Source organism: Eleutherodactylus coqui, chromosome 13 (genome assembly GCF_035609145.1).
Source record: "Eleutherodactylus coqui strain aEleCoq1 chromosome 13, aEleCoq1.hap1, whole genome shotgun sequence".
Taxonomy (NCBI): Eukaryota; Metazoa; Chordata; class Amphibia; order Anura; family Eleutherodactylidae; genus Eleutherodactylus; species Eleutherodactylus coqui.
Genome location: NC_089849.1, coordinates 30,104,251 through 30,224,431, shown reverse-complemented (window position 1 = coordinate 30,224,431; position 120,181 = coordinate 30,104,251). Strand labels below are relative to the sequence as shown.

The following is a 120,181-nucleotide window of genomic DNA, read 5'->3' as shown; positions in this document are numbered from 1 at the left end:
TATATATATTGTTTTCATGTTTCTCACATCAGCTTATGCAAACGTGTGTATGTCTGTCTATCTATGTATAGAGAGAGATCGATATTAGTATGTCTTCCTTCTTAGTGAATACCGCATAAATAGTTAACGTGTTGCTGTTATACACTGGTATGTATTAGATGCAGGATCATACTCCTATATATCCTTCCCTGGCTTAGGAATGTCCCGAGATAGCGGGTTCTGACCCCCTCCCTTCGGAGAGGAGCTATTAGAACAACAAATACAGAATAAGCCTATTCTCCTCCTTTAAGTTTCGCTTCTTAGGAATCACGTGTTTTGGTAGCATACACCTTAAGGCATTAACATATGTTAATCATTACAGCCATTAAAAGCTAAGCCAATTGTGTAGATCGTAACCACCCTAACCTCGCTTAAAGTGGTAAAATATATAATTAACTCAGAACAGCTTCATTGTCGTATGATACTGGCTAGTGTCCTGTGTCAGTGATTTGTGTACACAACTTCTCACATATGATCCGGAGCAGACGATGAAACACTATGTGGAGTAGCTTAGAGTTCCTACAACAGGGATATGCAAATTGGGTATAAAAGAGAGTATCTCACAGGCATATACCAGTAGAGAAACCATCAGAATATCACCAGGTATAGCGTTGACAGCGGTCCAAGGGGCTATGGTGGTGGGATGTTACCTGAGCAACCAATCAATACAGGACACTGCAGCGCTTTTGGATTTTCCAAAGTTCCACTATTGGCAATGTCATTTGAAAATGGAAAATATTTGCTGTGTGGGCTGTACTGTCACGTTTGGGGAGACTTTGTAAACTGATAGAACGTGGACTTGGAAGCCTTATACAAGCTGTGAAGACCTCACGCACGCTGTCTGCTGATTAGCTCAGTAGGTATCACAGGCCATAGGAACATCTATTAGCGCCAAAACCAGCTGTAGGGAACTGCATGTGAAGGGTTACCATGGTAAAGCCGCTGCACACAAGCCCATCATCACAGCAGTGAATGCACAGAAGCGCTTGCGATGGTACTTGGACTTTAAATGAGTGGAAGCAAGAGTTGTGGAAAGCTGAATCCCAGTTAACCATCTTTCGAACGGATGGCCGCACTTGGGTGTGGCAGTTGCCTTGAAAGCGGTTTCTACATGACTGCATCATCCCAACAGTGAAGTTTAAAGGAGGGTCTGTTATGGTGGGTGGGTGTTTCTTTTGGGAAGGACTAGGGCCATCTGTTGTAGTGAAGTCCACCCTCAACGTCAATGGGTACAGAGACATTCTGGCCCTGTAGTAATACTTTAGTATAGCTCCGTGTCTCTACCATCATGACCGAGCACCATGTCATACAGCACGCAGTGTTCACACTTGGTTGGAGGAGCAGAACCTCTACAAACCTATAGACCAGCCCAAAGTTTGGATCTCAATCCCATCGAGCATCTTTGGGACAAACTAGAACGCTGTATCCGTGCTCACCTATCATCCCCCACATCACTATCTGAAGGTCTCCTCAAGGAGTAGAGTAATCCCTCAACACATCTACCGAAATTTGGTGGAAAGCGCCTTAGGAGGGATACTGCAGTCACTGAGGCCAAAGGCGTCCCAACGCTGTATAGAAAAATGTGAATAAAATAGCAATAACAGAACTTTGTATGTGTGTCCTGATACTTTGGTCAACATAGTGTATATATTAGCCTAAATCCCCGAAGCTGTTTTAGGTAAAGATTCCTACATGAAGTAGTAAACAAAACTGATTTATAGGGGCAGAAGTACATGTTTATACTGATTACACTCCTCCTCCTTGTGACTTAACATTCCTTCGCCATCTCATCATTAATTCTCCTACTTGAAGCAGATACTGTACTCATTATTATCTAATGCATGCGGTGGTGGGGGTTTAGATTTGGCATTACAGCCACGATTCTGTACTCTGTATCCTATACCAAAATATATTGTGTCCCAGAACAGAAGGCCCCTGTATTCTCATCCAACATCCAGCCCTGGGCAATGACTTCTACTCCTCCACCCACAGTCCACAAGTCGTAATTCCCTATTTTCCTCCAGTCCCCATCTGTGATGTACAAACCATGATAATAATAGTAAATGGGGTTGTGTTTTTATTTTTCTCAACTCTGGACTTAATGGTCCTCATGTACAGATGACATTGTAGAGACTTGTGACCTCTTTTATGGTCTTTTTTTGTATTGGGTAATTTTTAAGATATTTTCAAATATTTTTTTTTTTTTCAAGAGATCCCTTAAAGGAACATAAAGGAAAAAAGTGCAAAAATAAAAAATACCAGGTGTAGTCAAAGACTGATCCAGTGCTATATCTAAGTACTGATGAGCTATTTGAAATAACAGTAGCGTACTTGAATAGGAAGGCATAAACGCACTAAATGATGGTATGGCGCATAGGCTCCTGGGGGCCCCGGGACATGGATTTCAATTTTGTGTTGCGGCTAGTACGCTTTCCTTCAGTCATAGCAGCTGTCCCACGGGATGTGGATGTGGAGAGTGGATTTCTGCTTCTCGCATGCTACTCTACAACTTCTACAATGAACTTCAGGACTAGGTCCTAAAAGAGGTGAGAGCAGCAAAGGACCTACTGAAGACTACAAACTGCAAAACCCTCTGTTCAGTGATTTTCTAATATCGGACATATGAATAAGGATTGTGTTCATGGATGGCCACCACTAAGAAAGCTTCTGCTATCCAAAAAAACTCTCAAGTTTGCCTGAGACCTTCTTGATTTTCCACAATGGGTCTGGAAAAAATGTAACATGGACAAATGAGAAAAGTAGAACTTTTTAGCGCAAATGCACAACGTTGTGTTTGGAGGAAACAGAACCCTGCACACCAAAACCTCAGCCCAACTGTGAAGCCTGGTGGAAATCGCATCATGGTTCAAAGCAGCTTTGCTGTCTCATGGTCTAGACGTCTTGTGATCATTTGAGGGGATAATGAATTCCAAGGTGGATCAAAACAGTTTATAGAAGAACGTGTAAGGGCAGCCATCTATGACCTTAAGCTGAAGAGATGCCTGGTGATGCAACGAGACAATGATCCAAATCATACAAGAAATCATCTATAGAATGGGTGAAAAAGATGATTTCTGTTTTGGAGTGGACAAGTCAGAGTCCTTACCTTAACTCTATGGAGATGCTGTTGCTTGACTTGAAGAGGGATGTGCACTTAAAGGGGTTGTCCAGCGCCGAAACGGGTTTTTTTTTTTTTTGCATAGGCCCCCCGTTCAGCGCAGGACAAACCCAAGGGATGTGTTGAAATTAAAAAAAAAATTTTACTTACCCGAATCCCCTCTCTGCAACTTCTTCCTTCTTTTCCTCCAAGATGGCCGCCGGGATCTTCACCCACGATGCACCGTGGGTCTTCTCCCATGGTGCACCGTGGGCTCTGTGCGGTCCATTGCCGATTCTAGCCTCCTGATTGGCTGGAATCGGCACACGTGACGGGGTGGAGCTACGCGATGATGCGTAGAAGGGGGCGGAGCCAGAACGCCGCTCGTGCCCGGACTGACCAGAAGGGAGAAGACCCTTCTGCGCAAGTGCGTCTAATCGGGCGATTAGACGCTGAAATTAGACGGCACCATAGAGACGAGCACGCCAGCGCAGGGAAGGTGAGTATATAACTTCTGTATGGCTCATATTTAATGCACGATGTATATTACAAAGTGCATTAATATGGCCATACAGAAGTGTATAACCCCACTTGCTTTCGCGGGACAACCCCTTTAAGGCATCCCAGAAATATTGATGAACTGATACACATTTGCAGGCAAGAATGGTTCAAATGTTTGGTGGAGGGAGTCAATTGATGATTCAAGGGTCCACTTACTTTTTCTCCCTGCACTGTGGATAATTACTCAATGCACTCAAAAAAAGCCATGAATGGTACAACTGTCTGCGTGTCATTAGTTAGATTGTGTTGGTCTATATTGTGATTTGGATAACAATCAGAACACATTTTATTAGTAATTAGTGCAGCAATCCAGATAATTAAACCTACGCTTTCTTGCAAGAGTACACGGAATAATAGGATCTGATATAGGGATAAGCTATATGGAGAGGAATGTGGAAGAAATTCTAGGGAGTAGAATAAATGAGGTCATAGGCAGAGATCCAGGAAGTGGCTTATTAGGGTAAGATCATTTTCAACAATTGTACTCTTGTATGTGTTCGGAAGCAGACGATGCTGGAGCCTGTCTGCCGCTGGAGTTAATTGAGCCAGAGTTGTAGGTACAGTTTCATATCTGAAGTACTACAAGCTCTGCTTCTAAGCAATAGATGCCCTTGCAGATGTGTGAAATAAGAAAAGTTGAGAAGCCAAAACTAGGCCATGTACAGCAGTGTCCAATATACTGGAATATATACAGTAAAGCTAGTTCTTTCCTAATCTCAGACAGCCTACACTATTCTACCAAAAGTAATTGGACCCCTGAGTAAGAATCCTAGTATTTATTTCCATATCTTAATACTTAGTGGGGCTCCGTTGGCCCTAATGACATCAGATACTTTCCTTTGGATACTTTCTACTAATGTCTGATACACTTCAGCTGGTATTTCCCTCCATTCATCCTGCAAACGTCTGGAAAGTTCTCTCACAGAATATGGATGCTGTTGATATTTCCTGACCTGATGTTCTACTGCGTCTCAAAGATGCTCAGTAGGGTTCAGGTTGGGGCTCTGTACAGACCAGTCCAATCGTAGAACATCCATAGCCTCACACCAACATAAAGCAGTGTTGGATTTGTGACGAGGCACGTTGTCTTGTTGGAAGAATGGCCGACCATTCCCAGAGTATTACCACATTGTAGCACATTATTGTCTAGAATGTCAGGATACACCACCGTGTTCATGGTTCTTATCATTACAACCAACGGACCGAGACTATGCCATGTAACACATCTCAAGACCATAACGGAACCTCCGTCGTACATAACTGTTGGTACAACATACTCAAGCAAAAGGCATTCCCCAGGCTCCTCCACACCCGGGTATGTTCATCTGATCTGAAGATGCAGTAGTGTGATTCGTCACGTTCTTCCCTTGCTTAGCTGTCCAATGACGACGCTCCTTGCACCGTTGCATACACATTTGCATAGAGGTTCATGATGAACAGCTTGTGTGCAGCAGTATAGCCCATATATCCAACAGCGTGCAGTTCCCATCATAAACTATAGCTGACACCTCAAGGGTCTGCATTAGAGATGAGCGAGCATACTCGCTAAGGGCAATTGCTCGAGCGAGCATTGCCCTTAGCGAGTACCTGCCCGCTCGAGAGACAAGGTTCGGGTGCCGGCGCGGGGGAGCGGTGAGTTGCGGCAGTCAGCAGGGGGAACGGGGGTGAGAGAGAGATCTCCCCTCCGTTCCTCCCCGCTCTCCTCTGCAGCTCCCTGCCCGCCGCCGGCACCCGAACCTTGTCTCTCGAGCGGGCAGGTACTCGCTAAGGGCAATGCTCGCTCATCACTAGTCTGCATCTTATGTAGCATGGTTTAGGACACGTAACGCTAATAACAAATGATCTATTCTACTGATAGGGGAGTCCAATTACTTTTGGTAGGACAGTGCATGTCTGTACCTCCCACGACCACCACAATCTCTATGAGATCCTAGTGGTAGTATATACATGTTTTGAAGCTTGTTAGGAAGTCCCAATGACCACTCGTTTATGGAAAATCTCTATCTGTAGCTTCCTGGGCAGTCGTATATATGTGCAATTTACTTTTCTCCTATCCCCGGCTTCTGTCTCTGTGATACTGGCTGCACAGTACTAAGTATCCTGCTGAGTGTGAGTGATCCCTCACCTTTCCCTCTTCCCTATACAAGCTCACTATGTACACTACTTATCCTCCTCAGTTTAAAACAGCGTGATCAAAGTCTCATAAATTAATTATTCACATCCCCATCAAGGGAAACATTCTCTGGAAATCTTCATTATTTATGCATCACTATGCATTAACTCCACAGCTGTGTAGTCTCTGCCTATAATATTAAGGCTGATAGTTATGCTTTATTAATGCTATATCCACGTAATGGGCAGCATAGGATGAGGCAGAAGAGTCCAGGCTACACTGAAAGGTAGTACAACGCAATACTTCTTAATGTTTCATAATCCAACTATGGCCCTGTCAATACTGGTGCCAGCAAATCCTGCCCCGACTGTCGGTCTAATGGCCCTATCAGATATATAGATCACTATGATGCTTTTAGTTGTGATCGTTAGACTTATGGTCCATATTTGGGCCATTAATATTGATGAATTGCTTTGTAAAATGACTTGAAACTTTTTGGATTTGTTAATATAACAAGCAGCGGATTATAATCCTGCTTGTTACCTGAGCACCGACTACTTGCCAGCACTGGCCATGTCTTTAGAGACATCACCGCATCTTGTCTTCTTCGCTTTCATGCTTTTAAGCACTACTTGTATTATTACTGTATGACGTAAGAAAACCTATCAAATTAATATGGGATAATTTGAAGAATGTTTTTTAATCTGTTCTCAATGTGTTTGAATGGACAAATATGGTACAGTTGGTGGCCAAACCTCACCCATCCGCAGTGGCACGATTTGGCCAGTAGTTTGTGCAGTGTGAGTGGACGTGGTTTGTTTGTACTATGTGTTTCCAGCCTTTTACTGCAAATCTGATTTTTAATTTTTCACTATGCTTATACATAACCCACGTTTCCACCATTGCTCTTCACCCCCAGAAGGCCTGCAGTCACTACACTATCTGCCATAAGTAACTGGATGGCTGAGCAAGAATCAAAAGTAGTATTTATTTTTCCATATGTTAATACTTAGTGCGGCTCCTTTGGACCTAATGACATCGGATACTGTCCATGGCATACTTTCTATTAATATCTGATCCACTTCAGATGGTATTTCCCTCAAATCATCCTGCAAATGCCTGATGAGTTCTCTCAAAGAAGATGCATTAGCCCATCTCCATCGGATATTCTCCATGGCATACCTTTTACTAACGTCTGATACACTTCAGATGATATTTCTCTCCATTCATCCTGCAAACATCTGCCAAGTTCTCTGAAAGAAGATGCATTGTCCCTTCTACAATGGTGCAAGAAACATCGTTATTGGACAGTTGGGCAATGGAAGAATGATTTATGGACAGATGAATTACGCTACTTCGTCTCCACATCAGATGGATGTACCTGGGTGTGGAGGATACTGGGAAACACCTTCTGCCTGAGTGTGTTGTGCCAACAGTGGAGGCTCCGTTATGATTTGGGGATATGTTACCTGGCATGGTCTTGGTCCATTGGTTGTAGTGACAAGAACCATGAACATGGAGGTGTACCCTGACATTATAGACAATAATGTGCTGCTGACAATGTGACAATACTCTGGGAATGGTTGGCCATACTTCCAACAAGACAACGTGCCTTGTCACAAATCCAACACTAGTTTATGTTGGTTTGAGGATATGGATGTTCCACAATTAGATTGGCCCAATCTGAACCCTTCTGAACATCTTTGGGAAGAACTGGAATGTTAGGAAATATGAACAGCATCCATATTCTGTGAGAGAACTTGCCAGAAGTTTGCAGGATGAATGATGGAGGGAGATACCAGCTGAAGATAGTTGTTAATGATGTTGGCTGCATGTTTGGGGTCGTTGTTCTGCTGCAATATAAATTTTGAACCACTCAGATGCTTGGTACTGCATGAGGGATAAGTATCTGGCTGTATTTCTCATCATTGAGGCACCAATAAGGGATATTCCCATCTTTGTAATCCTAGTTCAATGTGTTAGAAATCACAAAAAAAAAGCACTCACCTATAAGATGTTTATTTCCAAAACTCATTGCCAGGGAAACAGAGCACCCCTTGCATGGAAAGAAACAGCAAAGGAGGCCAGTGCTTGTGCACTTCTTTCATCTAAATCGGTTGGTCGGGATCTCAGGAATGATTGAACTCTAGCTTTCAGGTTGACCACCTGCTACTGCTGTGCTCTGCTACTTCTTTCCATAGACGCGGTGGTTTATTTCCCTGGCAACGAGCAGTAAACAACCAGAGGGCAAAGGAATCAATAGCTGCACTATCTGGAGAACGGAGCATTTTAGAAATAGACATATTATGGGCGAGTGGACTATTTGTGATTTTGAACACATTGAAATAGGATTCCCAAGATGGGAATACACCTTTAAGCCTGACAAAATCCATAACTCAATTTTTTTGAAATGCAGCCTTAAACTTGCAAAGAGCCTCCACCATGCTTACTGCTGCCTGCAGACACTCATTATTGTACCGCTCTCCACCATGCTTCACTGCTGCCTGCAGACACTCAATATTGTACCGCTCTCCACCATGCTTACTGCTGCCTGCAGGCACTCATTGTACCGCTCTCCACCATGCTTACTGCTGCCTGCAGACACTCATTGTACCGCTCTCCACCATGCTTACTGCTGCCTGCAGGCACTCATTGTACAGCTCTCTACCATGCTTACTGCTACCTGCTGGCACTCATTATTGTACCACTCTCCACCATGCTTCACTGTTGCCTGCAGATACTCATTATTGTACCGCTCTCCACCATGCTTCACTGCTGCCTGCAGACACTCATTATTGTACCGCTCTCCACCATGCTCCACTGCTGCCTGCTGGCAAGCATTATTGTACCGCTCTCCACCATGCTTACTGCTGCCTTCAGACACTTAATATTGTACCGCTCTCCACAATGCTTACTGCTGCTGCAGGCACTCATTGTACCGCTCTCCACCATGCTTACTGCTGCCTGCAGACACTCATTGTACCGCTCTCCACCATGCTTGCTGCTGCCTGCAGACACTCATTGTACCGCTCTCCACCATGCTTACTGCTACCTGCTGGCACTCATTATTGTACCATTCTCCACCATGCTTACTGCTACCTGCTGGCACTCATTATTGTACCACTCTCCACCATGCTTCACTGTTGCCTGCAGATACTCATTATTGTACCGCTCTCCACCATGCTTCACTGCTGCCTGCAGACACTCATTATTGTACCACTCTCCATCATGCTTACTGCTGCCTGCTGACACTCATTATTGTACCGCTCTCCACCATGCTTCACTGCTGCCTGCTGGCACTCATTATTGTACCGCTCTCCACCATGCTTACTGCTGCCTTCAGACACTCAATATTGTACCGCTCTCCACCATGCTTTACTGCTGCCTGCAGACACTCATTATTGTACCGCTCTCCACCATGCTTACTGCTGCCTGCAGACACTCATTGTACCGCTTTCCACCATGCTTACTGCTGCCTGCAGACACTCATTGTACCGCTCTCCACCATGCTTCACTGCTGCCTGCAGACACTTATTATTGTACCGCTTTCCACCAGCTTACTGCTGCCTGCTGGCACTCATTATTGTACCACTCTCCACCATGCTTCACTGTTGCCTGCAGATACTCATTATTGTACCGCTCTCCACCATGCTTCACTGCTGCCTGCAGACACTCATTATTGTACCGCTCTCCACCATGCTCCACTGCTGCCTGCTGGCAAGCATTATTGTACCGCTCTCCACCATGCTTACTGCTGCCTTCAGACACTTAATATTGTACCGCTCTCCACAATGCTTACTGCTGCTGCAGGCACTCATTGTACCGCTCTCCACCATGCTTACTGCTGCCTGCAGACACTCATTGTACCGCTCTCCACCATGCTTGCTGCTGCCTGCAGACACTCATTGTACCGCTCTCCACCATGCTTACTGCTACCTGCTGGCACTCATTATTGTACCATTCTCCACCATGCTTACTGCTACCTGCTGGCACTCATTATTGTACCACTCTCCACCATGCTTCACTGTTGCCTGCAGATACTCATTATTGTACCGCTCTCCACCATGCTTCACTGCTGCCTGCAGACACTCATTATTGTACCACTCTCCACCATGCTTACTGCTGCCTGCTGACACTCATTATTGTACCGCTCTCCACCATGCTTCACTGCTGCCTGCTGGCACTCATTATTGTACCGCTCTCCACCATGCTTACTGCTGCCTTCAGACACTCAATATTGTACCGCTCTCCACCATGCTTTACTGCTGCCTGCAGACACTCATTATTGTACCGCTCTCCACCATGCTTACTGCTGCCTGCAGACACTCATTGTACCGCTTTCCACCATGCTTACTGCTGCCTGCAGGCACTCATTGTACCGCTCTCTAGCAAATAAACTGCCTTCTGTTAATGCCAGATATTTCACATTTTGACTCCTCAGTGCAGGGTACCTGCTGCCATTTTTCTGCACCCCACTTCCTATGTTTTCATGCATAGTTCAGTCATTTGGTCTTGTTGCTATGTTGCAGCTACTGCTTTTTTGTTGCAATTTGTCCATGAAGACCACTTCTGACTTTTCTGAATAGTAGATGTGTGTACCTGGACCCACTGGTTTCAGCCTGTTCTGAGCTGATGGCACTGCTGGACATCTTCCGAATTGGAAGGGAAGATAATTTAAGAGATATTAAACCAAAGTAAACATGATGTGTCTTTTATCTGCTGCTAAGTTTTGCTCGGCTGACCACTGTATCTAGTGTTCTTTGTGAGTCTTCAAAAGAACTTCAACAACACATCTTGAAACCCCAGACTGCTTTGAAATCTTTGCCTGGGAGAGACATTGATGATGCAGTATAATTACCTTGTATCTTGTTGCTGTGCTCAGTCTTGACATGGTGAATGACCTATGAAATAAAACTGTCTTCCACAACCTCACCTTTGTTGCAGAGTGACTGTTCTTCACTTCGTTTGAAGCCTCCCACACAGCTGTTTCAGTTAATGACTGTGCTTCACCCTACATATATATGTTGGCTATAATTGCTTACTCATACACCTGACTAAAATCCTACTTTGTGTAAGTATCTAGAAGAACTGATGTAGTTTTGAAGGCAAAGGGTGGTCACATATAACATTGATATTAGTTAGATTTGTCACTTTGCATTTTTTTAATTGACAAAAATAAACTATTAACGCTTTTTTTTTTTTTTTTTTTTTAAAGCGTTCTTATTTTCCAGCATGTTTTCCACACCTGCCTAAAAGTTTTGCACAGTACTGCAATGTATGTTATCAGTTATTGCCTGGCTCATTTGTTGTATAACTTATCCCTTTGTTTTAATTGTGTTGGTCCAGTAGAAGACAATATGAAATCTATGTGCGGTAGTAACTAACTACTCAAATAGCAAATGGGAATATTTCCCTGGATCATTCCCCCTAATAGAATTTAATAGCAAGTAAATAAGCTATTTCCTGTAATACAGGCATTCAAAGCACTTTTATATCCACTTAAGAATTGATCATCACCACCTCTATTAGCAGAGTCCTAACTGTATTATGTTTCATCCTGCTCGTCTGTGTAGAACCACGTCTTGTGCTTTCATGTCTGAGTAATGACTAGAATAGAGACCTCGAATATCTTGTCTAAAAATTGTTCAATTCAGCTAAATCTACTCTGTAACCGCTTAACATCTTCTCCTAGAAGTGGATGGACGAGGCTGTGCCTCTATCTGCAATATTTAATTGAGTTTCCTCCGATTTCTTGAAAGGGAACCTGTCAGCAGGATTTAGGCACCTAGACCGCCATACTTAATGTGGTTAGAACATATTCAAGTTTTTTTATACTTTACTCCCTTTCCATTAGCCAGAAATGCCAATGTAAACTTTTCCCATCATGAATGTTAAAAAGGTTGTACCAGGATCACAAGTTATTCCCTATCCACAGAATAGGGGATGACTTACTGATCGGTGGGGGTGTTACACTTTGTAGTCACGGTGAGGCCACTTCTCCCGCAGTGATGTCAGACTGAATGGCGCATTGGCCAGGCATGCACGGTCGGCGCTCCATTCATTTTAATGGAGTTGACGGAAATGCCCAAGCCTTTGCTGCTCGGCTATCTCTACAGTCCCTTTGAAGATGAATGAAGCATCAGCGCACTTGCACAACCAACGCTCCATTCAGTCTCCGCACTGCATGGGATGTGTGACACTGGGACCCCCATGTTAAGGATCAGTGGAGTCTCAGCAGTGAAACCCTTAACCGATCAGCAAGGATAGGAAATAACTTGTGATCTTGGTATAACCCCTTTAATGAGGGAGAGATAAGTCCAATGTGCCTCTCGTGGCCAAGATGAGTTCGGCAAAATCATGTTCCTCTTCTGTTACACTCTTCTGCACTTCGATTGACAGCCCTCACCAGGTTCAGTGTTCTCTGCAAATCCAGCACCTGCGCCTTGTCTGTGAGATGTGGCACAGGAGTATCTGGGGATCCCAGCTGACTTCATCAATCCCCTGGGAGTGCCCCGGGGAAGAGGAGGCATCAGTAGCTTGTGACAGTGCCTGAACTTTGTGACATTGTGTGGCACTGCCGACGCCTTCTTCTCTATCATCTATGAAGTCCGCCAGGATCCTCAGTTACTCCTGACCCTAAGCCACATGTCACAGACAAGGAATAGTCATAGGATTCGCAGTGAGAGCAGTCGAAAGCGGCACCAGACGAAATCAGCACCTGACGAAATCAGCAGTGAACAGTTTAAGGGCTGTATGAGAAGCTAGGAGAGCCTTCCGAGCAAGGTCATACTGGTTCCTTAGCATACGTGGTGCAAAAAGTTTATATTGGGATTTCTAGCCAACAAAAAGGTTGTAAAGCATAAAGGCCCATTTACATGTAACGAATATCAATCAAAATTAGTCCAAACGACCGAAAACGAGCAATAATCGTTACATGTAAGCGCGGGCATCGTGCAATTTTGGTTTGAACGATGATTTTAAGGTGAAGTTAAAATACATTGTTCAGTTACTGACAGGTAAAGCAAGCACATTTATCTGTCAGTAGACCACACGCGGTTATCTCCATGGGAAGTGGCAGATAAGATTGTAATCTGCGGCAGCTACAAGCAGAACAATGCAGTTGTGTGCAAAGCTTGGTGTGCAATTAGTTACACGCTGGGCTCTGCAAAAAGATCCTGGAAGTCCTTTTACATGCAAATGAAGATCATAAAGTGTTAATGGCCATTAACACTTTATGCACATACATCGCAAAATCTTTCAATCTTTCAGTCGTTTGAAAGATTATTTTTGCATGTAAATGGGCCTTAAAAATCTATGGCTGAAATGGCGGTTTAGGTGCTTAAAGGCCCATTTTGACACAAAGATTATCGCTCAAAAGCCGTTATTTGAGCGATAATCGTTGTGTGTAACTGTACTGACATCGTGCAGTTTTCGTTATCCCGTCGCGCATCGTCGTCTTTGAGCGTGCTGAAAGACGATGATGAGCCTTATCAGGGATTCACAGCGGGATACAGCTGAAACTATTGTTTCAGCTGTATCCCGCTCCCTGATGACAGGTGGGGTATGAAGAAGAGCGGTAAGAAGCGGTAAGAAGAGCGGTAAGAAGCGGTAAGAAGAGCGGTGTTCCCGCTTGTCTTCTGCATCCAGCTGTTCCCTGCTCCGAGCGCAAAAAACATCTGGATGCAGAAGACAAGCAGGGACACCCCACTTGTCTTCTGCATCCTCTGCACGGAGCGCCCGGCTGTTATACAGCATGCAGAAAACAGGTGGATGCAGAAGACAAGTGGGGACACCCTGCTTGTCTTCTGCATCCTCCGCTAGCAGAGCAAGGTGATCGCTCTTGAGCGATCATCTTGGGCTGCAAATGACACAACGATTATCGCTCAAAAGTAACTTGAGCGACTTTTTTTGAGCGATAATCGTTGTATCTAAATGGGCCTTAACTCCTGGTGACAGGTTCTCTTTGAAAGGAAACATGTCACCTTGAACATACAGTCTGATCTCCCAACAGCATGTTCTAGAGCAGGAGCAGCTGAGCAGATTGATATATAGTTTAATAGGGAAAGATTCAGTATAACTTGTGTTTTTCATTTATATCCCTGTTCATTCTGGGAAACCAATGGCAGCATGTTCTATCTTTCTGCATGCTCTCGCATCGCACCTTCCATTGCCTTCAATGGGGCTGATGCCAACATCGCACCATGTGCAAAGTGCATGCCATGCGAGGTCTCCCATTGAAAGCAATTGGGGAAACTCCGCGATCATCAGCCCATATCGCGCTTGCCTGTGTGAAGTCAGCCTTAGTCCATATTTACACAGGCGAGCGCGATATTGGTATGTAAAACTTGGGTTGCTATTGCGTTCAGAAACATGTGACTTTACCTGAGATTGCAATGCGTTTTGAGAGAATAACACATTGCATCGCTGCACGGGTGATTTTCGCACGCATCCAAATCGCCTGTTGTTTCAATTCGAAAAATTAAAAATTGCACCGTTCGTGCGCGCAATTTCTTTTGAACTCCCATACAAAATAATGGACAATATCGCCCAAAACATTGGATATACGGTGACCTTTCTTTCTTGGATTCTCGGTCCAAGAGAACAATCGGCCATGTATATAAACACATAATAATGGGTCGTTTTCTCGTGCGAGTTCATATCTCAATTTTATGGAACTTGCGAAAGAGAATCGCCCGTGTAAATACGGCCATACGGATGATCCGTTGTATTTGGTGTATGGCTTTGTGTGTGATGTTCTGCTTTCTGTGTAACTGTTGCATCTGATACATTGTGATAACATGTTGTGATAACATGTTGCATGTTGACGGATCTGCAATTATGTATGGAAGGAGAGAGGAGGAAAGATTGATAGGTATAAGGGGGGAGGGGAGAAGAATGATGAAGATGAAGGTGGAGGAGGAGGAGGGGAATATTCCTCACGTGTCTCCTCTATGGTAATACTGGATCTCCCCACACTGCAGCTCCAGCATCCATCCTCCAGCAGCACACAAAGGAGCCGGGCTCATGTCCTCTGCCAGCAGGGTGAAGCTGCCCCCTGTGCCCGGGGCTGACTGATTATGTATGAAGGATGCGTCTAGAGCCGCTCTGGGTTGTCGCTGCTGTGATCTGTGCCATGGCAGAGCTGGGTGAGTGTCACTCCGCAGAGGGGGACGAGATGCTTGTTGCTTGGATGCTTCTGCTCTCTGTCATCTGCACTTTACAGCCGGTGCCCTAATTACCCCCAATCACCCTAACCCAGTGGTGACCCTGTGCACAGGTGTAATGCTCCAACAGTAGAGACCATCAGCAGCATCACTTCCACCCCCCTTCATCCTCTCTACTACCTGCTGCTCATTCCATGAATCTATGAGTTTCTATGTATTTTCCTTCCAGCCCTGATCTGCATCATATCTTCACCCTGCACCCTGATTTATATCATGCCTATACCCCTGATTTGTGCCATGCCTACATCTTGCACCCCTGATTTGTATTATGCCTATGTCCTTTACCCCTGATATGTATTATGCCTGTGCCCCTGATTTGTATCATGCCTACACAATGTACCCCTGACTTGTATTATGCCTATCCCCCTGAATTGTATCATGCCTACATCCTGCACCCCTGATTTGTCTTCCCCCTTTTCCTTGCATCCATTATATATTTCTCCTCCATCCCTTCCTTTGCCTCATCTCCAGCCTACAAACTGTTTACTGACCCTTTACTTCCCAATATCTATAACTATTGCCCTCCTGCTGCCCAAAGCCCTTGATTATTGACCCTGCACATCCATAGAATGGTGATTACTGACTCTATACCTTTAAGTATTGCTCCCCTGCTGCCTGGAACCCCTGATTATTGACCCTGCACCTTCTATATATCTGTTATTTCTGCCCCACCTCCCCTGATTATTGATCCTGCACCTCCATATAGTGGTGATTACTGACCCCTTTTCTATAGTCACCCTATGTTAGTGTCGTTCTTTTTGCTATAACCCTTATTTTTTGCTTTCGTCACCCTATTTTGTTCCTCATTGCTCATCCATTCCATCATCATCACCCCTCCCTTTTCATCATACATTGCCATCTTCCCTGATGAGAGCAATTACATGATCTCTCTGCATTGGCATCATCGGTGGAGAGGTGCAAGCTGTCCTGGAGCAACCTGGGTTAATAGGAATGCTTGTAATGATCGGGAATGCTCCTGTATACCTCCATTTAGGATGAGATTTACATACACTCACAAGACAAATCTGTGCCCCATGTAACCCCAACTTTATAGGTCACCCACTTTTTTATCAATCACATATTTTCCAATAATCCCCAGAAAGGCCCATTACCCCCCACCCCCACCCCCCTTCTTCCTGCCATCATCAGGCTTTCTGTAGCATCAGCAGATATACTGCAATGCATCAGGTAGATGATAGATGCTTTGCTGGGAGGGTGGGCAGAGGTGGCTGCTTATTATTGTACCCCTCTTGCCGTTCTTCTCTTGGGACAGGTGATTAAAGGGACTAAATGGGATGTCCCAGAGGATGCAGTAACGGTGCGAGGACTGCTCAAGTGTTTTCAGTGCAGAGTCTCAGCCTCCAGCAAGGATATTACATTAACCGTTCTGTACTTCTAGCATACGCTTCTCCTTCACCGTCTAGTAAGGAATAAAGCTCCTATGTATGACAGTAAGAGAAACACATGTATTTGCTGAAGGAAATCATTTGCATTCTAATGGCTTCTGGGTTGTTTACAAGTCTGACCCCCAAAACATAGTCCATTACCAGATAAAAATAGTCCGGTAATCCCAGTGATTATACCCAGTGGTATATCCCAGTGATATACAGGGTGTAGTCAAAAAGACAGATCCAGCGCTATATCTCACTACTGGTGTCCTAAATTCAAATAACAATCACATACTTGAAGAGGAAGGCATGGGTGTGATACATGATGGTATGGTTTATGGGCCCCTGTGGGCACAGGAATATGAATTTCAATGTTGTGTTGCAGCCCCTGTAGGAAATACAGAGTAAAGCCCAATTGCAAAGTTGAAGAGTAGCATGTGATAAGCAGAAATGCTTTCCATGTCTCTCTAAGTCCAGTGGGACGCTGCTATGACTGAAGGAAAGTGTACTGGAAGTGGCCTTCTTCTGCTACAACACATAGAATCATAGAATGGTAGAGTTGGAAGGGACCTCCAGGGTCATCAGGTCCAACCCTCTACACACTGCAGGATCACTAAATCATCCCAGACAGATGTCTGTCCAGCCTTTGGCAAGCTGTTCCCCTCATTGATCACCCTCACTCTCTAATATCTAATCTGTGTCTCCTCTCTTTCAGTTTCATCCCGTTGCCTCTAGTCTTTCCTTGTGCAGATGAGAATAGGGCTGATCCCTCTGCACTGTGACAGCCCTTCAGATATTTGTTGACAGCTATTAAGTCTCCTCTCGGCCTTCTTTTTTGCAAGCTAAACATTCCCAGATGCTTTAACCGTTCCTCATAGGACATGATTTGCAGACCGCTCACCATCTTGGTAGCTCTTTTCTGAACTTGTTCCAGTTTGTTGATGCCTTTTTAAAATCGGGGTGCCCAAAACTGGACACAGTATTCCAGATGAGGTCTGACTAAGGAAGAGTAGAGGGGATGAATTACTTCACATGATCCAGACTCTATGCTTCTCTTAATACATCTCAGAATTGTGTGTTAACTTCTTGCTGCAGCATCACGCTGTTGACTCATGTTCAGTCTGTGATCTATTAATATACCCAAGTCTTTTTCACATGTGCTGCTGCTTAGCCCAATTCCTCCCATATTGAATGTACTGTTTTTCATTTTTTTTTTCCCAGATGTAGGACTTTGTATTTCTTCCCGTTAAATACCATTCTGTTAGTTGCCACCCACTGTTCAGGCTTGTCTAAAAATTTTTGAATCCATTTTCTCTCTTCTCTAATGTAAGCCAACCCTCTTAGCTTTCGGTTTTTTGCAAATTTGCTTGGATCTTCCACACTGCAGTCCTGGGCTGATGCTATCATTGCAGGACCATGTTAGTGAATCGCAAAGTGCCAATTCAGTGTAGAAGTAATGGAAATTACTAGTAACAACCCAATCAGAAGACAATGCAAATTTCAGCATGAATATTTGGGTTGGAATTTGCACAATCACTTAGTTTCTGGAATCAATACAGGTCCAACCATCTGAATCTCCTGCAGATGGTAGGTGATTTCCTGGATCTTCTGCCCCAATTGTCGCAAAAGGAGGCCATTTCCAGTACACTTTTCTTACTTCTGTCATAGTACAGGACTTTGAGAAGCAGAAATCTGCTTTCCACATCTCTCTCACTCTACTCTTCAATACAAAATTGAAATCCATGTTCCGAGGGCTCCATGGACCTGTGTGCCATAATGCCATGTAGCGCATCCATGCCTTCTTATTCAAGTATGCTATTGTTATTTCAATATAAGACACCAGTAATGAGATATAGCACTGGATCAGCCTTTTTGACTACACCCTGTATATATACTTGCTATGGTGGATGCAGACCGCAGTCACATCTAGTTTATGGAATAAGAAGTGGCTGAAAAATAAGAACATTCTGAGGGGAGCATAAATTGTAATGTGTGGGACTCACAAGTGGCTGACCAAAGCCTTCAGGCTGGTTCTTACCCTCCCTGTGATGTCATCTATTGCGCGTGAGACAACTTGTGAATTAAGGGATATGCCATGTCTGATAGGTGCAGGACCAGCATCTATTTCGACAACGGAGGTCCCTGGACACCATCATACCTAGCGAGGCAGACACTGTGCAACATGTCTGGGATGCAGTTGAGTTGAGATGTGGCCAGGATTGCAGAAACAGTCGAGCTTGCTGTGCTGCACTGTTTGAAGTGGAACCTGCGTCTATCAGACATTTTTGCTTACAATGGGTATACCTCTTTAATGTACCTGGTCGTGTTTCCATTCATCTTCTTAGATCTGAATGCTTACAAGAGAAAGACAGGAAATATTCGTTAAAGCAGTCCTCTGGGCCTGGACAAACACAGATGACCATACCGCTTCTCTGGCAACCTGATGCACATTATGTATTAGTACATCATTAGTCTAAGGCACTATATACTGCTTTGATTAACCAGTGCTGTCCATGTGAGGAGCACCAGCCAGTCAGTGTAGCATGTAGTGTCTTAGGGTGGATTCAGACGACTGTATATCGGCTCGGTTTTCACGCCGAGCCGATATACGGTGTCCTTGTCTGCAGGGCAGGAGGATGGAAGAGCCAGGAGCAGGAACTGAGGGGCGAGACGGTGGCAGAGCTAAGTCCCGGCGCTTAGCTACGCCCCTGTCCCGACCCTCCCATTGCAAATAGTGGCGAGGGGCGGGGAAGGGGCGGGAGCTCAGTTCCTGCTCCTGGCTATTCCATCCCCCCCCCCCGCAGACAAGGACACCATATATCGGCTTGGCGTGAAAATCGAGCCGATATACGGTCGTCTGAATCCACCCTTAGACTAATGATGTATACTAATACACAGTGTGCATCAGGTAGTCAGAGAAGCTGTGAGGCCATGTTTATTTATTTAGGCCCGGAGGGTCCCTTTAAAAAGATATTGAAGAATGTGTCTCAATGCAATTCTCTATTTAATCTACAAAGACACATGGGAAAACTGATCTCACTGTAGATAGTCATAGTAGGGGTGCGGCCATCTTTGTTTATCCAGGATTGGAGGGTCACTTTAATCAGAGGAAAAAGGGTTGTGACTATCTATTGAGGGCCAGAAATCCCGTACACAAGCATTAGTGAAGCAACAACTCCAAAATCCTACAGATATAGCCTTAGGTCGAATGCACACAGATGGGTCGGATTCCGCATGTGAGATCCCGCAGCAGAATCTGACCCGGTACCCGGCCAGAGACCCCTGCTTACCTGTCCGAATTTGTGCTGTGGATGTGCCGGGCACAAGCATAGTACAGATTGTGCCGCGCCATCGATAGGTGATGACGCAGACTCTGCGACATGTCCACAGTGTCAGCTGCGGACGGACTGCGGATCGGACGGCTTCCATTGAATTCAATGGAAGCCGTCTGAGCAGAATCTTAATTGATTTCCGCTCGTTAACATGGAAAAGCGATTTTAAAAAAATTGCATTTCTATGGGCAGTATTTACTGTGGAATCCGGAGGCGGACGCTCACTACGGATTCCGCAATGCAAATACGCCCGTGTGCATTAGGCCTTAGTTGTCTGAAATGGATGGATGGTTGGATAGACAGAACCTTTAAAGGGATTGTCCAGTTATACACTTATGGCCTATCCTTAGGATACTTAGGGGAAGGGACCCCTGCCAATCAGCCATGTGCCTGGTCAGTGCGTTCATGCAGGAAGCGGACAGCTCCATTCCCACTTCATGGAATGAGACTTTACATGTGTGATTGTAACGTTGTTATAAGTCTGGCTGCACATAGGCACCAGAATCGTGCAGAGATTTGCGCATTGCGAGACGTACAAATCTGAACCCTATTCTTCAGAATGGGGTCATACACATGAGCGATGTTTTTTTCTGCATGGCACCGTGATGCTATACGGGATACAAAACACAGCACGTTTTATCTTTTGCGCGCTCTCCACCGCCCCACCCAGTGTCAGCATCGCCGGCCCCATTGAAAGCAATGGGAAAAACTCCGCAATCCTTTGCTGCAGCTGTGGCATCCAAGCCAGGGGATCACCGCATCAATCCCCAAAGTGATGCGAGGCTGTTTTGCCATGAAAACGCCTCACATCCATGAGGATTTCACATAGATGGCGAGCGCGATATGGGGGCGGGAATCACGGCCCAATTGACTTGATGCAATAGTTCGATTGCTAAGATAGTACACTGCATTACTTATGTGGTGCATTCTACTAAGCCTATGCTAGCAGGCTGCTCGACTCTGCGGGATCTGACTTACATGGCATACACGGAGGCCTCTGTCAGGCTTCCGGCTGCCATGGGAACTCATTGGTACCTTGCAATCACACTGCAGGGTGCTGATGGGTGACAAAAAGAGCCCTTTTCCCCCATGTCATTTGCTTAAATGCTGCGGTTGCTATTGATTATGGCATGTAAGGGGTTATACTGCCAGGATCTGAGGTTTTTCCTCTACTGGTGGTTAGAGCAGGAGCCTGGCTGTCAGTCCGCCAAGCCACTACCTTAAAAAGATGTATGTGCAGGTTAAAAGCCCATTAGGGAGGTCAGTAAAAAGGCATATTGGCTGTCACTAAGGGGTTAAAGAGACACCTCCACAAGTGTGACACGGTTGCTAGTGGTCAGTTAGTCCGGCTCCTGGGAGGTTAGCTGGCCTCCTGCCACACTTGACTGGTGTAGCGGCAGCAGACTCAGCAAACCAGGAATCCTTGATAATTGCACACGACCAGCATTACAGAAGGACACTGATGCCTTGTGAACACCACTGTTGTCATCCATACTGGACCGTCCTGCCCAGAGGCGTAACTTGAAGCTCCTGGGCCCCGATGCAAAACCTGTAACGGGGCCCCCCAACTATAATGCTTTATTCATACTACTAGGCTCCCAATATGGAGAAAATGGGCCTTATGGGCCCCCTAAGGGTCCTGGGCCCGGGTGCAACCGCATCCCCAGCACCCCCTTTAGTTACGCCCCTGGTACTGCCAAGATGCACCCTTTTTCCAATACCCATTTTTAGTTGAAATATCACCCTGAGTGGACCTGAGTATATCAGTGTGTGCGCTTGGGAAATGAAGGCTGCACAAAAACCAATTGCAACAGGCGAAATACGCAGGCAAATGTAATTTTCAGGTCGCTTAAATACGCAGTGTATTTACGTGAACGCAAAACACTTAGGCTGGATCCGCAGGGAAATTCCGCAAGATTTCCACAGCTGAAGTCCTGTGGGTTTTGAAAGCCGCTTATTCCGCTGTAGCCATCTCTCCCTGTAGAGAGAAGAGAGCCCACAGCGAAAACGGCGATACAATTGACATACCGCGGCTTTGAATTCCAAGCGGCATGTCAATTTCAGCGCAGCTTGGCCGCAACGGACTGTCCGGAATCTCGGCCACTTTGCTGCTTAGGCTCGGGTTTAAGATTGCAGGCGGAATTTCCGTGCAGTAAGTCCGCACAGACATTCCGCGGCAATTCCGCCCCGTGTGAACGCAGACTAATACACAGTGCAAACGTAGAACAGACCGTCTTGGGCCGTCTTCACACTTGGTGTAATTGCTTTGGGCTTTCTGTAGGGGAAAACCCGCAGCAGTTACGCTGTAGATCCTCAGTGGCCAAATTTGCACCATTTTGGGGTTGATTTGGCTGCGCTTTTAATTGCAGATCTGCTGTGAAATTTAACCCTTATATTTCTAGGGTTGCATTCTGCAGCATAATTAGACCCGCTGCGGATGCATGATGTGAAAGAGATTAAAATCCCCACCACATGATTCCGCAGCATTTCTGCCATGTGTGAAGATGCCTTAAACTGCACCAGATTTATCCCATCTTTAGACGATCTAGTCTAACTTTATTCCAACCATCAGTTTGCTTAGTTTTGTGCAAAATTTTGGTACATTTTTGGCCCATGAGGTCAAATTTAAGCCCCAATCTTTTCCACGAAACTGCACCCCTTTTGGACTTGTCTAAAACTCCTCGTCCAAAGCATTTTTTACAGTTTTCTTGGCACGTTTTCAATAGCAAATCTGCCCGCGTATGTGAGGAGCTCTTCTGATCCTCTTGGTATCACCACTCATAACCATGTATTATGTTCTCTACTGCAGGGGTTCCTCTAGAAGATTCTACATCCCCCCCTGATACTGGTCAGTCTGACGTTGTCACCCAATGGCATCGGACCCTGGACCTCCCTCAGATCACGCACCCAAGCCGGCTAATAGGACGGACATCAGGAGCAGAAACCCGCAGATTCCAGCTGGACACCCGGGTCAGAAATGAAGGCAACCCAAATCTAGTAAGTGTTCATGTATTAACTCTTCTCCTTTCAGTTGGGGTCCAATCATGTTCTTCGGTATATACAGAGAGAACACAGACTGCTAATACCACCGTGTAAATGTGCACGGACTAAATTATGTATTTATGGCACATTTGTAAATTTGAAAAAATAATTTGCTTCCTTTGCCTAGATACAGCGCCCCCCCCCCCTTCTGTGGGCCTTGTTTGGTATTGCAGTTGGCAGTTGGCGCCAAATTCACATAAGCCTATAAAAACTTGTCCGTCTTATGTCTGCAAAACCCCCCTTTTTTTTTTTTCCATCCATGTGCAGCTAGATAGTAGAATGCCTCATGCTGGACGATAAATGGAGGGGACTTGTTATTTGTATAGCGCCAACTTATTCTACAGCACCTTCAGGTAATTTGTTTATTACGCATGGCCAAGAGAGTAGTTATTGCTAGAAGAACAAAAAAAAAAAAAGATAGGGTCCATGCACATGCTAAAATTGAATGTATAAATCCTGTATGGTGGCGCCCGTGGCCCTTTAGGGTCTGTAAGTCTTCTTAAGCCCAACTCTTGGAGCTTACCTCCATAATAGGTCTGTATTGAATTCTTGAGGCGTATGGAGGACGAGAAGGATTTGTACAAGATGGGCCATGGGGCAGCTTTCTTAACAGTGTGGCACCAGCCTACTTTTTCATGGCCCACCCTGTACAACTCTTTTTGGACCGTTTCCCAAATTGTGGAGGGCAAAAACGATATCAAAAAGCAAATTGGAGGCCAAGTACTGAAGCCTCATCCATTTACAGTTGTGTTAGAGCTCGTGTAGAGAACACAAAAGAGGCCGTTAGGTGGTTGCTCACCTGTCATATCCCCGTCCTACTGTCTGTGATGTCACTCTAGACTGGGAGGGTCTTGACTTACGGGCGTAACAACTTTTTGTTTTGCGGATACAGTTCGTATCTTACTGCTTGTTCATCATTCTGGGGTTCATGCCAGCACATAGATGTACGAGGAAGAATGTGTGAGAACAGCCACATGTCCTGTGTCATCCACAAAGCCTCATTAAAAGTTTGGCCTCGTTTCACATTCGCAGTGGAAGAAGCCTTATGTTGAATAAAACAGGGCAGCACAACAACAGGGTGTATGTACTGTATATAAAACTTTATTCTAACAGGGACCTGTGATTAAAGCGACCCTCTAGCTTCCAGGGAGTATATTACCTGCAGTGGTTCTTCTCTGCTGTCCCTCTGATCGGACGGATTTTGGCTGTCCAAGATGGCCACTACCTGTGCACTGCTCTCTGATTGGTTCTGAGATCAGCACTGACCATTCTGGCCAAATCAGAGAGCAGATGTAGTGCATTAGTAGTCCAACACTACCCATGCCTGTGTGGTTAGGTAGTCTGAAGATTGGGTCGGCCATCTTGGATATCTGAAAACAGGACTCAGAACCAGTGGATCAGAGGGACATCAGAGAAGAACAAGTGCAGGTAATATACCTCCTTCTCATCTGGTCCCAGGACTGAATTTTAATCTCAAACTCGAGGGTTATTTTAAGGGAGTTGTGCCAGAATTTGAAGTTATTCCTTACCTACAGGATAGGGAATAACTTACAGATCGGTGAGGGTCTCACTGCTGAGACCCCCACTGATCTCAAAGATGAGATTCCTGTGTCCCACTCTCACGTCGCTACGTGGGTCGCTTTTTCCTCTGTAGTGACAGAGTGCTGGTGTGCTTGCATTCAGTCTTTTCCTCACTGCAAGGGATTACACAGGACTTTTTTTTTCTTGAGATCGGCAGGGTCTCTGCAATGAGACCCCCATTGAAAAGCAAGTTATCTCTTATCTCATGGATAGGGAATAACTTGAAATTTTGGTACAACCCCTTTAAGGAGTAATTTAAAAAAATACAGTTTTTTTTGCATTCCTCTGCAACCCCCCAAAATATTTATTTACCTGGAAGCGGTTGTTCTAGAGCAGTGTTCCCCAACTCCAGTCCTCAGGGACCGCCAACAGGTCATGTTTTCAGGATTTCCTCAGTGTTGCACAGGTGATGTAATTATTGTAGATGCCTCACACATTGTCACAGGTGTTCTTACTATAGGATATCCTGAAAACATGACCTGTTGGTGGTCCCTGAGGACTGGAGTTTGGGAACCCTGTTCAAGAGATCTTCTTCAGAAGTCTACACACCCATCCAACGGTCCTGAGCGGTGTAGTAATAAGCCATTCGCAATCATTATATGTATAGAAGCCTTCATAGTGTTGACTAGAGGGTCCATTTATTCTTCTGAAGGGTCATGCTGAGACTTTAGCTTCCTCCTCCTTTCTTTAAGCCTTCTTCAGCTGGTCATACACATAATCGGACAAATCCACCATTTTTGGCAGGATCGGTGGATCATCTAACATGCATTGGGACCTGCCACCAGAGGTGTGTGACAGCAGCTTACCCCCCTCCCTCTTCCTGAAAACACGAGCATGCTAGGCTGAAACAAGCATGCATGTGCACGAGGGTTGGGAGAGATGCATGTTGGCCGAACAGCATCTAATGTGTATGGTCAACCTTCGTCAACCAGTGGAGACAAAAGGGGTCATATAAGCCTTCCTTATGGCCTTACATGATTAGAAATAGTCAGGGCCCTTTATGCGAAAGTGGCTACACACCTTGTTTCTGGCTATATATATAATGAAAGTCTCTAGACCATTGTACTGTATAGGTGTATATTGCTTTACATCACCCAGTGACTCCCCTTTGGAAAAAAAAAAATGTAGACCATACAGTATGTGTTCTCTTTTTTTTACCATGTTCCCCTGCTGGCTGTTATTTCTGAAACCCCCATACAAGTGCTAGCTTGGCTCAGGTAGAAGGGAATAAGCTGCTGTAAGATTCCTCTATCCTCCAGACACTTTTTTGGTGGTGGCTTATCTCCCTTGAAAAGAAAAGATTGGGCATGTTGTAATCCAGTATGCCTGATCCTTCTACTGCCGGACATCTCTCATTGGGGAAGAATTGGGACATCCCTATGCACATTAGATGGATGGTTTCTAATGTGTATGGCCAGGTTAAGAGGAAAGATGGGAGCTTACTTTGTTTAGTTCCTTTTTGGCAGTTGTTTTATGGCATTTGAGCACTTTATATACAAACATTTTAGGCAGGTGTGGAAAAAATGCTGCAGAGTAAGGGCGTGCTTACACTACCGTAATTTCATCAGTGAATGGAATCAATGAAAGTACATTGATTTTCATTGACCCACTCACACTAGCGTTTTTTTATTGCATATAATACGTGCAAAAAAAAGAATGCAGCATGTTCTATTTTACCTCCCTATTGTTCTCTATGGGCCTATAATAAGCGCTGTACATACATAATTACATTTTCTGTAGATGGCAGCTTGCTCAAATCTTTCTGTCTCTCCATGGAAGACAGACTGGATGATAATGAAATGAGGGCTCTGTGGGGGCCATATCATCACTTCCAGGACTCCTTGTTCTTCCTTACACTAAAGATAGTTGTTAATGACAATGGATGTATATTTGAGGTTGTTGTTTTGCTGCAGAATAAATTTGGAGTCAATCAGACGCCTCCCTGTATTTCATGATGGTTAAGTATCTGCCTGTATTTCTCAGTATAGAGGACACCATTAATCCTCACCAAATTCCAAACTCCATTTGCTGAAATGCAGCGTCAAACTTGTAAAGAGCCTTCACCATGCTTTACTGCTGCCTGCAGACACTCATTATAGTATTTCTCTCCATCATGCTTCACTGCTGCCTGCAGACACTTATTATTGCACCGCTCTCCACCATGCTCCACTGCTGTCTGCAGACACTCATTATTGTACTGCTCTCCACCATGCTTCACTGCTGCCTGCAGACACTCATTATTGTACCCCTCATCCATGCTTCATTGCTGCCCGCAGACACTCATTATTGTACCCCTCTCCCCCATGCTTCATTGCTGCCCGCAGACACTCATTATTGTACCACTCTCCAGCCCTTCTGGAAACTAATTGCCTTCTGTTATAGTCAAATATTTCAAATTATGACTACTCAGTCCGGCACACCTGCTGCCATTTTTCTGCACCCCAATTCCTATGTTTTTGTTCATAGTTGGGTCACTTGGCCTTCTTTCTACGCCGAAGGTATGGCTTTTTGGCTGCAATTCTTTCAAGAAAACCGCTTCTGACCAGAGTTCTGCAAATAGTAGATGGGTGTACCCGGGTCACTGCTTGTTTTGAGCTGATGGCACTGCTGGGCCTCTTCCAATTTCAAAGGGAAATAAGCATGATGTGTCTATCATCTGCTGCACTATGTTCCTTGGTCGACCGCTGCATTTACAGTTCTCAGTGTTGCCTATTTCTTTGAGCTTCTTCAAAACAGCTTGAACAACACATCTTGAAACCCCAGTCTGCTTTGAAATCTTATATGGAAAAAGAAAAAGAAAAGGCTCCGGGTCTCTATTGTTCTTTGTACCGATGTCTGTGCATTACACTTCAGCGTCACTATTGGTTGATTTCTTGGGGCGTAACTAAAGGCTCAGGGGCCTGGGTGCAAAAGTTCAGCTTGGCCCCCCTCCTCCATCTGTACCCGTATCTAAACCGTGCTGCATACAGTTGCAAAACGAATACATGATCTAGCCCCATCCTCCTGTATATAGTGATATGGGGCATGCTGGTCTAACCTGGATATGTCCAGTATTATTGTATCTTGATGCCACCAGCAAGTGCTGGTGGAGTCAAGATTGACAGGGGGTGACGCCCCCTGAAGGTGATAGGCTGGAGAGGTGGCTGGGCTGCAGGTCCTAGCAGCCCACTAACATTAGCCTACAGCTCCATTGATTACTATTGGAGAGAGCGACCCTGTCAAAACCCTAGCTTCCAGTGGGTACAAGATACAATAATACCCATGCTCTTCCCCTGATCACATGACAATGACGTCATCAAAGGTCCTTGATAGCCAATGAGGGCGTCACATGCTCAGCCCCTTATCACATGACAGTGACATCATCAAAGGTTTTGCATCCTTGTGCAGATTACGGGCGGACTACAACCCCTCTGCGGCTTCATTTGCTACAGAATAATAACGAACACCTAGCCGGACAGCAGCCATGTGCATACAGGACCTGTGTTGATGTCACCATCAGGTGATCAGGGGCGGTGCATGTAACTCCCTCACTGGTGATGAAGGACCTTTGATGATGTCACCATCATGTGATCAGGGGTAGAGCATGAAAGTTACTCACAAGCCCACTCACTCACGCACAGACAGACAGGTCGTCGTTAGTAGTTTGATATGTACAGCTGGTATAAGTTATACCAGCTATATATACATGATTACTTGGATGTACCACATGTCCGTGGAGTCCACTCTCATTTTCACTTTCACTGCACCGCCGACCAGACCAATCATTCAGCCAGCAGTGCAGTGACTGACTGCACTTGTGACCAATCACAACTGCAGTTTCTCAGTAGGATTGAGGGCCACATGCCAGGGAGTCTGTAGCTTGTTACTGGTTGCCGGCTCCTGGGATAGCAGTCACTTCACTCCCTGGGTGCCTCCCACAACTGGCTTGCGGGCCGCGACAGTAAAATGGCATATTGCGGGGGCTCGCGGGACCCCGTTCGCCAAGGGACCCATTCACAACTGCGACCCTTAGCAGTACGCCAGTGTTGATTACTCTGACTCTCCCACAGCGTATTTGTGGTGGGGATGATACTGATCCCGCCTTTTACTGATATATAGGTCTGTTACAGCTGGGCGTTGCATCTATAGCTCCATGTATCCCTGAGGACACCAGTTGTCTGGTGAAACAACATGTCTGGGGTGCTCTAGTGCTATGTTTTAGCTTCAGATTTAGGCTGCTTTCACACTGGCGACAAAATCTCGCAATTTTCTCGCGATACGACGGTGCTACAAATCGCTTGTATGTAAAGCCCATTCTTTCCAATGGGTTCATTTACATTAGCGATGTTTTGTAGATTGCTACTGTAGTGGCCCAGCGGGTCCTACAGAACACTCACACCAACACTTGTCCCGTCTCACCTGTGTATGTGCCGTCCATGGACATAGAAGATGCCGCCTGTAGGAGAGACCCTGTTTCTCCCCTTCTCTCCACTAAGCTTAGAGCTTAGCCTGATGTCAGCTGCAGTCCCATTGGCTGATAGTCAGATTCAATTTGACTGGTGCAAAGTGGTCCAAGAGTGGGAAAGCCACAACATAAGTCCCTGTGCAAGAGTGGTAGGAGTCCAGAAAGTGCTGGAAAGAAAGAGAGGAGATAAAAGGGAGTGACAGTGAGCAGTTAGGCAGACTCAGCCAGGTGTGAGAGAGGAGAGGTTGCAGTCTGTCATGTCGGAGTGTTGGAGGTACGCATGCAGAAGCAAGTCAGCAATGCAGCATGTTCCTTCCAAGGTTGAGCGTGGCGTGAACCCGCTCCCTTGGCATCCCACAGCAGAGGGAAGGAGAACCTTTCTGAGGTCAGCCTCCTACTAACAGTGAGTCATAGCTACCCAGTGAACTCAAAGGCAGGATTAGCCTTACAGCCACTTTGCCCTCTGCTTCATCTACACTTCACTAAACTCGAATCGATCCTTCAGCTAGATCAACCAGTGGGGCATTTGTCTGTCAAGTCAATTCAGTAAAGGAGAGGAGAGAGCGTTGAAGTCAGGTCCTAATCAAGTTAAAGGTTACTGTATTTCTCATTGTGTTCTATTGCCCGCCTACTACTGCATCTGCGTGTACCTGTTCACAGTACTTTTGTGGAACATTGTGAATTCAATTATACTGCAAAATACCAAAGTCAGTAAATCTGCCTACTCCCAGATTACTAATATACTACTAGACTCAACTCATTTATTTCATCGTCATTTCACCCCCGAGGGTCCAGTTGGAGTATTGGCGTCACCGTGACAAAACAGGCCTTCCTTGCACCCGTACTAAGCTACGTTCCTTGAGTCGCTGCTTGGCCATTGCACTACATTGTGAAGAAAATAAATCGCGGCATGTGCTATACAGCTGCGATTTGCTATGTTTTGTAGCCCATATTTTCCTATGGAGCTTTCCTTTGTGTTGCATCGCACAAAAACGCGTTATGCAATTTTTACACTAGGAAGTCCTACTGTTCAAGAACCAGAGCCAGCGCTTCCTGGAGGCGGGGTTTTTGAACCTCCAAACCAGGAAGCGATGGCTGAAAACTACAGACAATGTCCTGGGGCTTCAGAAGGAGAGCGGTTGAGTGGACAACACCCGTTAGGTTATATATTGTGTTTTGTTTTGTTTTTTTAATGTAGATAGGGTTTATTTTTTGGGGTAGGGCTTATATTTCAAGCCCCCATCCGCCCCTCTCCGAAAATCCCGGCAAAAGAGCGCTACAAGGTCGCGTGACTTTGTAGTGACACAAAATTGCGATATCGCCGTGAGAAAACGCAACAATATCGCACAGAATGCAGCTGCAATTTTCTTGCGGCGATATCGCTGTCGCCTGTGTGAAAGAGGCCTAATGCTGTAGGCATTTATCTTCTCACTACTCATTCTGGCGCTTTCAGTATATTAGTGCCACTGATACCAGTCAGTGACTACTGTTATATATGCACTAGACCATATGGTTATATTGGTTTCAGTGTGCATGAGCCATTGTGCTGGAGTCGGTGAAGTGAGTGCAGCTCTACCATTTCTAATTAAGTATATATACACTTAATGTATTTAGTGAGTTAGGTAGTCTATATGTTCAGACTCAGGCATATCTGCTTTGTATATATATTTTTGAGGTGAAATTTTATATGCGATTAATAAAAGTGGTTTTTTTTGTTTTTTTTAAGGAGATCCCCCTCAGGGTTGTTGCTTTTGGCAAATATATTGGTTTTGGTACTGATTACTTTGAAATCTTTGGGAGAGGCCTTGCTGATGTAGTATATCTACCTTGTGTCTTGTTGCTGTGCTCAGTCTTGCCAAGGTGTATGACCTGTGATATGAAACTGTCTTCCACAACTTCACTTTCGTTTGGCTGTTCCTCACCCATTTTTTAGCCTCCCACACAGCTGTTTCTGTTTCAGGTAATGACTGTCTTTTAGCCTACACATAAAAATGATGATCATTATCACCTGTCTGGTATAATTGGTTAATCATACACCTGACTATAATCCTACAAAATCCCTGACTTTGAGCAAGTGTACCTAGAAGAACTGATGCTATTGTGAAAGCAAAGGGCGGTCACACCAAATACTGATGTGATTTAGATTCCTCTTTTGTTCAGTCACTTTGTATTTTGTTAATTGACAAAAAATAACTATTAACGCTTCAATTTTTGAAAGTATTCTTACTTTGCAGCATTTTTTCCACACCTCCCTAAAACTTTTGGACTGTAGTGTATATTTATATATATATGCAAATGAATTTCTGTTGGCTGTCCTTTATGTACAGCCAAATGACTGGACCAGTATGCACCACATTTGCCACATGGGTTAATCAGGCAGTTCAGAAGGTTTTACACTGGGTTTCAGATCTATAGGACCTACCATCATTGGCCACAGTATTCACCAGGGCCACAGTGGGGCAACAGCGCTGGATCCCGGTGGCCACGGAGGGGGTGAGCATGGTTCACTTTATTATTTTAATACAGGGGGTCCTCTTGAAGCCGGGTTGTCGAGTAACCGGACAACCCCTTTAATTAAAGTCTCTTCGGAATACTACTGGCCGGACGTCAAAGTTCTACACATAACAACGCATTTTTCTTTACTTGTCGTGAGCGGACTGTACTTTATTATGTTGGCTTCATATCAGTAGCAAATGAAGTTTTTAAGTACACAAACAATTACACAAAAAAGATCCATGAAAGCCGGGTAATTCTCCAATCACAGAGTTGGCTTGGCTACTGCTGCGCCCAATTTAAAGTCTCAATTGTAGTGACATTTTTTAAGTCTTTGATGTTGTCTATGACCAGCAAAAAACTGAGATTCTCCTTGTCAGCCCTTCAGGAAATGTAATTGCTGCCTGATTCTTACACTTTCTCCATGACTTTTGTGCAGCCGGCTCATCTCGCCAGCGTCAGCTTCCTGGTGCCAGCATTCAAGAAAGAATTTATTCTGGACCTGGAGCTCAACCAGTGAGTGTAAATTAATCCTTCATCCACCCAAATCTGGGTCAGGCTATGGGCAGTGGATGGAAGGGAATAGAGAGATGTACAATATATATACTTAGGGATCACTGTCTTGGGATTTATGCTGCAAAGTGCAGCCGTTGTATATACAGAATGCATGAAGGAACATGGGAGGCGGAAAGTAGGACATGATCTATTTTCTCCTCCCATATTTTCTGCATTGAAGGCTGTGAGACCGCGCTGTGAAGTCTTGTATAATGATCAAATATTCATTTATTCACAAGCAAGGGAAATACAGAACACAGCATGTGATTGGATATCTATCTATCTATCTATCTATCTATCTATCTATCTATCTATCTCATATCTATCTATCTATCTATCTATCTCATATCTATCTCATATCTATCTATCTCATATCTATCTATCTATCTATCTATCTATCTCATATCTATCTATCTCATATCTATCTATCTATCTATCTATCTATCTATCTATCTATCTATCTATCTCATATCTATCTATCTATCTATCTATCTCATATCTATCTATCTATCTCATATCTATCTATCTATCTCATATCTATCTATCTCATATCTATCTATCTATCTATCTCATATCTATCTATCTCATTATCTATCTCATATCTATCTATCTATCTCATATCTATCTATCTATCTCATATCTATCTATCTCATATCTATCTATCTATCTATCTATCTATCTCATATCTATCTATCTATCTCATATCTATCTATCTATCTCATATCTATCTATCTATCTCATATCTATCTATCTCATATCTATCTATCTATCTCATATCTATCTATCTCATATCTATCTATCTATCTCATATCTTTCTATCGATCTCATATCTTTCTATCTATCTATCTATCCATCTAATATATGTCTGTCTCATATCTATCTATCTATCTATCATCTATCTCATATCTATCTATCATCTATCTATCTTTCTCTCTATCCATCTAATATCTGTCTGTCTCATATCTATCTATCATCTATCTATCATCTATCTCATATCTATCTAGCATCTATCTATCATCTATCTATCTTTCTCTCTATCCATCTAATATCTGTCTGTCTCATATCTATCTATCATCTATCTCATATCTATCTATCTATCTATATCTATCTATATCTATCTATCTATCTATCTATCTATCATCTATCTCTATCTATCTATCTCTATCTATCATCTATCTATCTATCTATTTATCTACCTCATATCTATCTATCTTCATGTCTATCTATCTATCTTCATATCTATCTCTCTATCTCTCTATCTCCTATCTATCTATCTATCTATCTATCTATCTATCTATCTATCATCTATCTATCTCATATCTATCTATCTATCTATCTATCTATCTATCTATCTATCTATCTACCTCATATCTATCTATCTTCATGTCTATCTATCTATCTTCTATCTATCTATCTTCTATCTATCTATCTTCTATCTATCTATCTTCTATCTATCTATCTTCTATCTATCTATCTTCTATCTATCATCTATCTATCTATCTATCATCTATCTATCTATCTATCTTCTATCTATCTTCTATCTATCTCTCTATCTATCTATCTATCTATATTCTATCTATCTATCATCTATCTAGCTACTTATCTACCTATGTATCTTATTTCTCTGTCTCTGTCCTTATATACAATTACAGTGATTTAGAAGAAAATTCTAGTCATCCCACACATAACGATGATTAACATCCCCTATACCTGCAGGGTTACTCACCAGGTAACAGTGATAATGCTGCACTGAGATACTACAATGTACATGAATGGATTGCAGGACGTGCTGCAGATTTTCAAATTCACAGCATCTGCAGAAATTTTGTGGATCCTGAATCTGAATCTGTGGATCCACATCCTGAATCTGCATGTACAATGCCAAAAAAGTGCAGGGCCGATAATTATAATTTTTCCACACCCAACTGCAACATACCCTTAAAGTGACCCTCCAGTTTTAGTATAAAATTCTGTAGGGGGAAGAGGAAATATTATCTGCAGTTGGTATCTATCGCCCCTCTGATCCGCAACTTCCAGACCCCATTTTCAGTTGTCCACAATGGCCACTGCAATTTTCCAACTACTCAATGCACACTGTGCATTGCTCTCTGATTGATCAATGCTGATCACGTGAGCAGTTCTGGCCAGTCAGAGAGCAGCATAGTGCGCTGGTGGTCTAGCACTACCAATGTACTGTCAGGATTAGGTAGTCTGAAGATTGCATCGACCATCTTGGACAGCCAAAAACTTATTATTTTCCCCGTGCCCCCTCTAGTCCTGAAACGTTTGTCCCAAAATCAGAGGGTTGCTTTAAATTTTTGCTACATTGGGAGGAGGTCGGTTGGGTCTACCAGACATTTGCCCTATTAAAAGGAAAGGTAATATGACTGATGCCATTTCTGGCCTGCCAAAGCGTTTATGGTAGATAAATGATATGTGATACCCAATTTTTTGCCCCCTAGACAAGGTATCTGACACTATCCCTGCAATAATTGTCTGACTATACGCTATTTTTCGTCCTTTTTCTAGTAACCTCTTGTCATCTGGATATGTGGAAATCCACTACAATGATAACAACAATTCTCGTGTGCTGGTGAGTGTTTCAGTATATTACTAGAATATGCCAGCGAGATGCACAAAACTCGCACAAATATGGAATCCATTTTTTTGAATGGATTTATGCACATGATATATATATATATATATATATATATATATATATATAATTTTTTTTAATTTTTTTTTTCATGTTCTATCTTTGGCGTTCCAGTGGAACACCTCGTCCATTGTTTCCAATGGGACCTTGAAAGACTTTGCATGGCACTCACATACCATGCAATGTGCATGCGAGTGCGATGTTTCCCATTGAAATCAATGGGAATTACTTGTAATCCACACGCCTAAGGATCACTATTTCACGGAAGTGATGCGGGGCTTTTTTGAATTAAAAAAAAACAGCCTTGCATCAATGTGAGAACTGCGCATTCGCAGGCGTGATATTAGTTTCCTCTCAATTCTGCTCCGTGTTTTGCACCATGCAGCCTCTGGAAAAAGTCAGGTGGAGACGATGGTGATTTTCTTCGTCCTAGCTATGGCCTAGCTCCTAGTAGTAGACCACCACGTATTTACAGGGGTCTGCTGCTTTATGTTTCTATGTGCTAAAAACTTTTTACACCTTCTTGCAATGACAGGAGTCTCTTCAGCCTTGTCTGCTGGGACATTAGCAGCTCAGTCTAATTGAGTCTTCAGAGCAGTGATCCCGGTCACTCCAATTATATCAATCATATACTGTTTAGTTTAAAGCATGTTCTGCAATTGGTGATCATAATCTTGTCTGTGCACCCCACCCTACAACAATGTATATAATCGCTTTATGTACCGGTGGTTGTGCCGCTCTACACAGAGTTATACAATCGCTATATGTACCCTTGGTTATCCATAGATTAGATGGCACCCTGTGTGGAATTTTGTTTTCCTTAGGCGACCCACCCCTTAAAAAAAAACCTAATATATATATATTATGCTAATTTGCAGTCTGCCTGTATTCTGCTTAAAGCAGCAAGATAACAGAATACCTGTACCAGAACAGCTCAGCAAATAAGTACTGTACCAGTACCGAACTCACAACATGACTACAGCACCAGAACCAAGCTTACAACATCAACACAGCACCACAACCAAGCTTACAACATCAACACAGCACCACAACCAAGCTTACAACATCAACACAGCACCACAACCAAGCTTACAACATCAACACAGCACCAGAACCAAGCTTACAACATCAACACAGCACCACAACCAAGCTTACAACATCAACACAGCACCAGAACCAAGCTTGCAACATCAACACAGCACCAGAACCAAGCTCACAACATCAACACAGCACCAGAACCAAGCTTGCAACATCAACACAGCACCAGAACCAAGCTTGCAACATCAACACAACACCAGAACCAAGCTCACAACATTAACACAGCACCAGAACCAAGCTCACAACATTAACACAGCACCAGAACCATGCTCACAACATTAACACAGCACCAGAACCAAGCTCACAACATTAACAGAGCACCAGAACCAAGCTCACAACATTAACACAGCACCAGAACCAAGCTCACAACATCAACACAGCACCAGAACCAAGCTCACAACATCAACACAGCACCAGAACCAAGCTCACAACATCAACACAGGACCAGAACCAAGCTCACAAAATGAACACAGCACAAGGAACCAAGCTCACAACATTAACACAGCACCAAAACCAAGCTCACAACATTAACACAGCACCAAAACCAAGCTCACAACATTAATACAGCACCAGAACCAAGCTCACAACATTAACACAGCACAAGGAACCAAGCTCACAACATTAACACAGCACAAGGAACCAAGCTCACAACATTAACACAGCACCAGAACCAAGCTCACAACATTAACACAGCACCAAAACCAAGCTCACAACATCAACACAGCACCAGAACCAAGCTCGCAACATCAACACAGCACCAGAACCAAGCTTGCAACATCAACACAGCACCAGAACCAAGCTTGCAACATCAACACAGCACCAGAACCAAGCTTGCAACATCAACACAGCACCAGAACCAAGCTTGCAACATCAACACAGCACCAGAACCAAGCTTGCAACATCAACACAGCACCAGAACCAAGCTTGCAACATCAACACAGCACCAGAACCAAGCTCACAACATTAACACAGCACCAGAACCAAGCTCACAACATTAACAGAGCACCAGAACCAAGCTTGCAACATCAACACAACACCAGAACCAAGCTCACAACATTAACACAGCACCAGAACCAAGCTCACAACATTAACACAGCACCAGAACCATGCTCACAAAATTAACACAGCACAAGGAACCAAGCTCACAACATTAACACAGCACCAAAACCAAGCTCACAACATTAATACAGCACCAGAACAAAGCTCGCAACATTAACACAGCACCAAAACGAAGCTCACATCAACACAGCACCAGAACCAAGCTCACAACATCAACACAGCACCAGAACCAAGCTTACAACATCAATACAGCACCAGAACCAAGTTCACAGCATGAATGTAGTACCATAGCCAAGATTATAACAAACACAGTACCAGAACCAAGCTCATAACATAAAGATAACACCAGAGCTAAGATCAGTGCATAGATATAGTACCAGAACCAAGCCCAGTACATGAATACAGCATGAGAACCAAGGTCATAACATGAGTACATCATAGGAATCAAGCTTATAACATAAATATAACACCAGAACTAAGCTTATAACTTGAATACAACACCACAGCCAGGCTCATAACATTAATACAGCCTCAGAGCCAAGCTCAGTACATAAATACTGTATCAGAGCCAAGCCCATAGCATAGAGTACCAGAACCAAGAACATAAATGCAGCCACAGAACCAAGCTCATAACATAAATACACTAGCAGAACTAAGCCAGGGGGAGGATGATTCATATAGCTTTACAAGATGATGTTGCACAGATGAAAAAAATCATCTGGCTGGGTGGCCCTAAGGATGACAATCGCCCACAAACTACATCCACCTGTGCCCCACCTAAAAGCTGGGGGCCGGTGCCCTATGTGACCGCATGGGTTGCCTGTAGCTAAGGCTAACCATGCTTCCCCTTTACACAGAGATATACATACATGCAGGGGCGTAGCTAAAGGCTCATGGGCCCGGGTGCAAAAGTTTATCTTGGGGCCCCCTAACTTCTCCTAACCCCTTAACACAGAGGCATAACTTGAAGCTCCTGGGCCCCAATGCAAAATCTGTAACAGGACCTCCAACTATAATGCTTTATTCATAGTACTGGGCTCCCTATATGGAGAAGAGAGGCCTAATGGGCCCCCTAAGGCTCCTGGGCCCGGGTGCAATCGCATCCCCTATACGTATGCCAGTGCATACATGTATTCCAATCATGAAGAATCGAGAAATTAATGCAAAAAACAATCAATTATATTCCATTGTGCATAAAACTATGATTGCACTGCAAAGTTATTAACATGGCAGACTGTCTCAGCAATAAAATGCCTCCCCCCCTTCCGATTTAACTTAATAAGGTCTTAATTAATTTCTCCATTAAGCCAAAATACAATATTATTCCAAAGGGACATCTAATTCCAGAGGACATATTTAATTACAATTAGTTAATATGTAATTTAGTATTTCCAGGCATTCTGCAGAAATAAGGTCCTTATTCCCACTGGAGACGTCCCTTCCAAAATTAAAGGGGTTGTCTTATTGCACGCTAACCGGACGGTGATCCTCCACTTATGACCCTCTCCATCAGTTAGAGCCCAGAGAGTCTCCAGTACGGATCTTTGCTCTTTGGTTTTCCCTCATAGATAACAAGCCCAAAGGCCATCGTCAAGACTCCAGGTGGCATAGCAAACCATTACTTGTTACTGTTGCATTGATCGTCACATATGAAAGGTTAAATAGTTGGGATTGGATGTTTCTCCATTCCCAGCCATTAGAACTGTATCCCAGCTGACATCAGACAACTGAGTCCGCGCTCCTACCGGCAGGGGAGACCCTTGTTGGGATTCTGATGGATTGCTATTGAAAGATGTATGCATCAGAATAAGACCCATTATTGACTGCTATAAAAAGGCGTATGGGCAGTCACTAAAGGGTTAAAGGGTTTTTTGGGACTAAGATATCCTCAGGATAGGTCATCAATATCACTTCAGTTCAGAACTGCTGCTCAGGACCCCTGCCTATCAGAGGTTTGAAGTGGCCATGGCACTTGGGTGAGCGCCGCCACCACTTCAATGGATATTAGGCGTAGCTTCATACATTTCATAGCGACTGTGCCTGGTATAGCAGCTCAATCCCATTCATTTAAATAGAACTGAGCTGCTTTTAGGCCATGTGACTGATGAACATGACATCACAGACTCGAGAAGAGTCCTCTTCAGTGAACTGATCAGTGGGGGTCATGAGGAGTAGACTCTCACTGATCTGATATTGATGACCTATCCTGAGCACGATTCATCAGTTTACACATAAGTAATCATAAAAGGCCTATATGTAATTATGCCGCTTCTTATTACAGGAGTCCGCCCATGTACTACATTTATTTTCCACAATGGGTCACTTTTCTTGTAGTGACCAAGCTGTCAGCCTCTTATGTTCTGCAACACAACACTGAACTTTGTATGGCCTATAAGTTTCCATATTCCTGCTTGGCACTATGCACCAGTAGCCCCCCCCCCCCCCCCCCAGACCCACTTCAAACAGCTCCCACCCAACCAATCAGTACCAAGCTCTGCCCTGATAGCATGCAACAACCTCTAAACATCTGTCTGCGGATAGGCATCTTTTTTCCTTACGGAGAAACTTCTGGTTTGACTTATATCCTTAATCATTTTGAAAGGCTGTTTAAAGGGTCATACATTCACTTCTAGGGTAGCTACCTTCCAATAGGCGGCACCAGAGAGACAGTCTTCCTGGAAGGAGAGTTAATTTGCATACTTTTTTCCCAGGGAGCATTGCATGACTTATAAATCTCCATATGCCTACTTGGTGCTCTCCACAAGGAGAATAAGTACCCCCCTAAAGACATTCTTGACACTATTTGCCCTAGTCATCTTAGACCATGAAGAGCAGTAGATAGAGGGAGTGCACTCCACAGTCAGATAGTAAAGCAACAGCCCCCCTTCCCTTTAGACACTGTAATGGCTTCCATTACTGGTCGACACTCAGCATCTGTTAGCTATAAAGGTGGCCAGGATGACTCAGAAATGCCTGACTATATAAAAGATTTCTTTTTTCAGGGGAAATGGCCTTTAATGTTCTGCTCCTGTTATCACTCATACTATAAGCATAATATACCATAAATGTATAATATCATCTCTAAACAAAACCTCCTACATTTGTGTTATTCAATCACTTTTCTCTCCAAGATAAATGGGTCATGTAGGGAAGTCGGTGTTCATTTTGAGCCACTCTACAGCTTCTTATTCTGCACGTTCTCTTTCATCCGAGGCAGGACTAATAAACGAAGGTTCAGTTTACCTCGGGCCATGTTCTGTGGGAGGTGGAGAGACCCAGATATTGTTTTATCATTATTTCCGCTCCACTTAAACAGTTGGACCCATTATATAATAAAACGCTACGTACGAACATAGAGGACATGTAGTCAGAGAATGTTAGTGTAATGGGGGCACGGAGATTTTTAATGTTTGCACTTTACCAATGACCTGCAGTATGTCCAATCACAGAATCTGTAATACTCTATCCTGCAAAAAGTAATTGGACCCTTGAGCAAGAATTAAAAGTAGTATTTATTTCCATATGTTAATACTTAGTGGGGCTCCTTTGGCCCTGATGACATCAATACTGTCCATGGCATACTTTCTATTAATGTCTGACCCACTTCAGCTGGTATTTCCCTCAAATCCTCCTGCAAATGCCTGATGAGTTCTCTCAAAGAAGATGCATCGGCCCATCTCCAGTAGTGCAAGGAGCATCGCAGAATGTTCTATGGAGTGATGAATCACTTCAAAATCAGATGTACATACCTGGGAGTGGAGGATCCTGGGGAATGCCTTTTGTCTGAGTGTGTTGTACCAACAGTTCAGTACGGTTTAGTTATGGTCTGGGGATGTTTTATGTGGCATGGACTCCATCCGTTGGTTGTAGTGGCAAGAACTATGAACACGGAGGTGTATCCTGACATTCTAGACAATAATGTGCTGCCGACAATGTGACAATACTCTGGGAATGGTCGGCCATACTTCCAACAAGACAACGTGCCTTGTCACAAATCCAACGCTGCTTTACGTTGGTTTGAGGATACGGATGTTCCATGATTGGACTGGCTGCACAGAGTCCCGACCTGAACCCTACTGAACATCTTTGGGATAAACTGGAACGTTAGGTCAGAAAATATGAACAGCGTTTAACTCCTTTTAGAGAACTCGCCAGATGTTTGCAGGATGAATAGAGGGAAATATCAGCTGGAGTGTATCAGATCTAAGTAGAAAGTATACCACGGAGAGTATCCAAACTAAAGGTGCTTTTGCACGGTCTGATAATCTGTTAGATTCCCACGATCCAGTGGTAATCTGAACAATTATCGTTCAGTGTGAATGCCTGCACCAACTGAACGACCACCGAGAAGTCATTCGCTTCTCGTTTGTCATTCAGTTTCTGCATACAGAAAACCGAACAATGAATCGTCCCGTGTAAACTGAGGCAGTCATCCACTTGTGAGCAACTGTCAGCTTACTGTAAATGGAGGCAGAGCGGGCTGGAATGAGTCACTAACGATAATTGCTCCTATGTAAAAGCACAGGAATGATTATTGCTGGGACGAGCTGTCGGGCATCTGCACCTGACAGGCCGTTCAATGGAAAAGCACTAGAGATGACCGAACGTACTCGTTTACGGCGATTTTCCACTCGAGCACCGCTTTTTCCGAGTAACTGACTACTCGGACAAAAAGATTCGGGGGGCGCGGGGGGGTAGCAGGGGGGAACAGGGGGGAGCTCTCTCTCTTTCTCCCCCCCCCCACTCCCCTCTGCAACCCCCCGCTTACCCCTGGCGCCCCCCGAATCTTTTCGCCCGAGTAGTCAGTAGTTAGTTACTTTTGATAGGATAGTGTGCCGATATCTTTGTATAGATAGTTATGGTCATTAAACAAAACCGAATGGGATAGAAATCTAAGTACGCACAGTTTTCTGATTTGTAGCCCGGAAGAGAAGGCCGCGGCGATCCACATGGTCTTATGTTAAGAGCTTTTTTATTATTGTGTAACCAGATTATTAATTGTTTTGGCATATGATGGAAATCAAGTCCTTTGCATAAGATAAAGTCATAGGATAAGTATGGAGCACGATAGTTATGTGCCATTGGAATGACACTGGGTCAATCGTACTGATATAGTAGCACCAACCTTGATCACACAGGAGTGCTATAGTAATAGTGTGGTGCACCTACAGTATTTGTGGCCGTTCAACGTGAATGGCAACGGCCGCGCTATGTACATAATAATGACCTTTATAAGGCACATATATATTCTGCAGCACTTTACGTCACTTTATGCTATGGGTTACATCCCCATTGAATTATCAGAGTACATGGCTTTCAAAACCGGACAACAGCCAGTCACCTCCATGGACCATAATGGCTGTTGGCCAATACTGACTCTGCTTCACATTGCCCGACTCAGTGGCGCCGCGTCCTTTCAACAAGGATGCCCTACATGGTTGATGCCACAATTTACTCTAGGATCTGTCCTGCTATGACTACCTTTTCTCAAACGCCCATCTCACATGCGTGCTGCACCATTACACAAGTGGTAGCATTTTATGCATAACTGAATGCAATAAGCATTACATCAGAAGCACACTCTTGGAACGGAACAATCCTCGCTCCTCACACATATAGTTCGTACATCATGAAGAAACTTTTCACACCTGCATTGACTCGCACACAATTGTCCTGTAATCCCAGGTTCGATTCCTACAAAATATCACAGTAACCACTCTCATTTATCTACTGCATCTCCTGCAATCCCCAGATGGGATATATTATATATTCAAGAGGGCAACCAACAACTTTGGCTATTATGAGTTGTATCCATATCCCCCCATATTCCCCTCGCAAGGTGGGCATCTGATTCTCAGTTCTCTCAATACTGGTGGGAGAAGCCTGACTGCTATCCTGTGTTCTATAGACTGTGCACAGAGAACTGCAGATTCTGGTCTCTAATGGTTCATTCATATGGGTTTATGCTACCTGCAATATGCAGTGCTAAAAGTCCATTGAATTCTATTGGACCACTCACACTGCGTTTTTTTTTCACACGCGTACAAAAAGACACAGCATGTCCTATTTTAGTGCATGTTACACAGGTAAAATACCCCGGTATAAGCAATAGGACTTTAACATATGCAGCAAATATGCATGTTGCATGCATATTTGCTGTGTACTGTGTATTTTACGTGTGTGGAAACATGTGTAAGAAGCGAGCGACATACACCTGTAACATCAGACGTAACATTATCATGTAGGACAGTGTAGAGAAAAACTGAGCAGTGGAGATGTGATTGCAGTAGCTATAATTCAGTAAACTATCACTCAATGTTAGGGGAAGGGAGCGAGATTCACACAGACACTGCCTGCACCTCACACTCCATACATTTTTATGGGCAACATAAGTCATCACTCTCCTCCACTTCCTGTTCTGTCTCATTATTTATGTTGCTACCTTAGAGACATCACTTGACAACAGGCAATGAATAGTTAATTCGAAGCAAGAGAGACCCCTAGTGGTCAGCAATTAAAAGGCATTTTTCAGAACAAAAAACTCATTTTCGGTAGAAAAGGAAAAAAGTGATTTGCACTTTTGCAAGTTATCTCATTGACTATTCCATTTAACACTGAATAACATGTTATTCCCAATGAAAATTTGAGCAGGCTTGTAGCATAAAATAGCGAGTGACCAGATACATCCCAGGACCCGGGTAGCCAGTGCCCCTTGATTTTGAATGCTTTTTCTATTGATGCCAATGGGCCTTCTTATTGCCCCAGAAATAACACCCGCTTGCTTGCCCCAAATATAGCACCAAGTCTGTCCATAGGATAATGTCCTGCATTTTAGTATCATTCATTTTCATGCTGCAATCCCAGATGCAACCTGCGGACAGACATGGCACTGTTTCTGGGGACAGAAAAATATATGCAAATCTGTTTTGTTTTTTTTTAATCGTTGACTTTTGCGAGGATGTAAGCAAAGTGGGACCAAAAGACCGATCTAAACACAAAGGAGATAATAATATTGTATTGATTTCTATTCTATTCCTTCTATGCTTTTTCTTGACTTATTATGGTATATTATTTTTGTTTTTCAGACCCCCGGAGAAGTTGGCGATCATTGTTACTACAAGGGCCATGTGCGTGGGTGCGAAGAATCATGGGCTGCAGTCTCCACCTGCCATGGACTCAGGTGAGTGCAGCGCTGGTTGGCATTCAGTGCACAGAAATGATTATTTCCTGAGATGTCGCTTGAGTCTCCGGGACCATTTGCTGACAGCAGGAGGTGTGTGGGGGCGGAAGAACAGAGCAGGATGTTACTGTGAAGCTCTCGGTTCAATCAGTGCTGGAATCTCAGCAGTTGACTAGAGAAATGCTGGGATTCAGAAAAACATGTTGTGACTGATGACATCAGAGCTTAACAGATGACATCAGCACTTCACACTTTCTATTTAAATGCGTTCTGACTACATACATTGTAACCAGGCTTGTTAAAAGGTCAGATATTGACCTGTGGGAGTGCTGCATTCTAATAGGTGGCAACGAGGAGGCATTGTTCCATCTCTCAACTTGCATATTCAAATTTTCCAGAGGAGCATGCATGGCCTTAAAAGTCTCCTAACACCTTTTAGATACTCTCTAGAAACTATACCCTTCCGACAGCACATAAACGCAACTCATCTCTGGTATCCCAGAGCACTTGGGCAGACTATTTTCTTCCCCCTCCCCAATGTCATCTTTCAGCTGTTTCCAGCACAGGAACTCCCTCTAGTGGTGACATGCTACACTACATACCAGAGCTCCCTCTAGTGTTCAGCAAGCAGTATCGCATTCAATTTCGAAGGCATCCCTTTAATGTCAATTGATTCAATAGCACTGCCTATAAAAAGCTCTTTTTCAGCAACAGGTGCAGAATATTAGGTCCCATCCTAACTGAACCACTCCCATGATTGTGATTCGTGAACCTGACCTTGACTTGTGACTCGCCTGTCCACCATCTTTGAACCTGAGTCTGTAACTCTGACCCCGCCTTTTGATACCATCATCTGGCTATTTGCATATAGAGGTCTGTGCTGGTGGGAAGGAGGGGGGCCTGTTTAACTTCGCACCTATTTCGTTCATCATTGTAGTCATATGAGGGCTTGTTTTTTGTGGGGTGAGCTGTAGTTTTTACTGGTATCTTTTTGGGATGCATGTGACTTTTTCATCATTTTGCTTTCCATTTTTCTTTTTTTTTGGGGGTGGGGGGGGGGGGGGTGGGGGTGGGGGGAGAGTTAGCAGAAGTGACCAAAATCTGCAATTCTGGCCTTGCATTTTTTTAATAGTGTCCACCATACAGGATAAATACTATTATATTATTTTGGACGCAGCAATGCCAGTTATGTTTATGTTAAAATTTTAAGAAGGAGAAAAAAAGTATGTGGCCGGACAATCCCTTTATTACAGATCAGCCCGCGCCTACAGTTAGTAAAGACCTCCTGGATCAGCCTACACCTCCATATTTAATCCAAACCTCAGGCCAGTGCAAAAAAATAAACTCAGTTCTCCCCCTGCCCTGGGCACTTATACTACCTTCACTACATTGGGTCCTGGTCTGGAAGCAGTAGTGTGAAGAGGAAGAGGAGCCGGTGCCAACACTCTGGGTCCTCCTCTACTAGGGATGCTGCGCTACATCCTAATGATGAGTGGTTGTCCAGATGTAGTGTGGCATCAGCATCCGGAGGAGGGGTGAGTAATACGGTAGACCATGCCCACTGTTACTGCTATGCAGCCTTCTGTACTGATTTTCAATAAAAAATGTGCCCCTTCTAAGCTGTGGCGAAGTGACGCCCTAGGCGAGTGCCTACCTTCACCTGCACCTTGTTCCGGCCCTACCCCTGGCTGTTCCCTCCTCACTTAACCCCTCTTCTCATGAATTGCACAGCAGCTGTATGATTTATCTCGGTGGAACATATTCCCCATCTTAGTAACTAAGGGACTCTGGTGATTATATTAGTAATAACAGGACTGTGTGACTCATCTGTATATACTGTAATAATGTATTTGCAGAACTGTGATGATTAATGGTGGATATATATATATAATTTTTTTTTTGCAGTGGAGCATTCTCTGATGGGACATTCACGTATACAATACACCCCCAAGAGCTGAAAACCAAGGTAAAAATCCGTCCAATTGTCCACCTGGGACTGTAAAAGCGCAATTACCTGACTGTTTAAGATAATGGATCTTCCGTCTACTACTGTTCCACCTTCATGTTTGCCCCCTACCGTACCAATGCTAGAATACTAGATAAAGGAGGGTGACCTGTGACCCATCAAACTTTCCTTTGCAACTTTTAACCTCTGCAGCACATGTGTCTTTGTCAACAAAGGGACTTTGTGGGGAGATCTTGCTTAACGGTCTCCTGATTGTAGCAGTAGTCATGGGTAGGTTCAGATCCTCTTGGATCTTTCTAGAGGTGATCATTGCTTAGTCTTTGCCATTTTGGCTATTTTTTTGATGCATTTGAACGGTAGTTCCCCGCTTCCTTCTGTGTCTTTCAGGTTCGCGCAGCCACTTCTAGGCACTTGAGATTATTTTAGCAGAGCAGCCTATAATTTGCTGCATTTCTCCATGTTTTTCCTCTCCAACCAACTTTTTAATTAAAGTCCGTCCTTCATCGGACGACCAATTTTCGCCAGTATTTCAGAAGGAAATGCACTGTAGCCAACATGTGTGCCCTCCTACCTTAAAGGAAGTCTATCACCTAATTTTAGTCATACGAGCGGATTACACAGTTACATGTGCGCTGTTATGATGAATCCATAGATACCTTTATCAGTTTCTAGCGGGTTACCATTCCTGAGAGATCCCTCTTCAACCGTGTTGTGTGCCATATGCAAATTATCCCTGGACGTCCGATGGGCGGTCCACCTCTGTCTGTGGTCTGGGCTCGCTCCCTTCTGATCGCCTGTAAACCCGCCCCTTTCTGTCTTTAGTAATGTCTCTAGCCCCGCCCACTGGAGACGTCATGCGTTTCACTGCAATATGTTAGCGCTGCCCCAAGTAATCAGGCGCATGCGCGCTGACCGCTTTTCAGCCGCACTGACAGCCTCACGCATGCGCCCGATCGCTCTACGACACTAACGACTACATCACTTGCTATGTAGAAATATCACTTCTACCAAAACAAGTGATTTATCAGGCTTTTGATGTTACTGCTATTTTTGAACGCTACTGGATGTGCTTGAAGCCCCGCAGTTTATACAATTACTTCTGTCACTTAATGGAGCAGAAGCTGATGAGTTGCTTCTCTTTACAGAAGTCTCTTCCGTGGCCGCATGTGATTGAGCGTGCAAAGAAATGCAAAGAATCAGGTACATAAGCATCTGGAGCAAAATTCACCTGTCTGGTGCGTGATATTAGAAATAGTGCAAAATAAGACATGGATGACAGTTGGAAGGTGTCCCTGGAAAAGCGCATGACACAAGTCTGTGGTATCTTCTATACAACTAACAGAACTGAAAAGTCAATCAGAAGAAAACAATTACCTCTACGTGTCATTTAAAAGGGCTTATGAGGTTGGAAAAAATTGGTAAATGGGTTGTCCAGGGTTAAAAAAAAAAACATGACTCCTTCTGGAAACAGTGCCGCACCTGTCCTCAGGCTGTGTCTGGTATTGCAGCTCATTTACTTCAATAAAGCTGATGTGTAATACCAGACCCAACCAGTGGACAGGTGTGGCGCTGTTTTGGGAAGAAAACAACCATGTTTTTCTGATCCTAGACAATCTCTAACTGATAATTCAAGTGACTGGGGCTGAGCTGCAGTACTAGACATCACCCATGGACAATAATGGTGCTGTTCCTGGGGGAGATTAAAAAGCATATTTTTTTCCTAAACCCATTTGACCCCTTCCTGAATTGCACCACACATTTAGTGTGCACGGTGTCTATGTAAAGAGTGGGCTTAGGAGCCAAGCCCATTCCATGCACAGCAGATATCGACTGCCTTTGACAGCCAACACCATCCTGCAAACAAACAGCCATGATCACCGTTCACGCGGATTACAGCTGTGAACTCTTTAAAAACCCCAAAAGGCGTTTAGGGGTCTCAAATGGTCTCCTCACGATGAGAGCACAAGGTGCCTTCCAGGTGTCATAGCAGTCTATGGTCTTCCGAAGGCCACCATGAGTGGGTGCCTATTAAGATGAGATTGTGGCTCATCTTAATGGAAAGTCTGTGAGAATACAGTATAGTGCAATACTGTAGTATTGCATTTCACTGTATAAACGATCATATGATCGCAAATTCAAGTACCCTGTGAGAAAAAGAAGTTAAAATGAGTGAAATAGTTTTTTAAATTACTTTTTAACATTAAAATATACAAAAAAAAATTACAAAAGAACCTTTTCCCAGTCATTACATTAAAAAAATGGGAAAAAATGTAAAAATTGGTATTGCTCCATCTGTAAAAAGTCCAATGTATTAAAATATCACGTTTTTAATCCCAAATGGTGAACATTGTCACAGAAAAACGGTATGTAAAGCCCAGACTCCAAAAAAAACCAAATAAAAAGCTATAAAGTAGTCATATGTACCCCATATAATGAATATTACTGATCAACTCGCAAAAAGCAAGCCTTCACACAACCCCATGGATGGAAAAGGGTAGAGGGGCCTCCGATAGGAGAAGACAATGAGATACGGGTTAGTATAATGGCACCTCAACCAGTTGTGCCAATGGCGTAACGCCGTAAAGAGTCCTGCAGCCTGTCCGAGATGGATTGGTGATGGTCACCTCTGTAGCTAATGAAGTAGAAGACCAAACGAGGATCATGGCCCTACTGTCAAGCAGGACCAAGGTCCCAGCAGGATAAATGAAGGGCTTTACTGGGCAACGTGTTTCCGGTTCAAAATGGAGTCTTTTCGACCCTTTATGCTGCTTTTTGCATTTATTGATTTTATTCTCTCCTGATCACATGACCCTTATATTTTGCTCTGTTTTTTTTCCTTGCAACTTTTTCATTTCCTCAGGCTGTAGGCATCTTCAAGAAATTCCCAGAAGTTCAAAAATACGGAGGAAAAGACAGGTCGGTATATTGAGGCATTAGTATTCATCTTTGGAATCATAAAAATGTTGGTGCCGTTCATTTTAAAAAAAATCAAATTCCAGTTTTGACTAAAAGACCAAAAACTTTGTAACAAAAAGATGGCCGCCAAACGTATTGCGTCTGGTAGTGCAGAACACTTTGGTTTGCTAATGGGGGCTATCACTAGCAAACTATGTGTGGAGGGGTCTGTGGCGGGGGGGGGGGGGCACGTGACTGCTGTTGCCTCTGATTGGCTCCAGAAGTCAGGTGGTATCTGTTCCTGGATTGCCGGGGTATGAGGAGTCCATTTTGCTCATATTTGCATGTATTTTGCACCTCTAGGTCCGCCCAACTGCGCATTCTGCTTTGTCTGAAACCAAATACATTGAACTTGTGGTGGTCAATGACTGGCGTCTGGTACGTGTCGCTGACTAACGTGTATGAAGCAAGCATTGGTCTGTGACTATATTTATATACAGAGGACTTCCCCTTCCTAACATTAACAGTGCCCTAGTAAATATACATCCTCTATTAATCATCTTCTGTCACATTATTACATAATGCATTTATCGATTTCTTAGTTATACCTGTTCCTGGGGAAGCTGGATGACAACCAGCATGACTATTAATATAATTCCTTAAAGGGTTATCACCAGCGAGCCTGCCTACTGCTGGAATATGTGAGCCGAGGAACCGGTGTGTCGGCGCGACTCTCTAGAGAAGGGTTGTGAGAAAATGGGATAAACCATCCAACCTCTCTTTTATTTACTCATTTATTTATTAACCAACGCATTTCGGGGTGAGCCCCTTCATCAGTCATGCGCTCCCCTTTCCTCCGAATCACTATTCAGCTTCCCTCCTCTCGGTTTTCCTCTCCCAACCTTTGGGTACATACTTTCTGTCTCCTGAATTAACTAATTTACCCCCCAGCATGACTGATGAAGGGGCTCACCCCGAAATGCATCGTATTGCTGGTGTTAATTTAACAAGTTGGATACTTTATCTCATTGTCTCACAACCTTTCTCTGGCAAGTGCGCCGACACAGCAGTTCCTCAGCTCATCTATTCACTCCATCCTCCATTAGGTGGGTCTCCTGGAAGGCAGCACCTCCAGCCTTCGACCTTTGACAACCGTTCCTAGGGCTTTGACCCTGGGTTCACGTCTGGGACCGAGACCTTTGGAGTTTATTGGGTTTTCTCCATCCCTTCTTTTTCTGTTTTTATCTGCAATATAGCTCCTGGGGGTCCGGGGGGGTGGGAGGTGCCAAACATAGAAAGAAGTAACCAGATTAAATTTGTTGAGATGACAGAACCAGGACTTTTTTCTCCACTTTGGCTTTTGTAACCTGGCAGTGATATCATTATTTGTACATGGATTACATAATGCCTTTGTATATGCCTACAAAAACATTTCTCCTTGTGGAGAGCACTAAGTCTTGGGTAGTATTATATAGGCCATGCAATGCTACCTGGGAAAAAAGGAATGCAAATAGAGGATGTAAAAGTACCTCCAAAGTGCAACCGATTAGAAAGTGACTTTTCTATAAGTTAATCCGCGTAAAATGGAGCATGCTGTAATTTCTTTTCCGCATGTGGCACCCGCAAATCAAATCAGCATGTGTTAATTGAAGTGCTTCCCTATGGGGGCGGCTTGAACTGTGGATCTTTCGCGCAGGTATCCCCCATGTCAGATCCGCTGTGGACGTTGAGCCTTAGTCATTTTGAAAGTTCGGACATTAATTTTATAGTGAAGTCACCTTCCAATAGGTGGCGCTGTAGAGGTAGTTTTCTATCGCCTTTTTGCATATTTCTGTACACGAAATAGTAAGAATTTTACACATCTCCCACCTTTTGTCCTCTTCAGTTTCAGGTCCGACAGTCTGTGGGTCTTACAAGTAGTTTTGCCAAATCGGTGGTGAATCTAGCGGATTCTGTGAGTACAACTTTGCCAGCGGTCTTGGTAACCCATTCTCGGAATGTGCAGTAGAGGGACGATAGAGGGTGTCAAGGGGAGACTTGGGTTACTGGAACCCAAGTCTGTACAATGTATGGCGATTTGAGGCTCTTTGACCAAACCTGAATATTATCTTTGGCTCCAAGTATACTTTTTGACGTAAATACATCTAAAGTGATTGTGTGGTATAGTGAGAAGCCCTCATTATATGCCAGACTAGAGGGGAACGTCACTAAGGGGCCCCTTCTAATAATACAGTGACAGACCTGCTTGTGTTTTATATGGCTCTGGAGAACTAGTAATGCCAATCATCAGACCTGATAGAAAAGTATTGCTTGAAATAACCGTTCTGATCTGCTGTAATAAGCACTTCATGAAGTTTACCATAGATTACAAGTAGAGATGAGCGAGTAGTGCCTTAGCCGAGTATCTCCCCGCTCGTCTCTAAAGATTCGGGGGGCGGGGAGGAACGGAGGGGAGATCTCTCTCTCCCCCCCCCCCCCCGCTAGCCCCCGCTCCCTGCCGCAACTCACCTGTCACCCGCGCCGCCCCCGAATCTTTAGAGACGAGCGGGGAGATACTCGGCTAAGGCACTACTCGCTCAAGTAATGTGCAATAGCGAGTATACTCGCTCATCTCTAATTACAAGCTGATTACAGGGACTCCCAGAAACAGACCCTCCTTCCATCTTCTAAATGATTCACCCTGATTATAAATTGGGTTTATTTGCCAAATTTACAAACTTTCCTCCGTTTACAAAAAAAACAATCAAACCAAAACTATTTAAATAGCTCAACACAACTAATGTAACAAGCGGTTTCTCCAAGTACAACATAAAATGCCTCTTCTAAGGACTCTGCAGTCTCAGAATTATTTGCCCCTTCCTGACGAGCGTCTTTAGTATTTTGTAGAGCCTCTCTTGCCTTTGACCTGCTGCAAACATGATCTATATAGCCTGACAGCGTTCCTGAGCAGTCTTAGCTCATTCGTCATGGACAATGGCCACCAGTCCGCAATATTCTTGGGTTTGCTCGCTGCAACCTTCTTCTTCAAATCCAACTGAAGATTTTTATGAGGTTCAAGTCAGGGGACCTACTCCTGAATCATCCAGGACTCCTTCTGAAACCAAGCCTTGGTGGACCTTGAGGTATGTTTGAGATCATCATGCTGTTGGAAGGTCCAATGACGCCCAAGCTTTAGCTTTCTCACAGAAGGCATGAAGTTTTTTTCTAGAATTTTCTGATCTTTGATGGAATCCATCTTGTCCTCCACACGTTGCAGGCTTCCAGTGGAAGCAAAGCAGCCCCAGAGCATCACCGAGCCACTGCCATGCTTCACTGTAGGCAGGGGATTCTTATCAGCATATGCTTCATTCTTCCTCCTTCGGACATACCACTGATCCATAGGCCCGAAGAGTTCCAGTTTTGTTTCATTGCTCTAGATAACAGAATCACCAAAATTTTGTGGCTTATTTAGATCATCTTTGAGCATATTGTAGACGACTTTTCTTGTTCCTTTTGGGTCAGTAGAGGTGTACGTCTTGGAGTTTGGGTATAAAGAACTTATTTCTATTTCATTTAGTATGCCATTTACTGTGCGAACTGAAACCTCAGTGCCTGCTACTACCACATCTTGCTGCAGGCTTTTTGCAGTCACTTGAAGATCTCTGACCACCTGCCTCCTCAGAAGAATCTGGTGGCAGCCAATGATGGCTTCCTCTTTCTGCCATGTTCAGGTAGTAGAGGTAGTGTCACTTTTAACTTTGAACTTGTGAACTGCCTCCAACTGCATCTCTAGGAACATTCAGGTCCTAGGTTGTATTCTTTTCTTTGTTTGTGAAGGCAATGATCTCTTTTTTAACTTTTTGGACTGCTTTCTCAACTTAGTCATATTTCTAACATGCAATCAAATGTAAAAGTCAACCAAGCCCTAGCCAGTCCAGATATTTGATGCGTTTTGTCTCAAGCACACCTGATGCAACTAATGAAGCCCATGATTAGTTACTTCAGGTGTGCTTGAGACAAAACCATAATTGCAAATGTGTGCTCTTATGGGGAATTGTATTTAGCTTGAATAATTCAGAGACTGCAGTAGTCATTAAAAGTGCCATTTTGTGACGACTTTGGAGAAACCACTTGATAAATATTGATTTTGTTGAACTATTTAAATTGCTTGTTTGATTTATTTGTAACAGCGGAAAGTTTGTACATTTGGCAGATAAATTAATTTGCAATGAGGGTTGAATAATTTTGATTGCAACTGTATGTATAACCATGGTTGGCTGTTATTTTTACCTACAATTGTATATGAATGATTGACCCAGGATAGTAGGCAAGACAAGATATTTGTATATATGTCATTTCAGCTTCTACAGCTGGTTAGTGGCTTTTTTTAATCATGGGCATTGTCAGTATTCTGCACCTTTTTACCCGTTTTATACCCCTACAGTTTCCCTACTTGGTTCCTTGTCCATTTTTTAATACCCTCCTGCCCACCCTAGTTTATTCCTGGCTTCTCCTCTTAGATTTTCAGGGAACAGCTAAACACCAGTATTGTCTTGGTGGCGATGGAGACCTGGACGTCTGGAGATAAAATAGCGGTTAGTGAAGACCCTCTGCAGACATTGGCTGATTTCATGAAGTATCGGAGCACGGAGATACCAGAGCACAGCGATGCCACTCACCTCTTCTCGTGAGTCCAATGGGGTTAGCTGCACCTTATTATTTAATCCATTGAACATGTCACCGTCATCCCGCCTTCCATGACCCCACTGTTGAGTTTACATCACTGGGATATGTTACTTTTCCTATATACGGAGTATTGTGTCAGCGTGAAAAACACTATGTAAGGCCTCCTGCACGCAGGCGGATTTGCATTGCGAAATCTGGAGCGGGATTCTGCCTGCAAATTCTGCAGCAATCCATAGCATGTTATGGCAATACGCGCTTTCCTGCCCACGAACGGGAGTCATTTACGATTTTCCGCTCGCGGAGGAGAAATTGCAGCATGCTGCGATTTTGTGCGGGCTACGCACGGCCAGCTTCCATTGAAGTCAATGCAGCCGTCCGTCCTGTGGCCCTTCTGCAATCATCATTTCAGAATGGTCATGGCAGCCACGTCCTCTGTACTGCGCATGTGTCCCGGTGCGTCGGACGGCAGATCAGCAGCAGAGTAGAAGACGCCAGAGAGGTACACTGGGGCTTGCTGGCCGGGCACCGGGTAGAACTCTGCTGCAGGAATCCTGCATGTGGGGTCCAACCCGCCCATGTACAGGCGGCCTAAGCCTGCTTGTATGATAGCACTGAGTTTATTAATAGTTGCCGTCTTTTCATTGGCGATACACAGTAGTTAGGTGCTGATCATTAGTTGATCACATGATGTCCCGCTACTTGGGCTCCAGCAAGTCTTCAGTCCTCTTACAGCGCAACCAGAGAACAAGTGAAGCATTGCACAATTTGTATTGTATCAATGTAATGGAAAGTCCTCTAGAGAGAGACGCCTTTTATAGTTAAAAGGCCACTTAGGTAAAAAGCACATTTTTCTAACCCTACACCCTTCACCTGCTTATCTGTCAAACTCTGGAGGACTCCTCTGTGTATTGCAGTCACTTCCATGCAGTGCAGCCCGCTATCTAATACTTATCAGGCTCCACCTTTATGGTGGGATGTTTTACTTCTAGTTTCAAATCAATCCCATCATGCATTAGCTGAAGATTTAAATTATAATTTTAAATTATCATTACCTTCTGTATCCACCTAAATAAGCTACACACCATAAGTATACAGTCAGGGGGATGAGCTATGATCTCTATTATAATTGTGTGATCAGCATTAGCAACCATGATATGACTGTCTGTGCCCCCCCCCCCCCCCCCCCCCCTAGCAGTTTCTGTGGTATACTCCTTATATACTGAGAAAGTGACTATTGCCAGACAACATAAACCCAAGTAGATCTAGGCTGGTCAGAATTGAGATCACATGACCATCTAAAGAAAAAGAGGCTGAGAGTTACAGATTTCAAGAAATAACGATTCAAGGTAACATTAGCCCACTTATATATACTGAGGAGATAGATATATAATAAGTGAATACAAAAATCCCCGGAGTGATGGCTTGTACACTTACGGCTCTGCTTTTTCATCAGTAAAGCCATAAAATTAAAACAAAAAAAAGGTTCAGTTTCGCTTCCCATTAATTTCAATGGGATTTTCAGTTCTGTTCAATTCCGTTCCGTTTGCTTTTTGTGGGTTTTTTTGTAATGGAAAAATAGCACAGACTGCAGTGATTTTAGTTATTTACTAAAAAAAATGGAAAGGCCCCTTCTGTCTACATTCTAGTGGGTGACAGAAGTGAGGGGAAAGTTTTTCATGTGAACGGACGAAACGGAAACAAACTGATAGAAATAGTCCCCTTTTTTTTACAGATCTGTAACTAGTTTCCGTTTGGTTCAGTTTTAAATCCCTTTTGCTTTCTTGCTTCATATTTTAAAAGTAACTCTTTTTGTTCCATTAAAAGAAACAAAAAACCGAAAACAGAATGAAAGCAAACTGCGAGCGTACTTCTGAAAACCTATTGAAATCAACGGGGAAAAAATGCCTAATTCCGTTTTAATTCAAGTTTTCTATCTGAAAAATGGAACAGAGAGATAAAAAGCGCTAACGCAGATGTGCATGAGCCCTATGTGGGATTAGTGTCATTTGTGTGGCAGCGGCGGGCGGACTGCATCAAAATCTGTGGCTTTCTGGATCTGCACACGGAATCTGCCTTTGCAGTGGGTAAAAGCCGCATGCAGAATTTCATCTCACACTCAGCATTTCCGCTAAAAGAAGCGATCTGCGATTTGGAAACTTGCTGAAACGTGATTTTCTGTGTCAGAATTCTGCATGCTGATTTTGCCCATTCACAGGGCAAATTCCGGGCGCGGATCCGTTGCAAAAAGCTGTGGCTTTTTAATGTGGTTTTTGAGGCAGAATTTATACGAAAGATTCAGCAGTGAATTCCACCGTGTGAACAAACCCCAAGTGCTTTAGAGAACGTTCACATGTAACGGATTTTGGTGAGAATCCGTACCAATGGTGCAGATTTAGATGTGGTTTTTAACAGTGCAGAAAATCGGCACCAAATCTGCTACATTTGAATGCAGCCTAAATAAATTTTCTGGGACTCGGATATTCTTAGGATAGGGCATCCATATCATAAATGTAAGGGGCTGACTCCCAGCATTCCTGCCAATCAGCTGTATGAAAGGGCCACAGCGCTTGCCCTGTGACGTCATGTCCTTTGGGCACCTCAGCCACATTCAGGGTGAATGGGATTAAGCTGCAATACCAGACACAGCCACTATTCAATGTGCAGCGCTGTGCTGCTATACGATGAAGAGGCCATAGCGCTCACAGAGCACTACACCTCCTTCACGAAGCTGATCGCATGGGTACTGGAAGTCGACCCGTCCACTCATCTGATATTGATGACTTATTCTAAAGGATACCTGAGTCCCAGATAACCCTTTTTAGTCAATAGGAACCCAACTGCTTGGACCCGCATCCAGCAATACTGAGAACAAAGGCCCCGTATTTGTAGTAGAAAGGTGGTCGTACATGCATGGTCACTAGAGATATGGAAACCGCTGTGACTCTGCATGCACAGCCAAGTCTCTGTAAGTAACTTTGGACATTGATTGCAATATGTGGCCCTCAGATGGAGTGAGGGGCCACACGTAAACCCCCCACTATAGGACAGATTGACCACCATTAGTGCACAATCTAAGTAGTCAGGAGCACAATGTACTTACTGTACAGCAAAAACCTATAAAAATGACTGTGGGTGACCCCGAGGACCCTCATTTGCAGTGACCCTGTGATTGATCATCTCCACCACGGATCACATCATTTTGGCTATTAAAAAAAAAAAAAAGTTTTAATGGTCCAAATTCTGGCTAAATGAACAAAAAAAATTCTCACTAACTTTCTCTCTTCTCTGCATTTAGAGGACGCACCTTTAAGAGTAGCCGCAGCGGGGCAGCTTATTTTGGTGGGATCTGCTCTCCAACCAAAGCTGGTGGTGTGATTGAGGTCAGTAGAACAAGAAGGAGTTATATACACAATTCTGACTTATGTGAATCTTTGAACAAAAGCAGAAAAATCAGTTTTTGCCCTGTGATGAATATTCCACCCCGAAATAATGTCTTGCGTACCTTATCGGTAGTTCAGCCCCTGATGGCAGACCTGGCGTCATAGATGCCTTGGAGGAGACACTGCTGCCCGCCGGGGCATATATGACAGCTAGGTGAGGACATCTAAAAGCCCAAGGATCCCTGGGTAACAAAGATGGGTCAGTTTGGGGATCTGAACAAAAACATGCAACATGAATGCAGTTTCAGTATTCCACCACTAGTAGGAGCGGTGTGCACAAGAATAATTTTATGTTTCCAGTTTATTGATGTGAAGTGAATAAAGGAAACCCGTGGGGCTCATTCACATATGTAGTTTTGGACCATGAAATACTCAGCATTTTCACAGACTGAAACTGCATTTATTTACCGCGTATTTGGTCATCCATGCTTTTTTTTTGCGCGCGTATTCACTGCATTTTGCATGTGTACGAAAAAAAAGTCAAAAGAAGGACCGATTTGATTTCTCCTGCCTTCTTGCACAAATATGCAGGGAATATGTATATATCCTGTTAATGGGGTTCAAGCTGTCTTTATCACGCATGTAAAAAATATTCATGTAATACGGGCCGAAAATCTGCGTGTGCTTAACACACCACAATATGCTGCGGGGTATTTCACCATATGGAACAATCTGCACCACCATCGTATGTCTAAAATACAGATTTTGATACAGATTTGCAAATGGCTCCTTCACACGGGCGTATGCATTTTTGCGCATGCCTCAGCGCAACGTATTTGCACCATGCATGAGGCTTTTTTGTGTGCGTTTCGCCATATTTTACTGTACTACTTGTGCCGGCAGGGCATGTGGATTTGAACACGGCAGACAAACACGCCGCAATTTGAATGGCTATTTAGCCCAAGTAGGTCCAGAGGGGTCCTTTTTTTTATGGAATTGCGCAGCGTATTGTGTATAGCACACACATTTGCGAACCCCCATAGACTTCTACAGGGACATTTGGTACGCAAATGTGCAGAAAGATAGAGCAGGTATGATTTACTGTACCTTTTTCACGCGAAAGTCGTGAACAAAAAAAAATCAAGCGACCATTCATAGGAATGGACAAGAACCTGCATAGAGCCATTACAACACTGGACAACAAACTGTAACATTTAGGATTTTTTAGTCATAATTTTAATTTACCTTCTATTAAATGGCGCAAGCGTCTAAATACATCCGTCTCATCTGGAAGCACTCCGTGCGCCAAGTGAAGACCTGCCCCAGCTACAAACTAGAGTAGATTTTTTGCTATTATCTATTTTAGTTTCTGGTGTAGATTATAGTAAATGTGATGCCTTGTGTAGCCACGCCCCCTAATGTTGGGCACCACCCACTTTTTGAAGTGGCAGAGCATGGCATAAGTGCCCAAAAAGGTGCTGCTTAGTCTCATGCGCCAAAATTGCAACTTTTTTTAAGGGCTTCTTAAATAGGCCCCAGTGTGATCACCGCAGTGATAGGTTGTGTACCTCTGGGGTACAAGAACCGCAGGTTGGAAACAGAGTTTAGGAGGGTTTTTTTATATTTTAAAGAAGGGCTATTTTGTTTTCTTACGCAAGATTTGTGCATTGCGAGGCGCACAAATCTTACATGAATATGAACCCGCTCTTTTGAATGGGTCATACACGCAAGAGATTTTTTTTCTTTTTTTTTTCCGATGCAGGGAAAAAAAGTGTGGCCTGTCCTATCTTTGACCTCGCATCGCCCATTGTTTTCTATGGGGCCGGCAGCAGCATTGCATCATGTGCTGAAAACAATGGGAAATACCCTGCAATCCTACCTCTCTGATACAAAAACACCTTGCATTGTGGGGAAATCACACATCGGTGACCGCGATATCCGGTCGTGCCCATGTGAAATTAGCCTTAAGTAGCAATAAACTCGGGAAATCAAGTACTACATCCTGAGTGTTCTAGGCCGTACAAGACTACGAGAAGACGTTTTACACAAAGTGCACAAACAAAACTTTGCACCTCGTCTACTGGGGTAAAGAAAGATGTTGTAATGAAATTAAAATAAAGGTGGTGAAATAAGAGATTAAACTATAATAGTTAGAGATAGTAGCTCATGCAGGAAACTGCTGCCTTGATAGTCCTATATTTGGCATCAGGAGTCCTATAGACCCTTCACTGTGACCCTTTTAAGAAATTTCTCTGTTCAATTAGATTCCTACTGCATATTCCTTGGTTGAATTACCATGGTGAGAGGTGATTCCCTGAATGTAGGAAAATCTGCAACTCAAGTATAATGCTTTCTAAATGCATGAGAAGGAAAACTCAACTTAAAAACAGATAATTGCATTTTTTTTTCTGCAGGGACTGTATTGATTTTTTTAAGTACAAAGGCTTCCATAGCCTTTAAGTAACTTTATTAGGCTATGTTCAAACTCTTTTCCTCCAGGTGTTTGTTATCCATTTGATGGATCCACCTAATCTCAAAAGGTAATAATGGATATGTCATATCCATCAAAGATTTTGAAAATGAAGGACATGACCCCAGTGCGGACAGCTTCTGACACTATGTAACTGACAAGATGATAGAAACAATGAGCTTAGCATGGGAATACAAGAAAGTGGTCTTAAGGTGCTTTTACACCCAACGATGCATTGTTCACACAAGCAAATGATGTCCGAGTTCGCTCGTGCAACCTGTTTATACAGGCAGATAAATCGTTTAATCGTTCACTTGCTAAATCGTTCAGTAGTTCACATTTACTGTATAAGTGATTGAAAATGACTAAATGATCAGTATTGCAACTGAACGATTAGCGAAGAGCCAACGATGATTTTCATGCTTGCATGAAATGAACACTGAATGATGAGCGAACCAATTACTATTCATCCATTGATTGTTGCCGTGGTTACGCTGAACAATATCGGTAATTTTCACTCGTTTAAACTATTTTTTGAATGATAATTGCTCCGCGTTAAAGGGCCTTATCATAGTCTGGTTATAATATGTCTGCGATCTTTAATCTATTCAGTTTGGAACGATTGCTGCCATGGCGGTGACTTTAGCGCAGACTCTGGGACAAAACCTTGGCATGATGTATAACAGACCCCACTTGGCTGCAGGTAAGATATCTGACCGCTGCTATGGGGTCTTGGATGTATCTCTTCTGCTGCTGGTGTATAATCACTGCTTTAATGCCTTTTGCTATAGGTGATTGCCGCTGTCCAGACTCATGGCGCGGTTGCATCATGGATGACACAGGGTATGTGATGGGTTATGGAGACCGTTTGCTAATACGCCTTTAAATCTTTAGCGCTGCTCCCAATTCGTTTTTGAAAGGGCTATTCAAGCTGGAGCAGATGATGGAAGATCACTAGGAGATGTCAACACTTGTAACAATGATTGGGAATTGAAAACCAAGCCAGGATCCATACACAGGCAGCTGTTTCGGGGTATTTGCCCCTCATCAGTGTGATCCTGGCTTGGCTAGTGAGAGGCCTGTGATGTGTTCTATCTTTCTTATTTGCATACATCACCCAGAGGAGCATGCATGGCCTTATGAGTCAACTTACACACCTTCTTGGTGCTCTCCTTAAGGAGTGATTCTTCCGTTCCAGACCCACATCACAGGCCTATCACTAGCCAAGCCAGAAACCTGCTGCACACTGATGAGGGGCAAACACTCCGAAACGGCTGTCTGTGTATGGATTCTGGCTTGGTTTTCAATTCCCAGTCATTGTTACAAAGACTTGTATAAAGGGTCGGACATTGATTTACAGGAATGTTGCCATCCAATAGGTGGCGCTGCAGAGGTATTGTTCCATCTTCCTTATTTACATAGGAATGTGAAACACTCAATGAGAAGTGAACGAAAACTACATGATTCTCAACGAGAATCGTGCACTCTAAATAGGCTGTTTGAGTGCGGACGAGAATCGAGCACTTCTTGTTACGTCTAAAAGGGGCTTTATGCACAGGGAAAATATACATAGGGATGTCACAGTACAGGGATAAGAAACACAGTGATGTCACAGTGCAGAGATATTAGTGATGTCACTATAGAACTAACGAACACAGTGCAGGAATAACAAACAGTGATATCACAGTTCACAGGCAAAGCAACGTGATGTCACAGCACAGGGATGACAAACACAGTGATGTCACAGTACCGAGATAACAAGCACACTGATGATACAGTACAGGGATAATACATGGATAAGAAGTACATTGATGTCACAGTACACAGGCAATGGACATAGTAATGTCACAGTACAGAGATAACAAGCACACGGTTGGTACAGTGCTGGGATAATACATGGATAAGTACAACAGTGATGTCACAGATAAAACTATAACCATGATTTCACATGCAAGTATAAATGGCACCTGATGTCACAGTACCGGGATAGTGGATAAAGTACTTCCCAGGATAAGAGATGATGCTCACAGCAGGAGTAACCATACGACCCCATAGTAAATGGTGCAGCATACAATTACATCTCTCTCCATCATCCATAGTCCTCATTAACTGCACCTTACCTTCGTGTAGAGATGAGCCACCCTAGTGGCAGCTGCGCCCTGGCAGTTATACTCATGCAATGTAGCTGCTGATGGCAGAATTTAATTACTGAATGGTTGGTTTGTCACTGCTGAGAAGTCGCCATGTTTGATTCCACGTGACAACGCAGAACACGTGGTTATTGCCCAGAAATAGGCAGCCGTAAATAGTGATTTCTATACAGTAGCGTCTCCTTAATCCAGCATTCGATGGCCATATACTTCCTCACTTCCAGCAGATTTGACACATTGTGCTTCAGGCTGTGTGAAATGGTTTTCTAGGACTTTCGGATAATCCAGAAAAGTCCAGTTCTTAAAGGAATCGAGTTGTATCTGTAGACGTAAGAATCTGTAAATCACATGATGCTGTGGTGGTCACTGGCCGTGATTTGCTTGATTGCAGGTACTACCTTCCTCAGATCTTCTCCCGCTGCAGTACCGATGAATACAGGCACTTCTTGCAGAACGGAGGAGGGAAGTGCTTGTTCAACAAGCCCAATAAGGTAGAGCCGTTGTCCCGCTACCCTAACCTGACTTGTAGTCTACACACAGGTCTTACATCAAGCAATTCATTTACCAGTAAGGCTATGTTCACACTTAGAGTAAATGCTATGGAACGCAGCAAATCTGCAGCATTTACAGTGGAAGCCATGTCGATGAGACTTTAACCCCTTCCTGTCACAGGACATAAACTTGCGCTCTGGGTGGGAAGCAGTTCCTGAAAAAAGGATAGTAAGTTTATGGCCTATCGATGCCGCTGGCTCAGAAGGTGAGCCCGTGCCATCCGAGGCAGGAGTTGACTGTGATTGAACACTGATCCCCACTGTTACCCTCTTAAACACCGCCATCAATGTTGATCGTTGCGTGTAAAGGAGGGTGCTCCCTCTGTGATGTCATCGTTTCTACATTATGTAATCCCGGAGGACAGATGGGTTGTCATGGCAATTGCATGTCAGACAATGGCATATGATCGCTATTATTAGCGATAATACATTGCAGTACAGAAGTACTGCAATGTATTATCGTAGGGATCAGAGGCCCATAGGTTCAAGTCCCCTGTGGAAACATAAAAAATGTAAAGAAAATTTAAAAAACAAAGCGTAATAAAAGAGGCCTTTTTTTCTGCACACTTTCTCCTGTTTGTTTAAAAAAAACTTTTAAAACCTTTCTCAAAATTGATTCATCCACACATAACGGAAAAAATCTGTGCTAAATCAGGGCAGAAATTCAACTGCGGTGTAGAATCTAAATCTGCAGCATGTCCATTTCACCAGTGGATTTAGTGCGGAAAACATGCAAATTTTTGCCAAAGACTTCAATAGAGAGGCCAAAATTCGCAGCAAAGCCATAACAGTAGCTGCAGATTTGGAGAGCAGATTTTCTTACGTAAAATACGCAGATAATCCACAACTAAATCCGCTACAGTAGCTGCAAGTTACCCATAGAAGAGCTGCAGATGTTCCCTGCAGGAAATCCATGGCAAATCTGCTGGTGGATGACAGAAGGACACGGCTTTAGATGTAGTTCATACATGCATGTAATGGCCCTCACACCACAAACGCCCTTGTAAACATTTCCCATCAGGTTGCCTGGTTTGCAGTCATACATCCCGCTATGGTCTTTTTTCATTTTTTTCCTTTTCCTTTTCCAGCTATTGGATGCTCCATCCTGTGGAAACGGATTTGTTGAAGTGGGAGAGGAATGTGACTGTGGTTCACCTACTGTGAGTACCCAAGTGACAAGGACCTTTCTGTGTTACAGTTAATTAAGAGAGTTGTAGAAAGACTAAAAAATTGTTACACATTGGAGAAAAAAAACCAAATCACCCGTACTTTAAAGTGAGCTTGTTGGGCGCCCCCTGCTGTATCTGCGGGCAGCATCTTATAGAGGAGGAGCAGATTGCTATATAGTGTTTTTTTATAGGAAATCGTTCTATATATCCAGTCATTTATACATCTAGACCCGCTCTCTGTATTTATAAGTCCAGTTATACTGAACCTTTTTGCAAAAAGCAGAACTCTAAAATCTGTTTTCTCTGGGCATAGGAGTCCAGTGGGTGGTCTTAATCATTGATTGACAGTCTATCCCTGTGGGAACGTAGATACTGAGATAGCTGTCAATCATCGACTAGGACCCTGCACTGGACTTACAAGCCCACAGAGTACAATGTAAATGACTGTTATACTCAGGGGCTTTTTAAGGCTACCAAGGCCCTGGGCTGTATGAACCTAGTGGATCTCTCATTGAATTTAAAGTTCTAAAATAATCCGACATTTACTATGTAAAGACGATAGCAGAACCAAGCTTACAGCTCAGTAAAATTGATGACAGAATCAAGCTTACTACATGATAACAACTTACGTCTTCTCAGATTGGGATTGTCCAATTTCTCTTTTCTTCTCCATCTGACCCAGACCATCATGACTTTGCCCGATTCCAACTTGTCTCTGCAGAATGACACAAATACATCTTTGGCTCCTCAATTTGCCAGCTATCTGCCTTAGTTTTTCACACCTCTACACAATCTCCCCATCCTTAATGCCCACGTCATAGATGGTGGGTGCAAGCTTTGCATGTGGATGAACCATACATGTGCATGCACCTAGGAAGATCATTGGCTCATGTGCAGTTCATACAGCTGCAAATCTGGTAGCACCGCCAGTGATGTAGATGTGACTGAGCAGCAATGCCTCATAAATTATGTATGTGATGTAAGCGGAACACATGAACAACCTCAGGACACCTGGACGCAGCAGTCGCAATTGGAAATAACCCAGATCATAGCTATTAATCCTTTAAATGCCGCTGTCAGTTCTGTCCCAATCAATGAGATTATTGGGGTGCTGTCAAGGTGTCATGGCAGCCTGGAACATTCTAAAAGGCCACCAAAGTCTGCCATGATCATTTGCCTATTGGAGACATGCCTATTGCACATCTTTAATAGGCAGCCTGTTAAAATACAGTTTAGTGCAATAGCATAGTATTGCATTATACTGTATAAGCGATCAAATGATAGCAAGTTCACGTTTCCTATGGGGACTAATAAAATAAATAAATAAAAAAGCAAAAATAAAGATTTTTTTTTTATTATACAAATAAAAATATTAAAAGTTAAAAAAAAAGAAAATGTTCTCAGTTGTCACATCAAAAAAAATCTAATCTAGAAATTGGAATCGCTACACCTGTGAAGGTCCAATTTATTAAAATTATTAATCCTGCATAGTTAACTCTATCAGAAAAAATATGCAATGTCAGAATCGTTTGGTTACTCCACCTGCAAGATAAAAATTGATCAATATGTACATTCCCCAAATTAGTACCTATACAAGTTGCCCCACCGATGGAAAAATATAAAAAGTAATGTGGGCCAAAAGATGGCGACAGAGAGCAGTTATATATTTTTTTAATAAAAGGTATTTTTAAAATAACCATATAAAACGAGATGAATCTGCTGGCACTGTAAATGTACTGATGCACAGAATAAAGACAACACGTAATTTTTACTGTACCATGAATGCCATAAACTACAACATTTTAAAAAGTCTTCTAATACATTATATCATACGTTAAATAGTACCATTGATAAAAAATAAAACAAAGTTATGACTTTTTAGAAAGTGGGAATAGCAGAATGTGACCTTGATGGAGAAGCATCAATGACCTTTGGTCATGAAAAGGTTGAAAAGCAGATTTGAGTCTTTGACAACTTCTAATATTGCTGTATAAAACGCCACATAATGGTCATCAGAGCTGTTATTGTATTGGACAGGAATGTAAAAAGGGCGGAGCCCTGAACTGCTGCAAGAAGTGCACCCTCAGCCACGATGCCATGTGCAGTGACGGGCTGTGCTGTCGCCGATGTAAGGTAAGGATTCGGCAAGACCATCATTTTGCAACAATGCTCATGCGAGACTGAAGGGTGGGCCGCCGAGAGATAGTCATTCATTTATAGTAATACTAGCTTACCCGTCGCGTGTTACTGCGAAGACAGACAGACATACATACATTTGTTTTTATATATGTAGATAACAACCAATCACAGCGCAGCTTTCATGTTACCTCAGCAGTATAATATATAACAACCAATCACAGCACAGCTTTCATGTAACCTCAGCGGTATAATATATAGCAACCAATCACAGCACAGCTTTCATGTTACCTCAGTGGTATAATAAATAACAACCAATCACAGCGCAGCTTTCATGTTACCTCAGCTTTATAATATATAACAACCAATCACAGCACAGCTTTCATGTTACTTTAGCAGAAAGAGAAATAACAACCAATCACAGCGCAACTTTTATTCTGCCTCGGCAATATAAAAAATAGCAACCAATCACAGCACAGCTTTCATGTTACCTCAGCTGTATAATATATAGCAACCAATCACAGCACAGCTTTCATGTAACCTCAGTAGTATAAGTATCAACCAATCACAGCACAGCTTTCATGTTACCTCAGCAGTATAAGAAATAGCAACCAATCACAGCACAGCTTTCATTTTACCTCAGCATTCTCAATATCCAGCAATTGTCTTGCGAAACGTTCGGCGGATGCATCATTTTCTGGTTGAACACTCATCCCGTTGCTCGTAATGCCTTTTGCTTTCGTGCTCGAGATGGAAATCAAACGATCTTTGTCTGGGGGGCATAACTGTCAATACTCGCACGCGCGCCACCTGTCGTAGGATAGATGTACTATGCCAGTAACCTTCCCAGGAGTGTACTCAGCAACTTCCCAAAGTTTCATGGCGATCGGATGAATGGTGTAGTAATGCATAAAGGACAAACAGACACACAGACATACATTCAATTTTATATATATAGATTAACACAATATACATCATCAAGGTGCAACATAATGACTGCCATCATGTGTCCTCATCTATTACTACAAGGGCTAGTGTAGGACGATTAGAAGGCCTGTACTGCGGTACAATGCTGTGCAGCTGTAAATACTCCGCCTGCCACTCCTAAGAGAGACTATCTTTATAGTAGAGCAGCTAATGAAGTATGGCACCGCTTTCCTTTTCTGTCACTTTCCATATGAAATTGGAAACATACAGAGGTCTACAGTAAGACCCCGCAGACTTGTCCCCAATCCCACAGACTTGTCCCCATCCTGATAACATGAACACCTAAGGCTTCATGTCCACGGGGAAAATCAGGCCCCCTACGGATTCGACATGGAGAATCTGCAGCGGGTCCCTCCTGCCCCGCGGACATGGGCGCTGAAAATAGGAATTTAAAAGAATTTACCCATCCGGAGCGGGCGGGGAAGGTCTTCTCTTCCTCACGGCCAGATCTTCTTTTTCGGCCGGCGGATGAACTCGTCACGCCGGCGGCACGTCGCCGACGGGCCGCGCGCATGCGCCGGGCACATCCGCCGAGCCGAAGCAAGAAAGATCCGGCCGTGAGGAAGAGAAGACCTTCCCGGTCCGCTCCGGATGGGTAAATTCTTTTAAATTCCTATTTTAGGTCTCCCGCGGATCCGGACGGCTTCCATAGGCTTCAATAGAAGCCCGCGGGAGCCGTCCCCGCGGGAGACCTGCACGAAAATGGAGCATGGTCCAGATTTTTTCATGCTCCATTTTTTTTTAAATCACTTTTATTGACGATCCGCGGGTATTTATCTACCCGCGGGTGGTCAATGCATCCCTATGGGGTGCAGATCCGCGCGCGGGAGAAGAGTTAAAATCCGCTGCGGATTTTAATTCTTCTTTTGCCCGTGGACATGAGGCCTAAGTCGCTGCATTTGTAGAATTTCAGTTTATGTTACCTTTCATCACTGTCTTGATCACAGTATGAACCAAGGGGGACAGTTTGTCGGGAGCCTATTAATGAATGTGATGTGCCAGAGATGTGTCCTGGAGACTCCAGCGTGGTGAGTTGGTAGAATAGTCATGTATATTGTCCTTCATGCATATTTGTCTGGATTGAGATCTTCAATTTGCCGTCTACGGCAACATCTATCTATAGTTATGCAAAAAGGGAGGTGAAATCATAATTCATTGATATATTTATTACATTTACTACAAAGGTTGAACCATTACTAGACGGATTTCCTGTACAAGTGTTGTATGGTATCTGCATATGCTTTCCTGGTTTTTAACTAAATACCTAATAAAAAGAGAATTTAGCTTTTTGACTATTGATATGTTGTTAAAGTGTAGCTAAACTTTCAACAGACTTTTGACATGTCATGGGGGGGCAGAGGAAGAGGAGGAGTTACTCAGCAGTTAATACTGCTGCCTTGTAGTCCTAGGTTCAAATCTGACCATGGACAGCATCTGCAAGGGGTTTGTATGTTCTCCTGGGTTTCATAATAAACAGCTTTATTTACATAGCACATGCATATTATGTAGCACTTTAGGTCCCTTGATATTTTCTGTCCACATTGGAGCTTCCTCCTCCCCTTCTTCCTCCCTCTTCTTCATTCTTCCTTTCTCCCTCTTCATTCTTCCTCCTCCCTTTCTCTTACTTCTCCCTTCCTTCCTCCTCTCTCTTCCTCCTCCCTTCTCCTCTCCATCCTCCCTTCTCTCCCTCCTCCTCTCCTCTGCATTTCCTCTTCCCTTCTCCACTCCTCTTTCTCCTCCCTTCTCCACTCCTCTTTCTCCTCCCTTCTCCACTCCTCTTTCTCCTCCCTTCTCCACTCCTCTTTCTCCTCCCTTCTCCACTCCTCTTTCTCCTCCCTTCTCCACTCCTCTTTCTCCTCCCTTCTCCACTCCTCTTTCTCCTCCCTTCTCCACTCCTCTTTCTCCTCCCTTCTCCACTCCTCTTTCTCCTCCCTTCTCCACTCCTCTTTCTCCTCCCTTCTCCACTCCTCTTTCTCCTCCCTTCTCCACTCCTCTTCCTCCTCCCTTCTCCACTCCTCTTCTTCCTCCCTTCTCCACTCCTCTTCCTCCTCCCTTCTCCACTCCTTTTCCTCCTCCCTTCTCCACTCCTTTTCCTCCTCCCTTCTCCACTCCTTTTCCTCCTCCCTTCTCCACTCCTTTTCCTCCTCCCTTCTCCACTCCTTTTCCTCCTCCCTTCTCCACTCCTCTTCCTCCTCCCTTCTCCACTCCTCTTCCTCCTCCCTTCTCCATTCCTCTCCCTCCTCCCTTCTCCACTCCTCTTCCTCCTCCCTTCTCCACTCCTTTTCCTCCTCCCTTCTCCACTCCTTTTCCTCCTCCCTTCTCCACTCCTTTTCCTCCTCCCTTCTCCACTCCTCTCCCTCCTCCCTTCTCCACTCCTCTCCCTCCTCCCTTCTCCACTCCTCTCCCTCCTCCCTTCTCCACTCCTCTCCCTCCTCCCTTCTCCACTCCTCTCCCTCCTCCCTCCTCCTTTCTTCTCCCTCCTCCTTTCTTCTCCCTCTTCCCTTCTCCTCATCTCACCTGCAGCATGCAGACTGACAGCTTTCTCCCTGTTACACAACAGGGGAGAGAGCTGTCAGTATTTATGATATGGGCAGGGAGAAGTCTGCACTGCCCGCCTCCAGGACTCTGAGCTCACCTCCTAGTCAAACTACATGAATTTCATGATAGAATCCCTTTTACTTTTATCTTGGCTGAGCACGGGAAGGGAAGTTATTACACATTTACGTTTTAAGGCACATCGAGCCTGTCTTTTACTTTTAGGGTATGTTCACAAGCTGTAACATGCTGCAGATTTCTACAACACAAGCAATATGGATGGGATTTTTTTTTTAAATCCCACCCGCACACTGCAGCTTACTTTGCCATGTGATGTAACGTATTCCATATCTTACATTGCCATGTGATGTAACGTATTCCATATCTTACTTTGCCATGTGATGTAACGTATTCCATATCTTACATTGCCATGTGATGTAACGTATTCCATATCTTATATTGCCATGTGATGTAACGTATTCCATATTTTACTTTGCCATGTGATGTAACGTATTCCATATCTTACATTGCCATGTGATGTAACGTATTCCATATCTTACTTTGCCATGTGATGTAACGTATTCCATATCTTACATTGCCATGTGATGTAACGTATTCCATATCTTACTTTGCCATGTGATGTAACGTATTCCATATCTTACATTGCCATGTGATGTAACGTATTCCATATCTTACTTTGCCATGTGATGTAACGTATTCCATATCTTACATTGCCATGTGATGTAACGTATTCCATATCTTACTTTGCCATGTGATGTAACGTATTCCATATCTTACATTGCCATGTGATGTAACGTATTCCATATCTTACTTTGCCATGTGATGTAACGTATTCCATATCTTACATTGCCATGTGATGTAACGTATTCCATATCTTACATTGCCATGTGATGTGTCAGGTCAATTCATGCTGTGGATTTTAACCACGGATTTCACCTCTTCAAATGAGAGGCTGAATTCCATGTCAAAATCCACAATGCATTTTTCTCTGTGAGGGAAGACTAAAAAGAAATATTTTTTTTCCCCTCATAATAAACAGACCTCAAGAAAATATATAAATAGTATTGAATTTGTTAATGATGATCTGTCTTGTGTAACATATTCCATATCTTACATTGCTCACACAGTGCCCAGCAAATCTACACAAGCAGGACGGATACTTCTGTGACAATGAGCAGGTAATCTCATTCTACATTACTGCGTTGTAAAGAATAACTCCTTAAGGTTTGTGAGGTTCTATGTGATCACATGACAGGTGGCATTCGCCAATATTACTGCCACTGAGATACCAAACCACCTGATTATACAGCCGCTTGTTCTATTCCTAAAAACAAGCGCTATTTAGCAGCTTGGCGGCCAGGAGTAAATACAGAAAACCTACTATTAAACAACCTTAAAGAGGTATTCTGGGACTTTTCTTATAGATCACCTATTCTGAGAGTAAGTCGACAATAGTTGATCAGCAAGGGTCTGTCACTTGGGAACCCTGCTGATCAGCTGATCCATCCGCCCTGCTGCCAGCACAGCGGGGGGGGGGGGGGGGGGGGGGGCGGACGTCCACATTGGCGGTCAGGGCCAGAAATGTAATAGACTGCGTAAAAAGTTTGTCATTTGTCTCATCAGAACTGCCAAGTTCTATTTGTTGTGGTATAGTAACTAAATTACCAAATAGCATTAATTGTGGCAATTGTTTACATCCTCCTCAAAATAATTGCATCACTTACAACCAGTAACAGATTTAAGGCTCAATCACCGAGCGTATGTTCACTGCCTATTACACGCAGTTTTTGTGTGCGTAATACGCAGTAGTAATATCCTATGGACCATCATTGTGCCACTCACACAACGGGCACCAAAAACCTCACGGCGTGTCCTATCTTGGCGTATATTATGCGCATGTACATGCCAAGATAGGCTATGGGGATTGAACGTATGCAGCGTATTCCCATGTGATACGCACTCGCACGCTGATGTGACGGAGGCCTTATTGAAAAGAGACGACTGGTTGTGTTAATGAAAAAATATATATGTGTTTTAACAGGGTCGATGTTACGGAGGGCGATGCAAGACCAGAGATCGTCAATGCAATTCATTATGGGCACAGAGTAAGTGTTGCTTCGGTCGCCACATGTCCCGTTATTTTAGTTTCCCTTTGCTCTGTTGGCTTTACCTGCGATAACCGTCCTCCACATAGTCGCACAGTGGAGCAAATGTTGTTTTGTGTAAACAAGGCCCCAACCAGGTGACAAGCGAGAATTCATTTACTTCCATTCTGTTCACCTAAAAAAAAAAAGAGTCACTGGTTGATCATCATCATCTGGTGGAAACAGGTAATCGTCTTTCAACAACTTTGCAGGGAGGTGAGCGATTTTTTTTTGGGGGGGGGGGGGGGGTTAGCGTGCACTTCCTACTGAATGTTGATTGGCTTCCGTCTTGTTTGAACACTTTTTGCCCTGCCAGGTAACGCTCATTGGTTCCAAAAAACACACAAAGACGTGTGAATGGACTCGGCCACCGATGAGCGTGCATTGGGGAGGGCTTGAAGTTTCCAATACACGATTGCCACAGGAATCTCGCGCTCCTCTAACTGGTTACCCACAATATTTTGGCCCGTGTAAATCCTCCCAACAATTCAATGATTGCGAAATGGAACAAGTGAACAACAATCACTGTGATAAAGCACACAGTTATTCATATGCCTCATATCCTGCAGCATATCGCTCCACATTTGCTGTAACTGATCCTCTAGATCGTGCAAACTCATAGGTTGCCAAAGTTGGCATCCCAGATGGTCCCATACATGTTCTATTGGCGCTAAATCTTGTGACCGGGAAGCCACAGAAGTGTGACAATGTTGTGGGGATATTCTGTGACCCCCTTGTGTGTGCGGCTGAGCATCATCCTGCTGCCTCTTGGAAGCTTCCATGAGAGGAACACATGTGGCTGCAGGATGTCCTGAACATATTGCTGAGCGGTCATTGTCCCTCGTACCACTACTAGGACTGACCGACTGTAGTATGCGATGGTTTCCTACTCACAACCATCACATCAGCAGAAGCATGTCTAGTGGCCAACAAGCTCTACACAAGCGGAAGAAGAGGTCACTACACACAAGGAGCCTCCGAGAGCCACTTTTAGGGCCTCAGGGGACAAGACAGTTCATCTAATCACCACAACTCTCATCATTTACAGATCTGTCTGAGATGGAACTGCAGGACGAGTTTTGCGGGCAAAATGGCAACTTCTTCTAGGAGCTGGATATTGTTTTTGACAAAGAATGTACATTAGGGAACTGCTCAGAATACAATTCCCTGCTATACTTATATTTACTTCTCTGCTCAAATCCAATATATGTGTCCATATAATGTAGCTGAAATTCTGGATATTTAGATGTTCCTGTGTATTTCCACTCTATCTACTAAACCCATCTTTATTGTCCATATTGCTCCCATTAAATCCACATTTTATGCTGAATTCCCGCCCCTTATCTCTCTCGTTAGTCCGACGCCTCAGGACTTTGTTAATTATAACTCTTTCCAGTTGTTTATTGAACTCAATAAAGCGATCCATGATCTGATTATTCTCGCTGCTTCCCAAAGTTACTTGTGTCGTCCACAATGAGGAGGCGTTTTCATGTAACAGGAAGTTCATGGGATTCAGGAAACTTGTAAATGAAAAGAGCGAATTACTGATCTTGTGAATGTATATGAATATACAATGTATGGGTGCCAACCTCCAGACATTACTACTAGGGGCGTAACTAAAGGCTCAGGGGCCCTGATGTAAAATGTGAGCTGGGGCCCCCCTCTATCTGTACCCGTACCCATACCTAAACCATGCTGCACAGAGACATAACTTGAAGCTTCTGGGCCCCAATGCAAAACCTGTAACAGGGCCCCCAACTATAATGCTTTATTCATAGTACTGGGCTCCCTATATGGAGAAGAGAGGCCTTATGGGCCCCCTAAGGCTCCTGGGCCCGGGTGCAACCGCATCCCCTGCATCCCCTATAGTTACGCCCCTGATTACTACATTTATGCCCCTATACTGAAAACTAATACACCATGCAGTTACATGCAGGCTTCAAGCACTATATAGAAACTGATGTGTGAGTGCAGGAAGAAGTTCTGATGATAGATTTGCAGTCCACATTGATTCCAGGTCTGACCTAGAACCCATTCAGGTATGCTTAAGTAACGTTTCATCTTCGAGAGACCTGGCAGGTGATCACACTACCTTTGGCAAAAGACTCTCTCTGAAGGTTACAACGTTACTCTCACACGTACGTCAACTATGTTCGTGCTCAAATACCTCCTCTGTGTATTGCTTCCATCTCCTCTATAAAGGCTATCCTCCATCGTCTTAGGCCGAATCAACTCTTCTGTAATGTTGCAGGTGGTCGGATGGGCCCATGGGTAATGTGTGTGGCAAGTCTCTGGGGCTTTCCTTTTGAAATGTAGGTTCTGTCCGGGTATCACTGGAAATATTCTTGGGTGGAGGACTCTGGTTGGGGAAAAGCTATGGAGGCACAGGAGATCATTGTGGCCACATGCTTTCAAAATCTAACAGTAGTCAACTTCAGTGGAATCAATGGTAGTCTAGTACAGACCTGGGATTTCCATGTCAGCAATGCAAGGTGCTCCTGCAAACTCAGCTGAGCAGACATAACTTTGGTAGGTATATTTTTTTTCATGGCAGCGCCCTCGGCAGTTCCAGATTCCTGCCGCGAAAGAACGGCAGCCCATAGACTATTCATTCAGCCCTTCCACCCACTTTTTAAATTGCTGTGTCAACACAGCCTTTCTTCACGAAGCCTATTTGTGTCCTATCCTCTCACGTAGTCTCAAGAAACCTGTACCCCACCTCGTGCCACTTGGAGTAAGTTCCAGTAACTTGGAGGCAGAAAAACTTTGAAAAAAAGTCACAAGATTAAAATACTTAAAATAAAACAGCATTTCTACTATTATAATGTGGAGACTCACATAACCCTTTTACATATGCAGCCAGATGTAGATGCAACTCTTCAGCAAGTAGGTCTACGACCAGGATGTTGGAAGGACCTCTTCAGACAAACTTGCATAAGCTGTTCTCAGGTCCCCTCCATGCTTTTAGACAGTTTGACACATTGAGAAGCGGTTCCTTCCAATATTTAATGTATAGGTCTTACTTTCCTCTAGATGCATCAGACAGGTTCTGCTATGAAAAACTAAACATTGAAGGGACAGAGAAAGGAAACTGTGGAAGAGATGGAGATAACTGGATTCAGTGCAGCAAACCGTAAGTAGATACAGACCCAACTGTAAACCTGATTCCTATTCTCTTCCATGATGTCGTGCAGGGATGAGTAACCTAGTAGGTTAAACTGAAACAAGACATATGTCCATCCAGATCAGCCTATTACCCCCCAATGTTGTACCAGAGGAAGGCAAAAAAAAAAAAAGAAATGAAGGAGAAGCCAATTTTCCCTAATTAATGGAAAAAATTCCTCCTCGACTTCAATCTGACAATTGGAATAATCTCTGAATCACCGACCCTTCTGAAGTAATCAGTGATATAACATATAATATTGTATTGCTCAAGAAAGATGTCCAGGCCCCTCTTGAACCCTTATCAAATTTGCCATCAGCACGTCCTCCGACAGAGTTCCATAGTCTCACTGCTCTTACAGTAAAGAACCCTTTTCTATGTCTGTTTCCTCTAGACGTAGAGGGCGCCCCCTTGTTACAGCCCTAGGTATAAACAAATCATGGGAGAAATCTCTGTATTGTCCCCTGATATATTATATATAGTTATTGGGCCCCACTCAGCCATCTTTTTCCTAAACTAAATAATCCCAATTTTGATAACCTCTCTGGGTATTGTAGTCCGCCCATTGCATTTATTACTTTAGTTGCTCGCCTTTGTACCCACTCAAGCTCTGATATGTCCTTCTTGAGTACTGCTGCCCAAAACTGTCCACAATATTCCATGTGTGGTCTGACCAGTGACTTGTAAAGAGGAAGAACAATGTTCTCGTCATGTGACCCTAGACTTCTTGTAATGCACCTTGTGATCCTGTTTGCCTTGACAGCAGCTGCCTGACACTGGTTGCTCCAGTTAAGCGTACACTTTCCTACATGTTACAATGTGCGGGGTACAGTACATCACAAATGCGTTCTGTTTCTGTCCAATAGAGACGTTCTCTGTGGCTACCTCCTATGTACTAATATCTCCGGATTACCAAGACTTGGAGAACTGACTGGTGACATCACAAGTATGTCTTTCTATCACCAGAACAGATACATTGATTGCAGGTAAGACGTAATTCTGGATGCTACTACCTCTTTATTTTGAAAGCGAAGTGACTATTTCCACATTAGGCCATAAATCAATGAAGATCCCAAAAGGAGGTCAAAGCATTGTGGCATTAATTACTGTATTTAATAGACATTGCTGATGACATTTCAGGAAATAGACGGGTGGATCAGGAAATGAGGAAGAGAGTCATTAGGGTCTTCATTTGAAAAAAATGTGGATTTCAGGATGCAGCACCGCATCGGTCCAGATAGCACATAGGGAATTTCCAGGCACTCTTGTGTGGTTGATGTATAGTTATTAATGCAGCCTTTGAAGCTTTGTGATCGGGACATGTGCATCCTTGTATTGTCATAGAACAAGGTAAGGAGATATAAAATAAATTAAAGATGGTTAGCTCCTATGAGTCCCATAATCTAAAGATATGGGCACATAGGTGCTGGTAAGTTGAGTCCCGGGTATCACTTTCATACTTTCCTTCTTCCCTGATCTTCCAGTATCCATCAGCAAAGGACTACGGTATACAAGGACTACTTAGGCGAGTGCTGATACTGAGAAGACTAGTCTTCTTCATTATGAGTGCATGCATAAGTAGGCTGCTATATACAAAGGAGCAGCACCCCAGCTCCTATGGGCTCCTAAGGACCTGACCGAGTCTCTTTACCCCTTAAGGACCACCCACTGTAAACACACAGCAGACGGTCACGAGTGGTGTGTGGAGCAGGCTTGAGAACAGGGTTCGCCATACGCAGCTGGTGTTGGCTGTGCCTTACAGGGATTGGAGCTAGCTCTGATCACTATAGTTCACTGTTTGCATGCCGCTGTCAAAGTTGACAGTGCATCTAAGCAATCGGCCTGCAGGGTTGGGCCACCCTCTGGCACCCCATTGGCGTCCCCAATTGCAGGATGCCAGTGCGTTCACATGTTTATACAGAGACTAGCAAATGCTCCCAGGGAATGATGATAAAACGAAAAGAAAAATTTAATTTGCTGGTCTTTAAAGGGTTAAGTGTCTTTCACAATTCTAATTGCCAAAGGGAAAAAATACCGATAGGTAATATCCCCTAAAATACAACCAAAATACTTTATTATTCAAAGAGACGAAGACAACATCAAATACACTTAAAATAAAGGGGCAAATGGTGGTAGCAAATAAAATGTGACCAGCAATCATCAGTTACCATGTTTACCCAAAAATAAGACCCTGTCCTATTGTAATTTTTGCCCCAAAAGAGGCACAGTATCTTCTTTTCAGGGGGTGCCTTATACTCACCTAGCAGGTGCCGTTCAAGTCCCTTCCACTGGACTGCCACGCTCCAGCAGGCTTCTGTGTAGTCCTCAATGCCGACGGAGCATGTCTTCTTGTGACGGGGTTTGAATACCCCGCCTCCAGCAACCGATTGCTGTGATTGGCTAAGGCGGTGCTCCTGAATCAATCACAGCCATTCAATGATGTCATTCAGTGAATGGCTGTGATTGGTTCATTGAGCATCGGCTCTGATTGGCTCAGGTGGTGCTCCTGAACCAATTGCTTGCTGGAGGTGGGGTATTCAAGCCCCATCCCTAGCAAGAGATGCTTCGTCAGCATGGAGGACTATACAGAAGCCGGCTGCAGCCCAGCAGGAGGGATGTTGTCCCTATTGAGCAGGCTGCAAGGCGAAACATGTCAGGGTGGCTATAGATTAGATTTTAATAGGATTTTGGTGGTGCTGATTTATTAATTTCTACATAGGCTTTTGGAAGTTGGCCATCCAGGCCTGTTTTAGGGTGCATTCACACGAACGTATATCGGCTCGGGTTTCACGCCGAGCCGATATACGTTGTCCTCGTGTGCAGGGGGGGGGGGGGGATGGAAGAGCCAGGGCTAGGAACTGAGTCTCCCGCCCCCCCTCTGCACTATTTGCAATGGGGAGAGGTGGGACGGGGGGGGGGGGGGCTAATTCCCGGACTTTAGCCCCGCCCCGCCTCCTCATTGCAAATAGTGCAGAGGGGCGGAGAGGAGGCAAAGAGGGGGCGGGAGCCTCAGTTCCTGCCCCTGGCTCTTCCATCCTCCCCCCCTGCACACGAGGAGGACGTATATCGGCTCAGCGTGAAAACCAAGCCGATATACGTTCGTGTGAACGCACCCTTAGTGTGTATATGCACAATTACACACGATACTAGTTGATGACTACTAGTCACATTTCATTTACCCTTTTATTTTAAATATTATTCGATGTTGTCTTTGTCTTTTTGAATAATACATTATTTAGATTATATTTTAGGGGAATATTACCTACCAGTATTTTTTGCCTTTGGCTATTAGAATTGTATTGGTATGGCCCGGAGTATTCCCAGGCCAATTTCCTAATATATAAGTGCCTGTTTCAGGTATCGTAAAACCCCATTAACCGATTTTAATATGTATTCTAACCTCCCTGATTATCAAGCACTGGGGGATATGTTGACTCTGCAAGGCTACTATTTTATTTTCCTTCTTGCTTTCAGAGGTGGACAGGTGACCCTGCCCGATGGCTCAGGATTGGGATATGTTGAGGATGGGACACCATGTGGACCTAATATGATGTGTTTAGATCGGAAATGTCTACCAGCAAGTGCATTCAACTTTAGCACCTGCCCTGGCAGTGGACAAGGAGTGGTGTGCTCAGACCATGGGGTATGTTGGGTATAAATGTCAAAGTTAGCTATAAATGTTTGTAACTGAAGATAAGTAGTCACCATAAAGATCCACCAGTTTCATGCACTAGAAGTAGTAAAGGGGTTGTCTGAGATAATTTTTTTTTTACGTGGTATGTCCAAGCTGGATGCAATAACACCTCCTCCGGATTGGCCGTTATTAGTTTCAGGAGGGAGTCAGTGAAGATGAAGAATAGATTCATGTGCTGTGGTTATCCTGAAAAAGTAGTGATGGAAGCCTTTAATTTTGCATTAGCTCAGAAACAAGATGGACGACTTGTACCACGCCGGCGATCGAACTCTGACCACGGGATAAGAATGATAGAGACCCTTGATTCTAGAGCTAGAGATCTTAAAAAGCTCTGAAGCATTGGATTCCAATGCATTTGTTCAGATGGGCGATTTTTAGGGGGTGTAAAATCGGTCGGCTGGAAAAAAATAGCGTATACAGTGCACATCCTGGCCGGGCACTTTTACGCTGATCAGAAAAGATACTGTAGGTCTGGACCAATCTCTGGCCGGAATACGGCAGCCGGTCCTACAGACTCCTGCGGGAGCAGCCGGAAATAGGAGGTGGGAGATTAGCAGCGACTATGCTGCACTCCTTCCCTCTCTCCGCCTCCTGGCCAGCTGCCGGCAAAGGGATGGGGCGGGAGATTAGCACACTAATCCTGCACTGTCCAGTCCCCTTGTATTGAACAAGTACGCCAAAATGGTAGACGTGGGGACATTAACAAAAAGTTTTTACAAAAAGAAACTGCCTGTATTTTCAGACTAACTTGTTGTCACCCATATGGGATTAATGAGAATTTGGCTTTTGCTCCGTTCATCTAGTCTTATGCTTCTCCATTCTTGCTGTTGTCGTCCCCCTGTGATATAATTCTCCTATCGCTGTCCATGTGTCCTGGTATCTTTGTTTATAAAGTTTAACCATTTGATAACATGTAGTTTTGAATTCTTCTTTGGAGACTGTGCTTGCTTCGCTCCTTTGAGCAAAATGTAGTTTATCATTAAACCACCACTAAGGACCTTTTATTATGGCTTTTCCTTCGTCACGGCGCATTAATTCTGGGTTTGCGTCTGATTATGCCATCGCTCATGTGCCTTTTTATGACGTCAACCTTGCCTGATGTACTCGCGCCTTTTTGAGTGTGTCATCTGTGTGTAGGTGGGCGGGGTTTATAGTTGCTGCCTTCTATTGGTTTTATGGAGTCAAGCCCCTTCTTGGTTGAGTTGAGGCTATTTAAGCAGGTGCTTTCCAGGCAGTCTGGCTATTCCTCATCCAGCAGTCCACCATCAGGGCTGCTGATTTTCCTTTTGTTCTTCTGTGGATTTTCTCTAAACCGTGACCCCTTCTGCTTATGCATGTATCACTATCTTTAGTATAAGCAGTTCGTTTTTTGGTGTGATTGTGCACATACTGGGCAACTAGCACTTTACGTGTAGATTGTTTTTGCCACTTCTCCTAATTTGTATCTGCAGATAGCTCCGGGTCTACCAGTCTATTTTTTAACTTTGCTCCGGATGATCCAATGAAATTAGGTTGGGGAGACGCATTAAGCTCTCTTCTATCTATTGTTTGAGCTGGTATACAGAAGCTCTAGTCCTGTTAGGCTATATAATCTCACAGGCTATATATTGTGGCTGATGTGACAATACTTTAAATTTAGCTATATATGTGTATTATATACAAGTTATACCTTCTGGGCTTTGTGAACTTTGTTCTGTTCCTTAGCCTTTACTCTACACACAGTTTAGGCTCAGCCAATATGATCTAGTTCCTACGTCTTTTCTTGGTGTTGTTTAAAACACTAAAGTATCACTTAAGGCCCATTTAGACACAACGATTATCGCTCAAAAGCTGTTTTTTGAGCGATAATCATTGTGTCTAAACGCGCGGCCATCATGCACTGTTCGTGTACTATTCGTTTAAGCTAGAAATCAATGATGACGCCTATCAGCGCCGCACGCTAATTTTCTCAGCGGGCGGTGCTGAGAGCATTCTTTCAGCTGGTATCCCGTTGGGACTTCGCAGTGGGACACCAGCTGAAAGCTGCGAGAACAAAGCAGCTGTCAGCGCTCCTGCTGTTTCTTAGAGCTATCAGCTCAGCGAGAGACCACGGATAGCCTCAAGAACAAAGCAGCTGTTTTGTATATGCAAACAGCTGCTTTGTTCTCGCACTCCGCTTGCATTTAAATCTTAAAGTAGCTAATTAGCTACTTAAGAGTTATGCAAAGGTGATCGCTCAAAACTGTCACTCAAACTGCTGTTTGAGCGATCATTCTTCAGTCTAAATGCACTTTGAGGCCAGTTTCACACAGGCGATCGCCATTTTGCCGCGAAAAAATCACGGCAAAACCACATCTTCGCAGCCTCCATAGGGAAACATGGGAGATAAAAAAAATAGCACATTGCAGAAAGATGGAGCATACTACAAATTGTTTTTGTTCTCAACATCGCATTAGTGAAAGCATCGCAGATCAGAAGGAAACCGTTGTAAATCATTGGTTTCCCAATCTGCTTTTTTTTTACTGACTAGCGCATCAGGTGAAAATCCTGCGAGTTTCTCGCCTGTGTGAAACCACCCTCAGGCTGGTTTCACACGAACGATCACGATTTTGCCACGAGAAAAACACGGCAAAATTAAGTCTTTGTTCTCGCAATTTTTAAGCGTCAGCGATGCTTTTTTCCCCCAGGATAATCTCACATCGCATTGCTGCCGCCCGCGATCAAATCGCACATTTTTTTAATCGCTAAAGTTAAAATAGCTCTCGAAACAGGCACATTTTCACTCATGCGATTATGTGAGAGCAAAACAAATCACAGCATGCTCTAACTTTCTGCGTTGTCTGCGTTTTTTTTATCTCTCATGTTACCCTATGGCGCCTCCTTTTTATCGTATCGCAACACAATATGCGATTGTAACATTAGAAAGTCCCCGTCTTAGTTTCAAATTAGTTTATTAAAGGTTATATTTTAGGGGTGTTCCCAATGATATTTTGCCATATTATAGACATTCCCTTTGGCTATACTGTGATTCTCTTGTCCTAAAAGGATGGATATACGCATAATATACCAAACGCAGACCACAAAATGTTAATAAAACAAAAAGTGGGGGAATGGGAAATCTGACCCTAACCTACTAATGTAATGAGACCCTACCTAAAAGTGGAGCACTCGCCCTGGTGAGGGCGATCCCACATCAGGAACCCGTGACAACCCGGACTCTCCCTCATTAGAAAACAGGGATAATGATCGCTACAATAAATAATAGATGTGGTGTAGACCGCACACCAGATCAAATACTAGTGCAGAAATGGCAGTAAGTGATGAGATAGATGCCCCAACACGAGCTATATGATGGTGAAACAGGACAGGAGTCGACGACTAGACCAGAAACACTTTCAGACTAAAAGTATATAATGGGTATAGATATGTGCTGATTGGACATATGCCTGCCAGCCGTCCAATCCAGCCACACTCCAGCAGAGTGTGTTCATGTTGGCATCCAATGCCAGAATGACACTGAGCATGCAGCAGCATGTGGATTATGTGGGTCGGGGCCAATGCCATGACGTCACTCTAGATCTGATCCGACTCCGCCGGCCAGCAGTGACACTGGCGGGTTTCTTCCCAAAGCAGCACTGCACTTGTCTATGAGCTGTCTGAGGTTTTGCATCTCAGCCCCATTTACTTGAGTGAGACTAAGCTGCAATACGATGACACGGAATCCGCGACCTGTCCACAATGTTAATTACGGACGGGCCGCACGGCTTTCATAGACTTTAGTGGAAATTCACGCGGGAAGCATCGATTTCCATAGCATGCTATGGGCAGTATTTGTTGCGGATCTGCGGTGCGGACACCCGACCGCCACGGATTTCGCAGCAAAAATCTGCCCATGTGTAGGTGGCCTTAATGATGTGATTTCAGCTCAGAAAGTAGTCAGCGCCCCCAAGTAGGTGCCAGGTGCACGTTTGTCAGAAATGGGCACAAGGGGTAATACTGCACCAGTTATATCACTTCTGGTCTTTACTTCCTTCTTCAGGTTTGCTGCAATGAAGGTAAATGTATTTGTCACTCGGACTGGACGGGAAAAGACTGCAGCGTGTTTGATCCACTCCCTGTTCCCAAAAACACTGGAGTTGTGGAAAGATCAAAAGGTACATTTCATCCATGAGTCAAGTTCTGTCGAACGTCATTAACTATCTATGACTGCTATCACACTTGCGTTAGGGTCAGTTCAGGCTTTTCGTCTCTCTGGTCTCTGTTCCGTTTTTGGAGGAGAGAAACAAATTTTGCTGCGGTTCCTGCACGGACGGCTTCTATTGAAGCTAATGAAAGCCCTCTGAGCCGTGGCACATTCACAGTATGGAAAAAAAGAAGACCTAGACAGGTAAGCAGAGTCTTCAGTCACGGGCAGGGTCAGATTCCACTGCGGGCTCCCGGATGCTGAATCCGGCCCACCCGTGGACATAAGGCCTTAGGCCGCTTTCACATGGGCAACAGAAGCGCGCAGCTTTGTAGTGATACAAGAGTGCTACAAAACGCATGTATGTGAAGCCCGTGGTTTCCTTCATATTAGCGATGTTTTGTCTGGTAAATAAATCTTGGTATTTGTATAGCACCAACTTATTCTGCAGCGCTTTCAGGTAATTATTATTTATTACCCCCCACCAAGCTGGGTTCTCATTTTACCAACCTCGGAAGGATGGAAGGCTGAGTCAACCTTGAGCCGGCTACCTGAACCAAGCGGGGATTGAACTTGCAACCTTCAGGTCGTAGGCGAGAGCTTACACTCTGCGCCACACGAGGCTATGTTGTTAAAAGAAAAAACAATCGCAGCTCGCTCTATACAGCCGCGGCGTGCTATTTTTTTGTCATGCGATACTGTAAACAAGAAGGCTCCATGTTTCCCTATGGAGCCTTCATGGTTACCGCATCACATGACCTTGGGATTTTAGTGCGATGCGAAACATTGTTAACATTGGAATCTCCTATTCACTCTCTCGCTATTAAATAGCAGTTTGCAGCGATGCAAGATTTTTCACAAAAAAAGCATCACTGACGCTACAAAATCGCAAGTACAAAGCTGCGATATCGCTGTCGCACGTGCGAAAGAGGCCTGTTGGTGAGATCACACATCGCAGAAATTCTCTGCAGACATTTCCCATGGATGACTTTGTTGCGGATTTTGGTGCCGATTGCTCTTGCCGCATTGTAACGCATGAAATCTGCAGTGAAAATCTCTCGCTTTTCCACCAGAGCGTGCGGCGGATTAGAGAATATGCAGCGTGACCATATTCCGCTGTGAAGGAATAGTGGTTATTAGAATCACCTTCCCTCACGTTAAATTGTACTTTGTTGCAAAATTCCACACCAGTTCCAACGTGCGCTCATCCTTTAGGCCCAAGGTCCATGGGCGGATTTGATTTGTGGTACCCGCGCATCAAGCCGTCCATAGGGAAGTATCGAGCGTCTGCACTTCATTTAAAGGGGTTGTCCCGCGAAAGCAAGTGGGGTTATACACTTCTGTATGACCATATTAATGCACTTTGTAATATACATCGTGCATTAAATATGAGCCATACAGAAGTTATTCACTTACCTGTTCCGTTGCTGGCGTCCTCGTCTCCATGGTGCCGTCTAATTTCAGCGTCTAATCGCCCGATTAGACGCGCTTGCGCAGTCCGGTCTTCTCCCTTCTGAATGGGGCCGCTCGTGCCGGAGAGCTGCTCCTCGTAGCTCCGCCCCGTCACGTGTGCCGATTCCAGCCAATCAGGAGGCTGGAATCGGCAATGGAACGCACAGAGCCCACGGTGCACCATGGGAGAAGACCTGCGGTCCACCGTGGGTGAAGATCCCGGCGGCCATCTTAGCAAGGTAAGTAAGAAGTCGCCGCAGCGCGGGGATTCGGGTAAGTACTATCTGTTTGTTTTTTTACCCCTGCATCGGGTTTGTCTCGCGCCGAACGGGGGGCCTATTGAAAAAAAAAAAAAAAACCGTTTCGGCGCGGGACAACCCCTTTAACACCTGTGCATTTGCTTTTATTTGATTCGTGGATAATAAATCGTGGCATGCAGCATTTTACCGCAGATCACGCTCGGATGTGCTCCATTCATCTCTATGAAAACTTATGATCTGCGCGGAAAAAAAAAATGCAATCCATGATCTCCTGCAAGCAATAAAAAAAATGAGTTTAATGATGACTGGCAGTGTATCCTCCGCGGAAATCCATATGAAAAACCCGTGCGTGCCGCGGACACGAGGCCTTATTCTTCACTTCTCAATAACTTATTAAAACTGCAACTTTATTGCAGGTCCGAGCGGCACAAATATCATCATCGGCTCTATCGCCGGGGCCGTGCTCATCGCTGCCATCGTGTTAGGGGGAACCGGATGGGGCTTCAAGTAAGAACAGACTTTGTTATTACTGCTGACCTGATGCTACACTGTATGCCAGATGTGATGGTAATGGCATTTTCTTCTCTCTCTTTCTCCACGCAAGGAATATCCGCAGAGGAAGGTACGGTCCCGATAATTACATTTTTCTGCACCCTTTTCTTGATTATTAAGAACTTCCGTCTTACCTGCAGAACACCAAACTAGGCGTTACCAGCTCAGAAATGTGCACACACCCATTGGGGCTCTTGTGTGCGAAACGATTATCGTTCAAATAATCATTAAATCGTTCGAAAACAAATTGTTCGGCGTGAACATGGCCAACGATGAATGATAATTCATAAATCATTGTTCTGCGGCGGCCGGTTGTTGAAAAAAGTTGATGGTTCAGTAATTTTTGGACCATTCCCAGACTCCCCTGACAGACCAACGACGGACGCAACAAGCCATGACGAAAAAGTAATGATAGAATGTACTGAACCTTCGCATCCTATAAACTACTTCCTCTGCTTGTTTTCCAGGTCCGGAGGTGGATAGTCCCTCGCACATGCTTGGTGACACCTTCTCTCGCCATTTGTCAATATTCTCTATCATTCCCATGGCACCTTTAGGCCTTGCTGATAAAGCGATGATGAAGATACTTTAAAGTGAAGGAAGAGTAACAAGCCTGCAGCAGGGACTCTACAATATCAATGGGAACTTTCTGCCCGTCTTCCAGAACTGGAATCAAGCTGGACAATAATTGACTGCTACATCGTAGGTTTCTCGTAGCAGAAGTTGAATTGAACTTGTCAGTCCTGAAGGCTGCTGCAATTTATAATCAAGATGGACTGACCCTTTAAATCACGTCACTGCCGCTCGCACACATGGTTATTAAGAACGGACCACTAAAAATCAAGTCAATTGACATAAAGTACATCAGGTTTGTAACAATGGGATCAAACAATGTATCGATTTTCGTACACAGTTGAAACAGTATTTTTTGTGGGTTGAGCCGGTATGAAGCATCTTGGGCCATTTCTGAGGCTCCGAGTCTCACGGATGTTCCTTATCTTAAATGTATAGGGTGAATATTTGCTCAACCACCAAAAACTTGTCTCCTGTGTCGGCGAAAGGTACTATTTAACTGTCACTGCCATTAGGACACTGATTGTAGGAGGGACTACTCTTAAAAACAACATTGCCATGGGCCCAACTTTAGCATCTTGGAATCTAGCGCTTAAAGCAACCCTCCACTTTCAGACAAACTTCTGTCCCAGGACCGACCAGGAGAGGGATATATTTTGCCTGCAGTTCTTCTCTGCCGTCCCTTTAATCCACTAGTTCCAGGTCACGTTTTCCGCTGTCCAAGATGGCCGATGCAGTTTTCAGACTACCGAATCTCCACAGTGCATTGTACCTACTCACATGATCAGCACTGACCAATCAAAACAGGTAGTTAGAAAATTGCTGCAGCCATCTTGGAAGCCGAAAACAAGACCGGCCGATCGGAGGGGCGTCGTAGAAGAACCAGTACAGGTAATCTATACCCCTGCCAGTCCTGGGACAGAGTTTGGTCCTGATTCTGGAGGGCTGTTTTAGTTGTATTACTGCCATAAATATGCTTTGATTCCAGGTCAACTGCTTCTTTTTCTGCCCTTATGCCCGGTGGTAGAAGATGGTTCCGATTTCACAGTGTTCCCTGACTATAGTCGTATATATATTATTTTATGCATATCTATAACGTTCAACTATTTTTTACATAATTAAGTATTGCTATAAAAAAAAATATATATAAAAATCCCCCTTTTGTTAATTGCACTAAAAAAAAAAAAATTAACCAGACAGGAAGGGGATGGGGTGAGTTTCAAGAATTTATAAAGGGATGGAAGACCAACGACTGCCTCTTCTATACCTCCTGACACCGCTGAAAACATAGAACGCATTAATACTGGATTACGACGAAGACGTCCCCAACTTTTAACAATGCTGCTCGTATTAACCCTTCACATTCGGAACAAGAAAAAAAAAAAACTAACAACATAGCTAGTTGGTAATAATCTTCTTGTCCCGAACTATTGCTGAAGAGTCCTACTGATGTAACTAAACACTACTACCTGAAACAGGCCATCTAATTGCTGCATGGACCAACGTGTATATGTCCCCCGTCAATATAAAGAAAGAACGGCAAGTCCGTGAAATGGAGGATATTCTCAAGTTCCTAGACCAAATCGAAAAACTACAACCATCCACTTACATTGTCCTCTTGGCTCCAGCATCTTTATAAGCATTCAAGTCTTTCTCGAAAACCAGATGTTTGCCATTGTTCTAGCTGAGTAACTCACTGCCAAGATATTCTCCGATCCAAGTATCTGCACAGAATATACTAAGAGCATATAGATACAAGACTAATGGGGGACAGCACAACGCCACCAGGAATACAACGGGAATGAGGTGAATGCAACTTACGGTACTTGATGGAACAAGATCATCATATGGATAGTACACAGCACAAAACGTGGTACCCAACAAGGTCGGGGAACACAGCACAACGGGTTAGAACTGGCATCCAATGATCCCAGATTTGTGATTGAATTAGCTGGGGAAACGGAATTACAGGCATCTGTGAGTATTGAGCATTGCGTCATCTTACATGGACAAGTGATTATTGACTTTCCATGGATGGATGAAGAAAAAACTAGTCATGCCATCTAGTACTGTACTTGGATGCAAACTAGAAAACCACAAGACTCCTTTCTAATGCAACGCTGAATGTCTTTCTTCCAAGATTGGGCGAGAGGGGTTAAGTCATTGGGGTTGGAACAACTTTTAAAAACTTTAATCCTACAGGACTTTTGATGCAGAAAGAGTTAAAGCGGGGGGGGGGGGCTTAATGATTTTTTTTTTTTAATACAACAAAACGAATAAAAATGAATGTTCTCACAGTGACGGGACTAGGAGAAGAGTGTTCCCGATTCTTCTGTTATTCGTCTGTTTGTTGTGATGCAGCCTAACAAAACAGTGCGCCTCACATAGAGGAGAGCTGAGCTGAACAGCCACGTTTCTACCATTGTTCTTCATCCCCAGAAGCCCTGCAGGCAATACACTATCCTACCAAAACTAATTGAATAGCTGAGCATGAATTAATAGTATTTGCAGAAGTTAATACTTTGGCCCTAAGGACATCTGATACTCTCGGTGGCAAACTTTCTAACAATGACTGATACACTTCAGCTGGTATTTCCCTCCATTCATCCTGCAAACATGTCGAATTCTCTCAAATAAGATTGATGTTGTTCATATATACACACCAGATGTTCCAGTTCATCCCAGTGATGTTCAGGTCAGACTCTGTGCACCCAGTTCAATCATGGAACATCCATATCCTCAAACCAACGTAAAGCAGTGTTGGATGTGTGACAAGGCACATTGTTTTATGGGAAGTATTGTCACATTATCTAGGATGTCAAGGTGCACTTCTGTGTTCATGGTTCTTGTCACTACCACCAACAGACCATGCCATGCAACACATCCCCAGAACCTTCACCGTACTTAACTGTTGGCACAACGCACTCAGGTAGAAGACTTTCCCCAGGATCCTCCACACACAGGTACCGCCAAGATGGAGAGCCTCAATTCTTCGCTCCATAGAACGTTCTTCCATTGCTTAACTGTCCAATCACGACGCTTCTTACACCATTTCAGACCGATGCATCTTCCTTGAGAGAACTCGCTAAATGGAGGGAAATACCAGCTTAAGTGTATTAGACATTAGTGGAAAGTATGCCACGGAGAGCATCCAATGTCATTAGGGCTAAAAGAGCCCCACTAAGTATTAACATATGGAAATAAATACTACTTTAGATTGTTGCTCAGGGGCTCAATAACTTTTGGTAGGATAGTGCATTTGACAGGTTCTTTTTACTAGACACAAACGACATTGAAGGCAGTCAAAGGACGTTTTTTTGCTTCTGTGCGATGATAGCAAGTCCTGTTTGACCATACAATATACGGAATTCATGTGGCAGATAGGCAAGATGCCGGGATCGTTTAAATTGGAGTCAATATGCTCCAAGAACACCATGGGGGAAATGTCTAAAAACTGTCTAAAAGAAAGACTGTCTTGCCCTAGCAACCAATCATATCACAGCTCTCATTTTGTATCCTGCTCTGGTGAAATGAGAGCTGAGCTCTGATTGGTTGCTATGGGCAACAAAGAAAGTTTTTCTTTTAGACAGTTTCATAAATCTGCCCATGTTTTTATAGCTATACGGTGGCTATGCACTATATTGCTAGAAGTGCCATTGCCTTCATTATATAAACTTGTGAAGTGTACAATATGTTCATAGTTCTTGGATATTTAGCAGGTTCTGAGGGTCCGGACTCCTTGGGGGGCTATCTTTTTCTTTTCTTTTTTTTTACTTAAATGCACTTTCAAAAAGTGCATTTAAAAGAAAAAAACTGACGTTAAAAAACCCACATATTTGGTATCGCTGTGTACAGAAGTCTAAACTATTAAAATATCACTATTTATGCCGCACGATGAAGGGGGTTTAAAAAAAAAAACAAAAAAAAAAAACGGCTAAAATTGTGTCTTTTTGGTATCCCAGCTCCCAAACAATTTGCATAAAAAGTGATCGGAAAGATTTAAGCTTCCCAAAATGGTAATAAAAACTACAGCCTACCCGAAAAATGAACCCTTACACAGCCCAATCGACGGAAAATAAAGTTATGAATCTCAGAATACGGCAATGAAAAGCAATTTAATAAAAAACTTAAATTTTAATAATATAAAAAAACTAAATGTTGTAAGTTTTTCTATCCCCGCAATCATACTGACCCAAAAACAAAGTTTAAACGTCATTTTTACTGCAATGTAAACACTGTAGAAACTAAACTCACCAAAAAGGGAGCACTGGCATTTTTTTCATTTCTCCCCAACTAAAGTGTGATTGTTCTCAGTGAGAGAAACCAAGTCATCTTGTAGATATGATAGCTTTTAATGGCCAACAAAAATACATGATGTTACAGCGAGCTTTCCAACCTACTCAGATCCGAAGAGGTATATATAATTATGCCTGAAGAAGAACTCTATTTCATCTACTTACCACATCATCTACTCACCTATCTTCTCCTAGCTCCTCCAGTCCCCTAGGTCACCTCCTCCTCTTCTGTTATGCTGCGGCTTTCTTCTTCCGGCAGGTCAGTGTCTAGCGGAAAGCGCTGGATGCTATGCCAGACTATTGCTGAGACTGCGCATGCAGGCTGTCTCATGGCTTTAGTATAGGAACTCTCAGGGTGAGACAGCGCACATGCGCAGTCTTGGCATTAGCCCGACACAGTATCTGGTGCTTCCTGCTAGGCAGTGAATGCTATGTCACTAGTGGCCGGGTACACTGCCCTGCAGGAAGAAGACGGCAGCTGATTGACACTTCGTCACTGGAAGACGAAGAATCGGCCGACTGGAGGTCAGTTGACCCATGGGGACAGCAGAAACCAGAAGATGATTTGCAGGAAGAAGGTGCATTAAGTAGACTTCCTGGGGAGGAATAGGTAAGTATTGATTTTTTTTTTTTATGACAGTACCCCTTTAATTAGTACATTTTTCCCCACTTAAAAATTTGTAAAAGTTTTTCCGTACATTAAAAGGTACCATCAAAAAAATACAGCTCGTCCCCCCCCAAAAACAAGCCCTCATATGGCTCTGTCAATTGAAAAATGTAAAAAGTTATGGCTCTTGGAAGGCGTGGACGGAAAAAAATAAAATGTCTGACCTTAGAGTGGTTAAGCCTGTGACATCGTCAACGACCACCTGTGAACAGCATTTTTCCTTTATTCACTCATTCATATCTTTTTAGATCTAAAATTCAGTGTTGACCAATCTCTTACTGTATCTGGATAAAAGCTGGAGCCTTTTTGTTGCAGAGCTCCAAATTCCCACCACTAGGGGGAGCCCACCACATATGGTTTAAGGAATTGTTCACATTGCGGAATCCGTATTGATTTTTCAGCACAGATTCTGAATCTAAATCTGTTGCTATTTCTGATTTTAGTGCAGAATTCACGTCAAAAAATGACATTTTACAACTTATTTTTTGCAAATTTCAAATCCGCAGTTAGAAAAAATATGCGCTGTATAGACTGCGGAACGGATTCCAATACAAATCAAGGAGTACTTTACTGGCGCAACTTGCCATCGATTTTATTTGAATTCCGTACAGATTCTGTGGCAAATTTCCTCCGTGTGAACACAACCCTAGGCGTCCTTCACAGCAGTATTACGGGTTCTGTCCTGAAAACAGAATCCAACTGGCCCGACAGATCCGTTTTCTGACAAAGCCGAACAGAACCCGTTGACTATAAGGCTAGGTCCACACGGGGCGGAATTGCTGCGGAAAGCCCGCACGGAAATTCCACCTGCATTTTTAAACTTGAGATTAAACAGCAAAGTGGACGAGATTTGCAAAAATCTTGTTCACACGCTGCAGACAAGCTGCGCAGATATGGAATTGCAGCGCAATATTCAAATCCGTGACATGTCGATTGTATCGCCGTTCCCACAGCGGACTCTCTTCTCTCTATGGGCGGACTTTGAAGCAGACTTTCCACTGCAGAAATCTCGCAGAATTTCCGTGTAGTCCCGCTGTGGACATTCCACTAGATTTCCGCCCTCTGGGAACCCAGCCTGACAATGGCGTGCACCATCGATTCCCAGCCATGCTGTGCTATTTTGTGGGGGATTTTCATGGAAATCAGTGACTGAGCCTTAAACATAGTGGAAAATCTGTACCAAAGTCTGCATCCAAATTCACAACAGTATCAAAATCCGTGTTATTGGTGCAGATTCGCAGCAGATTGCACCCCTTAGAATCTAGATTGAGGGGGTGAAATCTCTTGCAGATCTGTATCAAAACCACGAACCAATAGCATGGATTTTTATGTTTTTCTATTAATTTATATGGTAGCGTAAACCAAACGGATCGCAATAACACGCTATCTGATTTGCATGGAAGTGTAATGCATTTTTTAATGCATGTTACTATGGAGATCACATGAACTAAAAAGCACAGAAATGCAGTAAAAAAAGAAAATAAAAACCCACAGAAAAGGTTTCTCAGAACAAAATCACACCCACCTGTGTGCGGACAGCCTCAAAGCATGGTCTTCAAAGATGTACACTATTTGTGAAGAACTATGTCCCGCCCCTAGACAGAGTTGTCGTTTTGCTGCAAAACTCGTCCTGCAGTTCCATCTCAGGCAGATCTGTAAATGATGAGAGTTGTGGTGATTAGATGAACAGTCTTGTCACTGGAGGCTCTAAAAGTGGCTCCCCCTTGGCCTATAAGAGGCTCTCGGAGGCTCCTTGTGTGTAGTAACCTCTTCTCCCACTTGTGTAGAGCTTGTTGGCCACTAGACGCCTCTACGACGCAGAGAAGAGATTTCACCCAGTAACCAGAGGGGGGCGCATTATTGCGATGTGAGAAGCTGGATGATCATATCGATGAATTGTCCCCCACCGGCTGTTCTCTCCAGACTGTTAGGGCAGCTATTAGATTCTATTGAACCTAATAGCTCACTGTTCACACCGCGGTATTCCACCGCAGAATTCCGAAGAGTGAAAGAAAATGCGGCATGCTCTATTTGCAGCAGGAATACCCATGGCTGGCTTGCATTGTAGTCAATGGAAGCCGTCCGTCACGCTGTACTTCTGCTGTAGCACAGCGGAAGTATCACGTGAATACGCGTCCCCGCCCACCGTGTCATCCGGCACGTCATGCGCTGTACTGTGCATGCACCCTGTCCCGCCAGGCATCACACATACAGCGGAGCCGAAGTGGTGAGTATGGGGATTTTGGGGGACGCCGTGTCGGACTCTGCTGTGATATTCTGCTGGCGGAGTCCGTCACGGCCGTGGGCCTGAGGCCTTGGGAGGTGTTGGGACCAGTGGATGGGGGCACACAAGGTGACCAGGTTCAGGACGCCCCCTACAGACCACCAGTAGAGAGGAGCATCTGACCAGACTGTTAGGAGGTGTTGGGGCCAGTGGATGTGTGAGGGCACACAAGGCGACCGGGCTCAGGATGTCCTCAACAGACCACCAGTAGAGAGGAGCGTCTGACCAGACTGTTAGGAGGTGTTGGGACTAGTGGATGGGGGCACACAAGGCGACTGGGCTCAGGACGCCCCCTACAGACCACCAGTAGAGAGGAGCGCCTAACCAGACTGTTAGGAGGTGTGGGGACCAGTGCATGTGTGAGGGCACACAAGGTGACCGGGCTCAGGATGGCCCCTACAGACCACCAGTAGAGAGGAGCGTCTGACCAGACTGTAAGGAGGTGTTGGGACCAGTGGATGTGTGAGGGCACACAAGGTGACCGGGCTCAGGACCCCCGACAGACCACCAGTAGAGAGGAGTGCCTGACCAGACTGTAAGGAGGTGTTGGGACCAGTGCATGTGTGAGGGCACACAAGGTGACCGGGCTCAGGATGGCCCCTACAGACCACCAGTAGAGAGGAGCGTCTGACCAGACTGTAAGGAGGTGTTGGGACCAGTGGATGTGTGAGGGCACACAAGGTGACCAGGCTCAGGATGGCCCCTACAGACCACCAGTAGAGAGGAGCGTCTGACCAGACTGTAAGGAGGTGTTGGGACCAGTGGATGTGTGAGGGCATACAAGGTGATCGGGCTCAGGACTCACGACAGACAACACGTAGAAAGGAGCGTCCGACAAGTACAGCTCTTATTGTTATTTTATCACAGTTGGTGGTATAGGGGCTATGTTGTCAGGTAACTGGACAACCCCTTTAAGTGTACTATTAAACAGCTAACGCATGGATTCAAAGGCTTAGCTATAGAAGAAAACCACTTTAGGGAATGTTCCAGGCATGAGTTTGATGTACTGAATTGTGCAGACTCCTGCAATGACTCAAAACACTACATTTTCCTTTCTAATTTTAGTTTCTGCTTTTCTGCAGCGAATATATCCCATATTGCTCCTCAAAACACCGGAGGCTGAAAACCAGCAAGTCTGATCTGTAGTAAAGGAGAGCTTTAAAAAAAATCATAGTAAGGCAGCGAAAACTAAATACCGTTAATGCACCATTTTAGCTTGTCAAATATATTAATTTAAACAAAGCTTCTACATAACAGTACATAATCCCGGGGAACCAAAGTGTCAGCGTGCAAACCATGAGAAGATGAACAATTTACATGAAATATACAGTTACTATGAAAGAAATGGATACTTTCAGCGTTCTGCAGAACCAAAACCATTATAGTAGTGCTCACATTTAAACTTATCAAATGTAAAGTATAAGGAATTTAAAAGACGTCTTGCAATATATTACTTGATTCAAGCTGCTTTTAATGGAAAATGTCTGTGGATGGGCTGCTCCTGTCCCTAGTCAGTTCCACAGGTGAGGACCCATAACTATGGAAATCCGTATTTAGCTGCAGAGCACAAAAACACACACACCTCCTCTGACTTCCCGACGCCCCGAGTACCCCTGGGCTCTGCGTCTCCTCCGACGCCCCGAGTACCCCTGGGCTCTGCGTCTCCTCCGACGCCCCGAGTACCCCTGGGCTCTGCGTCTCCTCCGACGCCCCGAGTACCCCTGGGCTCTGCGTCTCCTCCGACGCCCCGAGTACCCCTGGGCTCTGCGTCTCCTCCGACGCCCCGAGTACCCCTGGGCTCTGCGTCTCCTCCGACGCCCCGAGTACCCCTGGGCTCTGCGTCTCCTCCGACGCCCCGAGTACCCCTGGGCTCTGCGTCTCCTCCGACGCCCCGAGTACCCCTGGGCTCTGCGTCTCCTCCGACGCCCCGAGTACCCCTGGGCTCTGCTTCTCAGACTTCCCGGCTCCTTCAGTACCCTATGCTCTGTATCTCCATGCCTTGGGTAATGTACATAGATATTTGTAACCATCATACAAACTAATACATACACAGTATTAAAAATCCATTTAAGCATTTTGGCTATATCAATACCTTGGTTTCTATAAAACATAGTGTCTATTTCGTTTATAGTAACCCCGTATATGTCTTGCTCAAGCATGCAACACAGTTGCAAGAAAGAGTGAATGAACCCTTTAAAAAAATCACCTGAATTTCTGCATGGATTACTAATAAAATGTAGTTTGTTTGCTATCCAAGTCAATTATAGACGCATACATTCAGAACACATGAATGCAGAAATCCAGATGATTCCAAATGGTTCACTTACTTTTTCTCTTTGCACTGTGGATGATTACTCAATAAAAGACATGATCAGTACAGCGGTTTGTGTTATTAGTTATACTGTGATTGTCCATAATCTCACTACAAAAAGTTGTATCATTCATGTATTTTATTGAGCACATTGAGTCACATCCACAGGGAGAAAAAGTAAGTGAACCTCTGTTATTGACTTCAATCACTAAATTGTCAAAAACATAATTAAAACATACAAAATTAAAAGTGTGGGTTTTATGGGTGCTTTGCCAATTAAATAAAGACACAAAGCCTGGTTCCTGACAACACTGTTCTTCTCAAGAAGAATTGGTCACTATGACCCATGCCTCACTACAAAGGACTTTCAGAAGATTAAAAAAAAAAAAAAAACATGTTACAGAGACACGTGAAGCTGGAAGAAGCCACAAAAGCATTAATAAAGACCTGGATATACATTTATCCTCAATTAGATAAATTATCCACAAATGTTGCTCTTTAGGAGTCGGCGCCCTATTGTAATTACTCCAAGAGCACAAGCAATCCTGAAAGAGGCAAGAAAGAAACCAAGGGGAACAGTAAGATAGCTGCAGACGACACTACGAACAGTTCATGTGTCCACTATTAGAAAAACACTGAAGAATGGCGTTTATAGAAGGATACCATGAAGGAAGTCTGTGCTACCCCAAAGAAAGAAAACATTATGGCCAAAAGCACCCGTATGTTCCCTGATGTTTCTGGGAAATGTTCTATGGCCGGATGGAAAAAGTAAAACTTTTTAGCACAGATGCACAATTATGTTTGGAGGAAAAAAATACCGCACACCAACACCAAAACCTCGTCCAATTGTGAAGTACGGGAGAGGGAGCATCATGGTTTGGGATTGTTTTGCTACATCAGAGTCTGGATATCTTGTGATCACTGAGGGAACAATGAATTATAAGGTGGATCAAAACATTTTACAGAAACATTTAAGGGCATCCGTTCATGACCATCAAGCTGAAGAGATGTTGGGTGATGCAACAAGACAATAACCCAAAGCACACAAGGAAATCCATTAAAGCCCATGTTGAAAATCTGATGCAGATTACAGTATGAAAATAGCCTAACTTTATTGAGATGCTGTAGCATGACCTGAAGAGAGCTGTGCATGTAAGGCATCCTAGAAATAGTAATGAACTGAAACACATTTACAGAGAACAGTGGTCCAAAACTCCTCATCAATGTTGTGCAAATCTTATTTGAAGTTACAGGAATCATTTGGTGGAGGTGATTGCTATTAAAAGGGGATCTACATTTTATTAAATTCAAGGGTTCAATTACTTTTTTTTAACGGCACGGTGGATGATTGACATGAATGGTACGAGAGTTTTTGTTATTCGTTACATTGCATTTGTCTATATCTGTGACTTTGAGTGGCTTTAATTAAAGAATGACAGCGCCTCAGGAATTAGGAGGATACAGCAGAAGCCAGAAAATGAATTAAGGAGGACTTACTGGGTGTGGGCGATGTGACAACAAATGGCACAACACTCTGTCAATGAGACATCCGCAAGACGAGAGTGCAAGCAGGAAGGATCCACAAAGCATCTAGAGATCTTGGTAATGCAGAAATGTATACAAGACTACAAAAAAACCCAAAAAACTCCTGCGTCTGCAAATGGCATCTACAGTTGGGATAAAAATTATAAAAACAGGCACTTACTTGAGATAGGGGTGGGGGACAGATGGATGCAAAGGTTTCCCGTTGTAATCCAAGAATGCAATGTATTAAAGTTTTGGTGGAATTTGCAGCCATGGTGTTAAAACTTTATAACTACTTGGATTTGAACACCACAAACAACACAGTAACTAAAAATGGTCCAAAAGACATTCATAATAACGTAAGTAAAAACAATCAGAATCGAAGATAATTGTTATGGTAATTGTGATAGTAAATAGTATAGAAAGGGACTCTTTAAAATCTAGGATCAAGTATATATAGGATAAGTGGGTGCTACACAAATAAAGCATATTGTATAAAACAATTACAATGGACTCAATAGGAGATAATCAGGAGAGGAACACAGAAAAGGTATCAAAAAATAACAAAAACTGAACCTTCAAAAATTTGTGTTATAAAAGTATACTTTACACAGAGCAACTATGGAATAATCTCTTGAAATAGTCATTACAGCAAGTTGTTAGCGGACAAATGACCGTTGTTCATGTGCCTTTACACAGAAGGATTGTAGCTCATGTTCAGTCGCTGAAGCGCACAACTCCTTGCAAAGTTGATTGGCTAGTTATTGAAAGGCCAACCATTATCCGTTTACACCAGATGATAGAGGTTGTGGCAAAATGTACAATCTGTCTGGGAATGCAGGGCGCGGAGCGAACAGCTTTACACACCCAGTGATCAACTACGTTTGCAAAGGGGAAGCCGCGGCCACCTACAGGGGAAATGTAATCTTACAGCACGTACATTCACATCAATGCCCATTCTGCAAAACCAGGAGGCAGAAGGTCCGCCACTATGGGAATCGCTTATTGTGTCTCTGTTCTTGAACAGAGGGGGTCCCAAGAGAAGGACCTTGAAGCAGCAAATCACACTGAAGTAATTAATATGGGGTACTTTTAACTATCCCGATATAAACTGGGAAGCTGAAACCTGCGGGTGTCATAGCAACTTTCTGTCGATTACTAGGGATAATTACCTTACCCAACTTGTACAGGACCCGAATAGGGGGACGGCCATTTTGGACTTAATATTAAAGGGGTTGTCCCGCGATGACAAGTTAACTTAAACACTTCTGTATGGCCATATACAGGGTGGAGCGCGGTAATTTGCTAATTTGGAAGTGAAATAAAAAAATAATGAACTTGCAAAAACTTTATTTTATATTTTATTTACATTGAACAGTAGTGGAATTTACAAATTATTTGGTTTTAAATATTGTATCTGGCAAATGTTGACCTTCACTATCCACACACCGCTGCATACGTTTTCTGAAGTTCTCATGCACTCTTTCAAGCATGTCGACTGGTATTCTGGCAATCTCAGTGTCAATATTGTTCCTTAGGTCTTCCAGGGTGTTGGGACGCATTTACCCAATTTACAACTGATTGCCGTCCAGGAACACGTCCGCGTGGGGGAACAGCGAATCGCAAACGAAAAGCACGTTGCATTGCAATGATCGAGTGGTTATTTGAAAAATACGCTTCAACACAAAATGAACGCTCCTCACGTGTCCACTGCATGATGGCAACTGAAAAGCAGCTGCAGACAAACTTCCCATCAGCCACTATAAGCAACGCCCACTCTCCCCTCTCTTCGACCAACAGCGCTGCCACAACCTGCAACTCAAAAAAGCAACACCCTGGAAGACCTAAGGAACAATATTGACGCTGAGATTGCCAGAATACCAGTCGACATGCTTGAAAGAGTGCATGAGAACTTCAGAAAACGTATGCAGCAGTGTGTGGATAGCGAAGGTCAACATTTGCCAGATACAATATTTAAAACCAAATAATCTGTAAATTCCACTACTGTTCAATGTAAATAAAATATAAAATAAAGTTTTTACAAGTTCATTATTTTTTTATTTCACTCCCAAATTAGCAAATTACTGCGCTCCACCCTGTACATGCACTTTGTAATGTACATCGTGCATTAAATATGAGCCATACAGAAGTTATTCACTTACCTTCCCTGCGATGGCGTCCCCGTCTCCATGGTGCCGTCTAATTTCAGCATCTAATCGCCCGATTAGACGCGCTTGCGCAGAAGGGTCTTCTCCCTTCTGGTCGGTCCGGGCACGAGCTGCGTTCTGGCCCCGCCCCCTTCTACGCGTCATCGCGTAGCTCCGCCCCATCACGTGTGCCGATTCCAGCCAATCAGGAGGCTGGAATCGGCAATGGACCGCACAGAGCCAACGTTGCACCATGGGAGAAGACCCGCGGTGCATCGTGGGTGAAGATCCCGGCGGCGATCTTGGAGGAAAAGAAGGAAGAAGTTGCAGAGAGGGGATTCGGGTAAGTAAAATTTTTTTTTTAATTTCAACACATCCCTTGGGTTTGTCCTGCGCTAAACGGGGGGCCTATGCAAAAAAAAAACCCCAGTTTCGGCACGGGACAACCCCTTTAACCAACAGACCTGACAGAATAACATGGGTGCAGATTGGGGGGCACCTGGGAAATAGTGACCATAATAAAATACATTTCAACTTGTCTTTCAAAAAGTGTTTTATAGGGGAGCTACGAAAATAATGAACTTTAGGAAGGCCAATGTTTTAAAACATCTTAAATTACGTAATGTAAGAGTTTCATACCTTACAGGAATAAAAGACTTAGCGATAGGAGAAAACCAATGTGGGTTAATAAAGATGTAAAGGGGGCATAAAACAGCAAAAATAAAAGCACTTAAACTACTAAAAGAAGGCAGCGAACAAGCGCTAAAAACCTATAAGGAAAACATAAATTATGTAAAAATCAGATAAAAGCAGCAAAGATGGAGTCAGAGAGACTTATTGCTAAACAGTGGAAAACTAACCCTAAACTGTTCTTTAATTATATAAATAGTAAAAAGATTAATACTGAAAGTGTTGGCCCTTTAATAAATAATGTAGGAGAAATTGTAAATGCTGATGAGGAGAAAGCAAATCTATTAAATAGTTTTCTCTCCAGCATATTCACATAGGAAAATGAAATTGGCTGTGACTGCTGCAGCCAATCACTGAGAACAGCAGTGATTTTCTATAGCCAGTGATTGGCTGCAGCAGTCACATGTCCTGGTCAGCAGCAGCCAGGAAGGACAGAGTGGTTGTGAGGCAATTTTAGAGTTGTGGGACAACCCCTTTAAGAATTGTCTTTGGTGACGGATATACACTGATACTCATTTTTATATCTTTTGTAACATCTTATCATACCTCTTGAAAGTTAACAGGGAAAGGGCTAAAAGAATAGACATCTCCAAGGGGCAGGAAAGCCAACTGGATGTGTCTACAGATAAGGGGTCAAGTCACATAAGAATGAAGCCGCTGGCACCTGCTGTACTTTTTACACGAGCTGGAGAATCCACAGTCTGTGTGGGAGATCCAAAGTCATTTGCCGCTGGTTTTTTCTCAGTAATTACAAGCGAGGCTATGACAACAAGGACTCAGTAAAGCGAAAGGACAAATTGAAAATGACAGAGAAGATGGGAAGAGGTTGGCTGCAGGGAGGGGAACAGTGGCTCCGATTAAATGCTAGTGGCTAATGTAGACGTTAACCTCCCCGCCTGTAGTGGGTGGTCAGTGAAGGCAGCCAAATCAAGCAACCCTCAGAACAACACAGACAGAAATGAGAAAGTAAGTGGGGCGTGAACAAGGTCTGTCCAACTAATTCCTGCCCTTCTTTCTTGCTCTACAAAAGCTAAATAACCTTTTCAGTAAACAGAATATGAACAGGGAATTTAATTACATGACAACTTTCACAAAGAAAGCATCTTGCTGCTGGCTGAACAGAGACAATCAAGACATAATGTAAAAAAATGCAGGCACAATAGTGTGCACATTGCCCAAATACAAAAAAAAAATTAAAGGAGTTACTGTTTTGCTGCAGAACTCGGCATGCGGTTACATCTCAGGCAGATATGCAAATGATTTGATGAACGGTCTTGCCACCTCAGTACCTAAAAGTGGTTCCCCCCTTGGCCTATAAGAGGCTCTCGGAGGCTCCTTGTGTGGAGTGACACCCCCCCCCCCCTTTACGAAAGTCTGAGAGGGGCGCATTAATGGAATGTGAGAAGTTGGATGGTCGTATTGACGAATTGCTGCCACCTGGGCCGTTCTGACCGGTTAGGTGTTGGGACCAGTAGATGCATGAGGGCACACAAGGTAACCGGGCTCAAAACGCCCTTGACAGTAGAGAGGATCGTCTGATCGTTTGACAAGCAGCCCCAATAATTTTGGTGTCCACCATCCAGACAGGCGACACCATTGTTACAGGCTCCTGTGCCTTTTTAAACCTTTGCTAGGTGCTTGGTTGAAAGACGTTTGGTCTCACTGCACCCATTACATGTGCTGTCTTTGACACCTACCCACCGTTGGCTCAGTTTGCAGTGGTGTTGTGAACGATGAAACTGGGCTGCTGTGAAAACGGGTTGTCTTCAGCGATGAAACCAGGCTTAGTTCGGCCCTGACAATGGCTGTGTTCGTGTCTGAAGACCTTGGGGTGAGCGCGTCAATCCTGCGTTTCCTGTGGAGCGGCCCACTGCCCCCACTGCTGGTATGATAGTCTGGGGGGGCCATCGCATATGAGAGCCGGTCACCTCTAGTAGTGGTACGAGGGACAATGACAGCTCAGCGACATGTTCAGGACATCCTGCAGCCACATGTGTTCCTCTCATGGCGGCTTCCCAGAGGCATTTCCCAGCAGGATAATGCTCAGCCACACACACAAGGGGGTCACAGGAATGTCTCCACAACTTTGCCACACTTCCGTGGCTGCCCGGTCATCCGATTTATCACCAATAGATTATGTGTGGGACCATTTGGGACACCAACTTTGACAGCCTACGAGTTTGTCCGATCTAGAGGCTCAGTTACAGCAAATGTGGAGCGATATGTTGCAGGATACCATATGGAACCTGTATGCCTCCATGCCTGCCTGTATCACATCTTGTATCCAAGCTAGAGGCGGCACAACAGGGTACTAGAGCCTCCATGCCTGCCTGTATCACATCTTGTATCCAAGCTAGAGGTGGTACAACAGGGTACTAGAGCCTCCATGCCTGCCTGTATCACATCTTGTATCCAAGCTAGAGGTGGTACAACAGGGTACTAGAGCCTCCATGCCTGCCTATATCACATCTTCTATCCAAGCTAGAGGTGGTACAAGGAGTCCGTTTTCCGCAGTAAATTATCCTTTTGCTCTGATACTGTTATCACTTACAAGTATATTGTAACAATCACACAGAGAAAGTTTCATTCAATTCCCACAACTTCTAGAGGAGGGATATTTTTGACAATAAGTATATATAATACAGGGATGTACTCAGTAAAAAGTAGATCTATATAATACCATACAACTATAAGTCAGCTAAACAGACCGTACTGAGCCTTTATACTGTCCCATTTTCAGTTAAGAGATACAGATCAGGAAGGCTAATAAAAAGAAATTATGTAACAGCAAGCTTTCGAGACTACTTGGGTCTCATCATCAGGCATGATGCAACAGAATAGGTGAAGGAACATTTATAGGTGTCATTTCATGTTTAGTGACATACTGGTGTGAATCCTATATCGGGGAGCTTCACATCTCCTCCTCTGTGTTACCACGGACAGGGAGAGAGCTGTCTGTCTGTGTGGTGAACTCCCAGTTAATGAATAAGCTGGAATTGCTGCAGACTGATTTACATTTGATGGCGTGCCGGTATTTCATTTAATTTCAAAACAGTTTCCTGCATTTGTTTTTCAGTAAATGAGAAAACTATTCTCTGGCTCAGTATCCCTTAAAGTGACCCTCCAGTTAAGGCACACAATCTTGTCCCAGGAGCTAATGGGGGTGGTGGGGGCGCTAGAATACCTGCACTTGTTGTTCTTTTCCATTTGTCTGAGCCGCTGCTTTCAGGTCTCCTTTTTGGCCATCCAGACGGCCTGTGCAGTTTTTAGACTGCCTATTACCCACAATGCATTGGTAGTGTTAGATTACTGATGATCAGGCTGGCCAACCAGACAGCAGTGCGATAGAGTGATAACTGAAGCAGCCATCTGCCATTGCTGATTGGTGGGGGTCTCACAACTGAGATCCCCACCGATCTTAAGAATGGGGGTCCCATGACCAGTTCTCCTGACTGCATGCTTACTGCACCCCCTACAGTGAGGAGGAGACTAAATGGAGTGTTGGCCGTGTAAGAGTGCTGGTGTTCCATTCATTTTCAATGCGATTGCCAAAGATGGCTAAGCAGCAAGCACTCTGGTATTTCCATCAGCCCCATTGAAATTAATGGAATGCCAGCCGACCGCACATGCTGGGCCAGTGCACTATCCATTCGGATGTCACTGCAGGGGGAGAAGTGACCTTTGTTCTCAAGACCAGCAGGGGTCTCAGGGGTGAGACCACCTCTCTGATCAGCAAATTATCCCATATCCCAGGGTCTCCCAACTTCAGTCCTCAGGGAAACTCAACAGGTCATGTTTTCTGGATTTCCTCAGTATTACACAGGTGATGTAATTGTCGGTGTCTCAGGCATTGCCACAGGTGTTCTTACTAAAGGATATCCTGAAAATATGGCTTGTTTGGGTGCCTTGAGTTGGGAAACACTGCCCTACCCTGTATATAGAAGAAAACTTGTGATTCTGGTACAATCCCTTCATGGAGTGGACAGAGCCTCCATTGCTGGCAGTCTCCACTTGCTACACGTTGAGAAATACTCTTACAATAGCTGTTCTTGTTACTAAAAATATACATTCTGTCAGCCCCATTGACATTAACGGAGCGGCAGCCACTACTCACATTCACGTTGACATCACTATGGGTGGGTCGAGGAAGCCAGCAGGGACCAGGAGATGGTAATATTCAAGTCCCCTAGTGGGACAGAAATAGAGTTTCCCCTTTCTGCAGGGGAAGAGGCGGGCCAGGCGCAGTGCACTGAGCTCCAGCCCCCTCTTCACTATTTGCAATGGGACAGGGCGGAACTTAGCTCTGCCCTGTCTGACCCCTCCCATTGCAAACAGTGGTGAGGGACAGGAGCTCACTGCTCCCGGTCCGCCTTCTCCTCCTGCAGAAAGGGACAATATATATTGGCCGGGCGTGAAAACCCGGCCGATATACAGATGTGTCAATAAGCCCTTACTATGTAAAAAAAAAATAAAAACCTGGTATTGCCATCTAGTATAACCCACTGAAGTCAATGGGAACTGTTCGTCATGCGGCCCTTGCACAATCATCATTGCGGAAAGGCCACTGGATCTGCGCCATCGCCTAGCAACGTCGCGGTCAAATCTGTACTGCGCGCATGTACGCCGTCCGACACATCCGCAGCACAGAAGATAAGAATCCAGACTAGTACGCAGGCGGTCACCGGTCAGAATAGAAAAAAAAAAAATGGAATAAAAAGCAAATCAACAATATATATGTTCGCAAAAATAGGATAAATGAAGACTAGAGCTCATCCAGCAAAAAACAAACTCTCAGAGCTCGGTGGATGGAAAAATAAATAGGCTATGGCTCTTGCAATGCAGCAACACAAACGCAAAGAAGTTTTCAGTGTACAAAAATAACAAAACATTAAAAAAACTGTAGAAACTTGGTATTGCCGGAATTGTACTGACCCAGAGAATAAGGTTCTCTCTCATTCCCACCTCCAAGACTTCTCCAGAGCAGCACCTGTCCTCTGGAACGCGCTACCAAAAAATATCCAGGCAATCACTGACACACTAAACTTCAGGCGTGCTCTAAGAACGCACCTCTTCAGGGAGACATACCATATCCCCTAAATCAAACCCCTCGGTACTCCGCCTGATAACATGCTCCCTGACCTACTGACTGCAATCCCTGCCAACCGCCATCAACTGCCACCTGCAGTCATCCCAATTCCGCCACTATACGGCCTGACCATTGTCTATGTGTATAGCATCCCTCACTCTCCACCTCGCCATACTGTGCACATCTCCAGCCCCTTTACCTTATGTATCACCCCATTATTTGTAGTGTGTAAGCTCGTTGAGCAGGACCCTCACCCCTACAGTTTGCATCAATTGATTACTTCATATATCTGTTGTCTTGTGTTATTTCCCCTGTATTGTAAGCGCTGCAGAATATGTTTGCGCTATATAAAGATTATCACCACAATTATTTTGCATGCTGAATGCTGTATGTACCCCAAAATGAAGTCATTAAAAAACAGCCCTCATATGACTGTCAACAGAAAACGAAAAAAAAAAAATTATGGCTCTAGGAATGAGACGATAACAAAAAACTTAAAACTTAGCTGGTTAAGGTGCAAACTGGCTTCGTCATTAAGGGGTTAAGTTCTACATTTTAAATATGGTACTTAGGAGAAGCAGTATGTACTAAGAATTGGCAGCAGTGTATATTGCTACAAATATCAGCTGTAGGCACTGTGTGCGCAGTCATGTGCTGGTAGAAGTCTATGTAATCACAGGTATATAGAGGCTATATGGTCCTATAGATCGCCATGGATGCAATATCATCAGGGCTCATACAGGCTTTCAAAAAAAAAATTCCATGTCATTTCCATGACAAAGTCTATATTTCCAATGAACATAAAATACACGCAATCAAAGGTTTAGAGCTCCTTCACACTGGCAATCGTAATATCGCTGCGGGAAAATTCACAGCAAAATCATGACTTTTTCCCCGTGATTTTTGAGTGTCAGAACTGCTTTTTGTCAGAAACATGGCTGCCACTTGCGATTTTCTCGAGTGATTTTGCCACAATTTTTTGGAGCGAAAGTGAATTGGACTATCTAATGATAAAAACGCATCGCACGAAAATCGCAAGTTCCTGCTTTGCGATGCGATAAAAAGGAGGCTCGATAGGGAAACATGGGAGAGAAAAAAAAACGTAAAATGCAGGAAGATAGAGCGCTTTTTTTCTCACATCGCAAATGTAAAGTAAACCATTGAAAATCATAATTCTGCGCTTTCACTCACTCACATCGCTCAAGAAATGCGTGATTTTCTCGCAAGTGTGAAGGCATCTTTTTTTGTTTTTTTTATATACAAAAATAATAAGAAACACCCCACTGAGTCATGCTATTTCCAGTTAAATCTATCTATATATTTTTTATTAAAAAAATCCCCAACCATGAGAGGCCGCTTGAGAACAAAAACTTCAATGCACTTCAAAATCTGAGTATTGGGATTCCTGTGTGTTTTTAGTTCTTTCTTCCTTTGGCCCACAGTGTTATACACAATACTGGATCGTAATGGAAGAAAGAAATTGTTTCGGACAAACAACTAAAAACACACAAGAATCTCAGAAATTACTCAAAAAAATTCCACGACAAATCAGTAAATTCCATGACCTTTCCAGGTATTCCATGACTTTCATCAAATTCCAGGTTTTCCATGACGCATATGAACCCTGATTAGGTGTGCACTTTTATTTTGGAGAGGCGATTAAGATTTCCCTGTAATTTAGGCACACTGAACATACTGTTCTTTGATCGAACCAATAGTCTTCAGCAGTTTGTATTGTTACAAGTGTTGTGTCTGCGGGACGCTTCGTTATATTGTATATGGATGCATTTCAGATGAGCTGTTAAACCTGCGTGCCAACTCCATTAATAAGGTTCTCTATAGTGAACCATGCGAACAGCAATACTACTGATGTCAGTGGGGGTGTATTCTGAGCACGCTGCTGTCACAACTCGCTCTGGTTCACATATTAATCGTTGGTCTGTTCAGCTTGTTACCATATAAGGATGAAGAAGTACATTTTTCTCTTTGTGTCTTGGCTTAAGTTAAAGCCTAGAAGAAAATGTAAAGCAGACACTGGATTAGGAGAAAATCTTTAAAGGCAGTGAGAAGAATAAAAACTGGTTTTAGAATTAAAAGTTGGAGTTACCAAAAGTAGAAAAAATATATGTAAAAGGATTCTGCCCGTACAAAAGGTGATTCCGACTTATTCTGGAATACTATACATGGCCAACGCTGCATAAACCACCAGTAAAACACGGCTCCTGGTCTTCCTGCGAGATCCTTTATGAATTGTATACAACGATGATGCAGAAGGATTGTGCATGCAGAATCTCAAGCGGTACAAAGTAACAAACAGCCGGCTCAGTGATAGAAAGCAGAGGGGGTTATAAATGGTATATACTCTGATTGAGTTATCATTACTGGCGGGGTACCACAGGGGGGCAGTATTGGGCCCTGTTCGCTTTAATATATTTATTAATGACATTGTGGAGGAATTGTATCAATACTGGCAGATGATACAAAACTATGTAAAGTAACACAAGAGGACAGAATGCGGTTGCAAGAGGATCTGGATAAATTGGGGCAGAAAAGTGGCAAATGAGGTTTAACACTGATAAATGGGCGGTTCTGCACATGGTCAGGGGAATCCATGTCACCATTACACACTGAATGGGAAACCACTGGGGAACACTGACATGGAAAACGACTTGGGGGTTTTAATTAACTGTAAACTTAAAGGGGTATTCCAGCAATGAGACTCTTAGTTTTCACCCGTCCACTGGTTGGGTTAAAATTAATAGGTAAGTGGGTGTCCAACCTCTGGGACCCCCACTGATCCTGAGAACGGGGGACTCATGTCCTCCCTATTTCACAGCTCAACATACATTGTCCCATTTCTGTAATGTAGTGAGGAATGGAGCCGCTGGTCACACATGCCAGCAGTGGCTCCATTCCTCTGAATGGCACAAGTAGATAACCAAGCGCTGTGCTCAGCTATCTGCACCATTGATTTGAGGTGTAGGCTTATGCCATCTTTCAGTCCCTATTGTTGTCGGCACAAGGACATTGCCTACCCATAAAATCTTAGGGCGTGTTCACGTTTCGGATTTTGGTGCAGATCTGCAGTAGATTTCGCCCCTTCAATTTGAATTATGTTTCACTGACCCCACTTTAGGGCTTTAAACCTGCACATATATCTTTTTAAGGCTTCTTTCCCACTAGAGTATATCAGCTGGCCATTTTTACGTCTGGCCGCTATACGCTATGTTGGAAAAGATAAAATTGGTGAACAGGCACACAAATCAAACGTTTTTGCACCCGTTTAGACGGCATGGGTCCTGGAACATATGTGCCGAGACTACCATGCCGTCGCCCCTTTTCCCTCCCCATCGCAAGCTCACCATTCCGCTCCTCTCCACTCGTTCTTTGCAATGGGAGGGGGCTTTCTGTCACCTATTGACACCCCACAGTAGAATTGCAAAGTATCAGTGGGTTCCCATGGTAGCATGACAAGTAAAAGCCCATTTACACACACAGATGTATTTCAAAAGATTGAAAGATCAGCATTCATTTTGCATAAAGTTCTAATAGGCGCTAATTGCTATTAGTACTTTATTAGCTTCATTTGCATGCAAATGAGCTTCTGGGAGCGGTTACAGAACTCAGAATGAGGTCTGAGCTCTGTAATTAGCTCAATTGTTCAGCCACGGGCTCCCGATGGAGAATTGAGCACCATGGACAGCAGACAGAGTGCAGTCCTGCTAATCAGCTGTTCTGCCAGCCTGACTGACAGCTGTGACAATGTTATCAGCTGTAATCTGCTCTCTACAGGCAGAACACAGCCTGTGGTCCTGCTTATTAGCTGTTCTGCTGAAGGACTGTTTTCAAGCAGAACAGAAAACAGTCATTTGGCTGAACAGTGAAAGATGGGCACATTTAAACAACGATTATTGCTCAAAAGACGGCTTCTCTGCGAATTTTGAGCAATAATCGAGGCTAAATGGGCCTTAACGCAGCCTCCGACAGTCTCATAGGCTACTGTCATCAGCTTAGTAGAATGCATTACATAAGTAATGCAGTGTACCATCATAACGATAACGGTACCAATAAAAACTCTGTTGTGAGAAAAGTGAATATTCTGGATCTCAGAATGCGGTGATGCAGATTTTCTTGTTTTTCTTTAAAAACATGGTTTTCATTGTGCAAAAGTAGTAAATCTATATAACCTTGGTATTGCAGTAATCGTGCAGATCCAGATAAGAATGTTACTTCTACAAAATAGTGAACACTGTAAAAAGAAAACGCTAAAGCTATGGTGGAATTTCTGGGAAGGGGGGTTTGGGGGTGTTGAGGGTGAAATCTCCCCCCTCTCTTGAAAAAAATTACATAAAAGTTATACAAGACATTTGTATCCCAGAGTGGTGCCATTAAAAATACAACTCCTCACAAAAAAAAACGAGCCCTCATAAGGCGACATCAACGAGTTATGGCTCTTGCAATGGGACAATGAAAAGTCGCTTGGTCCGTAAGGCAAAAAATGGTCTCGTCGATAAGGGGTAAAAGTCCTTAACAAAGGCTGTGGATGACCCCAGAGTCACTCCACAATGGTCTTTTATAGTCAACAATTGTAAGTTATCGGATTATGCAAAAAATAGGCCCTATAAAGGTACAAATGGGACACATTTTACCTTGATTGCGATACCACAGTATAGAAAGTTATCTTATTTTGACTCATTAAAACCCATTGTTCTCTTAACACAACAAAAACCATTGTAAAGATGCTTAACACAGTAAAGGCCCAGCTAGACAGGAGGAGTGTCGGGCAAACGATGCCAGACACTCGTTCCCGCACATATTAGCTCCCGTGCAGGTGCATGGGAGTTAGTATCACTGCCCCACAGCAGGGAGGCTGCAGGAGATCTCTCCTGGCTCTCCCCCTCCCCTCTCCATTAACATAACATAGTGGCTGTTCAGTACTGAATGGCTGTTATTTACACTGAGCGATCAGCTCATTGTCCATTTATGCACCAAAAAGGATGGACAATGAGTTGTACGATCACCGTTCAGTGTAAATAGCAGCCGTTCAGTACGGATTGTCTGCTATGTTATGTCAATGGAGAGGGGCAGGGGAGTGCAAGGAGAGAAATCTCCTGCAGCCGCCCCCACTGTGAGCCAGCGATACTAGCTCCCAAGCAGGTGCACGGGAGCTAGTATGCGCGGGGACGAGGGTTGGGCATAGTTTTCCCGACACTCGTCCAGTCGAAATGGGCCTTAAGACCTGTCAGTTATAAATGTGATATCACGGTGTGCTGTGCTAAGAGTCAAGCTAAAGAAAAATCCATGCGCCCCTCTAAATCTGACCTTGTGCTTTACTGTACAGCACTATTCACCATCTACATTCCATATGAATAGGACGGGTTCCTTCAAATTCCTTATCATTTTCAAGATGTCTCTTTGCAAATCCGTGAACCCAAACTTAACACATCCTACAAATGATTTTACTGAAAATGTATCCAGTCCAGATAATCAGATTTGAACATTAGGCTGATACATTCTACCTAGACCACTAATACAATATAGCAAACCCCTAAGATAGAAAAGAAATTTGAGTTGATGTATTTAGTTCACAGCTGATTACCTAGACTAGATACAATTGTAGAAAAATGGCTAGAAGTGACAGGGCCAAAGCTTGGGGCTGCACTACTGCAAGATTCTGATGACATATCTCCTAATGATTTCTGGCAGGTGCAGTGCTGATATGGAGAATTTAAGTCAAGAAAAATTACCAAATACATTGATGTCCCCATGTGCACACAAATGACTGCACCAATCACGCCAGGTAGGATGCAGATATTGCATTCAGTGACTTGAATCCACACAAGTCTCCTTGACAGCACTGCATCCGACAGGACTCAAGAAGGGGACACGTTATCAGATTCTCATCAGTGCACCTCAGGCTTTGGTCCTGTAATGTCAAACAATTATTGCTCAGCTCTGTATACCACCCAGATCCTGACTTGTTATAACACAGTAAGGCTGGGGGGAGAAGAGGCCAGGCAGACTTAGAGGACCATGTCAGGGCTAAGACTAGGTAAATAAATCTTCCAGTCCTGTACCTCAATCCTTGCTGGTCTCCAACCATGATAAGAGGTACCTGTGGCCCTCCATCTATTGAGAATTTAGTAAAAAAAATAATTCAACTACCAGCATGCCCTAGAAACCTTTGAGTTAGGCCTCATGCAAACGGGCGGAAATTCCGCGGCGGGATTTCCCGCAGAATTTCCGCTCGTGCCCACTGCCATAGGATTGCATTAGATAATGCAATCCTACGCAGTTGCGATTTGACCGCGTGAAAACTTGAACGATAAACAAATCGCAGCATGCTCTATTTCTGTACAGATTTTTTTTAACTCGTGCTTTTCCCGCTTAATTGCCTAGCGATGATGCGGAATCCGTGACCTGTCATTTGCAGAAGGGCCGCGGACTGGACAGCTTCCATTGACTTTAATGGCAGACTTCTGCGTGGAATCCGGCCAACACTAAAGCTTGCAGCGATTTTTCATCCGCATGCAATGGGCGGGTATTTGCTGCGGAATCTGGAGGTGGACGCCCGCTCTGGATTCCGCAATTCAAATACACTAGTGTGCACGCACCTTAAAGGGGTTGTCCCACGAAAGCAAGAGGGGTTAAGCACTTCTGTATGGCTATATTAATGTACTTTGTAATATACATCGTGCATTAAATATTGGCCATACAGAAGTTATATACTTACCCCCTCCCGGTTTTTGGCGTCCCCGTCTCCATGGCGACGAACAAACTTCTTCTCTGGTCGCCGCAACAGTCGCGCTTGCGCTTCGCATGGATGGTCCGGGCTCACGAGCTGCGTCCTGGCCCCTCCCCCTTCTCAGCATCATCGCTCCGCCCCCGTCACATGGTGCCGATCAGCCAATGAGGTGGCTGTAATCGTCAGTGGAACGCAGACTGGAGAAGAACATCCACGGTGCACCGTGGGAGAAGACCAGCGGCACCATCTTTGAAAGAAGAATCTTCAAAGCTGCAGAACGGGGATCCAGGTAAGCGAATCTTTTTTTTTTTTAAATAACAAATGGATGTGCTTTTACTGTGTACTATGTGGGGGTCTGTGCAAAAAAAAAATTTTAGGTTTTGGCGCGGAACAACCCCTTTAAGGACTGGTTCTGGCCAAGGATTGTTCTCCAGCTCCCATGATGAGAGAGGAAACCAGAATCTATGAAAGCCGAAGTTATGAAAACTTTATTTTTCATGGATGTTCAGTCAATGAAAAAAAAAAATTGGGTGTTCTTAGGTAGGTATTGGGCGGGGTCAGAAGTGGGGTTTAGTGGGAAAAAATTTGTGCTTAAGGTATCCCTCTTAATTCAGTAAAAGTTGGCAGGTATGGTATAAAACAGCTAAGTTATCACAGGACAAGAGCGGTGTAACAAAGACAAAGTATCTGTAAAGTTACTTTTTATGCAGATTATCTTAATACATAGAAGGCAAGGCGTATTAGTGAGGACTCACTTATTAAAAATCCACAGTGGATTTTGGTATAGATCTGCATCAAGAGCCATATGTAGCACACAAATTTTAAAGGTGGAAGAAATGCCCAACATTGTTCTAGAGCCTGTTGTATTTTTCTTCACGCTTTATTACTGGTCTATAGATGAACTGGGAATTTCATATTTCGTATCAAGGTGGTTTTATTCTTCGAAAACAAATCTCTAGCCAGAGCAGTGGAATACTCTACCTTCTAAAAGTTTATAACACTAAACATTCCTGAACAGATACTAAAATACATGAAGATAACAGAATCTCTACTATTTCTTTCCCCTGTTTGGGGGGTCCAAATTGCATGGAACATCACCAAAACGGATATAAAAAAAAGTTGACTCTCTGACATGACATTTTGAGTCCTTAGGATTCTTCACTACAGGCTGCATCCAGTAAAAATAAATGACATTCAGAATTGTATTTCAGCCTCAAGAAAGGCAGATCTTTGTGGGCGAGATGCCATTCTTCGCATGTAAACATTTAAAAAAAACAAAACATAAAACTGAAAAGAATGTAAAACAAAAAAAAATACATGTGTGCTTTATACACACACTACAAAGATTACATGAATAAGACATTCGAGTTTTCTAAGTGTAAGGCTGGCTGTCCACAGGCAATGCGGTATCCCACGGTGAAGCTCCGCCGCGGGAGCCGCCCGCGAATCTCTGCCGGTGAGCCCTATCTAATAGATAGGCTGACCGCAGAGAATCAGGGCAATTCGCGGCATGCTGCGAATTGCCCGCCGCGAGCGGGGAAATCGCAAGGATTCTCTGCTCGTGGACACGGGGCCGGCGCTTTCCATAGCAATGAAAAGTCCACCTGCCCATACCTCCAAATGATAGAACAGCGTATACGGGTGCAGGGACCCAGCAGAGTGAGTAAAGGCTGTTTTTCCCCCAGGGAAAATGGGTAGATGGATTTAAATTTAACAAATTAAAGGGTGTCGTCCGAGGTGGATGTTCTCAGTAAAGCCCCTGTAAAATGCAGTAATATAACATAGCAGCATATACTCACGTCTTCCCACCACCCGCTATGTCTCACGGTCCAGGGCTCTCCTCTAAGGTCACATTTACAGGCTTCCCGAGCCCATTTATAGGATGTCACAGGTGATGTAGCCAATGACAGGGCCCAGCCTTTGATTACTCAGCTTAGTTATTGGCTGAAGCGCCTGTGAAATCCCATAAATTGGGCAGGACTGCAGCCTACAAATAACGCAGTAGAGGACCGAGCAGCGCAGGACACAGTGGGAGCGGGCAGATGAGAGTATATGCCTGTTATGTTACGGCATTTTACAGTGATTCGATTTAGAACATAGAATGCAGACACAGATTCTGTGCCCAAATCAACTTACAATATGAATCCTATTGATTTGCTATTGAAAACCATGTCCCGTCTTGATGACACGCTTCTCTCGTGACATGTCCCTGCTTGATGCGTTCTCAACATGGGTTTTTGCCATTGAAATCAATAGAACTTCAAGACACGTGTCAAATGCAAAAACTGCACCTAAAAACAGAACTTTGTGTGGTTTATTTAGCCGGATTTTGACGTGAATTTTTTTCGCCCTGTCAAATCTGCCGTGTGAACATGCCCTAAATGTGACACCGACATAAGGATCACATATTTGTCTGTACCATGAATAGGTTACAATAGAAATGACACTCCAAGACCTGATCAAACATTGCATAACGTCTACACTTGGAGCCTGGTTACCAAGAACACAAGTACATACATGGGTAACACCCTGGAGAATTCACTGGGACATCAAGTTAAAGCAAAGAAAGCAAAAAGTGAAATTGAATTATGCAAGTTTTCCTACAGTTAAGGCAACGAACAGGCTTCTTGTGAATTAAACCATAATAATAAACAAAAAATAGGAAGATATGATTAGTTATATAATGACTCAAAAGCAGTTGGAATTCAGGTATTGATGATCTTCTGTGGAAATTAGGGTGGTTTCACATCTGCGTCGGAACCTGCAACAGCACTTTTTCGGTATCAGTGTATCTTGATGCCACCGGAAACTAGGGGTGTGACAGGGAGAACGCCCCCGTCACACCCCCAGCTCCCAATTGGGTCAAGACTACAAGGTCCTATCAGCACAGTGTGCATTGATTTGCGGCTGTGCTGCAGCCTTAGGCTGACTGTTACTATACTTGCTAGCCTTATATTATGTGTAAATGCTTGGAGGTTACCGCTGTAACCTGCCATCATTTACATCTCATAATGTAAGGCAAATAACTATAGTAACTGCCAGAATAAAGCTGCAGCGCAGGGGCAAATCAATGCACATGCTGCAGCCTGTGTGCCTCAGGCCGGACGGCATATGTGGCCACTCACCTCTCCCTTTTTCTGTGCTGGCTCCCTCCCGGCGGCAGTAATGTCCGTTCCACAGGCTGCATTACAGCCGTGTGACGGTGCAGCCATACGGGCTATGCGCGCTGCCGGTCATCTATTAGTTTACAGCGGCGCCTACTTCCCGGCCGGCGGCCCTTATCCCCGGTCCGCCGGCTGCATTGCCCTTGCCCTCCCTTTTGCCGACGCAGCGCAATGTTTCTACTGTGAGGGGGAGGTTCGGCTTTCTGCCCCCCTCCCACGGCCGCCTAGTAAGTCACTTGGTCTGGGGAAATCATGGCTGCAGCGCAGGCGGCCGCTGTTTGCTTTTATTAACGATTCTTTAGTGGCCTTGCAGGACCTGCCAGCCAGCACCCTGTGCACCCAATCAGGGACAGGGGGCTTCATCCCCTGTCAATCTTGGCTCCACCAGGAATACCTGGAAGTGTCAAGATACACTAATACCCACTTTTTCTTCCATCCAAAAGCTTGGAAGATGGCAGAAAGCAGGCGGACCCTATTATAGTCAATAGTGGCCGTCCAGCACTATTCATTTCTTTCCAGACAGAACTGTTCGGAGATTACCCTTTTCTGCTCTGAGCAGGAAAGCGGAATCGCCAATATAGGTGTGAAACCACCGTGTGTGTGTGTGTGTGTATGTATATATATATATATATATATACACACACACACATATATATATATATATATATATATATATATACACATATATATATACACATATATATACACACTACCGTTCAAAAGTTTGGGGTCACATTGAAATGTCCTTATTTTTGAAGGAAAAGCACTGTACTTTTCAATGAAGATAACTTTAAACTAGTCCTAACTTTAAACAAATGCACTCTATACATTGCTAATGTGGTAAATGACTATTCTAGCTGCAAATGCCTGTTTTTTTGTGCAAAATCTACAAAGGTGAATAGAGGCCCATTTCCAGCAACTATCACTCCAGTGTTCTAATGGTACAATGTGTTTGCTCATTGGCTCAGAAGGCTAATTGATGATTAGAAAACCCTTGTGCAATCATGTTCACACATCTGAAAACAGTCTAGCTCGTTACAGAAGCTACAAAACTGACCTTCCTGTGAACAGATTGAGTTTCTGGAGCATCACATTTGTGGGGTCAATTAAACGCTCAAAATGGCCAGAAAAAGAGAACTTTCATCTGAAACTCGACAGTCTATTCTTGTTCTTAGAAATGAAGGCTATTCCATGCGAGAAATTGCTAAGAAATTGAAGATTTCCTACAACGGTGTGTACTACTCCCTTCAGAGGACAGCACAAACAGGCTCTAACCAGAGTAGAAAAAGAAGTGGGAGGCCGCGTTGCACAACTAAGCAAGAAGATAAGCACATTAGAGTCTCTAGTTTGAGAAACAGACGCCTCACAGGTACCCAACTGGCATCTTCATTAAATAGTACCCGCAAAACACCAGTGTCAACATCTACAGTGAAGAGGCGGCTGCGGGATTTTGGGCTTCAGGGCAGAGTGGCAAAGAAAAAGCCATATCTGAGACTGGCCAATAAAAGAAAAAGATTAAGATGGGCAAAAGAACACAGACATTGGACAGAGGAAGACTGGAAAAAAGTGTTGTGGACGGATGAATCCAAGTTTGAGGTGTTTGGATCACAAAGAAGAACGTTTGTGAGACGCAGAACAAATGAAAAGATGCTGGAAGAATGCCTGACGCCATCTGTTAAGCATGGTGGTGGTAATGTGATGGTCTGGGGTTGCTTTGGTGCTGGTAAGGTGGGAGATTTGTACAGGGTAAAAGGGATTCTGAATAAGGAAGGCTATCACTCCATTTTGCAACGCCATGCCATACCCAGTGGACAGCGCTTGATTGGAACCAATTTCATCCTACAACAGGACAATGACCCTAAACACACCTCCAAATTGTGCAAGAACTATTTACAGCAGAAGCAGGCAGCTGGTATTCTATCGGTAATGGAGTGGCCAGCGCAGTCACCAGATCTGAACCCCATTGAGCTGTTGTGGGAGCAGCTTGACCGTATGGTACGCCAGAAGTGCCCATCCAACCAATCCAACTTGTGGGAGATGCTTCTAGAAGCGTGGGGTGCAATTTCACAAGCTTACCTCAACAAATTAACAGCTAGAATGTCAAAGGTGTGCAATGCTGTAATTGCTGCAAAAGGAGGATCCTTTGACGAAAGCAAAGTTTGATGTAAAAACAATGTTATTTCAAATACAAATCATTATTTCTAACCTTGTCAATGTCTTGACTCTATTTTCTATTCATTTCACAACGCATGGTGGTGAATAAGTGTGACTTTTCATGGAAAACACAAAATTGTTTGGGTGACCCCAAACTTTTGAACGGTAGTGTATATACACATATACACACACATATATATATATATATACACACACACACATATATACACACACACCAGAAAATTCCATGGCTACAGTGAGCTGGTATAACCAACAATTTCTAAGGCAAACATAATCAAAAAGCTTTTTTTTTTATTTGGTCCCCATAGTAACCAGTGTTAAAAATGCATCACACGCACAAATATCGCATTCAAATTGCAATACATATGATTTTAACGCTCCCAGAGAAAACAGGTGATTCTTTTAGAATTACATAAAAATACGACATGCAGCGCTTTGCGTAAATTATGCTTTCGTAAATTAACCCATTCACATTGCGAATTCTACCCATTGACAAATTCTGCATGCGGATCTGCACCAAAAATTGCAACAGAAAGCTACGTATTTTGACACTTTTTGAGAATTCACACTGATCTTGATGCTGATCCACAGATTTAATCCTTTGAATTGAAAGGGTGATGTTGGCTGCGGGTCCAATTCAAAACCTGCATGAATTTGGCGCAGGTTTTGGAGCAATTTTTTATTTAGAAAAAACTACGCCAAACCCGCTATGTGTGAACGCACTCTAAGACAATATTCTAAAACACAAAAGGGGCATTGAGATTAGTAAAGGTGGAAATCTTTATGTGGTACTTAAGGGGTTTGGGCAAATTCTGCAAATTGACAAATGTACAAGCTCACAGACTCCGCTGATGATTTCTTGGCTCTGAACAGCTTTAATTGTAAGACACTGCAAGTCGTTATATAAAGTTTGGTGACTGAAGTTTAAACAATGAACTTTTTTTTTCTTTTTAAACAGTGTAATTTAGGTGTCATACATGTTGTAGGCCTGTGTGAGGAGAGACACTCTACGGTTCTGTATTACAGGACCATATGCACTTCACACGCCGGCATGCGTTTGATTCCGATATACAGTTACACTGCTTTAATTACGACATCTGGTGGAACATGCCATAATTCGTACCTCTGTATGCTTCCATAGGAAAGCAGATGCATAAATGGGCACCATAGATTAATATGGACGCTGTATTATAACCCTGCACAATTGTAATAGGATTGTGAGCCTTTACACCAGGCAAGCCACTATAGCTGCAATGTGCTTAACTGCTGTCATTTAAGAAATACACTTTAAGGCCCATTTAGACCCAATGATTCTTGCTCAAAAATTGCTCCAAGCCATCTTTTGAGCAAGAATCGTTGGGTCTAACTGAACAAACATCATGCAGTTTTCGTTAACGAGTCGTTCATTGTTCTCTTTCAGCAAGCTGAAAGAGAACTATGAGCCTCATCAGTGCTGCGTGTGGAGTTCTCAGCAGGATACCACTGATACTATTGCTTAAGCTGGTTTCCCGCTCGGAAAACACAGTCAGAGTATGAAGACGACAGCGGTCCAGCTGTGTTCTGCATACCCCACTCAGCTGTATACCAGCTGTGCGCTCCGTGAACACAGCAGGAATATAGGATGCCGGCACCCCCACAGTGATTTTCGGGGAAGGACTTAAAAGCCCTTCCCTGAAAATCATCCCTAGCTGGTGTAAAAAATATATATACTCACCTCTCTGCCACTGTCGGGGCTCAGCCCCGTCTTCTCCCTGCACTGCTCTGAAGTTCTTTCATCAGGGAGGGATTTAAAATCCCCACCTGCTGAAACAGCTGTATCTGATTGGCTGAGTACTGTGACCAATCACAGGCAGCGCTCAGCAGTCATTCATTGAATGGCTGAGCGCTGCCCGCGATTGGCTGAAAATTTTATTTTTTACACATGCTATGGATGATTTTCACAGATGGGCTTATATTTAAAAGCCCTTCCCCGAAAACCGCTGCGGGGGTGCTGGCATCCCATACTCCTGCTGTGTTCATGCAGCGCACAGCTGGTATACAGCTGAGCGCTCTGAGTGGGGTATGCTGAACACAGCTGGACCGCAGTCTTCTTCATACTCTGTGTTTTACGAGCGGGATACTAGCTGAAGCAATAGTATCAGCGGTATCCCGCTGAGAACTCCGTGCGCAGCACTGATAAGGCTCATAGTTCTCTTTCAGCTTGCTGAAAGAACGATTAACGAGTCATAGAAACCTACATGATGTCCATGCAGTTAGACCCAACGATTCTCGCTCAAAAGACGGCTTTGAGCGAGAATCGTTGGGTCTAAATGGACCTTTAGTAGGAATTCAAACATTAAAACAAAATATTTGCCAAACAAAAAGGATCCATGTGAAACACATGACTGGATGGACGACTTGTAAGAACTGTTGACTGTATCAAATTAAATTCATAATGAACTATTCAGTAGTGAACAGATAGCGGCTTGTTACATACTTGACCTTTAATACAATCCATGTGAGGACAAGACGGGCTAAATTAGGCAAGTACCAACCTTCTCTGGCCACCTGCCTAATTCATGCAGTGAAGCTACTCATCCCTCTAAGGCCTCCTTCACACAGGCGACAAAAGTCGCGCGATTTTGTAGCGATGCTACGAATTGCATGTATGTGAAGCCCATGGTTTCCTATGGGTTCCTTCACGCATGAGAGGTTTTGTAGCATGCTACAAAACGACACACAAACCTCGCAGGTCCAGTGATATGCTCACGACACGCGACGTTTTGTAGCCCATGTTTCTCTATGGAGCCTTCCTCTCTGTTCCATCGCACGAAAACGCGGTTTGCATGCGATGCAACTTTAACAGTAGCAGATGCTACAAAGTCGCGTGATTTTGTAGCGTCACATGCGACTTTGTAGCGCTACAAAATCGCGGTATTGCTGCGATATTGTACGCTGCAGAGATGCGATATCGCTGCGATTTTCTTGCAGCGATGCGGTGTCGCCCATGTGAAGGAGGCCTAAGGCTACATTCAGACAGGTGAGAATCTCACACAAGTTTTGTTTCTTGTGAGACGCACAAGATTAACTCCATTTTTTTAATGGACTTCTGCACATGAGCATTTTTTTCCCTCACAGTTGTGCTGCAAGATTAAAAATTGCAGCGTCTTTTCTTTTGGCGTTCCCTGAGAACGCCTTGTCCATTGTTTTCAAATGGGACCTTATAAAAAATATTGCATGGCACATCGCATGTGAAGCATGCGCCTGAGGATCACAATTTCACAGAACCGGTGTGAGCTGTTTTTGAATTAAAAATGCCTCACATTGGCTAGTAAATTCCGCAATATTGGGCAGAGGTTCTCGGCCCAATATCGCGCTCACTGTGTAAATATAGCCTAAACTGGAGAGTCTCTGAACCGTCATTGATCTCCCAATGGAAAGAGAAGGTTAGAGCGCTCTTAAGGTCACTTACACAGGTTCACAAAACGCCACATTCGAAAACACATTTTACCGCAATTTTGAATACATGTTACAGCGTTTTTTTCAACGCACCCCATCATTGTAATGGGTGATTAGGTTGTTAAAAAGAGCTAAAACATGCAAAAATAGAGCAGACACGCCACGTTGGGGCACAAGTTTGTGGAGCCCCATTGAAATCAATAGAGGTGTTGTACCATAGCATTTCAAATAGCGGTAAAAAGCGGGCTGTGGGGGAGCGGCCTTAGAGTCGAGGAACTATACTGTTGGGAGAATAAAAGAAATAAGTCACACTAGAAATAAATTCCTTGAAACTTGGGATGACTGGATTATATATAGCAGCTCATGACTCCCTAGGATCCTTCTCCCACCCAGATTATGAAAAACCAATAGCTGAGATGCTCCATTTTCTTCCCCGATCCTTCTATTGAAATGAACTCTATGTGACTGTATAATTGTCTTAAGATTGTCACATTCTACCTGTTTTTATAGTAGGTTTCACTACTATACATTTTTATTAGGCAATTGTCACTTTTTTCCTTTTCTTTCAATTGTTATTGATAATAGATTGAACCCCATGCTTTACCCAAGTGGATACCTTTATAAGGTCACATTGGTGATTTATGCATGGAAACACTGGGAGCCTTCAGTAGACTTCCGGCTGCCATGTTAGCTCATCGGCACCCTCCGATCACGCTGTGGGGGAACGGGAAGGGTCCCCGCCTCTCGTGCTGATCAGATACCTGCCACAATCAGAGCTAAATAATGGTAGCTTGGCTCTCATTAATTTTAATGGCAATGAAGCCACCTATTAGACTTCCTGCTCTGACCTCAATGACGACATCCGGCC

General features: G+C 43.9%; 1 protein-coding gene across 2 annotated transcripts; it reads left to right on the top strand.

Moving 5' to 3' along the window:
- The first annotated feature begins 14,786 nt into the window (after nucleotides 1-14,786).
- ADAM11 (ADAM metallopeptidase domain 11) lies at nucleotides 14,787-87,320 on the top strand. Of its 2 annotated transcripts, XM_066587895.1 has the most exons (27): nucleotides 14,787-14,956; nucleotides 22,564-22,751; nucleotides 31,754-31,830; nucleotides 34,399-34,462; nucleotides 43,768-43,862; nucleotides 45,768-45,828; nucleotides 46,974-47,028; nucleotides 48,689-48,744; nucleotides 49,087-49,161; nucleotides 50,609-50,677; nucleotides 53,223-53,389; nucleotides 56,684-56,768; nucleotides 59,851-59,941; nucleotides 60,030-60,081; nucleotides 61,780-61,879; nucleotides 63,028-63,099; nucleotides 65,146-65,241; nucleotides 67,179-67,259; nucleotides 69,915-69,965; nucleotides 70,829-70,892; nucleotides 73,965-74,064; nucleotides 74,961-75,080; nucleotides 77,569-77,737; nucleotides 81,807-81,921; nucleotides 84,079-84,169; nucleotides 84,267-84,284; nucleotides 84,682-87,320. In XM_066587895.1, the coding sequence occupies exons 1-27, from the start codon at nucleotides 14,899-14,901 to the stop codon at nucleotides 84,695-84,697; spliced, it is 2,286 nt and encodes a 761-aa protein (XP_066443992.1). In that variant the 5' UTR covers nucleotides 14,787-14,898; the 3' UTR covers nucleotides 84,698-87,320. The 2 variants fall into 2 exon arrangements, with proteins under 2 accessions (XP_066443992.1, XP_066443994.1); XM_066587897.1 differs by lacking the exon at nucleotides 67,179-67,259.
- The last annotated feature ends 32,861 nt before the right edge of the window (nucleotides 87,321-120,181 follow it).

What these genes read in the sequence shown, in the direction of transcription:
- ADAM11 (XM_066587895.1), top strand. Translation starts at nt 14,899, where the DNA reads ATGCGTCTAGAGCCGCTCTGGGTTGTCGCTGCTGTGATCTGTGCCATG. An exon ending in ACAACAATTCTCGTGTGCTG is followed by an intron (nt 34,463 to 43,767) that starts GTGAGTGTTTCA and finishes TTTGTTTTTCAG; the next exon opens with ACCCCCGGAGAAGTTGGCGA. An exon ending in CAATTCATTATGGGCACAGA is followed by an intron (nt 70,893 to 73,964) that starts GTAAGTGTTGCT and finishes ACTTTCCTCTAG; the next exon opens with ATGCATCAGACAGGTTCTGC.